Here is a 139,415-nt window from a genome sequence, read left to right as displayed (position 1 = left end):
ATGACCTGGAGGTGGGAGTTTTCGCATAGTGAGTGAAGGCCAACAATTGGGCCTGCCTTTTGTCTCTCTTTTCTTCCTTTTGATCTCTATGTGCCTTTTCCACTCTCTCTTGGTAATTAAAGACACCAAAAGTTATGTTTAGCAGTTCATTTATTGGGACTTGGGGATTTATGACAAGTTTTGTGACTTTTTCCTGATACCTGGGACAGACTGACTCATGAAGTAAGTCTCTATGAGGATTTGGTTGTTTTTCTATGAGTTACCTGAGAGAGGGAGATACAGAGAGTGAGAGTAGGTTGCTTTTTGTTTTAGGGGGGCAAAAGGATACCCTGCTGAGTTGTTCCAGCAGGACTGGGCTCTTTAGGGAGTGTTTGTTGAACAAGCTGATATGGATGGGGTGCAGAAGACTGTGTGTCACGTGAGGAACGACTACTAGGAGTAAAAGCTTAAGAGGTTTGAAGAGTAACCCTGGACTAGATTGTAAGGGAGGAAAGTTGTTGGTAGGAGGTATTTTTCTTTTTTTTTTTCTTTTTTTTTCAGAGTCTCACTCATCACCCAGGCAGGAGTGCAGTGGTGTGATCTCAGCTCACTGCAACCTCCGCCTCCTGGACTCAAGCGATTCTCCTGCCCCAGCCTCCTAAGTAGCTGGGATTACAGGCCCATGCCACCACACCCAACTAATTTTTGTATTTTTAGTAGAGACAGGGTTTCACCATGTTGGCCGGGCTGGTCTCGAACTCCTGACCTCAAGTGATCCACCCACCTTGGCCTCCCAAAGGGACACTGCACCCAGCTGGTATATTTCTTATTATAGAGTCATTAATTATGTTAGATTTCCCCAAATTCTTTTTTTTTTTTTTTTTTTTGGAGACAAAGTCTCACTCTGTCACCCAGGCTGGAGTGCAGTGGTGCGATCTTGGCTCACTGCAACCTCCACCTCCTGGGTTCAAGCAGTTCTCTTGCCTCAGCCTCCTGAGTAGCCGGGATTACAGGTGCAAGCCACCATGCCCAGCCAATTTTTGTATTTTTAGTAGAGATGGGGATTCACCATGTTGGTCAGGCTGGTCTCAAACTGACTTTGTGATCCACCCGCCTCGGCCTCCCAAAGTGCTGGGATTACAGGCGTGAGCCACTGCGCCCGGCCTCCCGAATTCTTTTGAATAACATGAGCATAATATATTTGGTATCAGTCTTTAAGGGACTGGTCTTACTACAGAGCTGTCTGGTTAGTAGGGGGAATAACGTCAGGTTCCCCTGGGCCCTTGGGCAATCCCTGATTATCCTCCTTTGTTTTTTTTTTTTTTTTTTTTTTGAGATGGAGTCTCTCTCTGTCGCCCAGGCTAGAGTGCAGTGGTTTGATCTCATCTCACTGCAACCTCTGCCTCCCAGGTTCAAGTGATTCTCTTGCCTCAGCCTCCCAAGTAGCTGGGACTACAGGTGCATGCCACCATGGCCAGCTAATTTTTGTATTTTTAGTAGAGACGGGGTTTCACCATATTGGCCAGGCTGGTCTCAAACTCCTGACCTCATGATCCGCCCGCCTTGGCCTCCCAAAGTGCTGGAATTACAGGCATGAGCCACTGCGCCCGAACTTCCTTTTTATTTAGAAAAAAAAAAAAATTCTAATAGTAAAACAGTATTGTTTGGGACCACGCAGTGTTGAAAAGACCTAATCATGGAAATTTATTTATCTGTTTTTTCAGGTTAGTAACAGCCAACATTATATGTGCCCTTAATGTTTTAATTTTGGCCTTAAAATAACAGCTTAGGACATGTAAGTAGCTATGTTCATTAGGCTTTCTAGGTCTCATAAGGGGAATTTGGTAGAAAATATATTTCACCCAGCAATTAAAGTTTTCTTCCAGGGCCGGGCACGGTGGCTCACACCTGTAATCACAGCATTTTGGAAGGCTGAGGCGGGCAGACTGCCTGAGGTCAGGAGTTCCAGACCAGTCTGGCCAATATGGTGAAGCCCCATTTCTACTAAAAATACAAAAAAAATAGCCAGGCATGGTGGTGCACACCTGTAATCCCAGCTACTTGGGAGGCTGAGGCAGGGGAATTGCTTGAACCAGGGAGGTGGAGGTTGCAGTGAGCCGAGATCAGGCCACTGCACTCCAGCCTGGGTGACAGAGTGAGATTTCGTCTCAAAAAAAAAAAAAAAAAAAAGTTTTCTTCCGGCTAAAGGCAAAACTCTCTTTGCTCTCACCAAAGGCAGAGGAGCCCTGACACACACAGCAGAAAGAAAGAACCTTTAGGACAATTTTTATCAGTCTTACGGGTTAGAGATAAAAAGAAAGCAAATGAAAGTCTATGAATACAGATGGATCAAAAAGGACAATAAATTTTCATGGAAGGACAGAATTCAAAGGGGGTGAAATGCAAAGAAGTGCAAACATGACAAGATGATTGTTACTAGTAAGAAAAATGAAGATCTCCAGACATTGCAAATGAGGATTCCCAGACAGTGCACAGCCTGGACCGAAGCCCTGCCAACTTCACAAGCCTCCTGTCAGGGAGGGCCACAGTGAACTAGATCTACTTGGTGTGAACTTTGAAGTCCTCACCTCTGCTTGTCACCTATCAGGCTATCAGGATGGACTGATAAATCAGAAGGGATCAAAGTCACAGTGGGTAGGAATTGTTATGGAGATTTGTAAGTGGAAGAATGAGAGGAAAGGGAGACACTCAGTCATGGAAAAGAAAACCTTAAGACTTAAAGTGCTGAGGATTGTATCAATAGTTTTATTCTTTGGCCATTGTTTATTATCTTTTATTTATTAAAAAAAAATTTTTTTTGAGATAGAGTTTTGCTCTTGTTGCCCAGGCTGGAGTGCAATGGCATAATCTCGGCTTACTGCAACCTCCGCCTCCTGGTTCAAGCAATTCTCCTGCCTCAGCCTCCCAAGTAGCTGGGATTACAGGAATGTGCCGCCATGCCCGGCTAATTTTGTATTTTTAGTAGAGACGGGGTTTCTCCATGTTGGTCAGGCTGGTTTCAAAATCCCATCCTCAGGTGATCTGCCCACCTCAGCCTCCCAAAGTGCTGAGATTACAGGTGTAAGCCACCGTGCCCGCCTATTGTCTTCTAATTTATACAGTTTCAAAATATTCCAATGTTTAGTATATACCCTAGAGGTGTTTCAGTGAGAGTAGAGGAGGTGGCTCTCTAGCTAACAAGAGAATCCTGCAACCACAGAAACATGTACCAAAATCCAGGAGGTCATAGGCATCCCCGTGAGCTAAGCTGGACGATGGAGTCCAGGGTGTTCCCTTGAATCCCCATGAAACTGAGGCCCTAGGAGGTCATGGGCATTCGCCATGCAACATTCTAGGTCTCACTGGTGCTGGACATCTCCAAGCTGAACTGAAGTGATCCCTGCTGCCAGCCAGAGGGCCTGGATGTCTCGCCAACAAGCCCTTTTTTATTTCACTGATCTGCCATTTTTAATGTCCAGTCATCATGCTTGGAATGCCTGGTTATAGTCCCCATGACTACACATCCATGTGACCACACATCCTGCACTCAACATGGATGGCCTCTTGGAACGTCTCCCGTTCTCAGAGGAGACGTTCAGAACACACTCCTCTGAGACTCAGAGGAGTCTCAGAACACACAGAGCCTGGAGGGATGGGGACTGTTGGCAAAAGTAGATCTAATGTGTCCCTCAAGGTGAACAAAAATCTTTGAAGAGATTACTTGATTAACAAACAAGTGCTGGGCGCGGTGGCTTATGTCTGTAATCCCAGCACTTTGGGAGGCCAAGGTGGGCTGATCATGAGGTCAGGAGTTCGAGATCAGCCAAGCCAGTATGGTGAGACCCCGTCTCTATTAAAAATACAAAAATTAGCTGGGCGTGATGGTGCACGCCTGTAATCCCAGCTACTTGGGAGGCTGAGGCAGGAGAATCGCTTGAGCCCAGAAGGTAGAGGTTGCAGCGAGCCGAGATCAAGCCACTGCACTCCAGTCTGGGCGACAGAGTGAGACTCTTATCTCAAAAAAAAAAAAAAAAAAAAAAAAAGTTACAATAGCCAGTAAGTACAGATCAGGTGCAGTCCTGGGAGGGACAGCAAAACAAAAAGTGAAACAGAAGCAGCAAAAGTCCCAAGGCTGAATAATCAGGGCGTTCCATCCAAATAAGGTAATTGTAAACATTGTAAAAGCAGCAGCCAAATGGAAAGCAATCACAATTAATTGCTCAAAGAATGTGAGTGAGTTAAAAGGTCCTCCCCCAAAACCTTAATAGAATAGATCTGGGGAAAGCAGTGATAGTCAATCAGGGGTCTCGGGCTGCCATAGTACTCACCAGGAGTGAAGGGAAACTGAAACCAATGAAGCAGACAAACCTCTATCTGAGTCATGGCACCGGAAATGTTGACAGCTGTTGTAATACCTTGGTTCTTGACTTCTTCATTTAAAAGAATGTAAACAACAAACATGCAGCAAAGGAGATGAAGTACAAAGCAATTTATTACAAAGGAAAAATATTATTTTGAAAGTTAAGTGCAAAATAAACTGTACACCCTGAGAGAGGATTCAGGGTGGGCTGCTCCTAAGAATGAGACAGCATTGATTATTGCTGGAGAAACTCCCTTTATGGGAGTCTTACATGATTATTCACAGGAGGTGGGTGGGAAGAGGTGTTACTAGCAAGCATGTTCTGGGTGGTCTTCTGGGTGCACGTGTGCAGTAGCTGTACATGCTTGTTCATACATCTCATGACTCATTAGCATCTTAAATCTCCACCCAGGGCTGTATTTTTTTTCACTATTGTGATGAGCAAAGGGTCAGTCTGAGAACAGGTGGAAATGCACATGTTCTGTACAGGGTAAACTCCCTATTGGAGATAGCTTTGCTTGAATGAGCCAGACTACAATGTGAATGCTAGAATTTATTGTGTTGATTGGGTGGTCATCACCAGTCGCTATGTCCCGAGGACATGGTTACTTTTTTCATTACCTATACTTCCTCAATTCCAACACCTGCCTGAGCTTACAAAGGCAAATAAATGACTCATTTCAGCACCACCTTAGAGCTTATTCAGTGCAGCCTTTGACATCCCTCAGAGGAGAAGTAAGTTTTCCAAGCATGATTTTATTTTGTAAAGCCTCCGTTTGTTCAGCCTGCAGAGCTGAGACATTGATAATTTTATTCTCAAATATTTAGAGACTTTCTTATAATAAGATGTTCACATCTTGGTAACAAATTTCACTTACAAAATTTGCCAGAATAGGCAAAAGGAAAGAGACAGCAGGAGGGATCACTAAGATTTTTCTTTCCTGTGGAGTATTTCACTGTTCCTGCTTCTCTTTTCACTTTCCTGGGCTTGGGAGAAGGGCAGCTCCCTTGGACAATGAAAGAAAAATGGTAATACGGAAACATCTGTCTTTATCACCTCCCCCAACCTTTCCATTCTGCTCTGGCTGTGCCCATTCTCCTTCCCATGCCCTGGCCCATAAGCCTTTTCCTTCTCCCAAGCTCACCGAGAGCCCAGACTCTCACCTAGAGCTGCCTCCTCAGTGGGAAGTGAGTCATCACCTGCTAAAGGGTGGAAGAAGAGAGAGAGAGGCCAGAGCCTGGGGATGGGGCAGAAGGTGCAGCAGGAAGGAAGGTTAGAGTGAGAAAAATTTCCAAATAAGGGGTGATGTGTGAGTGCTCAGAGGGTGACTGAGGACATCCCCAGCATTTCCATTGAGGAGGGAGGAAGGAGGGGCCCTTGGGTTCGGGGCAGATGCCGGCAGGGTCTGGATGAGATGCCCCCAACCTCAACCCTGGTCCTCTGAAAACACTTCACCCAGTCACACTGAGGAGCCCCTCCAGGCCCAGGGGCCTCTCCAGGTAGGCGTATCTCAGCTTCTCTCTGGAAGGACCCCCACAGCTGCCCAGCCCTGGTATGTCTCATCTCCCTGGTTCTGGTCCCCTTGAGTCTTGAGTCCAGGGTTGGCTCCTTCCCCTCCTGCAGCCGGGTCAGAGTGAGGTTGGCAGATGAGAAGCCAGGTGCTCTGCATGGCAAGGTGTGGTTGCCCTCAGGGTCCTCCTTGTCAGGGACCACAAGCCCTGGGGAGGAGAGAGCAGAGAGGTGGAGTGAGGGTGGGACACACTTTGGCCTCCCCTCCTCTCCTAGTCTTCCTCCACATGCCAGTGCCTTTCCCTCCCCAACTCCAGCACTTCTAACAGCCACAGCAGGAAGGGTAGACCTGGGTCCCCAACATTCTTTGAAGAAGTCTTTCCATAAGTGTGTCCACCTCCATTCCCACTGCCGCTTTAGGGCCTGCCTCAGTGCAGACCCCTGGGTATGTACAGAGCATGGGTGTACATGAGGGTGATTCTTCCTTTGCACATACCTGCGTGTCTCAGTTTCTCTCCTCTTCAAGTCTGCTCAAATGGCACCTTCATGAGGCCCACCCTGACCACCCTACTTAAAATGCCACCTCTATTACTTTGCATTGATTGTCAACTTTGCATTATTTTTTCCTTTTCTTTTCTTTCTTTTTTTTTTTTTTGAGATGGAGTCTTGCTCTGTCACCAGGCTGGAGGGCAGTGGCGTGATCTCGGCTCACTGCAACCTTCACCTCCTGGGTTCAAGCGATTCTCCTGCCTCAGCCTCCAGGGTAGCTAGGACTACAGGTGCATACCACCAAGCCCAGCTAATTTTTGTATTTTTTAGTAGAGACAGAGTTTCACCATGTTGGCCAGGATGGTCTCGATCTCTTGACCTCGTGATCCACCCATCTCGGTCTCCCAAAGTGCTGGGGTTACAGGCGTGAGCCACCATACCTGGCCTATTTTTTCTTTTTATCACCTATCACTTTATAAATATAAAAGTCCTTTTCCAAAGATGGCCTCAACAATATCTCCCATCCCACATGCTCTTTAGCAATGTGACCCTGCCATTCCCTATCAAGAGCCGATGCTAATCCCCCTCTTTTTGGATCTGGAACTTGCTTTGGTGACTAGAACATGAGGAAAGTGATGCTGCCTGACTTCTGAGGTTCCAGCATAAGATGCCTTGTGGTTCTGACTTGGCCACTTGAAACACCCGGACCCCAGGTGCAGAGCCAGAAGCAGCCAGGGCACGTGGAGAAGCAGGTGGAGGAGAAACCAAGTCACCTGGTTCACAGCCTCAGTGAGTTCCCAGCCAACAAGCCAGCACCAACTGCAGCTCTGTGCAGGAGGCTCTTGAATGTGTTGGACCAGCTGGGCTCCAGATGATGGCGGCCCAGCCCATGCTGTATGGAGCGGAAGAGCTGCCCAGCTGAGCACAATCAGCCCACAGAATGAGAGATAATATAAAGGTTGTTTATAATATATCTATTATATAATATATCTAATAGATATATTATATATATATTTTATATATATATAATATATCTAATAGATATATTATATATATATTTTATATATATAATATATCTATTAGATATATTATATATATATTTTATATATATATAATATATCTATTAGATATATTATATATATATTTTATATATATATAATATATATATTTTTTTTGAGATGGAGTCTCACTCTGTCACCCAGGCTGGAGTGCAGTGGAGCGATCTTGGCTCACTGCAACCTCCACCTTCTGGTTTCAAGCAATTCTCCTGCCTCAGCCTCCTGAGCAGCTGGGATTACAGGCGTCTACCACCACGCCCAGCTAATTTTTGTATTTTTAGTAGAAACGGGGTTTCATCATGCTGGCCAGGCTGGTCTCGAACTCATGACCTTGTGATCTGCCCACCTCAGCCTCCCAAAGTGCTGGAATTACAGGCGTGAGCCACCATGCCTGGTGTTTGTATGCATTAAGATTATTTTTTGCCCAGCAATCAATTGCTGGAACACATCCATATAATTCACTACTGTTATTATATTTTTCTTTATTGTCTTTCAGATTGTAAGCATCAGGGAGCAGGTGTTAGTCTCTTTTGATTAAATGATCACCAGGCCTAGAAAAATGCCTGGCACAGAAGCACTTACTAAATATTTGTTAAATGGATGAATAAATGATGTGACCAGAATTCCTTCATACTGGGTCCGAGACTGGAAAGGGGGAGTTACTGGTTTGGTTTTGGCACTTGTTTAGTCAGCTTGTGCTGCCATAACAAAACACCACAGACGGATTGGTTAAACAACAGATATTTCTTTCTCACAATTCTGGACCCTGGAAGTCTGAGGTTAGGGAACCAGCAGATTCAGTTCCTGGTGAGGGCCCTCTTCCTGCCTGGCAGACAGCTGCCTTCTTGCCATATCCTCACGTGGTGAAGAGAGTGGGGAGCTCCAGTCTCTTCTTTTTCTTAAAAGGACACTAATCCCATCATGGGGGCCCCAACCTCTCAACCTCTTCTGAATCTAATCACCTCCCAAGATGCCACCAGTCTCAAGGAGTTTACTGTTACAGTGGCAGCAAAGATGCTTGCTACAGCAGGTTGTAAAATTAGGTGTCATCCCAGTCAGTGGGGAGAGGACAGGTAATTCAGGGAAGGGGACCTGGATAGAGCTCACCCATAGGATATGGCAGGTCCCAGAACTCTATTGAAATCAAGTCTGGACAAAAGTCAATAATATTCTTCTGACCGAATTCCTTTCAGTCTTCCTGAGGGATGGGCAGGCTCATTCCAGAATAAAGAAGATGCGTGGGGTGAAGAAGACTAGTCCCCAAGGGCACTGGCCCAGGACACCTAGGTTCTACTGGTCACCAACACCCACCCAGATCTCTCCTGGGTGGAGCCTTGTTCCAAGCCTCTCACAGCCCTTGCCTGCATTCCCGTGGTGCTCACCGTGGATAAGACGGCCACAGCCAGCCTCAGAGCCAGACTGTTAAGTGAAACCACTGATCCTTGCTGAATTACTTCCTTGAGGCTGAGATAAACTTCACATTTCAGCCTCATTAAAAAGATTAATTGTAAATCCAAATGGCCTGCAAATCTATAAACAGTCGCTCAGTTGATTAGCCAGAACATTGAGGACTGTTAATCATACAGGAAAAGGGGCATTTTGGAGGTGAGAAGCTGAGGAGCCTGAAACTGTTTCCATTGTTTGTGAAAGTAATCTGACAATATATGAATGAAAATACCCACCACCCCCTGACCCAGCAATCCAAGGTGGGAAATATCTCTTTCTTTTTTTTTGAGACGGAGTTTTGCTCTTGTACCCCAGGCTGGAGTGCAGTTGTGCAATCTTAGCTCACTGCAACCTCCACCTCCCAAGTTCAAGTGATTCTCCTGCCTCAGCCTCCCAAGTAACTGAGATTACAGGCACGTGTCACCATGCCAGGGTAATTTTTGTATTTTTAGTAGAAATGAGGTTTCACCATGTTGACCAGGCTGGTTTCGAACTCCTGACCTCAAGTGATCCGCCCACCTCAGCCTCCCAAAATACTGAGATTACAGGTGTGAGCCCAAACTCCTACTTTTAAATCACTGCATAATAGTCCATAGTCCATTGAATGGAGTATAGCAATAAACACTATTACATATTCTGAACCTCAACTCCCTCCCTCCCTCCCCCCCTTCCTTCCTTCCTTCCTCTCTCTCTCTCTTCTTTCTTTCTTTTTATTTTTTGACACAGGGCCTCACTCTGCCGCCCAGGCAGAGTGCAGTTGCGGGTCAATCATGGCTCACTGCAGCCGCGACCTCCCCAGACTCAGGTGATCCTCCCACCTCAGCTTCCGGAGTAGCTGGGACTACAGGCATGAGCCACTCGCCTGGCTAATTTTTTGTATTTCTGGTGGAGAAGGGGTTTCACCATTTTGCCCAGGCTGGTCTTGAACTCCTAGGCTCAAACCATCTGCCTGCCTCACCCTCCCAAAGTGCTAGGATTATAGGTGAGCCACCACACCCGGCCAACTGTCTTTATTTCTGTAAGAGATATTTCCCGGCCAGGCGCGATGGCTCACACCTGTAATCTCAGCACTTTGGGAGGCCGAGGTGGGTGGATCACCTGAGGTCAGGAGTTCGAGAGTAGCCTGGACAACATGGCAAAATCCCGTCTCTACCAAAAATACAAAAATTAGCCGGGCGTGGTGGCGGGCGCCTGTAATCGCAGCTACTTGGGAGGCTGAGGCAGGGAGAATTGCTTGAACCCGGGAGGCGGAGGTTGCAGTGAGCCCAAATGGCGCCACTGCACTCCAGTGCATCACCCAGATGCACTCCAGTCTGGGTGACAGAGCAAGACTCTGTCTCAAAAAAAATAAAATAAATACATAAATAAATAACAATAATAATATGTAAGGTTTGTTCCACGGCATTTTGAGGTGATGGCAGGCAGAAATAAAGCCAGTCCCACCCTTTCTGGGCTAGGGAAAGCCGAGATGGTCTTCGGCTCCGGGTGAGTCACTCACCAGGGTCCAGGCCTGGCTGCCCGGTCCCCTCCAAGCCTCCCAGGTCTTCTGTCCAAAGCCCTCCCCCTCCAACCCACCTACAGCCCCTTCTGCTCTGCCCCATCAACTACATTTTCTCCCTCAGCACTCGCCTTAGATTCCTGGACTCACAGCACAGAGGCGACTTCCTCCTTGCAGACTTCAGGCGCCACTGCGGGGTCCGGAAAAGAAAGAGAAACGGCCCAGCGCTGTCGCTTACATAACCCAGGGCGGGGCTGCGCTCGGCGCCCGCAAGCGTTTTGAATTCTGCGCCCCAGAGTTCACTGAGAGGACTGGGATCACCCGTCACCCCGCCCTGGTCTACGGAAAATGACAAGTGTTTACTGATATAGAAACGGAATATATAGAATATGGAAACGGAATATATAGAAACGGCGCTGTGGGCTAGGGTGGGCGGAGCTGCCTTCAGGCTTCTGGTCTCCAGCAGCGGGAAACTCACACCTGCCGCTGTGAAAATGCAGACCCGCGGGGCAGGAATTCCGAGTCCAGCCTGGGGCGCGATCTGTAATCTGACTCGCTTGAAACACCGCGGCGGATTCGGAGCCAGGTGACTAGGGAAATGAGCCTCAGCCCCTCCCACGGGCCGCCCACGGATTCCAGGATCCGAAAACTCTTCTTGCTGCTGCGTCACCCCAGGAAGGCAGCGCCCGCCTCTGGGCTGTTCTGATGGAAACTGGCTCCGCCGTCCAGAGGAAAACCCACAACTAAGGGGCCAAGAAAAAGCCTCCATGGTCGCGCCCTTTCAGTGAGGATCCTAATTTATACCCCGAGTGTAGCCCCCATCAAAGTCTGCAGTGACAGCCGAGCGCGGTGGCTCACGCTTGTAATCCCGGCACTTTGGGAGGCCATGGCGGGCGGATCACTTGAGGTCAGGAGTTCGAGACCAGTTTGGCCAACATGGTGAAGCCTCTTCTCTACTAAAAATACAAAAATTAGCCGGGTGTGGTGGTAGGCGCCTGTACTCCCAGCTATTCGGGAGGCTGAAGCAAGAGAATCGCTTGAACCCGGGAGGCGGAGGTTGCAGTGAGCTGAGATCGCGTCACTGCACTCCAGACTGGGCAATAGAGCGAGATTCCGTCTCAAAAAAAAAAAAAAGAAAAAGAAAGAAAAAGGCCAGGCGCGGTGGCTCACGCCTGTAATCCCAGCACTTTGAGAGGCCGAGGCGGGCGGATCACGAGATCAGGAGATCGAGACCATCCTGGCTAACACGGTGAAATCCCGTCTCTACCAAAAATACAAAAAATTAGCCGGGCGTAGTGGCACGTGCCTGTAGTCCCAGCTACTAGGGAGGCTGAGGCAGGAGAATGGCGTGAACCCAGGAGGCGGAGCTTGCAGTGAGCCGAGATCGCGCCACTGCACTCCAGCCTGAGCGACAGAGCGAGACTCCGTCTCACAAAAAAAAAAAAAAAAAGAAAAGAAAATCTAGAGTGACGTTCACTGAAATGATACTAGACCAGCCGGGACCCAGAGCGCTGCGGCTCACAGAATGCGGTGACAGCGCCGCCTCGCGTCCCTTTCTTCACCTGCCTCAGGCAGACGTGGTCACGTGTGTTGGCCTCCAGGCTGGAATACACTGGGGATTAAATGCAGAGAGGGCGGAGAAAGGAGGGAAGGATGGGAGGACGTGTTGAAGAAAGACAGGAAGAGCTGGCGCTATGGTTCATACCTGTAAAACTAGCGCTTTCGGAGGCGAGGCAGGAGGATGGTGTGAGACCAGGAGTTTGAGGTTGCAGTGAGCCATGATCGCACCACTGCACTCCAGCCTGGACGACAGAGTGAGACCCTGCTTTTATATACTTTTCATATTTTCTGTAATTAAGCAAGTTTTACTTTATTTTAGGATAAAATATCTATTGTGAATTTTAAAAACATGTAAAATAAAATTTTAATTAAAAAGCCCAAATGTTCTTTTCCAACTTATCCTGAAGGAAATGCCTGTTGATGGCGCATTTAGAAGGAGAAAAGGAACTCATTTATCCCTTGAAGACCTGAGCCCTGCACATATCAAAACTGTACATTCGTTGTGGAGCAGTCTTCTCTTTTGAAATGTAAACACTACTTCCCTAATCTTCAAACCAGCCATTGTCACTCCTAGTGACACTTCCATTGGATAAGCTCCTTACTCTCACTGAAATTGGTCTCAGAGTTGCAGCCGAGCATTGCGAGCCACGGCAGAAGTCATTGTGGGGTTTGCACTAAGCTGATGTGGAAGGTACTCCTGAAAGGTAGTGTGTGACCAGGTGGGCTCTGGAGGGCAGGGATGTGCCTGGTGAGAGGACAACAAGACAGATAGGAAGGTTCCAAAAGCAAACTTCAGGGGGCCCTGTGCCCAGCATCGGGATTTAGAAAATCTTCTCCCAGCCACTTTTGGCCTGCTTTCATTTCGCTTTCCTGTCCACCAGGCCATTGCAGGCAGTTCCTTCATTGAATAAATATTTATCAAATACCTACCACGTGCCAGGCATTGTGTTTAAGGAGCTGGGCTGAGGTAAGAGGAACCAAACCCCCCTTGCGCTCAAGGTTGTCCCAGTCTTGCTCAGGCCAGGATCAGTAAGGAAACCGTAACACTAATGGTTGGCAGGACATGTACACATGCTTTGCAAACTCACAAGTAGACCATCTTCTCTGACCTAGGAGAAGGTTCATAAAAGAGACAATGTTCAAGCTATGTTTTGAGGTATAAGTAGGAGCCCAACAGGCACCTGGGACAAGAGAGCATTGCTCAGAATCCAGAACATGAATTTCTTTCCCTGGGCCAGGCCAAGAATCAGACTAAGCTTATTGAGGAGCCAGGTGCTTCCTGGCAAGAAAGGGTGTACCACATCTGAGTATTCCAAAATCACAGCTACTCAATGTTGAGACTTAAGACAGACAGAAAAAGAGAAAGGCCTGATTCAAAAAGCAGAATTCTCCAGGGGTGGGGGGAGGTTAAACTGCAGTTTCTGATATAATATGTGTGGGCCAGGCCAGAGAATTGCATTTCCTTTTTTTTTTTTTTTTTTGAGATGAAGTCTTGCTATTGTCCCCCAGGCTGGAGTGCGATGGTGCAATCTTGGCTCACTGCAACCTCCGCCTCCCGGGTTCAAGCGATTCTCCTGCCTCAGCCTCCCAAGTAGCTGGAATTACAGACACCTGCCACCAAGCCCGGCTAACGTTTTGTATTTTTAGTAGAGACAGGGTTTCACCATGTTGGCCAGGCTGGTCTCGAACTCCGGACCTCAGGTGATCCGCCCGCCTCAGCCTCCCAAAGTGCTGGGATTAGAGGCGTGAGCCACTGCGCCCAGCTGAGAATTGCATTTCTAAAAAGTTTCCAGGTGATGCCAATGCTGTTTGTCCCAGGACTACACTTTGAGAACCACTGCCCTAAAGCAACCTGGTTTGATCTCTAATAACAGAAGAGAACCAGGAGAGCACTATGAGGCAGAGGTGCAGAATAAACAAGACCATACTCTGCCCATCCTGGAGAATTTGCAAGCCCAAGGCTGCAGCGTTTGAATCCCTTGGGAGTCCCGGGAATTGCAGACACCCAGGAAGAAACTGAATGTGGGTCGGAGGGTGATGCATGCCCTCTGCTTCACACAGCACCTGGGGTTCCTGCCACTAGACAGTCTGGCCCCCGCACCCTCAGTCCTTCCCACCCCTCCTCAAAGCGTTGACCTGCAGGCCTTACTCTACCGCCCTCAGCTGTTGGGCCTGGGATATGACCCTAGGCGCTCCTAGTGTACCTTCTGATCCAAATACAGGGTGACCTAGTATGACAACTACTAGCAGACTCATAGGGATAACAGAATGGGCTAAGAATGAGAATCTTTGGTTGCCCACGCCTGTAATCCCAGCCACTTGGGAGGCTGAGGTGGGAGGATCGCTTGAGCCCGGGAGGTGGAGGTTACAGTGAGCAGAGATCAGGCCACCAACATTCCAACCTGGGCAAAACAGTGAGACTCTGTTTCAAAAAAAATAAAATAAAAAGGCCGGGCATGGTGGCTCACACCTGTAATCCCAGCACTTTGGGAGACCAAGGCCGATGGATCACTTGAGGCCAGGAGTTCCAGACCACCTCGGCCAACATGGTGAAACCCCGTCTCTACAAAAAATACAAAAATTAGCCAGGCATGGTATGGTGGCATGCACCTGTAGTCCCAGCTACTCCAGAGGCTGAGGCAGAGAATCTCTTGAACCAGGGAGGCGGAGGTTGCAGTGAACCAAGAAGATCGCGCTACTGCACTCCAGATGGGGCAACAGAGCGAGACTCTGTCTCCAAAAAAAAAAAAAAAAACGAATGAGAATCTTGAAAAGTTGGCAAATGGCTTCAATTACATGTCCGCCAGAATTACAAGTGTTTTTTCTAAATATCACATCCTTGAGCCCACATGGACACCAGAGGGCACCCTGAGCTCACTGAAGCCACAATTGTCGCATTAGACCATTAGAATCCCTTGTAAAGGCCAGGCATGGTGGCTCACACCTGTAATCACAGCACTTTGGGAGGCCAAGGAGGGTGAATCATATGAGGTCAGGAGTTCAAGACCAGCCTGGCCAACATGGCGAAACTCCATCTCTACTAAAAATTAGCTGGGTGTGGTAGCATGCACCAGTAATCTCAGCTACTGGGGAGGCTGAGGCAGGAGAATCACTTGAACCTGGGAGGCAGAGGTTGCAGTGAGCCGAGATTGCATCCTTGTGCTCCAGCTTGGGCAACAAGAGCAAAACTCCATCAGAAAAAAAAAAAAAAAATCCCTTGTAAAGATTGTGGTTTGGCTGGGAGCAGTGGCTCATGCCCATAATGCCAGAAATTTGAAAGGCCGAGAGTGGGCCACGGTGGATCACTTGAGGTCAGGAGTTCAAGACCAGCCTGGTCAACATGGTGCAACCCCATCTCTACTAGAAATACAAAAATTAGCCTGGCATGGTGGCACGCAACTGTAGTCCCTGCTACTCAGGAGGCTGAGGCAAGAGAATTGCTTGAGCTCTTAAGGCAGAGGTTGCAGTGAGCGGAGATTGCATCACTGCACTCCAGCCTGGCCAACACAGCAAGACTCCATCTCAAAAAAAAAAAAAAAAAGGAGTGATATAATTTGTAGACAATTTTTTTTTTTTTGAGATGGAGTCTCACTCTGTCACCCAGGCTGGAGTGCAGTGGCATGATCTTGGCTCACTGCAAGTTCTGCCTCCCAGGTTCACGCCATTCTCCTGCCTCAGCCTCCTGAGTAGCTGAGACTATAGGCACCCGCCACCACACCCGGCTAATTTTTTGTATTTTTAGTAGAGATGGGGTTTCACCGTGTTAGCCAGGATGGTCTCGATCTCCTGACCTTGTGATCTGCCCGCCTCGGCCTCCCAAAGTGCTGGGATTACAGGCGTGAGCCACCGCGCCTGGCCCTGGCTACAATTTTTGTTTTCTCTTAATGAAGGTAAGAGAATTCTATCAGGGTGAGTTTTTTTCTTAAGTTTTCACTGTGAATTTTTTGTGTTTTTTTAGTCCTTGTAATTACCTTTTATGTTTTCACTTGGTTAAAAATTCAAAAGATTCAAAAGGTAAAAAGTCTCTGTCTTGGCTGGGTGCAGTGGCTCACGCCTGTAATCCCAGCACTTTGGGAGGCCGAAGCAGGTGGATTACAAGGTCAAGAGTTCGAGACCAGCCTGGCCAACATGATGAAACCCTGTCTGTACTAAAAATACAAAAATTAGTCGGGTGTGGTGGTGGGCATCTGTAATCCCAGCTACTTGGGGGGCTGAGGCAGGAGAATCACTTGAACCCGGGAGGCGGAGGTTGCAGTGAGCCAAGATCTTGCCATTGCACTCCAGCCTGGGAGATAAGAGCAAGACTCCGTCTCGAAAAATAAATAAATAAATAAAATAAATAAATAAATAAATAAAACAAACTTAGACATTTGTTTGGGCTTGGTGGCCCACGTCTGTAATTCCAGCACTTTGGGAGGCCGAGGAGGGCGGATCACCTGAGGTAAGGAGTTCGAGACTAGCCTGGACAACATGGCAAAACCCTGTCTCTACTAAAAATACAAAACATTAGCGGGCGTGGTGGCAGGAGGCTGTAATCCAGCTACTTGGGAGGCCGAGGCAGGAGAATCACTTGAACCTGGGAGGCGGAGGTTGCAGTGAGCTGAGATTGCACCTTTGCACTCCAGCCTGGGTGACAGAGTGAGACTCTGTCCCAAAAAAAGAAACAAACTTAGACGTTTTATGCATACGCAAGCAAATATAAGTGTGTGTGTATATACATATAATTTCCCTCTTTCCACATAAATTTTAGCAAACTACATATGCTTTCCTTCATCTTGTTTTCTTTTTTCTTTTTGAGACAAGGTTTCACTCTGTCACCCAGGCTGGTGTACACTACTAGTATGACCACCACTCACTGCAGGCTTGAACTCTTGGGTGCCCCACTAGCTGGGACCACAAGTGTGAGCCACAATACCTGGCTTTTTTTTTTTTTTTTTTTTTGAGACAGAGTTTCACTCTTGCCGCCCAGGCTAGAGTGCAATGGTGCGATCTCAGCTTACTGCAACCTCTGCCTTCTGGGTTCAAGTAATTCTCCTGCCCCAGCCTCTGGAGTAGCTGGGAAACCCCATCTCTACTAAAAATACAAAAATTAGCCAGGCGTGGTGGTGCACACACCTGTAGTCCCAGCTACTCAGGGGGCTGAGGCAGAAGAAATGCTTGTACCTGGGAGATGGAGGTTGCAGTGACCTGAGATCTCACCACTGCACTGCAGTCTAAGACAGTGAGACTGTCTCAAAATAAAATTAAAAAAAATTTTTAAATAAAGAACGAACTACTGATAGGTGCAACAACATGGATGGATTACATAGATATTATGCCAAATACAAAAAGCCAGACACAAAAGAGGCCATATCCTATGCATGCATTTATACGAAGTTTTAAAACAGGCAGCCCAGTGCAGTGGCTCACACCTGTAATCCCAGCACTTTGGGAGGCCGAGGCGGGTGGATCACCTGAGGTCAGGAGTTTGAGACCAGCCTGGCGAACATAGCAAAACCCTGTCTCTACTGAAAGTACAAAATTAGCCAGTCATGGTGGCCCACACCTGTACTCCCAGCAACTCAGGAGGCTGAGGCAGGAGAATCGCTTGAACCCAGGAGGCAGAGGTTGCAGTGAGCCGAGATCGCGCCATTGCACTCCAGCCTGGGTGGCAGAGTGAGACTCCATCTCAAAAAAAAAAAAAAATTAGGAAAAACTGCTTTATAGTGATAGTCATCAGATCCATGGCTACTCACAGGTAGGGCAGAATCAAAGAGGGCAAAGAGAACTTTCTATATCTTGACAGGGGTGTGGGTGACATGGCTGTATTTGTCAAAATTCATTGATGGATTTGCTAAAGATTTGATCATTTCACTTTTTGTAAATGGTGAAATTTTAAAATAAAATTTTAATAAATTTAATAAATTTTAATATAAAAATATTTTTGCTGGGCACGGTGTCTCATGCCTGTAATCCTAGAACTTTGGGAGGCCAAAGTGGGTGGATCACTTGAGGTCAGAAATTTGAGACCAGACTGGCGAAACCCTGTCTCTACAAGCAAATACAAAAATCATCCAGGTGTGGTGGTGTGTACCTGTAGTCCCAGATACTCAGGAGGCTGAGAGAGGAAAATCGCTTGACCCCGGGAGGTGGAAGTTGCAGTGAGCTGAGATGGCACCACTGCACTCCAGTCTGGGCAATAGAGGGAGACTCTGTCTCAAAAAAATAAAATAGGGTTGGGGACAAAGGGAGGGAGAGCATTAGGACAAATACCTAATGCATGCAGGGCTTAAAACCTAGATGACAGGTTGATAGGTGCAGAAATCACCATGGCACATGTATACTTACGTAACAAACCTGCACATTCTGCACATGTATCCTGGAACTTAAAGTAAAAAAAGTAATAATAATAATTTTAAAAATAAATTAATTAATTAAACAAAAATATTTTAATGTTAATAATAAAAAGTAGCTGGGCGTGGTGGCTCATGCCTGTAATCCCAGCACTTTGGGAGGCCGAGGTGGGCAGATCACCTGAGGTCAGGAGTTTGAGACTAGCCTGGCCCACATGGAGAAACCCTGTCTCTACTAAAAATACAAAATTAACCGAGGGTGATGGCAGGGGCTTGTAATCCCAGCTACTCAGGAGGCTGAGGCAGAAGAATCACTTGAACCCAGGAGGCAGAGGTTGCGGTGAGCTGAGATTGTGCCATTGCACTCCAGCCTGGGCAACAAGAGCAAAACTCCGTCTCAAAAATAATAATAATAATAATAATAAGTAAGATAATTGGGTCAGGCGTGGTGGCTCACACCTGTAATCTCAGCATTTTAGGAGGCCGAGGTGGAAGGATCACCTGAGGTCAGGAGTTCAAGACCAGCCTGGCCAACATGGTGCAACCTCATCTCTACTAAAAATACAAAAAATTGGCTGGGCGTGGTGACTCATGCTTGTAATCCCTGTACTTTGGGAGGCCAAGGCAGGCGGACCAGTGGACCACGAGGTCAGGAGATCGAGACTATCCTGGCTAACACGGTAAAACCCCATCTCTACTAAAAATACAAGAAATTAGCCGGGTGTAGTGGCACGTGCCTGTAGTCCCAGCTACTCGGGAGGCTGAGGCAGGAGAATCACTTGAACCCAAGAGGTGGAGATTGCAGTGAGCCAAATCGCACCATTGCATTCCAGCCTGGGCGACAGAGCGAGACTCCATCTCAAAAAAAAAAAAAAAAATACAAAAAATACAAAAAATTAGCAGGGCGCACCGGGCACGGTGGCTCAAGCCTGTAATCCCAGCACTTTGGCAGGCCGAGGCGGGCGGATCACGAGGTCAGGAGATCGAGACCATCCTGGCTAACATGGTGAAACCCCGTCTCTACTAAAAATACAAAAAAATTAGCCAGGCGTGGTGGCAGGCACCTGTAATCCCAGCTACTCGGGAGGCTGAGGCAGGAGACTGGTGTGAACCCGGGAAGCAGAGTTTGCAGTGAGCAGAGATCACACCACTGAACTCTAGCCTGGGCGACAGAGCAAGACTCCATCTCAAAAAAAAAAAAAAAAAAAAAGAGTACTGAAGTTCCAAACGAGAGGATAAGCAGGCTGCACAAACAACTTTCGCAGAGTAGATACATAATCAGTGACTTGAAACACCTGCTGGGCACTCAAACTAGGCCAAAGAAAGAGAAACAGAATGAGTATATGCTATAAGAACTGGAGATAAGTAAGATTCCTTACTCATATCCTTATCTCCCGTTCTTGGCCCATAATGGGCACTCAGTTTATTGTTAGGTGAATAGGCTGCTGTGGAGAAAGGTAAATAAATCATGGAAAAAATTACAAGGGGGATTAACTAATCTGTACACTAAACCCCCGTGACAGGGAATTTACCTCTATAACAAACCTGCTCATATACCCCCGAACTTAATATAAAAGTTTTTAGGCCAGGCGCGGGGCTCACGCCTGTAATCCCAGCACTCTCGGAGGCCGAGGTGGGCGGATCACCTGAGGTCAGAAGTTTGAGACCAGCCTGGCCAACATGGTGAAATCCCCATCTCTACTAAAAATACAAAAAATTAGCCAGGCATGGTGGTGCATGCCTGTAGTCCCAGGTACTCATGAGGCTGAGGCAGGAGAATCACTTGAACCCGGGAGGCGGAGGTTGCAGTGAGCCGAGATCGCACTCCAGCCTGGGTGACAGAGTGAGACTCCGTCTCAAAATAAATAAATAAAATCGGTGAGAAGCTCAGTTCCTAACCCACAAACTCTCCTCAAATAATCCGAATTGTCTACTCTCATCTACCCTGCACTCCATACTCTCCCTCTGTCCACAGTGGCCGAAAGAATGATGGGGAAGAGAGGAAGAAGAAATTGCCTTAGGCCTTCTCCCTCTTCTAGGGTCTCTGCCTTTCCACTATTTTCTTTTAAAAACTTTTTGCTTTTTTTGCTTTTTTTTTTTTTTTTGAGACACAGTCTCACTCTGTCACCCAGACTGGAGTGCAGTGGCATGATCTCGACTCACTGCAACCTCCCCCTCCCAGGTTCAAGGCATTCCCTTGCCTCAGCCTCCCGAGTAGCTGGGACTACAGGTGCATGCCACCATGCCCGGCTAATTTTCGTATTTTTAGTAGAGATGGAGTTTCACCATGTTGGCCAGGCTTGTCTCAAACTACTGACCTCAAGTGATCCACCCACCTCAGCCTCCCAAAGTGCTGGGATTACAGGCATGAGCCACCATGCCCGGCCAAAAAACTTTTACATGAGCAGTTTTGTTATAGAAGTAAATTGCCTGTCATGGGGATTTGGTGTCCAGATTAGTTAATCCCCCATGTAATTCTTTCCACCATTTATTTACCTTTCTCCACAGCAGCCTATTCCCTTTGAGGGAAGAGAGAGACCCTTTCATATTGTTTTATATTGTTTTATACTCAGTACCTGTTTTAAGAAAAAACAACAAGGAAGTAAAACCAAAGACAGGCAGCCTGGCGCCAGGCCCAAAACCAGGCCTGGGCCTGCCTGGCCTAAACCCAGTAGTTAAAAATCAACTCGTGACTTAGAACCCGATGTTATTCATAGATTCTAGACATTGTATAGAAGAACATTGTGAAACTCCCTGCCCTGTTCTGTTTCTCTCTGACCAACGGTGCATGCAGCCCCTGTCACGTACCGCCTGCTTGCTCAAATCAATCACGACCGTTTCATGTGAAATCTTTAGTGTTGTGAGCCCTTAAAAGGGACATAAATCGTGCATTCGGGGAGCTTGGATTTTAAGGCAGGAGCTTGCTGATGCTCCCAGCTGAATAAAGCCCTTCCTTCTACAACTCGGTGTCTGAGGTTTTGTCTGAGGCTCTTCCTGCTACATTTCTTGGTTCCCTGACCGGGAAAGGAGGTAACTGACGGAAGGCCAAGGTAGCCCCTTAGGAGGCTTAGGCCTGCCCTGTGGAGCATCCCTGTGGGGGACTCCAGCCAGTCTGAGTCACGCGATCCAAAGAGCGCTCCCGGGTAGGAAATTGCCCCGGTGGAACACCTCGCCAGAGCAGCGCGTAGCAGTCCCCTGCGGAGGATTAACACAGTGGCTGAACACCGAGAAGGAACTGGAACTTTGAGTCCGGACATCTGAAACTTGGTAAGACTAGTCTTTGGTACTTGCCCCACTCCATCTGAGTGGAAGTGTGGCCTGATCACCCATGGTGTGCCTGCATTGGCACTTTTGTTCTGGTTTTGACTTGACTTAGATTGCGTGATACTTTGGTTTTGGTCTTGACCTGGCTTGGATTTCTGGATACTCTGATTTTGGTTTTGATTTTGGTTTGGTGTAAATTGCAAAAGTGTGTGTGCCCTTTTTACCTGTTTTTTTGTTCTGTAGTGTGCGTGTGGTGTGAGCGTGGTTTTTTGTCTCGAAGAAGCATGGGTCAGGCACAAATAAGCCCACCCCATTAGGAACTATGTTAAAAAAAATTTTTTTTCAAGGAAGAATTTAAGGGAGATTACGATGTTACTGTGACACCAGGAAAACTTAAAACTTGTGAAATAGACTGGCCAGCATTAGAGGTGGGTTGGCCATCAGAAGGAAGCCTGGAGAGGTCCCTTGTTTCAAAGGTATGACACAAATTAACCTGTAAGCCAAGGCATCCAGACCAGTTTCTGTACACAGACAGTTACAGCTGGTTTTAGACCCCCTTCCCCCCGACAGTAGTTAAGAGAACAGCAGCATAAGCAGCTGGCAGAGGCAAGGAAAGACCAGCAGAGAGAAAAAAAGGCCATCTATACCAATTCTAAGTTAATTTAGACTAAACAAGGTCTTATTAATAGCAAAGGATAATTGAAATCCCAAACTTACAAGGTTTTCAACAAAAGTGAAGTTTGCTAAAAATTAACAGTATAACATGTATTATGGTAACTTCTAATCTTGTGGCCTTAGTCTAGTCCAAAGACATAAAAAAAGTTCACTTTAAAAAAAAAAGGGGGGGAGGCAGACTTTATGTAAAAAGAGTGTTATATGGTAAATTCTTGTCCTGAAATAAATTAACTGGTTGTTTAAAGAAAAAAAAATGTTTGTAATAAGTCAGAAAGTTGAGACATGTTGGAGAATTGTTGGCGAAAGTCGTGAAGGAAAAAATGTTATAAAAAAATTTATGCAAAAAATAATGTATAATTTAAAAGTAATGAGGCCTCCTGAGTACTATTTAAAAAAAAAAAAAAACAGTTTTATGTGCAAGGTGTATAAGAAAAGTAAAATATACCTGAGTACTATTTAAAAAAAAAAACAGTTTTATGTGCAAGGTGTATAAGAAAAGTAAAATATACCTTTGGTAAAAAGATTATAAGGAGGCATAAGAATGTGGATTTTTACCTATATTAAAAGATTACAAAAATTATTGTTTTGAAAGTTTAAGCAAGTTTTAAAACGTTAATTGTAAAGAAAATTGTGTGTGTAAACATATTAGCTAAAGTTAAAAAGGTATCATCCAGTTTTTCTGTGAACTGGACTTTAAAGTAAAAATGCAACAGGTTTTTCTTAAAGCATCTATCTGCTCTTTAACAAAAATTATAAAAGGTTAAAAAGAGTCTATAAAATCTTACCTTATGGTCAAACATGAAAAATTGGATAAATATGTCTACAAGATTTTATTAAAATTAAGCTTAACATTAATAACACACTAATATAAAGGTAAAATTTAGCTTATCTGGTATAAAAATCATACAAGAAGCATTATTAAATATAAAATGGTGTTTAGTTTTCTTTGGTCTAAAAACTAATAAAAATAGGTGCTAAAGGAAACATTCATTTTACTAGAGGATCATAGAAGTTAAAGACTTAAGACAAACTTTGGCAATTAAGACAGCATACCAAGATGCAAATGCCTGGTTGAAATGGATCAAATATTCCATCTGCACGTTAAACAAAAGCGATTGTTATGCTTGTGCACGTGGCAGGCCAGAGGCCCTGATTGTCCCCCTTCCACTAAGGTGGTCCTCCAGTCGACCAGGCGTGGGCTGCATGGTAGCTCTTTTCCAGGATTCTACAGCCTGGAGTAATAAGTCATGCCAAGCTCTCTCTGCTATATCCCAAAGTCCCTGCGGGTCAGCCCCCAAGGGCCATCCAGCTTCCGTCTCCCACCACTAAGTTCTCTTCTTGTCTCTCACAGCAGGGAGGAGACTTAGCATTCCTTGGAGACCTGAAGAGATGCAGTGAGCTTAAGAATTTTCAAGAGCTTATCAATCAGTCAGCCCTTGTTCATCCCTGAGCGGATGTGTGGTGGTATTGCGGTGGACCTTTACTGGGCACTCTGCCGAATAACTAGAGTGGCACTTGTGCTTTAGTCCATTTGGCTATCCCTTTCACCCTGGTATTTCATCAACCAGAGGAAAAAAAAAGTAAGACATCATAAAGCAAGAGAAGCCCCTTATAGGTCTTTCAACTCTCACATCTATTTAGATGCAATTGGAGCCCCGCAAGGAATACCAGATCAATTTAAAGCTTGAAATCAAATAGTTACAAGATTTAAGTCAACATTTTGGTAGATGACAGTCAATAAAAATGTAGATTAGAGGGCCCGGCGCGGTGGCTCACACCTGTAATCCCAGCACTTTGGGAGGCCGAGGCGGGTGGATCACGAGGTCAGGAGTTCAAGACCAGCCTGGCCAACATGGTGAAACCCCGTTTCTACTAAAAACACAAAAATTAGCTGGGCGTGGAGGCGCGCGCCTGTAATCCCAGATACTCAGGAGGCTGAGGCAGGAGAATCGCTTGAACCCAGGAGGTGGAGTTTGCAGTGAGCCGAGATCGCACCATTGCACTCCAGCCTGGGTGACAGGGCGAGACTGCGTCTCAAAAAAAAAAAAAAAAAAAAGTAGATTAGATAAACTACATCTATTACAACCAACAGCAAAGAGCTTTTCATGAGTTAAAAAGAAAAACTCATGTCGGCTCCAGCCCTGAGGCTACCTGACCTGACAAAACTCTTTACACTCTGTGTCAGAAAGAGAAAAAATGACAGTTGGAGTTTTAACCCAGACTGTAGGGCCCTGGCCGAAGCCAGTGGCCTACCTCTCAAAACAACTAGACAGGGTTTCCAAAGGCTGGCCCCCATGTCCAAGGGCCCTGGCAGCAAGGGCCCTGCTAGCACAAGAAGCAGATAAGCTAACTCTTAGGCAAAACCTAAACATAAAGTCCTCCCATGCTGTGGTGACTTTAATAAATACCAAAGGACATCATTAGCTAATAAATACTAGACTACCTAGATACCAAAGCTTGCTCTGTGAAAATCCCTGCATAACCATTGAAGTTTGCAACACCCTAACCCCACCACCTTACTCCTGGTATCAGACAGCCCAGTTAAACATAACTGTTTAGAGGTGCTGGACTCAGTTTATTCTAGTGGGCCCAACCTCCGAGACCACCCTTAAACATCAGGAGACTGGGAGCTGTACATCGATGGGAGCAGCTTTGCCAACCCCTGCAAAATAACTCTGAAGACGACAAGCCCTGCTCCAGTCACACCCGGAAGCTGACTGGTCCACGCACGGCCGAAGCATAAGGAAACTCATCGCGGGACTCATTTTCCTTAAAATTTGGACTTGTACAGTAAGGACTTCAACTGACCTTCCTCAGACTGAGAACTGTTTCCAGTATGTACATCAAGTCACTGAGGTAGGACAAAAGATTGCTACAGTCCTATTATTTTATGGTTATTATAAGTGTACCAGGACTCTAAAAGAAACTTGTTTGTATAATGCTATCCAAGGTATGTAGCCCAGGGAATAACCAACCTGATGCGTGTTATGACCCATTTTAAGCCTCCCGTGATCACAGTTTTTAAAATAAAATTAAGGACTGGTCCTTTTCTAGGTGACACTAGTAAGCTAATAGCTAGAGTGGAAAAAAGAGGGGTTCCCAAAAATGTAATCTTAAAATTTGATGCTTGTGCTGCTATTGATAGCAAGCAGCATGGAATAGGATGCGGTTATCTAAATTGGAAAAAAAAAGTTACACAGTAAAAAAAAATAAGTGTATCTGTCAAGAATCGTATTTATGTGATATGTGTCAATACTGGTCTTGTGTCATTTGGGTTACTTAAAAAGAAGATAAAAAAGATCCTGTTTGGCGGCTTAGTTGTCTTGGGCAAAAGCTGTATAACGGTACCACAAAAACAGTTACATGGTGGAGTTCCAATTACACAGAAAGAAATCCATTCAGTAAATTTCCAAAGTTGCAGACTGTTTGGGCCCACCCAGAATTTCACCGGGACTGGACAGCCCCCACTGGGTTATACACAGAGCTTATGCTAAGCTGCCTGATCAGTGGACAGGTAGCTGTGTAATTGGCACCATTAGGCCATCTTTCTTCTTACTGCCCATAAAAACAGGTAAACTTCTGGGCTTCCCAGTCTATGCTTCCTGCGAAAAACGAATCATAACCATAGATAATTGGAAAGATGATAAATGACCTCCTAAAAAAATTATATAATACTATAGGCCTGCCACTTAGACACAAGATGGCTCATGAGGATATCGAACCCCCATGTACATGCTCAACCGAATCATACGGTTGCAAGCTGTTCAGAAATTATTACTAATAAAACCGGTCAAACCTTGACTGTTCTTGCCTGGCAAGAGACTCTGATGAGAAACGCTATTTATCAACATAGACTAGCTCTTAACTACTTGCTAAATATGTATATATATACCCCATCTCTACTAAAAATACAAAAAATTAGCGGGGTGTGGTGGCAGGCACCTGTAATCCCAGCTACTAGGGAGGCTGAGTCAGGAAAATCGCTTGAACCTGGGAGGCAGAGATTGCAGTGAGCCGAGATCGAGCCATTGCACTCCAGCCTGTGCAACAAGACTGAAACTCCATATCAAAACATATTAATTAATTAATTAATTAAAATGGGCAGGAAGAGGTCTGAACATAGAAACACTGGACTCCACAGCGACCAAGGAGAGACAACTTAAACCTCAAATTCTCTCTCTTTTTTTTTTTTGAGACGGAGTCTCACTCTGTCCCCCAGGCTGGAGTGCAGTGGCGCTAGCTATATCGGCTCACTGCAACCTCTGCCTCCCGGGTTCAAGCGATTCTCCTGCCTCAGTCTCCCCAGTAGCTGGGTTTACAAGTGCGCGCCGGGGTTTCGCTATGTTGGCCAGGCTGGTCTCCAACTCCTGACCTCAGGTGATCCGCCCGCTTTGGCCCCCCACAAAGTGCTGGGATTATAGGCGTGAGCCACCGCGCCGGGTCTCAAACCCCAAATTCTTTTTTTGGGGGGTCGGAGTCTCGCTCTGTCGCCCAGGCTGGAGTGCAGCGGCGCGATCTCGGCTCACTGCAAGCTCTGCCTCCCGGGTTCACGCCATTCTCCTGCCTCAGCCTCCTGAGTAGCTGGGGACTACAGGCGCCCGCCACTACGCCCGGCTAATTTTTTTGTATGTTTTTAGTAGAGACGGGGTTTCACAGTGTTAGCCAGGATGGTCTCGATCTCCTGACCGCCTCGGCCTCCCAAAGTGCTGGGATTACAGGCGTGAGCCACCGCGCCCGGCCTCAAACCCCAAATTCTTAAGTATGGGTGAGCCAAATCACCCCTCCCGCTGCTGAGGAGAGACTCTTGTCTCGGACTGGACTTAACCCAATGGGGTTCAAGAAAAAGGGAAAGTCCCGCCTCCATAGCAGCTCCGGCCCAATGGGAGCCTCCCGGTACGCTCAGCAGGGAGCTGGGCGGGACTACGCTGGCTGGGAGCACGGCATGTGCTGTCCGCTGGCCTGGTGGTCGGGGACCTGGACCTGAGCGAGAAGCACTATCCCCGGCCGCCCCCGCTCTTGCATCCCCCTCGTCCTACTGCTGTGCTTGCTGGCGACGGTTCGTTCAGAAAGTCAGGCCAGTGACTGCGGAGCTCTTCTCCGCCCTCCATACCTTCTAAGTGCCCCTCTCCCCCACAACGCCTGACCCCCACAGCCTGGCGGCGAGAGTCCAGCCCTCTGGGGAGACTGAGGCCGGGTGCCACCACCACCACTGGAGGCCTGACGATGCCTCACGCGGGTGCTAAGTCGTAGTGGGGCTTAATTATGTAGCACCTCTCCCCTTCCCCTGAGCCATAACCTTCCCCAAACTGTGGCCTTTATGAGGCCTCTTGGGAGCGCTTTTTGGAGCCCAGGGAGGTCCGGGGCGATGGAGGTTGCAAGATAAGGTCAGATTTAGCGGGTAGGTAGGGCTTCCTCTGAAACTGGTTGTATCTGGTAAGTAATTGTCCCATGTCTCCCACTTGAAGCTTAAACTTGGCTGTAGGAGGTCCTTACGCCTGTAATCCCAGGACTTTGGGAGGCCGAGCTGGGCGGAGGATTGCTTGAGCGCAGGAGTTTGAGACCAGCCTGGGGAACATGAGGAAAACCTGTCAATACAGAAAATACAAAAACATTAGCCAGGTGTGGTGGTGCATGCCTGTAGTCCCAGTTACTTTGGAGGCTGAGGTGGGAGGATCGCTTGAGCCTGGGAGGCAGAGGTTGGAGTGGGCCTCATGATTGTGCCACTGCACTTCAACGTGGGTGACAGAGTGAGACCGTCTCCAAAAAAAAGAGAAAAGGAGCCAATGATAGCAGCTATGTTTGTTAAAAATATGTATATATACATATATATACATATATATGTATATGTGTGTGTGTATATATATATATATTTGTAGACGGAGACTCACTCTGTCGCCCAGGCTAGAGTGCAGTGGCGCAATCTCGGCTCACTACAACCTCCGCCTCCCGCGTTTTAGAGATTCTCCTGTCTCAGCCTCCAGAGTAGCTAGGATTACAGGCGTGCACCACGACGCCCAGCTAATTTTTGTATTTTTTTTAGTAGAGATGGGGTTTCACCTCATCGTGGTTTTTAACCCGGCCTTAAAAATATATTTTAACGTAATTACCAAGCGTGTTTTTTGGTATGACCTCTAATCCTCTGAGATTGGTGTAATTTTCTCATATATGAAGAATGTGGCTCAAAGAGTGAAAACCTTGTCCAAGGTAGTATGTCTCAAAAGAATCATCTGAGGTGCTTGTTAAAAGTAGATTCTTGGCAGGGTGCGGTCGCTCACGCTTGTAATCCCAACACTTTAGGAGGCCGAGGAGGGCGGATCACCTGAGGTCGGGAATTCGAGACCAGCCTGACCAACATGGAGAAACCCCGTCTCTACTAAAAATACAAAAAAAAAAAATTAGCTGGGCATAGTGGTGCATGCCTGTAATACCAGCTACTCGGGAGGCTGAGGCAGGAGAATCACTTGAACGCGGGAGGCAGAGGTTGCGGTGAGCCGAGATCGCGCCATTGCACTCCAGCCTGGGCGACAAGAGCGAAACTCCCTCTCGAAAAAAAAAAAAAAAAAAAACGAAAACACAGATTCTTGGCCGGGCGTGGTCGCTCACGCCTGTAATCCCAGCACTTTGGGAGGCTGAGGCAGGCGGATCACCTGAGGTCGGGAATTCCAGACCAGTCTGGCCAACATGGTGAAACCCCAACTCTACTAAAAATACAAAAATTAGGCCGGGCACGGTGGCTCACACCTGTAATCTTTGGGATTACACTTTGGGAGTACACTTTGGGAGGCTGAGGCGGGCGGATCACGAGGTCAGGAGATAGAGACCATCCTGGCTAACACGGTGAAACCCCGTCTCTACTAAAAATACAAAAAATTAGCCAGGCCTGGTGGCAGGCGCCTGTAGTCCCAGCCACTCAGGAGGCTGAGGCAGGAGAATGGCGTGAACCCGGGAGACAGAGCTTGCAGTGACCCGAGATCGCGCCACGGCACTCCAGCCTGGGCAACAGAGCGAGACATCGTCTCAAAAAAAAAAAAAAAAAAAAAAATTAGCCGGGCGTGGTGGTGCGCACCTGTAATCTCAGCACTTTGGGGGGCTGAGGCGGGCGGATCACCAGGTCAGGAGATCCAGACCATCCTGGCTAACACTGTGAAACCCCGTCTGTACTAAAAATATTAAAAAATTCGCCAGGCCGTAATGTCACGCGCCTCTAGTCCCAGCTACTCGGGAGGCTAAGGTAGGAGAATCGCTCGAACCCAGGAGGCAGAGGTTGCAGTGAGCCGAGATTGCGCCACCACACTCCAGCCTGGGCGACAGAGAGAGACTCCGTGTCAAAAAAAAAAAAAAAGAAAAAGAAAAAAGGCCAGGCGCGGTGGCTCTCGTCTGTAATCCCAGCACTTTGGGAGGCCGAGGGGGGTGGATCACGAGGTTAGGAGATCGGAGACCATCCTGGCTAACATGGTGAAACCTCATCTCTACTAAAAGTACAAAAAAAATTAGCCGGGCGTGGTGGCGGGCGCCTGTAGTCCCACCTACTCGGGAGACTGAGGCAGGAGAATGGTGTGAACCCAGGAGGCAGAGCTTGCAGTGAGCCGAGATCGCACCACTGCACTCCAGCCTGGGCAACAGAGCGAGACTCTATCTCAAAAAAAAAAGAAAAGAAAAAGAAAAAAATACAGATTCTTGACTGGACGAGGTAGCTCACGCCTGTAATCCTAGCACTTTGGGAGGCCGAGGCGGGCGGAACACTTGAGGTCAGGAGTTTGAAACCAGTGTGGCCAACATGGTGAAACCCCACCTCCCATCTCTACTAAAAATACAAAAAAATTAGCCGGGCGCGGTGGTGGGCGCCTATAATCCTAGGTACTTGGGAGGCTAAGGCATGAGAATTGCTTGAACCCAGGAGGTGGAAGTTGCAGTGAGCCGAGATGGCACCACCACTGCACTCCAGCCTGGGCAACAGAGCAAGATTCCTTCTCAAAATAAGAACAGCAACAAAAAGGCTGGCTCGGTGGCTCACGCCTCTAATCCCAGCACTTTGGGAGGCTGAGGCGGGTGGATCTTGAGCTCAAGAGATCAAAAGCATCCTGGCCAACATGGTGAAACCCTATCTCTACCAAAAAATACAAATATTAGCTGGGGGTGATGGCGCATGCCTGTAATCCTAGCTACTTGGGATGCTGAGGCAGGAGAATGGCTTGAACCCAGGAGGCAGATGTTGCAGTGAGCCGAGATCGTGCCACTGCACTCCAGCCTGGCAACAGAGCCAGACTCCATCTCAAAAAAACAAAACAAAACAAAACAAAAAAAACATATTCTTGAGCTGGATATGGTAGAACGTCCCTGTAGTTCCAGCTACTCAAGAGGCTGGGGTGGGAAGATCACTTGATCCCAGGAGTTCCAGGCTGCAGTGAGCTATGATTATGCCTCTGTATTCCAGCCTGGGCAACATAGCAAGCAAGACCCCATCTTTTGTTTTGTTTTTTTTTTTTTTTGAAACAGAGTTTCACTGTGTCTGCCAGGCTAGAGTCACTGCAACCTCTGCCTGCCAGGTTCAAGTCTCCTGCCTCAGCCTCCCGAGTAGCTGGGATTACAGGCACACACCACCATGCCCAGCTAATTTTTGTTTTTGTTTTTTTTTTTGAGATGGAGTTTTACTCTTGTCGGCCAGGTTGGAGTGCAGTGGTGCAATCTCAGCTCACTACAACCTCCACCTCCCGGTTCAAGTGATTCTCCTGCATCAGCCTCCCGAGCAGTTGGGATTTCAGGCACCCACCACCATGCGCAGCTAATTTTTGTGTGTTTTTTTTTTTTTCTGGAGACAGAGTCTCGCTCTGTTGCCCAGGCTGGAGTTCAATATGGCTATCTCTGCTCACTGCCACCTCCTCCTCCCAGGTTTAAGTGATTCTCCTGCATCAGCCTCTCGAGTAGCTGGGATTAGAGGCACTTGCCACCACGCCTGGCTAAATTTTGTATTCTTAGTAGAGACAGGATTTCACCATGTTGTCCAGGCTAGTCTGGAACTCTTGACCTCGTGATCCACCCGCCTTGGCCTCCCAAAGTGCTGAGATTACAGGCGTGAGCCACCGTGCCTGGTCAAGACCCCATTTTTGAAAAACAAAATATAGGGCTGGGCACGGTGGCTCACGCCTGTAATCCCAGCACTTTGGGAGGCCAAGGCAGGTGGATCAGCCAAGGTCAACAGTTCAAGACCAGCCTGGCCAACATGGCGAAACCCCATTTCTACTAAAAATACAACAATTAGCCGGGTGTGGTGGCATGTGCCTGTAATCCCAGCTACTCAGGAGGCTGAGGCAGGAGAATCACTTGAACCCGGGAGGTGGAGGTTGCAGTGAGCTGAGATCGCACCACTGCACTCCAGCCTGGTGACAGAACGAGACTCTGTCTCAAAAAAAAAAAAAAGGCTGGGTGCAGTGGCTTATACCTGTAATCCCAGAACTTTTGGGAGGCTGAAGTGGGCAGATTGCCCGAGCCCAGGAGTTTGAGACCAGCCTGGACAACATGGCAAAATCCCACTCTACAAAAAATATAAAAATTAATTGAGTGTTGTAGCACATGCCTACTGAGGTGGGCGGATCACCTGAGGTCAGGAGTTTGAGACCAGCCTGACCAACATGGAGAAACCCCCTCTCTACTAAAAATACAAAATTAGCTGGGTATGGTGGCGCATGCCTGTAATCCCAGCTACTTGGGAGGCTGAGGCAGGAGAATCGCTTGAACCGGGAGGCAGAGGTTGTGGTGAGCCGAGATTGCGCCATTGCACTCCAGCCTGGGCAACAAGAGCGAAACTCCGTCTCAATAAAAAAAATTAGGCAGACAGATCACCTGAGGTCAGGAGTCAGGAGTTCAAGACCAGCCTGGCCAACATGGTGAAACCCTCCCTCTACTAAAAATACAAAATTACTCCAGCCTGGGCAACAGACCAAGACTCCGTCTAAATACATACACACATATGTAAATAATTTTGGACCCAACCCTTCCGAGTCAGGCTGTTAAGGGAAAAGGCCTGGGAAACAGCCCAGGTGATTCTCAGGCTCCTGGGAGCTTGGAGAGCACTGTACTGTACCCTTTTACCTCTGTCAGGAGCTGGTTTTCAGGAGGACTTCCCTGCTGGATAGAGGGAATAACCAAGAGATCCAAGGGAGTTGGAGGAATCAGCTCTGAACAGGAAGAGAGATGGCCCCAAGAGGGATGCACAGCCATAGACAAGTGGTACGATGAGTGTCACCTCGGAGTGAAAGTCAGAGCCATCTCTGAAATAAAGGGGTACAGCAGCGTGGTAGATGGTTTGAGGCCAGGGTAAGGGTTTAATGAAAGGGTTTAAGTGGTGTTTGGAGAAGGGAAGGATGGGTCTTCCCTCCAGGGGACCATCTCAGGAAGGCACTGGCAGGTGGAACTGCAGGAGGAGTACAGAGGTGCTCCAACCTTCCTGTTCCAAGTGGGTCAGGTGAAGGCAGGTTGTGGTGGGAGATGAGGGTGGAGACAGCAGCCTTCAAGGGGCCTTGTTTAGCTTGCTAAGGAGCTTGGAAACCATCCTGAGGACAAAAGGGGAATACTTAGAGGAAGAGCAGAGAGGTATGCGGTCTGATATGTATTTCTGGATAGATCACTCTGATTATATCAAGGAGGACAGATTTTATATGCTTAAGACTGGAGGGAGAGAGACCAGTTAGAAAGACTCTGGCTATAATCCAAGCAAGCCATACTATGGGCTGATTTGGTGGAGGTAGATGAATGTCCAGATTTGAGAAACAGGAAGTTAAAAATGGGCAGGGCTTGCTGACTGTTTGAAACTAGGGGGTGTGAAGGGAGGCAGCACTCTAGGATAAACACCAGACTTGCCAATTGTTTGGGAATAGCCAATTCTGCTGTAGAAGACAGGAAAACAAACTCAAAAGAAGTGTTACACATAGATAACTAAATTAGTCATCTGTAGATAGTACAGATATTCTGTACACACGAATAGTAGATATTCGTGTGTACAGAGATCAAAAGGGACAGAAAGACCAAGGAGGCACTAAATATTCAGGGTACCCTAAATATGTGAGACATGAGGCACTCAGGATTCATGAGGTTTCAATTGGACAGGACAGATGCACACTGCATGACCCACAGTTCAGCTGGTGTGATCATTCCACCCAACTTGCACCCTCTCCCGTGTGTTGAACCACCCCAGCACCTGCCTCCTGCTTCTCAGAGTGTGTTTTACATTTATTTAATAAACCATGTTATTTGAGCATTTACATTTGGTCTGCGAGCCTTTTTGTTCCATGACCTCTCAGATCACTTCATGCTATTGTGCCAGGAGGCTACATGACATCAGGTAGTTGCCCACACCTCAACCCAGTTCTGGCTTGAGTAAGCAGGCAGGTGAGAGGATGATGCCACCCACCAGGAGTATAGGACGAGAGGCAGCTTGTTCCATGGCCAGGGCCAAGAGGAAATACTCAGTTTTGGATGTGTGAGATTTAAGGCCATATGGAACCTTAGGTCCAGATGACCAACAGGTAGTTAGTTGGATATACCGATGTGAAGAACAGGGATGTAGAGATTTGGGAGTCATTACTATTTAAAACAATGAGCCTAGATGAGGCCCTGCAGGGAAACAAGAGATTCCCTTCCCATTGTTCAGTCTGCATTCCCCTTACCCACTCCTTTGGTGTCCTCAAAAATAGTCACACAGCCTCACCACACAGGCACACCTTGTGCAGTGTCTCCTAGGTAAGACTCCTGTTGGAAAATAACCCTTTCCCAGCATTCTCTTTTCCTCAGCAACCCACTGTCTGTGCTATGACTTCATTACTCTTTCCCAGCCCAGCCCTGGGCAAGCCCCTTACGAAGTCTCAGGCTACCTGGATGACCATCCTTTCTTATGGTGCTGCAAGGAGGGCAGGTGGGCAGAGCCCTGCGCATCCTGGGCTCAGGCCAGGGACCCAAGAGCTTGGGAGAAGCTGGTTCTCAGACTGAAGGCCAGAGCCCAGCACCTTGTCACCATCCTGAGGAGCATCATGGCACACAACAACCAGAGCCAAGGTGATTGGACTTGGGGGCTCAGGAGGAGGCAGAAAAGAAAGAAGAGCTCAATATAGGCCTGAAGATGTGCAGCTGCATTTATTATTGTTCAGCTAAGATGCATTAAGCTCTGCGTGGGGCACTGTGCTAGGCACTCAGATACCACCCCGCTTCACTGAGATCCTGATGCTATCTCCTCCTGCCTGGGGGAATTCATCCCTGACTCAAACCTTGTTTTATGTACCCAGTGGTGCCAAAAGGACTGGGTCTTAGGTATTAGCAAGAGTAGGACAGAAGTATAAGACCCTCACCCTTTCCCTCAGTCAAGGACTAGGTCTCTAAGAAATAAGCCATTGTCCTTAAGCTCCCAAGCCTTCCCTTCAGGTGAAAAAAGTCTTTTTTTTTTTTTTTTCTCTTGTTGCCCAGGCTGGAGTGCAATGGCACAATCTCAGCCCACTGCAAACTCCGCCTCCCAGGTTCAAGCGATTCCCCTGCCTCAGCCTCCGGAGTAGCTGGGACTACAGGCGCCCGCCACCACGCCTGGCTAATTTTTGTATTTTTAGTAGAGATGGGGTTTCACCATGTTGGCCAGGCTGGTCTCAAACTCCTGACCTCGTGATCCACCTGCCTGGGCCTCCCAAAGTGCTAGGATTACAGGCGTGAGCTACCGCACCCGGCCAGGTGAAAAAAACTTATCCAACTTTCTCAAATCCAGGAAATGGGAAAAACTGGCCTTTTTCTGACATTCACCTCTCACCACCACCAGTAGTTAATAAGAACCCTGGTGACCTGAGCAAAATATATTTCTAACCAATATCATTTTTTTTCATCTAGCAAACATTTAAACCTAGTAAATGCTGTTCATTTTGCTGTTACCAATAATACACCTTACAATAGCAGCTACTAGTTCTTGAATTCTTATTGGTAGGTCCTACATTAACACTGGCAAGGATTATCTCATGTAACCTTTACTTGTGTGGTAGAGACTGTGATTATGTCCAGTTGCCGAGGAAAGCAAGGCTTGGAGAGGTTCCATTACATTTGCCGTGGGCACATAGCCAGTAGCTGACATGTAGACCAGGGATTTAAATACAATGCTGTCTGCCCTGGGCCTTCGGGAGGGTGGGTGGGTATATGTGGCTGAACAGGGCATGCTGGGTACGTGGGAGGGAGCTACTTGCTGCAGGGGAAGGAGGGCGGGTGCTGTGTGACTTTGGTGGGGATGTGGTTGACAGAGAAGATATGCCTTGGAGAATGAGTGAGGGTTTATCAGTCAGAGGAAGGGCATTTCAGGCATTTTGGGAGGAGGTAGGAGCGGAGGTGGAGAGAGCCACTGTTTGGCCCTCTTGTAACTTTGGAGTTCTGGGGTTTTGGCTTTTCAGAGTCACACACCCTCCAGACCACGGTGGTCTGTGAGTTGTTGGGGAACCGGAGCAGCTGGGGACACTGGCACTACGACTGTGATGGCCAGGACTTCCTTCTTAGCACACTTGAGTCTTTCAACTCCAGCAAAAGCCAGCCAGAACCAAGCAGAGCTGCAGAAGGGGAGAAGGGAAGGAAACAATCCTTCCTGACCTAGAGCTGCATCTGCCCTCTCCGGAAATACCTGAAAGCTGGGGTGGGACCATGGCCCACCGTAGGTGTGATAGGTGCGGACTGGTCCGTGTGGGGAAGGTAGAGGAGCTAAGGGCACTGTGGGAGGGATGGAGAGCAGGCCCCTCAGCCAGCCTTCAAAACTCCATTTCAGTACCCGTGTCCTAAATGAACACAGCTCTGTTGCTGACCGTCCTAGCCACTCTGCTTTCCTTCCCTCTCCCATGCTTGGTCAGCCCTTTTCCCACTTGGTGTTCAAGTTCTGACCCAGGGCTGAGCATCCAAGGGCTCTCAAGTTGGGGCATCACCTACAGTCACCATGGAACACAGTGGAATGGTGCCTAAAGCCCTGGTGTGGAGGATGTACGGCAGCTTGATAGGACCAGAGGCAGCCAGTTTGTCTAGGAGGTCTTTGCCACCACTTTTCCCTGTCCCACTAGCCCCCTTGGTGCATGGGACTCTCTGCAAAGTCCCTGGAGAGGAGCCATCCCAACATGCTAGGCCCTTGACTTCTATCCTCCAGTGTCCAGCTAACTTAGCTGAGGGATGGGCTGCCCCAGCCCCCGAGTCCCTGGAACCCTAAGCCACTTGCCCCCTCGCATGGCGCTGCTCAGATGCTCAGAGCCAGCAGTCTGCTGTGATCCCTTTGACGTGAGCATAGGCTCTCTTGTCTGGTGATGCACCAGGCTGATGCTGAGTCTCTGTGCAACCTCAGATGTGCAGCTGGGGTTTGGAGGCATGTAGCAAAGGTAGGGAGCCCAGCTGGTCTCACAGAGACCCACATACCCTCTTGCCTTTGAGAGCCTCCCCACGCGAAGCACTCCCAAGTTTGGATCTTCTGTGGGCTCCTGGCTTCTGCAGTGGTCGTTGTGGGAGCTGCAGGTGCCTTCCTCTGGAAGAAGTGGAGAAAGGGCAGGACAGCAGGTATGCTCAGAATATTAGAGCTGGAAGCAACCTTAAGCATCACTGGACATCACTCTCTCTCTGGGAGGCTGGGGCTTGAGAAAAGAAATTTCAAGAAGAGCAGTCTAGGGAATATGAAAAGAGAGAGGCCTGGGTAAAGGGTCCTGTTTCCTCTCTAGCTGACTTGGGTTGCCTTCTCCTAATATACATACATATTATCTCCATCTCTCTGTCTTTGTCTCTCTCTCTCTCTCTCCTCCCCCATCTTACCCATGAGAAGTTTTATCTCCTGAAGTATGTTTCTTTTTTTTTTTTTTTTTTTGAGATGGAGTTTCGTTTCACTCTTGTTGCCCAGGCTGGAGTGCAGTGGTGTGATCTCGGCTCACTGCAACCTCCGCCTCCCGATTCAAGCAATTCTCCTGCCTCAACCTCCCAAGTAGCTGGGATTACGGGCACCCACCACCACACCCGGCTAATTTTTGTATTTTTAGTAGAGACGGGGTTTCACCATGTTGGCCAGCCTGGTCTCAAACTCCTGACCTTCTGATCTGCCCGTCTCAGCCTCCCAAAGTGCTGGGATTACAGGCGTGAGCCACTGTGCCCGGGTATGTTTCTTATAAACACCTAAGCAATGAAAACCAAATCAAAACTGGGCTCCCAAACTCCTCCTATCTCTCTCTCTTTTTTACTTTTCTTTTTTCTTTTTTTTTTTTTTTGAGATGCAGTCTCATTCTGTTGACCAGGCAATGCAGTTGCCGAGTGCAGTGGCTCGATCTCAGCTCACTGCAACCTCTGCTGCCTGGGTTCAAGCAATTTTCGTGTCTCAGCCACCTGAGTAGCTGGGATTACAGGCATGCACCACCACGTGCAAAAAAAAAAAAAAACACCTTTTGGTATTTTTAGTAGAGACAGGGTTTCACCATGTTGGCCAGGCTGGTTTCAAACTGCTGATCTGAAGTGGTCCGCCCACCTCAGCCTCCTAAAGTGCTGGGGTTATAGGCATGAGCCACCGCTCCCAGCCTCCTCCTATATCTCTTGATCAAACTTCAGGGGAAAACCTGCCAGATTCCCCAGGAAGGATGCTTGGAGGTAGGTGGCGGCCCACGAAGGATGCTTGGAGGTAGGTGGCGGGGTACAGTGAGGCCTATGCCAACTTCTCATTGAACACCACTCCCAGCTTTCCTACCCCCATTTCTCTTCACAGGTGTGCAGAGAAGTCTACATTCCCATGTCAAGTAAGTGGGGTGGGTAGATGGGAGGGCATATGAGAGTGGGGCAGCAATTTTATGTTTGAGTTGGAAGGAAGTTTAGAGTTCATTTAGTCCAAATCCTCTTTACTAGGTGAGGAAACTGAGGCACAGGAGGGGGAGGTACCATTAGCCAGGGAGTCAGAGCCAGGACTTAGAACCTGGTCCACGCCTCCTAGTTTGTTCCTGACCAATCCTCCCAGCTCACCCACTCCTCTTGCTCTCACCTCTGACTCCCTACAGGCGACAGCTAGAGAGTTGACTCCTCTATTTGAGGTAAGAGTGTCTGGATTTGGGATAAGGTGACCTCAGTTTGCAGGTCTCATGGGGGAGATCAGAGGGTCCTTTGTTGAGAAGAGGGGACTTGGTCCACAGTGAGCAAAGGAATTTGTCTAAATTGCTATTAAGGGAGATCATCTTCCAAGGTGGGCCAAGCCTGAACCCTCAGCTCTCCATTTCTTCCCTTTCTTTTGCCTTCAGATTGACAGGCCTCGGAAGTCAAAATAAGTGGTTTCCTAGACCTGGTCGAGAGCAAGTCTCTATTGGTCCCAACTGAGTTTTTTCAGCTGGTTTTTCAGCCAAACAGCACCTCATCTCCCAGTGAAGGGAAGGGAAGGCTGGGCTGACAGCAGCAAGGCTGCTCATCTCACCTCTCCCCACCCAGCCATGCCAGCCGCCACACCTGGTGGGGAGAGGTGGGCCTCACCTGGGTCCCCTGGCAGTGGTCTGTGAAGGGTCTTGACATTGCACTGTAATAATAAAGGTGTGTGTGAAGTATCTTTTTATGGTGACTTTCTAAGACCCAGGGAATCATGGGACCAGTTCTGATGACCCAGCCTGGCTTCCAGTCTCTTCCAGGCCCAACGGTGGCCCCCAGCACTGGTCGGGGCCTGGGAGAGCTGGCCTTGGCTGAAGTGAAGCCACCTACCCTTCAGGCATAACAGGACAGTGAGAAGGAAGGAAAGCACGCCTCAACCTCCCATCAGCCCTGAGCGCCCCAGGAGGGGCCGGCTAGGAGTCTAGGCATGCAGGAGGCTGACCCCTGACCTGGCTCTCTATCCAGCCACAAGGCAGCCAGGGACACAGGCACCCACCCCTTGTCTGCGTCCCTCTCGGGAATGGGCCTCTTGCCCAGGCCAGAAATACACCACCTACGGTACAAATTATAATCTAAAAACAAGAGGGTGGTGTTGAGTGGGGAAATTGGGGAAGGTGTTTTAGGAGCCACTAGGAAAATGGGCAGCAGGGACTCTCTGGACTGGCTTGGGGAGAGCGCTTTTGGGGAACCTGGAGGATGGCAAGCTGAGAAACACTGGTGTGGAGATTCCAGCCAAATCCCAGGCCTGCCCCTCCCCCTCCTCTCAGAGGCCGTCTTCTTGGCAGACAGCAGAGAGATGCATGACAAAGGTGCCGTGATGGTTCTGTCCTGGGGATTGAGATGGCTGGGGAGGGGCCTCCTCCTGTTCCGAAGCATGCTCCTCCCACCCCCACCAGGCCCCATAATCTACCTGCCTTTTGGGCAGTTAAAGGCTGAGAAGTGAACACAGCTCCAACCCCACTGCCTTGTATACCTTCAGGCAGACCTGCGGCAGGTATTGAAATGCACGCATACAATTAGGCTCAAAAAGTCTACACAGATAGGAGATGGGCACATGAACAGAGGCAACATGAGAGTGGGGGAAAAGGCTCAAAAGACTCACGGATGCCACCAAGATGAAGAGAGCTGGCCACGGGACGCCCATCCCCTCAGAAGGCAGACAGAGCCACTGACCCCAGCAGACAAGCCCAGGCAGGGCTGAGCCTGGAGCCTGCAATGAGAAGCCTTACTTAAATCGACAGAGGTCAGTGTGCCCAGTCCAGACCTGGCCTTCTGGCCTTCCAAGCTGCGGGGAGCCCTGGCCCAGAGCCCCCTCTGGAGCCCCCAGACTTACCCCAGGCCCTCCAGTGAGATCAAGTTTTGGGAGCAGACAGACAAACATCATCCCTCACAGACAGGCATTCCGTTGGCTATTCTCTTGCAAACAGAATCAAGCACTAGACCAGCAGCATGAGCCTCAGGATACTCAGGCCAGGCCCAGAAAAACAGACCCTGAGGGGGAGCTTAGGGCAGCCTTCCTGCACCCCTCCACAAATCACTCTCCACCTCCTCTGCATCTTTCTGCCAGCCAGCCCCACTAAACAAAGCACATCCCTCAACCTGGGGGGCTGGGGGAGGGATGCACGATGAAGCTGGACACCTGAGTCCCCCAGAGGAAGGAGGAACTAGATACCTAGGTCCCTGTGGGGGGCCCTTGGTGCCCGTCTGAGGCTCAGTCTTTGAGGGGATTGCAGAGGGGGGTTGCTGGAGCTCCTTTTAGCGTCTCTGAAGGGGATTCTGTGTGAGGGGATTGGGACTGGGGGGTTGGGGAGCAGGAAGCAGTCCCCAGGGGAGCCATCCAGGCCCATTCAAGGGTTGAGCACTTGTTTAGGGTTAGAGCTGCCCCCTCTGGGGACCGGGATTGTCCAGCCAAGGCCATTGTCCTGCCCCCTTCCCCCAGTCCCTCCCAGGCTTCTTTGAACCTGAAGTCAGATATTTTTTTCTCCACACCCCCCACCTCTTGGTTTTCCCCACCCAGGGCCTAGGGCTGGAGGCCTGGCCCAGGGAGGCGGGGGTGGGAGAACGGGGCCTACTGTGGTATTAGATGTCTGCGTTTTGGTTGAGAGGGGAGCAAGGAACCTGATGTGCAGGTTCTATAGTGGAGGGGGCCCAAAGCGGGTGTCTGATCCCTCTGTTTGGACAAAGGTTGGGAAACTGAGGCCCAGTCAGTCCAAAGCCTGGTCCCTTGAAGGGGAAGTAGGGGCCAACCCCTCAGTCTGTTAGATGAGGAGAGTCCGGAGTCTGATTCTGGAAGACGGAGGGGTAGGGGGGTTGGGGGGGGTGGGGAGGATATAGCACGGAGGCTTTGTCTGGCAGTCTACTCTTGAAGATGGGGTGAAATTTGGCAGGCTGGGCAGATGGTGCCAGGCACGCAGGCTGCAGGGTGGCTGGATTTGGCCAGTATCGGGATGGGAATGCCTAGGATTCTGGATGGGTCAGGGGGAGGGCATAAGGGAGCAGCTGGCCAGTGTGCTTATGGCTGTTGATGCATTGAGGGACAGCTCCACACACACATTCAATAAATTTGAGGAGCTGAGAGGGTAACTGGCCCCTGGTGAAGGCACAGTGCCAGAGGTCTGTGAGAGGGGGTCAAGCACCTGGGTTCCTGAAGAACATGGAGGTGTGGGAGTGATTCCAGACAGCTGGGATGTGCAGATCCTGAGAGAGTGCCAGGGAGCGGGTTGGGAGTTGAAAGTTGGGTGTGGTGGCTCACGCCTTTAATCATGACACTGGGAGGCAGAGGTGGGAGGACTGCTTGAGGACAGGAATTCAAGACCAGCCTGGGTAACATAGCAAGACTCCATCTCTACTAAAAATAAAAAAATTAACAGGGCACGGTGTGGTCCAAGCCTGTAGTCCCAGCCACTCAGGAGGCTGGGGCAGAAGGACTGGTTCGGCCCAGTAGATCGAGGCTGCAATGAGCCATCATTGTACCCCACTGCACTCCAGTCTGGGCAACAAAGTGAGACCCTGTCTTAAAAAAAAAAAAGTTTTGGTAGGGGACCTGCACCGAGGTCCTGGAGGGGCGCCCAGTTGTGTCTCCCGGTTTTCCCCTTCCACAGACACCATTGCCACCACCATTAGGCAAACAACCTTCGCCTCAGTTTCTCCCCCCACCTCCCTCTCCTCCACCCATCCAGGGGGCGGGGCCAGAGGTCAAGGCTAGTGGGTGGGACTGGGGAGGGAGAGAGGGGTTGAGTAGTCCCTTAGCAAGCCCTCATTTCACCAGGCCCCCGGCTTGGGGCGCCTTCCTTCCCCATGGCGGGACACCTGGCTTCGGATTTCGCCTTCTCGCCCCCTCCAGGTGGTGGAGGTGATGGGCCAGGGGGGCCGGAGCCGGGCTGGGTTGATCCTCGGACCTGGCTAAGCTTCCAAGGCCCTCCTGGAGGGCCAGGAATCGGGCCGGGAGTTGGGCCAGGCTCTGAGGTGTGGGGGATTCCCCCATGCCCCCCGCCGTATGAGTTCTGTGGGGGGATGGCATACTGTGGGCCTCAGGTTGGAGTGGGGCTAGTGCCCCAAGGCGGCTTGGAGACCTCTCAGCCTGAGGGCGAAGCAGGAGTCGGGGTGGAGAGCAACTCCGATGGGGCCTCCCCGGAGCCCTGCACCGTCCCCCCTGGTGCCGTGAAGCTGGAGAAGGAGAAGCTGGAGCAAAACCCGGAGGAGGCAAGTGAGCTTTGACGGGGTTAGGGTGTGGGGAGGTGGTCATGACAGGGCAGCCTGATGGGGAAGTGGTCACCTGCAGCTGCCCAGACCTGGCACCCAGGAGAGGAGCAGGCAGGGTCAGCTGCCCTGGCCAGGCAGGGGTGTGTATCGACTGCAGGCAGCCCTGGCAGGCAGGGGCCAGGTGGGAACTGGAAGCTGGATTTCGAAGAGACAACTGCAGGTGAGGGCAGAGCGGCCTGGGAGAGTCGGAAGCTGGCCCAGGCTGGCCTTTGCTCTGGCCCAGCCCTTGTCAGGGTCTCTCACATTTCCTAGGCCTACCCAGAGTCTGGTCACTCATTACTGGCCCAGCACCAGACCCAGCTTGGGGTTGGTTTGAGCCCCTTTTCCCACCCTTAGTCCTGCTTGAAAATTTGACCCTTATCAGACCCAAGATCTTTGCCTTAGGGTTAAGCATAGCCTGAGGGTAAAAACAGTGCTCATCCCAGGATTGTTGTTCCTGAAAGTCTAGGGTGTGACTCGTTTCTGATAGGATCTCCTGTTTGGGCTGTGTGTGTGAGCGTTGTGAGCTGGGTTTACCTCCAGTCAAGTATAGGGCTTGTCTTCCCTGGATCTCTGCCTCAGGCCAGTGACTGGCCACTGTGTTAAGGTGCACACCCTGGCACCCCTTGTAGAAAGCTGGATTTTGATTGACTTCATCCTCGGTTCCAAAATTGTAAACAAGAAAAATGGTGAGAGATTTCTCCAGGCCATTCCCCAAATGTAGAGCTGCTGAGGGATTGAAGGCATCCAGCCCTGCTGAGGACTATTAAAGATGTATCTTCCAGTCCTCCAAGGCGACAAGTGTAAGCAATTAGAGATTAAGTACTAAGCCTTGAGACCTCACAAAAAGGTGTGACTGGTTTCTGGAGTGACTGAGAAGCCCCAGCCTCTTCGCAGGAGGTCACTGCTGAGCCTTGAATGATAATGGCTGGCAATTGTGGTCCACTTCCTAAGTGCCTGGCTGTATGCTCCGTTTATACATCATTATCTCATTAACCAGCACAAAATCTCCTAGGGGGAGGTATTATTATCCTATTTAACGAGTTTTAACTGCTAAATGATGAAGCAAGGATTTGGACCAGTGTTTATTCCAAAACCCCAAAATAGAATTTGGAAAATCCAAGATAGCAGAGGGCATTTATCAGTTTGAGTTATTGGCTGAGCAGAAGTTGGGAATGAAAACAGCCTATTTGAAATTGATATGATCAAGCACCATTGAAACACTTCCTTGAGGCTTCAAGACTACAAAAAGGCCTTGTTTTTTTCTCACTAGCTGTGCTCCTCTGTCCCCTGGCAGCCTCACATGGTGTGCCCCAGGGCTCAGTCCTTCAACCTCTACTCTGTCTACCCTTCCTTCCTCTCACCCACTCTCAAGGCTTGAATGCCATTTAGACACCAGATGACTACTGCGTTTTCTGTCTCTTGTGATGGCTCCCTGAACTCCTCCACCCTCATCACCCAGTTGCTCAAGGCCAAGCCCAGTCAGTCATCCTCAGTTTCTTTCACGTCCTACATCCTATCCTTAAGAAACATCCTGAATCAATCACAACCTAACCCCCTGGCCTCAGCCACCATCATCTCTGCTGGGACGCAGTAGCTTCTCAAATTATACTGCTTCCTCCCTACTGTCTGTGGCCAACACGTCAACTAGAGTCAGTGTTTTAAAAGGTATGGCCAGGCGCGGTGGCTCACGCCTGTAATCCCAGCACTTTGGGAGGCCGAGGCAGGCGAATCACCTGAGATCGGGAGTTCGAGTCCAGCCTGACCAACATGGAGAAACCCCATCTCTACTAAAAATACAAAATTAGCTGGGCGTGGTGGTGCATGCCTGTAATCTCAGCTACTCAGGAAGCTGAGGCAGGAGAATCGCTTGAACCTGGGAGGTGGAGGTTGCGGTGAGCCGAGATCGCGCTGTTGCATTCCAGCCTGGGCAACAAAAGTGAAACTCAAAAAAAAAAAAAAAAAAAAAAGGTGAGGCCGGGTGCAGTGGTTCACACTTGTAATCCCAGCACTTTGGGAGGCCAAGGAGGACAGATCACTTGAGGTCTCCTGACCAGTCTGGCCAACATGTGAAACCCCATATCTACTAAAAATACAAAAATTAGCTGGGCATGGTGGTGGGTGCCTGTAGTCCCAGCTTCTCAGGCGGCTGAGGCAGAATAGCTTGAACCCAGAAGGCGGAGATTGCAGTGAGCCGAGATCACACCACCGTACTCCAGCCTGGGCGACAGAATGAGATTCTGTCTTGGGGGGAGAAAAAGGGTGAGAGATCATTTCACTCGGACTAAAACAAAGTCATTATGTCTGCAACAGGATCTACCTAGCCACCAGACCAGCTTTGGGCTCTGGCAGGCCCACTTCAGGGCCTTGCCATTAGACTCTTGTCCTTTGCTCAAATAATCACCTTGTCTGTCTTTAAAATTGTCACCCTCCTCCATAATCTCCTTCCCTCCTTTACCCTACTCCTGTAGACTGCTTTATTTTTTTTATTTTTGAGACGGAGTCTCACTCTGTCCCTCAGGCTGGAGTGTAGTGGTGCGATCTCTGCTCACTGCAACCTCCACCTCCTGGGTTCAAGCAATTCTCCTGCCTCAGCCTCCTGAGGAGCTGGGATTATAGGGGAGCACCAGATGCCCACCTAATTTTTGTATTTTTAGTAGAGACAGAGTCTCACCATGTTGGCCAGGCTAGTCTTGAACTCCCGACCTCAAGTGATCTACCCACCTCGGCCTCCCAAAGTGAAGGGATTACAGGCATGAGCCACCACGCCCGGACTGCTTTACTTTTCTCCATAACATTTTTTTTTTTAAATACAGGCAGCGGGGGTGGGAGAAGGGGCGGCACGGGTCTCACTATGTTACCTGGGCTGCTTTCCAACTCCTGGGCTCAAGCAATCTGCCCACCTCGGCCTCCCAAAGTGCTGGGATTACAGACATGAGCCACTGTGCCTGGCCACTTTTTATTTTATTTACTTTTTTATTTTTCAGAGCAGGAGTGGAAGTTTATTATTAAAAAGTTACAGAGCAGGAAAAAAAGGAAAGTGCACTTGGAAGAGATCCAAGTTGGCAACTTGAAGAACAAGTGCCAAGTAGCACTTCTGTCATGCTGGATGTCAGGGCTCTTTGTCCACTTTGTATGGCCACTGGCTTATAGAAGGTGCTCGATAAATCTCTTGAATTTAAAAATCAATTAGGACGCCTCTATAGTGAAAAAGATAACAGTAAAGATGAGGGATAATCAATTTAAAAAATGAGGAGTAAGTACACACAAAGCACTTTATTCATTCTTGTGACACCTGTTACTTTTTTGCTGTGTTTGTGTATAGGCATGCCATGTTATAGTTTGTGGGACCCTCAAAGCAAGCTGGGGGAGAGTATATACTGAATTTTGCTTCTGAGACATGATGCTCTTCCTTTTTAATTAACCCAGAACTTAGCAGCTTATCTATTTCTCTAATCTCAAACGTCCTTAAACTGGGGGTGATACTTGAGTGAGAGAATTTTGCAGGTATTAAATGAGCTAGCTTCTTTTTTTTTTCCTTTGAGACGGAGTCTTGCTCTGTCACCCAGGCTGGAGTGCAGTGGCGCGATCTCAGCTCACTGCAACCTCCACCTCCCGGGTTCCAGTGATTCTCCTGCCTCAGCCTCCTGAGTAGCTGGGATTTCAGGTGCGTGCCACCATGCCCGGCTAATTTTTATGTTTTTAGTAGAGACGGGGTTTCACCATGTTGGCCATGCTGGTCTTGAACTCCTGACCTCGTGATCTGCCCGCCTCGGCCTCCCAAAGTGCTGGAATTATAGGCGTGAGCCACCGCGCCCAGCAAAGAGCTTCTAACCTTCATAACCTGGCAGGTGTTCTCCTAGAGGCTAGGATCTCTCTTTCTGTCCTTTCACAGTGCTTTGCATCCCCTGGATGTGCCAGTTTCTGGGGGAAGAGCAGTCCTTTGTTACATGCATGAGTCAGTGAACAGGGAATGGGTGAATGACATTTGTGGGTAGGTTATTTCTAGAAGTTAGATGGGCAGCTTGGAAGGCAGAGGCACTTGTACAGACTATTCCTTGGGGCCACATGTAGGTTCTTGAATCCCGAATGGAAAGGGGAGATTGATAACTGGTATGTTTATGTTCTTACAAGTCTTCTGCCTTTTAAAATCCAGTCCCAGGACATCAAAGCTCTGCAGAAAGAACTCGAGCAATTTGCCAAGCTCCTGAAGCAGAAGAGGATCACCCTGGGATATACACAGGCCGATGTGGGGCTCACCCTGGGGGTTCTATTTGGTGGGTTCCCCTCAGCATGTTCTGACCACATCTCCCCTCTTGTCCCTGAACCTAGTGGGGGAGGGGCAGGGGCAGACTCTACCCTCACCCATGAAGAGGAGTGGGGAGAGGGAGAAGATGCTTGGGCTTTGAGCTCCCTCTGGGAAGAGGTAGGAAGCTTGGATCTTGGGGTCACAAGGGCCCTGTATGTTCCCTCATTTTGCTTCTCTTTTGACTGGCCTCCCCCAGGGAAGGTGTTCAGCCAAACGACCATCTGCCGCTTTGAGGCTCTGCAGCTTAGCTTCAAGAACATGTGTAAGCTGCGGCCCTTGCTGCAGAAGTGGGTGGAGGAAGCTGACAACAATGAAAATCTTCAGGAGGTGAGGGTGGGAGGGGGATACCCGGGGCCCTTCCCTTTCTTGGCCTAATTTCCATTGCTTCCATCCCTGGCTCGTAGCACTCCGTCTTTGGTGCAGTGGTTCTCAGTGGGATGGAGTAAAATTCCTCAATTCTGCTGGGATAAGGTCCAGAGCCAACCCTTCCAGGATCCTGCCTTTTCACACCACCACCTGGCTCTGCTGACACATCTAGTCACAGACCCCCGTGATGCTGTTACTCAGCAAGTCCAAAGCTTGCCCTTGTCACCCCCTTCCCACCTGCACAGATATGCAAAGCAGAAACCCTCGTGCAGGCCCGAAAGAGAAAGCGAACCAGTATCGAGAACCGAGTGAGAGGCAACCTGGAGAATTTGTTCCTGCAGTGCCCGAAACCCACACTGCAGCAGATCAGCCACATTGCCCAGCAGCTTGGGCTCGAGAAGGATGTGAGTGCCACGTCTTTGCCGGCTCCATCTCTTTCCCCTGTCACCACCTCGCTTTCCCTAGCTCTGGCTCCTCCTTCAACTGCTCTAGAGCTGTTGGCTTTGGACAGAATGTCCAAGCAGAGTCAGGCCCGTCTCTCAGCTCATTGTCTAATGTCATTCTCCTTTCTGTCATCCACTTACAGGTGGTCCGAGTGTGGTTCTGTAACCGGCGCCAGAAGGGCAAGCGATCAAGCAGTGACTATGCACAACGAGAGGATTTTGAGGCTGCTGGGTCTCCTTTCTCAGGGGGACCAGTGTCCTTTCCTCTGGCCCCAGGGCCCCATTTTGGTACCCCAGGCTATGGGAGCCCTCACTTCACTGCACTGTACTCCTCGGTCCCTTTCCCTGAGGGGGAAGCCTTTCCCCCTGTCTCTGTCACCACTCTGGGCTCTCCCATGCATTCAAACTGAGGTGCCTGCCCTTCTAGGAATGGGGGACAGGGGGAGGGGAGGAGCTAGGGAAAGAGAACCTGGAGTTTGTGCCAGGCTTTTGGGATTAAGTTCTTCATTCACTAAGGAAGGAATTGGGAACACAAAGGGTGGGGGCAAGGGAGTTTGGGGCAACTGGTTGGAGGGAAGGTGAAATTCAATGACGCTCTTGATTTTAATCCCACATCATGTATCACTTTTTTCTTAAATAAAGAAGCCTGGGACACAGTAGATAGACACACTTATCTTGGTTTGTCCTCCTTCAGTTACTGAGGTGGGGATTGGAATATCCAATGCTCATACCCAAGTGACCCCGAAACCAAGGTGCCATTTAAACTCCTTAAGGTCACACAACGTCAGAGGGAGAGCTGGGATTGCAGCCAAGTTTATTTGTACAGGGCCCTGTGATAGGCTAGTTCCCAAAAGCCTGTGATGCAAGAACTTTTGTCCATAGACTCAGTCACCATGTAGCTGTTACCTGTTCAGAGCTGGCTTTTTGCTTTCCTACCCTACTCTGGAATTCTTAAATGGCTTTATACTTAGAAATCATCTTATTTCTGTTGAACCTAGATCACCCCAACCAGAAACTTCTATTAATACTTTATGCTTTCTTGATACCAGGGTCTATTTGGTTTCCACTTAAGGTTTTTGCATACTCTGCCCATAAGTGACTCATGAGTTACTCAAGTTTTATTCCTGGCTCTGCCACTAGTTCATTAGTGGTCTTTGCCCCAGGGTCATTTCTTCCATGTAAAAAAAACTTGGGCTTATTAAATATAGGTAGGAAAGGGTGGATGTGACAGGTTGTAATAGAACAGGTCAAGATAAGCTTTTATTTCTATAGAAATGATGCTTTGACAATAGTTTGGCTTGGTGTAAGGCTCACAAAAGAAAATCACATGTACCATGTGTGGGTTAAGCGGTTTGATTCACACTGGACCAGGCCAGCCCAGTTGCCCTCTGCTGTGTCCACCCGTGGAGTGGAGCTGTGTCACAGCCATCACACTGGTAAACTGCTATAGCTGGTTTACCAGGCTTTCTCTTGCCCTGATGGTACGGATGAAGCCTGTAAATAAATCTTCTGCTATCTTTGTGAACTTAACCAAATCCGTTACCTTATTTAAATGGCAGTAGATCTGTTTTCCCTTAAACTAGAAACCTTAATTATCTGTATTCCTACCTCCAGCTCAACCCATATATTTGCACCTTTCCAGTAAGCAGGTTTGTATTTCCATCTCTCCCCTTCCCCTAAGATTCTGAATTAGTTCTCCAGACCTTGCCAAGCACATTCTCCCTGGAAAGCAAGGAATATCACAGACCCACAAGAAAAGTAAATGCCCAGGAGTGAATGAAGCTGCTTGTCCTTGACTTGGAAATAAAAGCAAAGCTGTGAAAAGCCAGGTCACTATGATTTTGTTGGCAGCAGGACTAGCCACAGAGTAGGGAAGTTTTGGGGCCAGGCCCTAGGTTTTCCCAGAATGCTTTGGGTGATGCCACCAAGAACCTTAAGAACTCCCTCTTATATTTTCCATCGGTTGCAGGCATGGCTTTTGCAACTGATAGGTGCTCTGACTACAGACATTCTGGTGTCCATGGCAACATGGCCTTATAGCTTGTAACAGTGGGAACTTCCAGCTCACTGGCAATTTCCTGGAGGTGGCAATATCTTTGGCAGGAAACCATCTCGTCTGTCACCCGGCCACCAGGGTCTGCTCCAGGCCCTGAATGAGTCCACATCAATCCACCCTTCTTCCCTGTAGTCATTCCCTCCTGGGGAGGGAAGGGAAGGGGGGTATTTATCAGACCCATTTGCTCGCTGCTGTGTCTACTCATGGGCAGGTGTGTCCGATGGTGCCTTGGTGGTGGACCTTAGCTCTGGATGCCAGCCCGGCACCCTGGGCATCGGAAGTCGGCCTCCCTGGCAGCCTGGATGCTGCAGCCAACACAGGCCACATGGAACCAGACGTCACAGCCATCACACTGAACCCAGGCCACTGTCTCTTCCTGGGGCAGGCAGCAACAAGGAGCTGCACAGGGCTCCCCGCCCCCAACTGCAGGGGGAGCCATGGGAGCGCTCACTGGGTACTTCCGAGGACGGCCACGTCGATTTCTGAAGGAAGTGACAGACACAAGGGTCACTGGAAACCTGTAGGAGAAGGCCTAGACCTTGCCACCCTATGGCTGGTCATAGGGTGAGGCCACAGAGGCACAGTGGTCTGAGAACTAAGGTGAGCCTGGACTCTGTCCTTAAAAACACACAGGGTGGGCCTAAAAACCTCTAGTGTGAGCCTGGAAGTTCCCCATCCTTAGGCACTAGAAGAATGGGGTTAAAGTCATATGAATGTAAAAAGCAGGACATGCTCACTCCGGTTGTTTTATAAGCACTGCCCCACCCCACCTCTTATGTTCTCCTGCACATATTTTTCTTTTCCTATTAGAGCTAACCCAGGTCTTGCCATTCCATCTATTCCACCTCCCGTGCCCATCCCCCAGGCAGGGGACCTCCTCACAGCCTAGGGATACAAGGAATCGAAAAGCAGTAATACACTGAGAGGGCCAAGTGAGGACTCCACTTACCCAGTGGGAGTCAGTGGGACTTTGTCTACACGGAGTTTCTTCCTGGGCTCCATAAGGAGCGGTGGTGGGTTCTCAGGAGGCTCACTCTCATCATCCAGTTCTGCCAACACTCGGTGAACAGATTTCCTCCGATTGCGTTGGGGTGGAGCAGAAGGCGTGGTCCCCACTTCCCCAGGTGGGGTGGGAACAGGCAGGCTCTTTGGTCCACCCCAACTAGGGGAGAAGGTGAGGGGCTGGGGCCGGAGCTTGCTGAGGCTGCCTATGGAGTTCAGGATCAGTGTGGCCTTGGGGGCAGGGGAGAGGGTGCTGAGAGGCCGCTGTGGAGCCCCCTGGGAGGGCAGCACAGGCCGGAAACCAGCCCCAACCCGGGCTTCTCCCCTAGACCGTGGGATGGTAATGGCAGCAAAGTCCTGAGGCTTGACTCGTACTTGTTGGAACATGAAGTAGAACTCTGAGGGACTGGTTCCTGGGGGCCCTTCAGGGCCAAAGGTCAGGAGGTCTCCATCACTCAATTCCAGCCTGTGACCTCTTGGGAGTCGGACATTATTGACCAAAGTACCTGTTGATGGTGGGGCACCAGGCAAATACGGAGGACAAAAACAGAAATGACCAGAGTCAGGAGTGGAGAAATCTATAATTTCTGGGGAAGAACATGAAACTGTTATCAGATTCTCCCTCACATCCTAAGCCCCTCAGCAGGTGACAGGTACCAGGCAGTATGCTCCTTGTCAGCTAGGAACAAGTCTGTGTTTCTTGTGCCTTCCTACAAAGGATCCCTGCCCTCACTCTCCTAAGGTCCAATTTTCTGTCTTTCTTCTTTTTTTCTTTTCTTTCTTTTTTTTTTTTTTTTGAGATGGAGTTTTGCTCTATTGCCCAGGCTGGAGTGCAGTAGTGCAATCTCAGCTCACTGCACTCCGCCTCCCAGGTTCAAGCAATTCTCCTGCTTCAGCCTCCTGAGTAGCTGGGATTACAGGCACATGCCACCACATCCGGCTAATTTTTTTATTTTTAGCAGAGACAGGGTTTTACCTGTCTCATACTCCTGGTCTCATACTCCTGGCCTCCTGATCTGCCCGCCTCAGCCTCCCAAAGTGCTGGGATTACAGGCATGAGCCACTGTGCCCCGCCCTAAGGTCCAATTTTCTTTTTATTTTATTTTATTTTTTTAAGGTCCAATTTTCAAACATGCTCACTCTCCCCCAGTTCCAGCTTATTCAGATCCTAGCTCTACCACTTACCAGCTATGTGACCCTGGGCAAGCTTTTTGTTTGTTTGTTTGAGATGGAGTCTCACTTTGTCGCCCAAGCTGGAGTGCGGTGGTGCGATCTCAGCTCACTGCAACCTCCGCCTCCCGGGTTCAAGTGATTCTCCTGCTTCAGCCTCCTGAGTAGCTGGGGTTACAGGTGCACGCCACCACACCTGGCTAATTTTTGTATTTTTTTTTTTTCAGTAGAGATGGAGTTTCAACATGTTGGTCAGGCTGGTCTCGAACTCCCGACCTCGTGATCTGCCCATCTCGGCCTCCCAAAGTGCTGGGATTACAGGCATGAGCCATCGCGCCCAGCCTTTTTTAAAAAAATTAATTAATTTTTTGGTAGAGACAGGTTTTCACCATGTTGCCCAGGCTGGTCTCGAACTCCTGAGCTCAAGTGATCCACCCTGCCTTAGCCTCCCAAAGTGCTGGATTACAGGTGTAAGCCACCATGCCAAGCCCTGGACAAGTTCCTTAACCTCTTTGTGCCTCATTTTCCTTTACTGTAAGTGAGGATAATATTAGTACCACTTACATTCAATACACTTAAAATAGTGCCTGGCTCATAACAATAAGCACTAGATGAATGTTGGCTACTATAGTCTAATAACCACAAGACTCCTACAGTTGATTTTACCAAGAAGCAGTGGCAGAACTCAAATGTGAATCTAGGCTTTCTGAGGCTAACTGCCTCAAGTCAGGGAGAAAGACACATGCCCAGATTATTAAAAACATTATTCAACATAAAACTGCCCTAACCCAGGAACAGAGTGCCTCAGCAAAGCTGGAAACTGAATCAAGTCTAAACTTGGCCTCTAGTGGCCTCAGAACATCCCCACTGTGACATCTTTCTGATGATACCCCAGGTCCTGTATGAGCTAAACGGGACCAAAAAGGGTCAGTCTGGCAGAGAGCTTCTGACTGTGCACACTTCTGGTGGGAAGATGAAGGTCTGGACCACGACCATCCATCCAATCTGATGGGAGTATGGGAGGCAGGCAGCAGGGTCTTGTGGAGACCTTACTCATTCCAGCCTGGAGCTTCAACCACCCAGGGGCAAAGCTGCCCTGCTTAATGCTCACCTTGGCTGCTGTGGTCTTCCAGGCTGACCCTCCAATCATCACCCCGGGGCTCGGCATGCAGTTCGGCGTGGATCCCAGAGATGAGGCCAGGCTCCTGCTGGGGCCGCAGAGCCACATCACACAGGTCGGCCCTGTGGCCCAAGCGATAGGTGCAGCCAGCCCCGGCCGGGGGGTGGAAGGTGTAGAGATCACCGCCCCTGCCGCCCCCTATGCGCAGCAGTTGGAAGCAGGGCAGCATGGGCGGTGCCCCCTTTGCACCACCTCTTCCACTTCAGGCATCCATTTCCTTTCCCACTCCTGGGCCACGCACAGCTGGCTTAAGTTCGCTTCCCAGTCTGATGCCAACTTGAGTTGTGCTGTATGCGGTTTCAACTTTGAACACACTACCTGAATAGCCCAAATTCAGAGTGCAAGCAGCCTAGGACTCAATGCAAAATTGGTTGTTAAGCCGACTTGCAAATGAAAAATTCCAGGAAGGTCTCCGTGCAATGCAAACTCAGGAACACGTCCTATGGCACCTCACTTGAGCTGGATCCTCAGATCGCAAAATATTTGGGGAGCCTCCAACCTGCAAGGCAAGGATACTTTAGGCAGCTCCTGTGTGTGTCGGGGTGGCGGGGCGCGGGGAAGGAGGTCCTGTTATACACACGTCTACGTGCAATACGAACACATCACCTCTGTGTAATTCGGAGAAGAGCAGCTTCTTCCTGTCAAACTTGCTTATCCTAATAGAGCACTCCTGCTTGCCTGCGCGCCGATCTTCTGGCCAATCCCTCACTCATAACTAGTTTGAACCTCCGAGGGCAATGAATCCACTGTCATCCCCCAAAAGGAAGTGCAAACGAGTCCTTAAGTACTCCAACAAATTGGACCTAAACCCCTACTTCCCGGCTTCTCTAGGTGGGATAAAAACAGGAAGGAGCTCCCCGCGATCATGCAAGGCATACCCGGCCTTTTCCCTCTCCGCCCCAGCCCCGTTTCGGATCTACCCGCGCGGCGCAGTCTCCAAGTAGCCTCCTCTTCAAGCAGTGCCAGCCTGTGCGGCGGGTCCCGGGACCCCTTGGGCTCCTCGGCCGGAGCCGACGCTGCTGCAGCTGTTTGACAGCCAAGAGCCGGGGCCAGGAGGGGCGCGGCCTCGGCGCGCGGGCAGCGCCTACCCCCTCCTTCGGAATTCCCGGGCCCGAACTTCGCGCCGAGCGAGCCCGCCCCCCGTGCCGTTCCCGATTGGCCAGCTCATTTGTTCTCTTCCGCGCCATTGGACAGCGCCCCAAGATCTCCCGCCTTCCACTTTTTCTGATTAGTTCACAAGTTTTCCCGGGTTCCCGCAGTGAGGAGGCTCCGCCTGGGCGCGGAGATGCTCTGACGCATTTAGTGGGCCCAGATTTAGACGCCACTGCGCCTGCGTACACCTTTCCCCCTCCTCCCAACAGAGTGAAATAGGACTTTGGGGCGTCCGCCTTGCGCAGGCGCGGTCAGGGGCAGAGGCGGGGCCGGAAGCCAGGCGTAGGGGGTGTGGCCAAAGCGCAGTAGGGTGCGCTCGCGGTTGGTAAGGGACGTTCGGCAAGAGTTGGGAGTCGGTTGGGGGCGGGAAGGGGCTGAGCGGGGGTGCTGGGAGGGTTCAAGGGGTCCAAAGGGGAAGGGGGTACAGGGGCCAGGTGAAGGGACAGATGAGGAGATCAGAACAGCCTTAGAGCTCAGGGGCTAACTGGGTGAAGCCTCGGGTATCTAGGGGAGCCGTCGGGGGAGAGTAGAGCCGGCTAGCGTACAGGGGGCGAGGGCAGGCTATTGAGAGATGGGGGTGAGGGTCAGGACCAGAATAATTCCTTCAGAAAAAAGTAGATTAGGTTGTAAAAAGGGACGGGAGTAGGGATCCCAGATTCGGGTAAAAAATAGATTAATGAGGGTGGGAGGGTGGGAGGAAGATCTGAAAGTGCCCACTATGTGTTAGGACTCGAGAAAGAGGAGGCGGGCGGCAGGCATGGAAGCTGAGGGGATAGTAGAGAGAAACTGAGAGAACAGCCTCAGGAAAGATTTGAATGAGATGTCAGGACGCTGGCTTTTCTGCCTGGGGATCTAGGCTGCCTGGATTCCCAAGGTCTTGGGGAGGGTCTAGCCCTGCATGTGGCCACATTCAGCTGGGGCCAGGCCTTGGGCCAGCACTTTAACAGGGAAGGACCCAAGAGTCATGGCCTGGTGGTGTCTGGATGGGCTTCCCTCAGGCCTTGCTGAGCCATGGAGAGAACTCTGGAGATGGCGTTCAAGACCCCTGCACTGTGTACCTCCTTTCTCACCTCTGGCCAGGAGCAGCAGGGACCATAGAAACTTAAGGAGGAGGGTAAAGGCACTGCCTAGAATCCTGAAAGCATGAGTAAAGCCGTAGAGCCCCTCTCAGTCTGTCTCTTTCAGTAAATTCTCTCCACTTGATAGTTAGTTGCTTGGGTTCCATGAGGAACCAGGTTGAGACAAGCAAGTGAATTTGGGGTATCTCCTACTTCTTTGGGGAAGTAGGAAAAGAGCTGAGCATTGGGTGGACCTGGCTGTAATTCAAGGATTATGACTTTGTTATTGTAGGGGCTTTTTCTTTGGAAGGTGGCCTGAAAATTGAATTGAAGTGTCTTTGTTTCTCCTGTTGTCCAGGGGAACATAGATGGCTGGAGACAGAATCTAGAGCCTTCAAATAATGTGGAGATGTTTCCACCTTCAGGTCAGTGGGACCAGACAAGGGGAGTGGTGGTTGTCTCTGCCTGGGAAACTGACCATCTTTGTTTTTGTAATTCTTCAGGTTCCACTGGGCTGATTCCCCCCTCCCACTTTCAAGCTCGGCCCCTTTTAACTCTGCCAAGAATGGCTCCCACCTGGCTCTCAGACATTCCCCTGGTCCAACCCCCAGGCCATCAAGATGTCTCAGAGAGGCGGCTAGACACCCAGAGACCTCAAGTGACCATGTGGGAACGGGATGTTTCCAGTAACAGGCAGGAGCCAGGGTGGAGAGGCAGGTAGGGATCCATCCACGCTGTTTTCTCAGGCTTGCTTGCTAGTGACCCTTCCTCACTGGAATAAACTCCTTACCCTATTTCGGCCCTAGTTTCCAGAACGTACTCATTTTTATGTAAGCAATTATTAGTTCCTACAGTGCATAAATAATAAAGCAGCGTGCTAAGTGCTAGGGATGAGGATAACAATAGTGAATAAGACAAATTCTGACTTAAATTTGTAATTAATAAGGAATCTAAAATCCTAAGAGGGGAGATAGATTAACCACCAGCTGATGGTAAAGCATAGTATGAGGCAAGATGAAGAAGTGCAAACTAGAAGTAGAGACCCAGCACTGTGGCGGTGTGGGTTCATTCTGATGGAAGAAAGCCTTTACAGAGGATGTGCTGTGGGAGCTGGCCATGCTGTCGTATTGTCTGTAAACATTCTTACTCTTGTTGTTTCATGTGTCTTTTCCCAGATGTACTGGGATATCATTCTGCCATTTTGCTCCAGAGTAGGATTACATTAGAAGAAGCAGCATGATGAAGAAGGAATACTAGACTGGGTGTCAGGAGACAGAGACTCTATTTCTAGTTTGACTACCAGCTAGAGGACATTTGGCAAGTTACTTAATTTCCCTAGCCTACAGATCCCCTGCTACTAGAAAAAAGAAAGAAAGAAAGAAAGAGCCAGATATGGTGGCTCACACCTATAATCCTAGCACTTTGGGAGCTGAGACAGGAGGATCACTTGAGCCCAGGAGTTCAAGACCAGCCTGGGCAACAAAGCGAGACTCCGTCTCCACAGAAAATAATTAGCTGGCTGTGGTGGCATGCATTTGTAGTCCCAGCTACTCAGGAGGCTAAGGTGGTAGGACTGCTTGAGCTCAGGAGTTGAAGGCTGCAGTGACCTATGATCTAGCCACTGCATTGAGGCCTGGGTGACACAATGATACCCTGTCTCTAAAAACAACAACAACAACAACAACAACAATCTCTTGTAGTCCTGGGTCTCAGAGAGCTGCCTCAGGAGCCATGTTCCAAGCTGGATTAAACTTCACGTGACATTGGTAGACGATTTCTCCAAAGGCTGACACTATGTTATTTATGTACTGTTCTCTCAAACTCTTCATAAAGTATACCTAACACTCAATAAATGCCTTTTTTTTTGAGACGGAGTCTCATTCTGTTGCCCAGGCTGGAGTGCAGTGGCGAGATCTTGGCTCACTGCAAGCTCCGCCTCCCGGGTTGATGCCATTCTCCTGCCTCAGCCTCCCAAGTAGCTGGGACTACAGGCACCTGCCACCACACCCGGCTAATTTTTTATATTTTTAGTAGAGACGGGGTTTCACCGTGTTAACCAGGATGGTCTCGATCTCCTGACCTCGTGATCCGCCCACCTCGGCCTCCCAAAATGCTGGGATTACAGGCGTGAGCCACCGTGCCCGGCCAATAAATGCCTTTTAATTAGCACCTGCCCTCACCATATATTGATACTGGAAGCTCATGACCTCTCTATGCCCATTCCTCCCTCAAACTTCTTGCCCTTAAATCAGAATTGAGAAGTCCCTGTGTGTTCTTCCAACCTTTCAACTTAAAATGTGTGGCCTAAAAATAAAAAAATAAATAAGACAAAAAAAACACCAAAAAACAAAAAAGAATGTGTGGTCTAATGATACACACATTTGATGTTGAATCTGCCTGTATGTAGCTCTCTCTAGGGAGATCATGTTCCATGATCTCAGCCAGACTTTAGGTCCTGTGAGTCCAGGCACTGGACTCAACATGCTCAATAGGGCTTTGATGAATGATGATGATGTCAATGCAGACATCCCCATACCCCAGCTTCAGCACCCCCTTCACCTCCCCACACGGGAGCAGAGCAGTCCTCTTTTCTTTCTCCTGCTATGTTTATGCCCTCAACTATCCTTCCAGCACTGGAGACAGGTCTCACCTGCACTAACCTGTCTTTGAAGGTCCTGGGAGCTGGAGGGGTCACAGGCCCTGAGCCAGCAGGCTGAAGTGATCGCTCGGCAGCTGCAAGAGCTGCGGCGGCTGGAGGAGGAGGTCCGGCTCCTGCGGGAGACCTCGCTGCAGCAGAAGATGAGGCTAGAGGCCCAGGCCATGGAGCTAGAGGCTCTGGCACGGGCGGAGAAGGCCGGTCGAACTGAGGCTGAGGGCCTGCGTGCTGCTTTGGCTGGGGCTGAGGTTATCCGGAAAAACTTGGAAGAGGGGAGCCAGCGGGAGCTGGAAGAGGTTCAGAGGCTGCACCAAGAGCAGGTGAATGCAGGGGTGGAAAGGATTCAAATTCATAACGGAGAGCTGGACATTAGCTTCCAAGCAAAGAACAGGTATTGCAGAAAAGACCCTCCATGAGTAGTGAGTAGTAGAGTGATGAGACCTTTGGTGAAAAGAAACACACATGGCCTAGAGAGATGGAGAATTTGTGTACTTTGATCTTAATTCAGGTTGCACTTTTCCCCCAAGACTCAGGTGGCCTCCCACCACTTGAAGCCCTGCTTCCCTTTCTCGTAGGAAGTAGTTTGCCTCTCTACTTTACTCCGGGTACCAATTCATCAGGGGTATTGTGGAGGGCAGTGAGGAAGGTGGGTATAAGGGGGCTATGGTGGACTGGGAGAGAGAGATTATTCAGTCCGCAAACCAGTGCTTACTCTTTGCCATCTCTGAGACTCAGTGACCAAATTAGCCTGAGTCCTGCCTTCGTGGATGGAACTGACAGCCTCGTGGGGGATATACACATCCACATTTAGTTTAATCATAATTAATTGCAATCAGGAGGAATGCCTTGAAGGAGAAGGACTAGAGAGCACTAACTTAGTCTGGGGTTCAGGGAAGGCCACTGTAACCAATTGACATGTCAAGGAAAGAAACCATAGGGCCAGGCGCAGTGGCTCACGCCTGTAATCCCAGCATTTTGGGAGTCCGAAGCAGGCAGATCACAAGGTCAGGAGTTCAAGACCAGCCTGGCCAACATGGCGAAACCCTGTCTCTACTAAAAATACAAAAATTCACCCGGTGTGGTGGTGTGCACCTGTAATCCCAGCTACTTGGGAGGCCAAGGCAGGAGAATCACTTGAACCTGGGAGGTGGAGGTTGTAGTGAGCCGAGATCGTGCCATTGCACTCCAGCCTGGGCGACAGAGGAAGACTCCGTCTCAAAAAATAAAAAAGGAACTGGGAGAAAACAAGGGAGAATTCCTTTATAACCTTGTAGTGGGCAAGGCCTTTCTACCTGTGAGTCAAAATCCAAAATCTAGAAGCTGTAAAGGAAAAGATTGATCCCATTGACTTTATAACATGAACATTACGAATGGCAAAAAAAAAAAAAAAAAAAAAAAAGCTATATTTATAGCTCAGATCACAAGAAAAGGGTAATATCCCTAATACAAAATGTGTACCTAGAAATTGGTAAGGGAAAGACCAGCAGTCCAATCAGAAAACAGACAAAGGAGATTCATGAAAGAAACTTAGAAACAAGAAGCTAGGCCGGGCGCAGTGGCTCATGCCTGTAATCCCAGCACTTTGGGAGGCCGAGGTGGGTGGATCACTTGAGGCCAGGAGTTCAAGACCAGCCTGGCCAACATGAAGAAAACCAGTCTCTACAAAAGATACAAAAATTAGCCGGGTATGGTGGTGGGCGCCTGTAATCCCCCAGCTTCTTGGGAGGCTGAGGCAGGAGAATTGCTTGAACCTGGGAGACAGGTTGCAGCGAGCTGAGATCACACTCCAGCCTGGGCAGCAGAGCGAGACTGAAAAAACAGCAAGCTACCATTTGTGCTGAATAGGAGTTGGCCAGTGAAGAGGCGTGTGAGGTCCAATGGTAGCTGGAAGACACTCGGTGGGACAACAGGTGAAGGCGGGGACAGGAGGAGGCCAGAAGGCTGGAGCAGAGATGAGGGGCGCTGAGTGTGCTGCAGAGTACAAGACCCAGGGCACAAGGCCTTGGCCACTTCAGAACTTGCTACTTTCCATTAAGAGCAATGAGCAGGCTGGGCGCGGTGGCTCATACCTGTAATCCTAGCACTTTGTGTTTTTTTTTTTTTTTTTTTGAGACGGAGTCTCTCTCTATCGCCCAGGCTGGAGTGCAGTGGCGCGATCTCAGCTCACTGCAAGCTCCGCCTCCTGGGTTCACGCCATTCTGCCTCAGCCTCCCGAGTAGCTGGGACTGCAGGCGCCCACCACCCTGCCTGGCTAATTTTTTGTATTTTTAGTATAGATGGGGTTTCACCATGTTAGCCAGGATGGTCTCGATCCCCTGACCTCATGATCCACCCACCTCGGCCTCCCAAAGTGCTGGGATTACAGGTGTGAGCCACCGCGCCCGGCCAGTCCTAGCACTTTGGGAGGCCAAAGCGGAAGGATCACTTGAGCCCAGGAGTTTGAGACCAGCCTGGGCAACAAAGCGAGACCCCCATCTCTATTTTGTTAAAGAAATTAGGGCTGGGCATGGTTGCTCACATGTGTAATCCCAGCACTTTGGGAAGCTGAGGCGGGTGGATCACTTGAGGTCAGGAGTTCGAGACCAGCCTGGCCAACATGGTAAAACCTCATCTCTACTAAAAATACAAAAATTAGCTGGGCGTGGTGGCTCATGCCTGTAATCTCAGCTACTCGGGAGGGTGAGGCAGGAGGATCGCTTGAACCTGGGAGGCAGCGTTTGCAGTGAGCTGAGATCATGCCATTGCACTCCAGTCTGGGCAACAAAGTGAAACTCCATCTCCAAAAAAAGAGAAAAAAAAATTGTTTTTTCAAGTAATAAGCAACTGTTGAAAGGTTTTAAGCAGAGAAATGATTAGATTTGTATTTTATGTCTAAAAAGTTTTGTCATTTATGTCCCCCAAATTAACTTTATTGTTGTATGGAGACAGGGCTAGAGGAGGCAGACCAGGAAGCAGGGTGGCCACTTTGCCCTCCTTTCCAGTCCATCCCATGACTCTTGGTGGCTCTGACACCCCTGCAACCCTTTGAGGTGCCATGAGCAAAAGACACAAAATTCCTCCTTTCCTGGAGCTTTCCTTCCAGTGTTATCCAACAGATAGTAACACATACACATAAGCAAGATATGGTCAGTGCTAAGTGCTCGGGAGGACGTGAACAGCTGATGGGGCAGTGTAGGGTCGGGGGGGTATTAGAGAGCCCAGCGAAGCCGCCCTGAGGAGGGGCTATCGCCTGGGGTCTGTGGAGCAAGGAGGGGCCACTGTCTGGTTCTCAGCAGACTTCCTGTGGCTGGAGCTCAGGAGGTAGGCAGAGGCCGGGTCCCCTGGCCTGCAGGTGTGGAGAGACACCTGGGTTTTGTTATGAATGCTGTGAGAAGCCACCGAGGGCTTATAAAGACTAGTTAGGAGATGGTCACTGTTGCCCAGGCAAAAGATGAGGGTAGCTTACAGGCAAAAGATGAGGGTTGGTGGCAGTGGAGACAGAGACAGAGAGAGGTGAAGATATGTTTTCGGGGAGAACGGACAAGAACTCCTGATGGGTTGTGGGGCAGCTGCGGAAAGTGAGTTGCCAGCTTTCCATTTGCTGTGCGCAATTGGGTGATTGGTTGGGTCATTCTCTAAGGTCACAGAAAGTGGGAGTGAAGGGAACAAGGAAGGCCTCCATGTGGGGTCAAGCCTCTGCTGAGCCCCCTCTTCTTTCCGCAGCTGTCCTCTTTGACACAGGCTCACGAGGAGGCTCTTTCCAGTTTGACCAGCAAGGCCGAGGGCTTGGAGAAGTCTCTGAGTAGTCTGCAAACCAGGAGAGCAGGGGAAGCCAAGGAGCTGGCCGAGGCTCAGAGGGAGGCCGAGCTGCTTCGGAAGCAGCTGAGGTAGGTGCGCGGATGCCGACGGGGGTCCAGCAGTTGGTGGTGTGGTGGGTCTGCAGGGCGCCCCACTGATGGCTGTCCCATTCCCACCCCAACCCTAGCAAGACCCAGGAAGACTTGGAGGCTCAGGTGACCCTGGTTGAGAATCTAAGAAAATACATCGGGGAACAAGTCCCTTCTGAGGTCCACAGCCAGACATGGGAACTGGAGCAACAGAAGCTTTTGGAAACCATGCAGGTGAGGGTGCAGCAATGTATCTGTGTGGGGACTTGGGGATCAGGTTGGGAGGCAAGCACGGCCCTTGGAGGAGCGTGTAGAGCACAGCCTCCGGGAGAGAAGGTGGTACCCAAAGCGGTATGGAGGCCCTACAGAGGGGCTGATTCCCTCCGCCTGCAGCACTTGCAGGAGGACCGGGACAGCCTGCATGCCACCGCGGAGCTGCTGCAGGTGCGGGTGCAGAGCCTCACACACATCCTCACCCTGCAGGAGGAGGAGCTGGCCAGGAAGGTATAGCCCAACCCCCAGACCCCTCACCCTCAGCCGCATCCTGCATCTACTGTCCCCTGCCTCTCTCCCTGTGGGCAGGAGGGGTCGATGTGCCCCAGAACCTGCTTAGATCTCCTTCTTCCTGTGAACTCCTCTTGCTGTAGCTCATGTTGCCCAGGCAGGACAGAGGAGAAACAAAGATGCCACCTCCTTCCTCTCCTCCCCTAGGAGCCCACACTTTTCTCTCACTCCTTCTCCCTCAGGTTCAACCTTCAGATTCCCTGGAGCCTGAGTTTACCAGGAAGTGCCAGTTCCTGCTGAACCGCTGGCGGGAGAAGGTGTTTGCCCTCATGGTGCAGCTAAAGGCCCAGGAGCTGGAACACAGTGACTCTGTTAAGCAGCTGAAGGGACAGGTCACTGCACTCTCTTTTCTCCCGGTATTCCCTCCCAGCACCTTGCTCCTTCCATAAAGGTGGCATCCATTCAACCAATGTTTATTGAGTGGTTGCCACATGCTGGGCACACAGCCCTGAACAAAACTGAAATGTGGAGCTTGCATTCTAGAGCAGAGACACAGAACACACAAGTAAACAGATAATGTTGACTAATTATATGTGCTATATATAAAGACTGAAACCGGGTGCAGTGGCTCACACCTATAATGCGATCACTTTGGTCTCGAACTCCTGACCTCAGATGATTCGCCTGCCTCAGCCTCCCAAAGATGGGATTACAGGTGTGAGCCACCGCGCCCAGCCAAGTAATGCCAACAGTTTGGGAGACCGAGGCAGGTGGATCACTGGAGGTCAGGAGTTTGAGACCAGCCTGGGCAACATGTGAAATCCTGTCTCTACTAAAAATACAAAAAATTAGCCGGGCATGGTGGCTCATTCCTGTAGTCCCAGCTACTCTGGAGGATGAGGTGTGAGGATCACCTGAGGCTGGGAGGTCAAGGCCACAGTGAGCTGTGATCCCATCACTGCACTCTAGCCTGAGTGACAAAGCGAGATCCTTTCTCAAAAAAAAAGAAAGTAGTAAGAAAAATTCAAAAGATAAGGTGACGGAGAGACTGTGGGGTGAGTCAGCCTCAGGTAGGATGGTCAGAGACAGCCTCTCTGAGGAGGTGACAGCATCTGAGGAGAGTGGCATGGTCAGTTGGTGGGTCTTGTGGGGTGGGTCAAGGGCTATTCCCATCTTCGAATGGGCACATGCAACGTGGAACATGGAACACTGGCCTCAGATTCCATTCTGAGAACCTAAGCTTCTGTCACCCTGCATGGCATTCGTTCTTTTTCTTTTCTTTTTTTTTTTTTTTTTTTTTTTGAGAAGGAGTCTTGTTCTTGTCACCCAGACTGGAGTGCAGTGGCCTGATCTCAGCTTATTGCAACCTCCGCCTCCCAGGTTCAAGTGATTCTTCTACCTCAGCCTCCCGAGTAGCTGAGATTACAGGCACATGCCACCATGCTCAGCTGATTTTTGTGTTTTTAGTAGAGATAGGGTTTCATCATGTTGGCCAGGCTAATCTTGAACCCCTGACCTCAAGTGATCCATCTGCCTCAGCCACCCAAAGTGCTGGGATTATAGGCGTGAGCCACCGCCCCACGCCCCGCCCCCACACCCCCGCCCCCAGCCCCTGCATGGCATTCTTGCCGAGATCTCTGCACCTGCCACTTTGCTTCCAGTGCCCCCCTCAGCTTTTAGCTCTAGAGGGCCCTGCCCAGCTCCCTCTCTTCCCTCAGGTGGCCTCACTCCAGGAACAAGTGACATCCCAGAGCCAGGAGCAGGCCATCCTGCAGCGATCCCTGCAGGACAAAGCCGCAGAGGTGGAGGTGGAGCGGATAGGTGCCAAGGTTGGTGTCAGCCTACTAGAGACTCGAGGAGGGCAAGGGAGCCCCTGTTCCGGGGCTGCAGCCAGGACTTAGGGAGCGACCCTGTCCTTTGCTGCATCCTCCCCAGGGCCTGCAGTTGGAGCTGAGCCGTGCTCAGGAGGCCAGGCATCGGTGGCAGCAGCAGACAGCCTCAGCTGAGGAGCAGTTGAGGCTTGTGGTCAATGCTGTCAGCAGGTATCAGGGATGGAGGGGTGGGTGGAGTAGTGTTTCTGCCACCTCAAGTTCCTGGGCACCTTGTTGCTGAGGAGCCTCAGGCAAGAGGGGCTGGAAAGCTGGCCACTGGAGGCTACAGGGCTGGGCAGATTTAGCTCTATCAATGTTCCTGCATTCGTTTCTTTTCCTGGGGAAGCCCCATCTGCATTCACACCTGGTTGCTTGTTATGAATTTCCCGTGCATGTTTGGCTGGAGGTGAGGCCTTGCTTCCTCCTGCAGTTCAGTCTAGTAATGGCTTGAGCTAAATAGAGCACCGGGAGGATCTTTACTTGCAGTATTGTTCAAGGATGGAGAGTGTAGACACTTCATCTTCCTTTTTTTCTCTAAAATTTTACGGGCATTCCCTGTTTCACTGGAGAAAAATTTAGTCTATTTATTTATTTATTTTGAGACAGAGTCTTGCTCTGTCACCCAGGCTGGAGTGCAATGGCACAATCTTGGCTCACTGCAACCTCGCCTCCCTGGTTCAAGTGATTCTCCTGCCTCAGCCTCCCGAGTAGCTGGATTACAGCCATCCTCCACCAGTGTCCTCCACCACGCCCGGCTAATTTTTGCATTTTTAGTAGAGACGGGGTTTCACCATGTTGGCCAGGCTGGTCTTGAACTCCTGACCTCAGGTGATCCACCCACCTCAGCCTCCCAAAGTGCTGGAATTACAGGTGTGAGCCACTGCACCTGGCCTAGTCTATTTATTTAAAGCTATATACTTACTTGCTTACTATATACTTAACTTGCTTACTATTCCATCTAAAATGTAAGCCAGTTAGTTTCCTTCTAAATCAATTGCCAGCCTTTGTCTCTCATGCCAACTTCCTAGTTGTTTCATTACCCACAATTGTTGTATGACCTTCGGAAAAACCTCTAAGAAAACAGCAAAGCTTCTTTGTGCTGGTGATGACTTCCCCTCAGCCTTGGACACTGAGGTACCCCAAGGCAGGTAGTTCTTTTTTTTTTTTTTTTTGAGGCGGAGTCTTGCACTGTCGCCCAGGCTGGAGTGCAGTGGCATGATCTCAGCTAACTGCAACCTCTGCCTCCCGGGTTTACACGATTCTCCTGCCTCAGCCTCCTGAGTAGCTGGTATTACAGGCGCACACCACCACACCCAGCTAATTTTTTGTATTTTTAGTAGAGATGGGGTTTCACTATGTTGGCCAGGTGGGTCTCGAACTTCTGACCTCGCGATCCGCCCGCCTCAGCCTCCCAAAGTGCTGGGACTACAGGCTTGAGCCACTGTGCCTGGCCGGCAGGTAGTTCTTAGCACAGTGCCTGGCTTGTAAATGTTTATTGTTATCGTGAGGCTCTTCTCGATGGGTTAATTTAGATAATTTTTGGTTTAGCGAAATTAAGATGCAGGATGAATCCTTGCCCACCACTTCCTTCTCTTGGATTTGTACCTTAGGGACTAATTCAACTTTAAAAATTATGAAAAATTTCAAACTTGCATGGAATTAAACTAGTTATAATGACCTACCACCCAGGTTCAATCCATTGCGTGTGACCCCTACCTGCAGGAGAACAGGAAGATGTGCTGGGGACCTGGTTTGACTTTGGTACCAGGCGATCACAGAAATGGTCTGTGTAATGAGGCATTTGCTGAAAGTTCTCCAGGCTTAAAGCAGTCCAAACTCGGATTGTTGCTGGGTTTATTAGATTGTCTCTAGGTAATTGGAGACTTAATAAGAGCTGCGGTAGGTGTTGGAAGCATCTACTGGAACAATTTCCAGATCAAAGTGAACTTTGCTGTGCTGCTGGGGATGCAGCTGCCAGCCTTCATCATCATGTGTTTTTCTGTGGGTGCAGACCTGGACTCTCCTGAGGAAACCCCAGCCTGGCCCTAGACACTCCGTGGCCTCCTCCTGGGGCCTGTTTCAGCTGCTCTGTTTTCATGAGCCAGGTTGGTCATACTTTTGGCACAGACAGCTCGTAAAGCACATGGACCTGCCCTTCATTGTTGCCAGATCAACACTCTTGGGCTTGGAAAGGATAACTTTGTTTTGTTTTGATTTTTTGAGATGGAGTCTCGGCTCTGTCGCCCAGGCTTGAGGGCAAGGGTGTGATCTTGGCTCACTGCAACCTCCACCTCCTAGGTTCAAGTGATTCTCGTGCCTCAGCCTCTGGAGTAGCTGGGATTACAGGCATGAGCCACCATGCCTGGCTAATTTTTGTGTTCTTAGTAGAGACAGTTTCACCACATTGGCTAGGCTAGTCTCCAATTCCTGATTTCAGGTGATCCGCCCGCCTCGGCCTCCCAGAGTGCTGAGATTACAGGCAGGAGCCACTGCCCCTGGCCAGAGAGGATAACTTTACTCTTTGATACACGATAGTGAGCGAAACACAGGTTGTGAGAAATAAGCTTAACAGGTTGCTTAAAAAGATAGTCATTTAATGCATTCTTGGGGCAAAGGTCCTTTAGATAATTGATGGAAGCTGTGCATTCTGTACTTGTATAACAGGACAGGATTAGAGGGAGTTGTCTATACAAGACACAGCAAGTCCTTTGGGAATGAGGGGAGGCATGGAGGATCAGTGACCTGTGCCCTCTTCAGCTCTCAGATCTGGCTCGAGAGCACCATGGCTAAGGTGGAAGAGGCTGCCGCCCGGCTTCCCAGCCTCAGCAACCGACTCAGCTATGCTGTTTGCAAGGTCCACACCATTCGGGGTGCGTAGGACAACTGTGAGCCACATCCTGCCCCTGCCCCACCAGCTCGGACTTTCTTCTTCCTGACCCAGCTCTCTCTGATCCCACATCCATTCACCTTCTTTCACCAGTCCTTGCATCTCTTTTTCCCTTACTCCCTGTCCCCACTTTCTCCCATGCAAACTTCATCTCTTTTTCTCCCTGCCTTTTCCTTCCCAGGCCTGATTGCTCGAAAGCTTGCCCTTGCTCAGCTGCGCCAGGAGAGGTGAAGTTTGGGCACTTTGAAGTGGATGGGGCTTTAGGGCATTGGCTGCTGGGACCCCCAAAACCATGAGGACTGAGGCGGGATGGGGGCTTTGGGGTCAGGCAGCTGGGTGATTTCTCCTGACTCTGTTTCTCTTCCCCGTCCCAGCTGTCCCCTACCGCCACCGGTCACAGACGTGAGCCTTGAGTTGCAGCAGCTGCGGGAAGAACGGAACCGCCTGGATGCAGAACTGCAGCTGAGTGCCCGCCTCATCCAGCAGGAGGTGGGCCGGGCTCGGGAGCAAGGTACACCTGGTTGCCCGGGGTTGGAGAGGATGAGGAAGAACCCAGTCAGTGTCTAGGGTGTTGGGAGAGGCCTGACCCAGCACCCCCTCCTTTCAGGGGAGGCAGAGCGGCAGCAGCTGAGCAAGGTGGCCCAGCAGCTGGAGCAGGAGCTGCAGCAGACCCAGGAGTCCCTGGCTAGCTTGGGGCTGCAGCTGGAGGTGGCACGCCAGGGCCAGCAGGAGAGCACAGAGGAGGCTGCCAGTCTGCGGCAGGAGCTGACCCAGCAGCAGGAACTCTATGGGCAAGGTGTCAAGAGGGAAAGGGGTGCTTCCCTTGGAGGGTGGAGTGGGAACTGCGAATCAAAGCTCCTGCTGATATGCCCCGTCTGCACTTTCACCCCAGCCCTGCAAGAGAAGGTGGCTGAAGTGGAAACTCGGCTGCGGGAGCAACTCTCAGACACAGAGAGGAGGCTGAACGAGGCTCGGAGGGAGCATGCCAAGGCCGGTGAGCCTTGCCAGGGTGGATAGGGCCTTCCAGGAAGAAGGAAGTGTTAAGACATAAGGTTATTATTTTCCCCTCAAAGTTTTTTCAAAGCTTCATTACAGGAAGTAATGAAGGTATCCAGGAATAGCACAGATGAATTATCACATCGTGAACACACCCATGTAGCCAGCACCAGATTAAGAAACAGCATATGGCCGGTCGCGGTGGCTCATGCCTGTAATCCCAGCACTTTGGGAGGCCAAGGGGGGTGTATCACCTGAGGTCAGGAGTTTGAGACCAGCCTAGACAACATGGTAAAACCCTGTCTCTACTAAAAATACAAAAATTAGCCGGGTGTGGTGGTGGGCACCTGTAATCCCAGCTACTTGGGAGACTGAGGCAGGAGAATGGCTTGAACCTGGGTGGCGGAGGTTGCAGTGAGCTGAGATCGCACCACTGCACTCCAGCCTGGAGAGCAAAACTCAGTCTCAAAAAAAAAAGAAACAGCATATAACGAGCTCAGGACCCTCCCGTACCCCTTCCAGTCATACCCCTTCACAGAGGCCACCACCTTCCAGATGTCTAACACCAGCAATTACCCCCTAGCAAAAAATTCACACACCTGAACAAGTTAAAAGAATTGTGGCCAGCGCGGTGGCTCGCACATGTAATCCTAGCACTTTGGGAGACCAAGGCAGGAGGATTGCTTGAGCCCAGGAGTTCAAGATCAGCCTGGGCAACATAGACTCCCATCTCTTAAAAAAAAAAATACAAAAATTAGCTAGGCCTGGTGGTGGGCACCTGTAGCCCAGGCTTACTTGTGAGGCTGATGTGGGAAGATCACATGAACCCGGGAGGTCGAGGCTGCAGTGAGCCGAGATTGTGCCACTGCACTCCAGCCTGGGCAATAGAGAAAGACCGTGTGTCAAAAAAAGAATTGTGTAATGACTATATCTTCTCTAACTAAATATAGCAGTTAACATTTGCCACATTTGGTCTCTTGTCTATATACACGCATATTTGTACATCTTTTGAATCACTTTAAGTTGTAATCATTTAATGTTTTGTTTTTTGTTTTTTTTTTTGAGACAGAGTCTTCCTCTGTCACCAGCTGGAGTGCAGTGGCATGATCTTGGCTCACTGTGACCTCTGCCTCCCGGGTTCAAGCCATTCTGGCTCAGCCTCCCAAGTAGCTGGGATTACAGGCGCCCACCACCATGCCCAGCTAATTTTTCTATTTTTAGTAGAGATGGGATTTCACCATGTTGGCCAAGATGGTCTTGAGCTCCTGACCTCGTGATCCGCCCGCCTTGGCCTCCCAAAGTGCTGGGATTATAGGCGTGAGCCACCGTGCCTAAGTAAGTTGTAAACATAAGTTGTTCAGCTGCATCTCCCAAAGCCAGTAAATTCCCCTATATAGCTGCAATCATCACACTTTAAGACAATGAACACTAATTGCACAAAATCTAACCCAGTTCATATTCAGATTTCCCCTGAGGAACTCCAGGATGGTTCGGGGATGAGGAAGATACTTAGGTTCAGATTCCCAGGCTCCTAGAGCATCAGCCCACCCCTCCAACTGTCCAGAAAAGACAGATCCACAGAGCAGAACGGCCTCCCCAAGTCACAGAGTTGGTGACGCAGCGTTTGTTCCTGTCTTCGTGGTGCCTGGCTGCCTCTGGCCTGACTCACACCTGCCTCCTCTGTGCCTTGGCCTCTCTCTAGTGGTCTCCTTGCGCCAGATCCAGCGCAGAGCCGCCCAGGAAAAGGAGCGGAGCCGGGAACTCAGGCATCTGCAGGAGGAGGCCCGGAAGGAGGAGGGGCAGCGACTGGCCCGGCGCTTGCAGGAGCTAGAGAGGGATAAGAACCTCATGCTGGTAGGAGACAGGAGGGCAGACAGGGAGACACTAGGGCCCATCCTGGGCTGGTTCCTGGGCTAGAGGTGTGGAAAGAGGATGGTGAGGGAGGCTCTACCCGGGCTAGGTTTAACCGTCTCCTTCCCAGGCCACCTTGCAGCAGGAGGGTCTCCTCTCCCGTTACAAGCAGCAGCGACTGTTGACAGTTCTTCCTTCCCTACTGGATAAGAAGAAATCTGTGGTGTCTAGCCCCAGGCCTCCAGAGTGTTCAGCATCCGCACCTGTAGCCCCAGCAGTGCCCACCAGGGAGTCCATAAAAGGTCTTGGGCCAAGCACAGAGGAACAAGGGACAAATGCGTGCACTTCAGGAATCTCCTCTTCAGACTCTTGCATGATGAGTGTTGTTCTCTGCGGTCCTTCGAGGCCCTTAGCCTCTTTTAGCGATGCCCAGCTTGGACCAAAGAGCCTCCTCTCTCCCATTCTTAATTTCCTATGCCAGCCCTGTTTTCTCTGTAACCACGAGCACCTTCCCTTGTCTGGTGCTCATCTCCTGCTATCTTCCTTCCTAGGGTCCCTCTCTGTCCTGCTCGATGACCTGCAGGGCCTGAGTGAAGCCATTTCCAAAGAGGAAGCTGTTTGTCAAGGAGACAACCTTGACAGATGCTCCAGCTCCAATCCCCAGATGAGCAGCTAAGCAGCTGACAGCTGGAGGGAAAGCCAGCCTGGGGGCTGGGAGGATCCTGGAGAAGTGGGTGGGGACAGACCAGCCCTTCCCCATCCTGGGGTTGCCCTGGGGGATACCAGCTGAGTCTGAATTCTGCTCTAAATAAAGACAACTACAGTAGGAGCCATTGTTTGGAAATGTTATTTCTGGGAATCTGTGGGAAGGAGATGTGAGAAGTGTTCCCACCCATAGCTCTCTCTGTGGGTGGCACCTTTTCAAATCCTTTTTCTAGGCAGCTTTGGAAATGTTTGGGAAGCTCCTGCATTTCTTTATTCTCAACTTTGGTTTTAAAACTCTTTTCTTCTGGAAGATGATAAATGCCAGGAGTGGGGAAGATGAAACATTCACTCATTCAACAGGAATGTCAGAGCCAGGCACTGTATTAGCCTGGGGGCCACCTGGGCCCTGAGAGCCTACATCCTAGTGGGAGAGAGAGAGCAGACAGGACCTAAGCAGATGAACAAGATCATTTCAAATAAGTGCTTGAAGAGAAAGTACAGTACAATGATGTGATAGAAACTGACTCTGGGGAGAGTCCTCTGAGCAGGGGACCTTGTGCTGAGGCCTGCCTGAAGTGGGCTCCTGTGGAGGCCAGGAGGGCTCTGTAGAGAATGGTCAAGGATGCTGCTGTGAGGCCAAGATGTGGCCGAGTTTGGATTTTACTGTAAGTCAATAGAAAGCCATTGGAGTACTTCTTTAAAAACAGGGAAGAAAGCCGGGTGTGGTGGCTCACGCCTGTAATCCTGACACTTTGGGAGGCTGAGGCAGGTGGATCACCTGAGCTCAGGAGTTTGAGACCAGCCTGGGCAACATGGTGAAACTTCGTCTCTACTAAAATACAAAAAATTAGCCGGGTATGGTGGTGTGAGCCTGTAGTCCCAGCTACTCAGGAGGCTGACACAGGAGAATTGCTTGGACACGGGAGGCGGAGGTTTCAGTGAGCCGGGATCATGCCACTGCACTCCAGCCTGGGTGACAGAGCGAGACTCAGCCTCAAAACAAGAAAAAAAAAAAAAAAACCAGGGAAGGGGGCCCGGTGCTGTGGCTCCCGCGTGTAATCCCAGCACTTTTTTTTTTGAGACAATTTTGCTCTTGTTGCCAGGCTGGAGTGCAGTGGCACAATCTCAGCTCACTGCAACCTCCACCTCCCAGGTTCAAGCAATTCTGCCTCAGCCTCTGGAGTAGCTGAATCCCAGCACTTTTTTGGGAGGCTGAGGTGAGCGGATCGCCTGAGCCCAGGAGTTCGAGACCAGTCAACATAGGGAGACTCCATGTATATAAAAAGTAAAAATAAAAAACATTGGAGGGCATGGTGGCATGCACCCATGGTCCTAGTTACTCCAGAGGCTGAGTTGGGAGGATTGTTTGAGCCCAAGAGGTTGAGGCTGCAGTGAGCTGTGATCGCACCACTGCACCCCAGCCTAAGAGAGTGAGAACCTGTCCTTGCTCCCCAAACAAAGGGAAGATGCAACATGATTTGGTGTACATTTTTCTTCCTGAGGGACTTACTGGATGGTCCCTTCCAGAGTGAGGTACACACATCCACGCACTGTGGTCAGCGATTGCTCCTGGCACCCAGCGCGGCAGATGGGTGGGTCTAGCGAGGTCACTTCCCCAGGAGGGCATAATTGAGCAGTTTCCGCATCAGGTCTACGTGGGCCAGCAGCATGTGGCAGGCAGCGGCTGTGGCGCTTCAGGCCCAGGGTGTCCCCATCAGTGTACTTGGCCTGCAGCAGCCCCAGGTAGGCCTCCCACGTGTTGCCCACAGTCTTGCTGCAGGTGAAGCAGCTCACACAACTCCTGAGCTCAAGTGGTCCTCCTGTGTCAGCCTCCCAAAGTGCTGGCATGAGCCACTACTCCTGGCCTGATATATATATATAATATATATATATAAAAAATATATATATAATATATATATAAAAAATATATATAAAATATATATATTATATATATAAAATATATATATTATATATATATAATATATATATAAAATATATATAATATATATAAAATATATATATAATATATATATTATATATAATATATATAAAATATATATATTATATATATAAAATATATATATAATATATATTATATATAATATATATATAATATATGTATTATATATATAATATATATAATATATATATTATATATATAATATATATATAATATATATATTATATATATAAAATATATATAATATATATAAAATATATATATTATATATATAAAATATATATATTATATATATATAAAATATATATAATATATATAATATATATAAAATATATATAATATATATATAAAATATATATAAAATATATAATATATATATAAAATATATATAATATATATAAAATATATATATAATATATATTATATATATAAAATATATATATTATATATTATATATATAAAATATATATATTATATATAATATATATAATATATATAATATATATTATATATATAAAATATAGATAATATATATTAAATATATATTATATATATTAAATATATATAATATATATTATATTATATATATATAAAATATATATTATATTATATATATATAAAATATATATAATATATACATGATATATATAAAATATATATATTATATATAAAATATATATATATTATATATATAATATATATATAAAATATATATATAATATATATAAAAAATATATATAATATATATAAAATATATATATAATATATATATAAAATATATATATAATATATATATATGTTTTTCTTTTTTGAGACGGAACTTCGCTCTTGTTGCCCAGGCTAGAGTGCAATGGTGTGATCTCAGCTCACCGCAACCTCTGCCTCCTGGGTTCAAGCGATTCTCCTGCCTCAGCCTCTTGAGTAGCTGGGATTACAGGCATGTGCCACCATGTCCGGCTAATATTTTTGTATTTTTAGTAGAGACGGGGCTTCTCCATGTTGGTCAGGCTGCTCTTGACCTCCCGACCTCAGGTGATCCGCCCGCCTCGGCCTCCCAAAGTGCTGGGATTACAGGTGCAAGCCACCACGCCAGGCCCACCTGATGTATATTTTAAGACCTCTTTTGCTGATGGAGGACAGGCTTTGTGTGAGGGGGAGGGATAAAGAGTGGGAGCAAGGGGGCCAATTAGAAGGGTGTTGGGGAGGCTCGGGGGAGATGGTGGTGGCTCAGGATGATGGGCTGGGTTTGGACAGGGTGTGGAGGGGCTTGCAGGTGGATGGACTGTGGATGGTGGAGGAGTGTAACGAAGGTTTCTGCATGAGCCCTGGAGGGAACAGACAAGATCACGCCATTGCATAGTAAGGTGTCCCTTACTGTGGGGCAGCAGACCAGGCAGGGAACAACCTGGGAGGAATCAAATTTAATTTTGGACATGTTACTTCTGAAAGGCTAACAGACTTCCAGGCAGAAAGGTCCTTGAGGGAAACGTTCTAGGGGTCTCTCTGGGAGGCTTAGATCAAGGAGCTGAGACCAAAAGGAGAATGGGAGGGAGGAGGCAAGTACAATAGAGTTGGAGCCAAGGTCCTAGAGGCGGATAGGTGGATTCCTGAGGGAGGAGGAAGGGGCTGGGGTTGCTGGAGCCTGGCAGCTTCTTCCAGAGCCATTGGCAGGACTGATGCAAACAGCTCTGGGTGGGAAGAGGGAACCAGGATATCCTCCTGTATCCTTCTTCTTCTGCAGTCATCCTGGGTGGCTGCCAGATGGAATTCCTTGGATGTCATTGCTTGGAGGTCCCCTGCATGCCTGAAGAAGGACATGCTGAGAACAGGATGCCTGGATCCCATGGGGGAAGGGAAGTGCCCAGGAAAGCACGAAGCCCCAGGAGGAGCTTTCAGTGCAGGGGTGAGTGGGGAGGCTGGGATAGTAGCTGACACTGTCCCACCTGCATCCCAGGTTTGAAAGGCACCTCCTACCCCAGCGCAGGCATCCTGCCTCCCAACCCTGTAATTACGGTGCTTCCCAACGCCCAGCGCGTGGTTTGCTCCCGTTCTTTGGCTTCCAATGGTTGCAAGGGATGAAGGTGGACATCTCTGTGATTATGGAGATGCCAAGTGGGCATTGACTGCTCCAGGGTGTGGATGGAGGGTGTGCAAACCAGGGTGGGGTGACGCAGGCTCTGGGTCATGATAGAGCAGGCAGCTGGGTCCTGGGCTGGAGGACTAAAATAAGGGACGCCACCTTCAGGGGTGACACATTAGCCCAGGCCTTCCCAACGGGTTTGACCAGTTCCTTTCTGATGGTATTCCTGTGCCACTGGGCTGGCCCCTCCTCCCCTCCTCCCCTATAAAGCCTCTTGGGGTTTCCAGGCACCCAGAGTCAGCCCACCCCAGCTTTGGGGGCCAGTACATAGCCATGATCCTCAACTGGAAGCTCCTGGGGATCCTGGTCCTTTGCCTGCACACCAGAGGTGAGGTGGGAACAGAGGCAGGGACTGCAGTTTGGGGTGATGAGGGATACTCAAGATGGGGGAGGTGAACTGGACGCATGGGGTTGGGGACAGGAATTCAGGGGATGCAGAAGGTGCATCTGGCTCACCAGAAATGGCTTTCTGGACACATTGGGTGGGGGACAGGAGTTCAGGGGTGCAGAAGGTGCATCTGGCTCTCACCAGAAATGGTTTGCTGGCTCCATATGGCAAAGTCGGTCAGGATTAATGGGGGGGGGACGAGTTTCCTCGGAGCTGGGATCTGTGTTAAGGAGCTGGGGTCCTTGTAAAGCTGGGGTCTGTGTGCCTGGGGGCCAAGGTGTAACCCACTTTGGGTTGCAGGTTGGCCTGAGGACAAAGCCAGTGGGGTACCCCAACCAGGGGTGGATGGAGCTTATTTGGAGAAGTCTGGTCAGTTTAAAGTGGGTCAAGTGAACGGTTCAGATCCATCAGAGGTAGGGGTTCATGCCATTTTACCATCAGTTAAGTATTTACAAACGTACAGAGAGCTCTTTGAGAGTGACTTTTTTGGTCTGTTTGTGGGTCAGTTCAGGCTGCATTCATCCAGACAGGCTCCTCCTCCTGGGGCTGGGGCTGGGGTGGGGTTGGGGAGAGAAGCCCTCACCACCTCTTACCTTTCTCCTTCCTCTTTACAGGCATCTCAGGCAGCGAGGACCACCCCTCTCACCCACCCGCAGAGGACCGAGAGGAGGCAGGCTCCCCAACATTGCCTCAGGGCCCCCCAGTCCCCGGTGACCCTTGGCCAGGGGCACCCCCTCTCTTTGAAGATCCTCCGCCTCCCCGCCCCAGTCGTCCCTGGAGAGACCTGCCTGAAACTGGAGTCTGGCCCCCTGAACCGCCTAGAACGGATCCTCCTCAACCTCCCCGGCCTGATGACCCTTGGCCGGCAGGACCCCAGCCCCCAGAAAACCCCTGGCCTCCTGCCCCTGAGGTGGACCACCGACCTCAGGAGGAGCCAGACCTGGACCCACCACGGGAAGAGTACAGATAATGGAGTCCCCCAAGCCGTTCTGCTGCCAGGCATCTCCAGGCACCCACGCCCTCTCCACCCTCTGATTCCCCGTGAATTCTTCCCAATTTAGCCTGGCTCCTTAAACCTCTTCCTCATTCCCTCGGCTTTATTCTGAACCCGTAAGGTGGTGTTCTCAATATTTCCTGTCCGCTCCTGAGATCCGTACTTAGTCCTCACATCGCCCGTTTTTTCCTCTGACAGCCTAAGCCCACTCTCCTACCTCACCTCCAGGCCTCGGCCCCACCTACCTCCCACCCGGTCTTCCTGCCCGCGCGATCGCTGGGGCAGGGCTGCGGTACTGTGTTCCCTTCTGCCACCTGGTGGCCAGCGGCAGGAACTATCAGTAGACAGCTGTTGCTTCCATGAAACGGAAAAATAAAAATCATGTTTTCTTAATTTTGAATCTAGGCTGCTGCTTTAACTAACACTTAGGGTCTTTTTTATTTATTTTTATTTATTTGTTTTTTCTTTTTTGAGACGAAGTCTCGCTCTGTCGCCCAGGCTGGAGTACAGTGGCTCCATCTGGGCTCACTGCAAGCTCCGCCTCCCGGGTTCACGCCATTGTGCCTCAGCCTCCTGAGTAGCTGGGACTATAGGGGCCCGCCACCACGCCCGGCTAATTTTTTGTATTTTTTAGTAGAAGCGGGGTTTCACCGTGTTAGCCAGGGTGGTCTCTATCTCCTGACCTCGTGATCTGCCCACCTGGGCCTCCCAAAGTGCTGGGATTACAGGCGTGAGCCACAGCGCCCGGCCTTTTTTTTTTTAGACGGAGTCTCACTCTATGCCCAGGCTGGAGTGCAATGGCACGATCTCGGCTCACTGCAACCTCCGCCTCCCGGGTTCAAGCCATTCTCCTGCCTCAGCCTTCTGAGTAGCTGAGATTACAGGTGCGCACCACCACGCCCGGCTAATTTTTGTGTTTTAGTAGAGATGGGGTTTCACCACGTGGGCCAGGCTGGTCTCGAAGTCCCGAAGTCCTGACATCGTGATCCGGTCGCCTCGGCCTCCCAAAGTGCTGGGATTACAGGTGTGAGCCACAGCGCCCCGCCTTTTTTTTTTTTTTTTTTTTTTTTTTGATGGAGTCTCACTCTATTGCCCAGGCTGGAGTGCAATGGCACGATCTCGGCTCACTGCAACCTCCGCCTCCCGGGTTCAAGCCATTCTCCTGCCTCAGCCTTCTGAGTAGCTGGGATTACAGGTGCGCACCACTACACCCGGCTAATTTTTGTATTTTAGTAGAGATGGGGTTTCACCATGTTGGCCAGGCTGGTCTCGAACACCTGACATCGTGATCTGCCCGCCTCGGCCTCCCAAAGTCCTGGGATTACAGGTGTGAGCCACTGCGCCCAGCCAACACTTACGTTTTTGACTATTCGGATGCCTTCTTCACAGTCCTAAACTTACGGAGACCTGGAAGTAACTCGAGTTCCTATCTTGCCCATATCCAGCACGTAAGGCTATGGGGCTCAGCAGGAGGAGGGTTGGAAATGTCACTATGCAAGTCACAATAACATTCAGGCCCACATTTCTCCCTTTCTGGGAACACTATATTGAAGAATGGGAAGGTAAGTTTCATCTCTGTTTAATGGCCTATGGCTTGGATACCCCTGGTGGTATATGCAAACCTTCCCAGGGGTGTGTCGGCAGGACCAGTTTTAAGGGAATCCGTTTCCAAATTAATATGTGCCCCCGCTAGAATGAATCTCCTGCCTGTCCTGGGCCTGATCAGAGTGCCTTTCCCAGAGCTGCCAAAGGTCAATAGGAAACAAATCAACCTTTCCCATCTCATTAAGAGATTCATTTTCTTTCTTTCTTTCTTTTTTTTTTTTTTTTTGAGACGTATTATCTCTGTTGCCCAGGCTGGAGTGCAGTGGCACGATAGCTATCAGCTCACTGCAACCTCTGCCTCCTGGATTCAAGTGATTCTCCTGCCTCAACCTCCCGAGTAGCTGGGATTACAGGTGTGTGCCACCACGCCCAGATAATTTTTCTATTTTTAGTAGAGACGGGATTTTGCCATGTTGGCCAGGCTGGTCTCGAATTCCTGATCTCTTGTGATCTGCTTGCCCTGGCCTCCCAAAGTGCTAGGATTACAGGTGTAAACCACCGCGCCTGGCCAAGAGATGCATTTTCAATAAGTTACTTTTCATGTCTTTTTGTGTGTTTGTTTGAGACAGGATCTCTACTCCATTTGTCATCCAGGCTGGAGTGCAGTGGCACGATCATGGCTCACTATAGCTTCAACCTCCTGGGCTCAAGCAATCCTCCTACCTCAGCCTCTGGAGTAGCTGAGACTACAGGTGCACCACCCCTGACTAATTTTTTGTATTTGTTTAGTTTTGTTTTGTTTTGTTTTTAGAGATGGGGTTTCACCATGTTGCCCAGGCTTGTCTTGAACTCCTGAGCTCAAGTGATCGGCCCATCTTGGCCTCCCAAAGTGCTGAGATTACAGGCATGAGCCACCGCGCCTGGCCAACTTTTTATATTTAATCCTTGTGAATATTCCTAGTTTTGATTAATTGCAATAATTGCAATACAAATAGAATAACTGTTTCTAACACTTGTTCAAGGGCTTGTTCACGTGTTTTTTAAAAGGATGCTAACAGATATGAAAGTTCTATGGCATTATATTCAATTTGCTACACTTAGAGTGATGTGCAGTCTCTGACAGACTCAACACAACAAATTGTTTTTAATTTTAAAAACTGATATGGCCAGGCATGGTGGCTCACGCCCGTAATTCCAGCATTTGGGAGGCTGAGGTAGGCAGATCACTTGAGGTCAGCAGTTCAAGACCAGCCTGGCCAACATGGTGAAACTCCGTCTCTACTAAAAATACAAAAAACTTAGCTAGGCATCCCAGCTACTCAGGAAGCTAGGGCATGAGAATTGCTTGAACCTGGGAGGCAGAGGTTGCAGTGAGCCAAGATCGCACCACTGCACTGCTGCCTGGGCGACAGAGCGAGACTCCATCTCAGAAAACAAAAAACAAAAAAAAACTACACGTGGCCCGAATGAAACAAAACTAAGCTTAGGGTTTAGGAATAATCTGAGAACACATAAGAATTGTAGGGTGAGCCTAGTAGAATTAAATAGGCCCCAAGCTGGACTGGATTCACCCATTCATTCATTCATTATCTTACTTCCTCAATGTGTCCACGAATGCCGGGTGCCATGGGAGAATATAAGATTATAAATAATAAAAATATGTAGTTTCTACTCGGAAACTTAAAATTGAGAGAGGCAGAATTTACAGGCAAGTTTAAATAACATCAAAGACAGTAAAAATGCATATGTCCTAATAATGACATGAGCGAGCGCCAACGTAATAGCCTTGGCAGTAAACACCGTGAGTTCAGAAGAGTCACGGTGAGCTGGACTAGTCGGGGGAGGCTTCCGGGAGGAGGGCCTGGAGTGGGACCTGAGAGAAGAACAGGCAGCGTGTCTGGAGGATGGTCCAGGAAGGGCAGACCTGGAGCCTCATGCAGGGCGCAGGTGCAGAAGCTGCCCCCTGGTGATGTGCTCTGGTGGCCAGACCCACCAGCTCTGGGGACCAGCCCTTGCGCCTATGTGCATCAGCCTTTGTGTGTGCTGTTCCCTATGTCTGGAATGGCCTTCCTCTCCCAAACCAGCTGTACTTCTCCTCAGGGATGGCTCTGCCTACACCACTCCCTCCTGCACCCCACCTGACCCCCGACACCCTTCACCCCAGTCACCCTATGGCAATGATTTATTCATGTCTGTCTTCCCTTCCCAGGCCATGAACCTTGTGGGGCAGGGACTGTGTTCTATGCATTTCTTCTTGAACCCCTTTACCATTTTTGTGCCTACGGACTCCCAGAGTGCTGAATCACCCCCAACAGCCCCGCCTATGCCTCCGCTGGGACCTTTTCCAGGGGAAGAGAGCTGGAAGCACTTGGAAATTTTTCTCTCCCACATCCTCACATGCCACCACCCTCCCACTCCCCCAGCCCACCCCCAGGCCTTAACCAATAGTGGACAAATATGAAGGTGTCAGTACCCCAGCCCTCCATGAGACTTGGCTTGGTTCCACTCATGTGCTTGGGTCCCATTTTCCCACTCCCTTTCCACTCCTCCCTACCCTCATTACTTTTTTTTTTTTTTTTTTTAAAGACAGGGTCTCACTCTGTCACCCAGGCTAAAATGCAGTGGCACAATCATAACTCATTGCAGTCTCGACCTCCTGGGCTCAAGTGGTCCTCCTGCCTCAGCCTTCTGAGTAGCTGGTACTACCGATGCACTCCACTCACTGGGCTAACTTTTTAATTTCTTGCAGAAATGATGTCTTGCTATGTTGCCCAGGCTGGTCTGGAACTCCTGAACTCAAGCAATCCTCCTGCCTTGGCCTCCCAAAGCACTGGGATTACAGGTGTGAGCCATCATGCCCGGCCCCCTCATTACTTCTATTTATGTATTTATGGATTTATTTATTTATTTATTCAATTTTTGAGATGGAGTCTCCCTCTCGTTGCCCAGACTGGAACGCAGTGGTGTGATCTCTGCTCACTGCAATCTCCACCTTCTGGGTTCAAGCGATTCTCCTGCTTCTGCTTCCTGAGTAGCTAGGATTACAGGCATGCGCCACTATGCCCAGCTAATTTTTGTATTTTTAGTAGAAACGGTGTTTCACCATGTTGGCCAGGCTGGTCTCGAACTCCTGACCTCAGGTGATCTGCCCGCCTTGGCCTCCCAAAGTGCTGGGATTACAGGCGTGAGCCACTGTGCCCGGCCTATTTATTTTTGAGACAGGTCTCACTCTGTTGCCCAGGCTGGAGTACAGTGGCACGATCACAGCTCACTGAAGCCTGGACCCAAGCGATCCTCCCACCTAAGCCTCCCAAGTAGCTGGATCACAGGCGCACGCCACCATGTCTGGCTAATTTTTTTTGTAGAGATTGGGTCTTACTATATTGCCCAATCTGGTCTCAAACTCCTGAGCTCAAGAAACCCTCCTGCCTCCGCCTCTCAAAGTGTTGGGATTATAGGCGTGAGCCACCATGTCCAACTTCTCATTAGTTTTAAATAAATCTCTCTTACTTGAATCTTTGTCTCAGGGCCTGCTTCTGGGGAATCCAACCCAGGATGCAAAGTATTTGCTACACACTATTGCAACTACTTTCTACTGCGCATGTGCCATAGGGCACTGTTGGTAAACGCTCCACAGCTTAAGCTCTCATTTAATTTGCATAACAGTGCTATCATGATCACTTCACAGAAGACAGCAATAGGCCTAGAGAGGTACAGTGACCCATGCAAGGTCACACAGGGGACAAATGGCAGAACTGGGATTTGAATTTAGGTCTGTGCTATGCTAACAACACTGATTTTAACCACTACATCATCCCAGCTCTTTTTTTTTTTTGAGACGGAGTCTTGCTCTTGTCACCCAGGCTAGACTGCAATGGCATGATTTTGGCTCACTGCAACCTCTGCCTCCTGGGTTAAAGCAATTCTCCTGCCTCAGCCTCCCATATGACTGGGATTACAGGCACCCGCCACCGTGCCCGGCTAATTTTTGTAGTTTTTTTTTTAGTAGAGACGGGGTTTCACCATGTTGGCCAGGCTGGTCTTGAACTCCTGACCTCATGATCCGCCAGTCTTGGCTTCCCAAAGTGCTGGGATTACAGGCATGAGCCACCGCGCCTGGCCCATCCCAGCTCTTTATTCATCTGTGTAACCCTGACACAGAATATAGTGCCTGGGCCGTCATGCACACTTCATGTGTGTTTTGTGAAAGGCTAAATTATTTAATGAACGGCCCAATTAACAAAGAGTAGGTCGGAATGATTGGAGTAAAATAACCCAAAGAAGAGAGAGACATGTTGGAGAGACAGGTCGGGGGAAAATTAGATATGCAGGAGGTCATATCTGAAAGTCTCTCTCCTCTATTAGAACTGTGCCTGGGCCCGGACAACATAACAAGACCCTGTCTCTGAACAAACAAAATAAGTTAGCTGAACATGGTAGGGTGCACCTGTAATCCCAGCTATTCCAGAGGCTGAGGTGGAAGATTGCTTGAGCTCAGGAGGTCAAAGCCAGCCTGGGCAACACAGCAAGACCCCATCTCTAAAAAAAAAAATTAAAATTAAAAAAGGGCCAGGCACAGTAGCTCGCACCTGTAATCCTAGCACTTTGGGAGGCCAAGGCAGGAGGATCGCTTGAGCTCAGGAGTTCGATACCAGTGTGGGCAACATAGTGTGACCTCACCTCTACAAAAAAAATGTTTAACAATTAGCCAGGTTGCCAGGTGCAGTGGCTCACGCTTGTAATCCCAGCACTTTGGGAGGCCGAGGCGGGCGGATCACGAGGTCAGGAGATCGAGACCACGGTGAAACCCCGTCTCTACTAAAAATACAAAAAAAATTAGCTGGGCGTGGTGGCGGGTGCCTGCAGTCCCAGCTACTCGGGAGGCTGAGGCAGGAGAATGGCGTGAACCTGGGAGGCGGAGCTTGCAGTGAGCCGAGATCACACCACTGCACTCCAGCCTGGGCGACAGAGACAGACTCCATCTCAAAAAAAAAAAAAAAAAAAACAATTAGCCAGGTCATGGTAGTGCATGCCTATAGTCCCAGCTACTCCGCAGGAAGATCACCTGAGCATGAGAGGTTGAAGCTGGAGTGAGATATGATTGCACCACTGCACTCCAGCTTGGATGACAGAGCTGTCTCAGAAAAAAAAAAAAAAAAAATTGTGCCTAGGGTGGAGAGAAACACATACATCTCTGGGTATACTGTGTCAGGAAGCTATGGATAGAAAGGAAGAAGGAGGTCTGGACCCCTCAAACTGACCCTAAGCCAATAAGGTGGAGTTAGTTAGGAGGAAAAAAAATTAATTAATTAATTTTTTAATTTTTTGAGACAAGGTCTTTCTCTGTTGCCCAGGCTGGAGGGCAGTGGTGCAATTACAGCTTACTGCAGCCTTGACCTCTTGGGCTCAAGGGATCCTCCTACCACAGTGTCCTGAGTAGCTGGGACCACAGGCATGTGCCACCACGTCCAGCTAAGAGAAATTCTTAAAGAAGAGAGAAAGGAGGGAAAGGAACTGAGCCCCTGATGTTGCCTAGGGAAAAAGCTGGGGCTCTTTACAGCACACTGCCTTCTTTAATTCCACAGCACTGTGTGGGTTTCCATGCCTTTATTTCCTTGGAAAGTATGAGCTTCTTGAAGACAGCGACTGTGCCTTGTCTTTCTTTGTATCCCTTACTTCTCTCCTAGTACCTGGCCTAGAAGGCACTCAATAAAGTAAATGATTAGCCCCATTTCACAGACGAGGAACCAACACTGAGAGAGGTAACTCACCTGGGCAAGTCATATCACAAGTGCCAAAGTCAAGACTGGATGCAGGACTGCCTAGCTGCAAACCAATTCTTCCCAGGCTGACACGGCAGGTAGGTGAGTGGGAAAGAGAAGGGGGAGGCATGAGGCAATTGGAGATTTTAGTACCTATTAATAGGCAGTGGATCTTGGCCCTCAAACAGGCTGTCTTCATTAGCTAGGGAGGAGACTGAGTGGGCCTGGATGGTATGGAGGTATTTGCACAGGGAAACCCATTGTGCTGGCTTATCCATTCAGATTAGACAATGCTGGTTCTCTCTACCTGCCTTGGCTAAGCTCACCTAGGAGTAAATGCCGCAGGGACACTGTCACGTCTATGTCAACACAGAGTCATGGAATTAAATAACAGAATAGGATCGCAGATTTACAGAACAATAGCCCAGAACCTTGGACATGACAGATAGTTATTAAATGCTTGGCCAATGAAAAAAAAAAAGAACCTAGAACTAGTATCACGGTAAAATCTAATTAAACAAGCTAAGTTACCTTGAGAAAGCACCAGGCACAGCCCTCAGCCTTTGGGCAGTGAATGATGTCTTTGGACTAGACAGAAGAGATGGTTGTCTGCCCTGCTTTGAAGCTCTCTGGCCAGGGAAACTCCAAACCATTCATTTGTTCATCCATTTGCCCACACAATCAACATTCATTGAGCATCTGCTCTGTGGGGTGCTACGTGATGGTGACAGTCCCAGGAAGCAGTTTCAGTCCTCCCTGCCCTCAAGGGGCTCTGTGTTTAGGGAGGACAAACATATACATCATGGCAATAAAATTTGACAAAAAGTTAAATTAGAGAGGGGGTACACCCTGACATAGGAGCCCAGGAGGGACTCCTAACTTCTCTGCCAATTTCATGTTTCAAAATCATTAGACCCAAGACTCGCTTTGGTATAAACTTAAGCTCTCTTACTGTACATTTTCCTTCTCCTGCTAGTCTTTAATTAACTGCCCACCAGGTGCCTGGCACTAACTCAAAAAACTTGCTGAATTAAACTAAATGCACCTCCTGTGGGTTTTTCCTCCTAATATCCTCAGAGGCAGTAATCAATTCCCTCCCCAAAATCCCAAGTCCCCACCCCATCCCCAACTTTCCTTTTTTTTTTTTTTTTTTTGAGACGGAGTCTTACCCTGTCGCCAGGCTGGAGTGTAGTGGCACGATCTTGGCTCACTGCAACCTCCGCCTCCCGGGTTCAAGCAATTCTCCTGCCTCAGCCTCCCGAGTAGCTGGGACTACAGGTGAGCACCACCACACCCAGCTAATTTTTGTATTTTTAGTAGAGATGGGGTTTCACCATGTTAGCCAGAATGGTCTTGATCTCTTGACCTCGTGATCCGCCCGCCTCGGCCTCCCAAAGTGCTGGGATTACAGGCGTGAGCCACCACGCCTGGCCTACCCACCTTTCCTTTTGCAGCATAATCTCAACTCCTGTGATGGGGGCAGGCAGGATAGCATGGTAGTGAGATCAACAGACTGTGACTTGGGTTCTTGTCCCTACTTAGCCATTCGTTCTCTGTATGACCTTGGGATGGGACTTTAGGGGCATTTCTTTAATAACCTCTAAACTCCCATGCAATGCTGAGAGCCAAGGTAGCGGCTCTCAGGTCTTGTTCCAAGAACTTCCACCAGAAGGCAGCCTAGAGACTCCTCTCAGGTGTTTTCCTCCAGAGCCTTTGCTCTTTCCCTCACTAATGTCATCCACTCCCTGGGTCCACCATCAAGGCACACAGGTGTCCCCTTAGCTGTCAAGGTGACCATTCTAAGGTGAGCCAGGCATGTGAGGTGAGGCGAGACAGGCTCTGAAGCCCTCAGGAAAATTCAGGCACAGGCTGCTTGTCCAGGTGGACCTCATGATCATCATTTACACATTCTCTCCCTGATTATTTCATGAGCTGGTGGTCTACAGGAGAGGATACCACAGCCAGGCAAAGGGATCAGGGCACTGCCTTCCAGTGGGGGAGGAGAGAGATACACAGATGCTTACAAGGTATCTGTAGTAGGATGTCACCTAGTGATGAATGGTATGACGCAGCTTACTTAGGCAGAGTGAGGAAATAGGGATGGTCCAAACGCGTGTGTGTGTGTGTGTGTGTGTGTGTTTTGAGATGGAGTTTCACTCTTGTCGCCCAGGCTGGAGTGCAGTGGTGCGATCTCAGCTCACTGCAACCTCTACTTCCCGGGTTCAAGTGATTCTCCTGCCTCAGCCTCCCGGATAGCTGGGATTACAGGTGTTCACCACCAAACCTGGCTAATTTTTGTATTTTTAGTAGAGACGGGGTTTCATCATGTTGGCCAGGCTGGGCTACGAGCGAAACTCCATCTCAAAATAATAATAATAATAATAATAATAATAATAATTCCTGTCTCCTAGGGTCATTGAGAGAATGGAGATCAGTCCTGCATGGGCAGACGTCGGCACCGAGCTGAATGTTATACACTGCCAAGGAGTCGGCACCGGTCTCTGGTGAAGATGTTCTAGTCCCAGGGCCCAAAAGAACAGAGCAGGACATGAGATGCCTCTCTAACAGGAGTCTGTGTTTCCTGGTCACCTCTGTGTGCTGGGTGATGCTTCAGGTGCCAGGGAGACACTGGGCAGTAGGAGAAGCTCCCTCCTGTGAGGAGCTCTCACCCAGAGGCACTCAGACAGCCCAGAACACAGGAGGGAAGATGGGCCACCCGTTCCCAGGCACTCCAAGGGCCAGCCCAGCTTAGAAGTCCCTCCTGGTACAAGTCTTTCCGGCCTCTCCTCTCCCGAGAGCATGTTCAGACTGCACCCTGGCCTCTTTCACCCTGTCGAGGAAGCTGTGACTCTAATTCTGGGTGACCAGTAACAATAAAAACCACTAATAGCCCTAGTGGAAAGAATGACTATTCAATAGGTGCACATAATGAGTAGACAAGGAACGCTCTTTTCCCTCACACTCCGCAGAACAGAGAGGGGAACAGTCTTGTTACTGTGAGAGCTAATCACAGCCTCTGTGCGCCTCCCTCCTCACAAGATAAGAGGGGTGGCCTCAGGGTGTGACTGAAACAGCCACAAAGGCTTCGGCCTGGGGAGCGACTGCCCTGCAGCTGACTCCCTGCTGCTTTTGGGAAGTGGAGGTGAAGGGAAAAGACTCGGGGGAGCAGGGGGAAGAAAGCTTGGTGGACAGAACTCCACTTGCCGAATTCTTCCTCTTTCAGGATTCAGTGCCCAAAGGTGCGCCTGGCTGTGGCCCCAGTCCTCACTCCCATGTGCCAGCTGCAGTGCCCTGGGCCCCTCGGAGGCTGGCAGGGCTGCTGGGAGGGTGAGGACAGGCATGGAAGGAGTGGAAAGTGGGGGCTGACCCAGCCAAGCTCCAGGAGGCCATTCCATAGAGGAGCGAGCCATGGACCAGGAGCCAAGCAGGGAAGAAGGAAGGAAGGGTAGAGCCGAGCACCACCCACACCAGGAATAATCTCAGAGAGAGGATGGTGTGGACAGGCTCCAGGAAAGGGCTTCTCAGCTAGGGGCAACTCATTATGCTGCAGTGGGGGTACCTAACAGAACCCCCTAGGGTTTTTTTAAAGTATACAGCACTGTCCTGCCCACCCATGGCATCAGATGAATGCCATGTCCAGGGGAAACCCCAGTACGTCCTCATCACAGCCATGTGAACTCTGCTGTTTGTTCATAAAAATGTGTTGCATCCCTAGGGGGAAAAAAAGAGCTAATCCAATAGAGAGAAGAGTGGCTCAGGGGAGACAGTCACCCATGAGGAATGAGGGCAGGACACACAGGCCCAGGCTGAGATTGCACAGGGTGTCGCACTAGTGGCTGTGTCAGAGCCAAGTGCATGTGCCCACTGCCACCTCTGCCAAAGCCATCAGTGAATCCCTCCAGCACCTACAGGGGCTTTGCACATAGGAGCTGTGCTTGTGGGCGGGGGCACAGGGCAGGAAGCCAGAGAGGAGGGCACCATGTCCCTGAGTAAGGTAGAAAGGGGAAGCACAGCCTGGACACATTCATCCATTCCTTTATTTCAAAATATCACCAAGTACCTGCCACAGCTATGTGCTGGGAACTCAGTGAACACGCCTGTGCTTTGCCCACTGGCATGGAGCCCACGGTCCGGGGGTGATGGTTTCTGTTGCATTTCAAAGCCATTGGGGTGCTGCATAGATGGCTGGCTGCAGAGTCTATTTGAGAGGAAGGCAAGAAGTCAGGGCCCATGGACTGTAGATTCCACCCTTGATCGTCTACTACACGAAAACAGCCACAGAAGTGAGGGGGCATTCCCAAGAGGAAGGCAGAGGAGGAGAGATTAAAACTGAGTCACGAAGTGTAGCCAGTCCCATGGAAGCACCTGGGCTAAGGAGGGTCTGTCCCCGCAGAGATGTTCGGAACGCCCGACTGGGGATGTGCCCCTCTCCTATGTTCTTGGTCACCAGAGGAACCAGGTGAAGAGTGTGGATGACTCAGTCCACCCCTCCCCGCACAGGAAAAACAACTCAGAGGACATCCCCTACTGGGAGTGGGCCAGGAGCTCCGGCTTCCACGCCAGGGAGAGGAGGGTGTTGTGGCTGCAGAGGTGAGTCCACAGGGAAGCGTGGGTGTCATGGAGAAAGACAGGAGGAGAGGAAACGGCCTCTTGCTGGAGCCAAGCAGAGAGGAGCAAAGGAGGGGAGGAGCCTGCAGGCCCTGGAGCCCCAGAGCGGCTCTGGGTGGCCCCTTTCCTTCTCTCCACAGCACAAAATAAGCTGCTTTTCCAGGCTTTTTCTCTTCCTTGTGCTCACTCCATTTTCCTTCTTCCAAGCCTGAGCCCTGGTCTACCAAGGACCCCTATGTGAAACACTTGTTATAGAACTTTTGTCCTGACTCTCAGGCCCCCAGAGGAGCAAAGCTGTGGAGGAGGGACCTCATGAGCCAGCAACCTTCACTTAGGAATTCTTAACTTTTTTTTTTTTTGAGATGGAGTCTCACTCTGTCACCCAGGCTGGAGTGCAGTGGCACGAAATCGGCTCACTGCAGCCTCTGCCTCCCCGGTTCAAACGATTCTCGTGCCTCAGCCTCCTGAGTAGCTGGGATTACAGGTGCCTGCCACCACACCTGGCTAATTTTTGTATTTTTAGTAGAGATAGTTTTGCCATGTTGGCCAGGCTGGTCTCAAACTCCTGAGCTCAAGTGATCCACCTGCCTCGGCCTCCCAGAGTGCTGGGATTACAGGCGTGAGCCACCATACCTGGCCAGCTTTGACAGCAGAAATCTTCTCTCTAGAAATATTCATATACATAAGGAATTTTGCACACATCCTTACAGGGTTTAGGGAGCCTCTGAAGCCTGTCCATGAACCTCTGCCATTCGTTTATAGCATGGTGTCAGCTGCAGAGTAATAGGATCTATGTGGGCCTGGAAGTCCAACAGGCCTGGGTTTGAAGCTTTTTCCAACATTTTTGCTTGTTAGCAGCTGGTTTGGACAAATAATTTCAACTTAGTTTTCTCATCTGTGAAACGGGGAAAAAGCACTTACCCTGTAGGGCTGTTGCGAAGATTGAACAAGACAACTCATGTTAAATACCCAGGCACCGTGTCCGCCTGCAGCAAGCAGTCAGTACATGGGGGATCTCGTGCCCCAAGCCTCCTCTTTATGGAGTCCCTCATGTTGCCCCAGCTGGCCTCGGATTCCTCCCACCTCCACCTCCTGGGTAGCTGGGACTACACCACGCCATGCTTCAACCCCCTTTGTGATCATTCAAAACCATTTGGTTCCCTGCACCCTCTCACATTTACCGCAATTCCTATAGAATCCAAATTCTTTTAACCTGGTGTTGTAGGTCATCTATAATCCTGATCCAAGCAGCCTGTCCCTTCTCCCACACCACTGTTCCTCCACATGCATGTCCCACACCAACCCATGCCATCCGCTGGTTCTAAATACACCTGAAGCACTGCAAGGCCCCACATCTGGCTGCCTGCTCTGTGCTTCTCTCATCATTCCTCAAGGCCCAGGGAAAGTCCTGCTACCTCCCTGAAGCCAAGTGCCTACCCGCTTCTCCACTCTAGGCTGTTCTCTGTGCTGTGTGTCCCCAGCTGGATGGCAGCTCCTCAGGGCAAGGAACAATTTCTCTTCCTTCTCAGTGCAACCTCCAAAACACAGCAGAGGAGCGTGCACTGGGGGCTAAGGCTGGCACAGAAAACACAGCAGCACAGGGCTGCTGGAGGGGTGGAGGAGACTGGAGGGGACAGTGACCTGCCTGCTTCATAATACATGGCTGGGAGCCCCACCTTTTGCCTATGGAAGGCATGTGCTTTGAGGTTGATTTTCTCGGGTGCGGAGTGTCTACGCCACCCACACTTTCTCACCTGGTCCAATGCACGGGCACAGGCAGGGGCAGGGGCAGAATCTGTTGCTGTAGAACGCAGCACAGCTGCCTGCGCTACTGTGGACATCATTAAACTGGTAGCTTCACTGAAGGTGACTCTGGCCTGTGTGGGCACTCAGTTGATGCCCTTCTCTTCCCTCCTAAGCCCCATTAGCTTTAGGTCTTCACCACCTGCACTGAGAGAAAGATTAATGCTGAGCACCAGAGTAAAATCTAGCACAGAAGGCAGGGTTTCAGTAAAAAACCAAAAGCACGGCAGATTAGAGCTCGAGGGCCCACAGGTGGGAGGACAGTAGAGGAACTGGGCAGCCCAGGGTGTCAGGATGGGGTGGACAGGAGTGGACAGGAGAGAGTAGCCAGGAGGAGGGATGTGGCTGCACCACCAGTCCACGTGGGCGGCTGGAGACCTGGCAGGAGGCCAGGAGAGACTGTGCCTCCTCCAGCCTGGCTGTCTTGGCCAAGTTCTGACAGCAGCCAGGAGGAATGTGAGAAAGAAAACAAGACAAACTTTGCTACCTCTGGCTGGTCAGGGGAAGTTTGTGTTGGAAAAGAAGAAGCCACAGATTCTGCTGTTCCACTGCCTTCCCCCCTCCCACCCTGGGGGACAGCCCAGCACCTTCTAGTCCACTCCTCCCTGCCCTCTGCCACTCCCCTCGCTGCCCCAGAGCCCCCTCCCTCCTTGCCCAGGTTCTCCAGGGAGCCAAGCCTGAGAGTCTAGGGAGGCCCGCAGGAGGAAATGATGTTCGGAAAGAGCAGCATCACTTTATTTATTTATTTTTTATTTTTTGAGACGGAGTTTCCGTTTTGTCACCCAGGCTGGAGTGCAATGGTGCGATCTTGGCTCACTGCAACCTCTGCCTCCGGGGTTCAAGTGATTCTCCTGCCTCAGCCTCCCAAGTAGCGGGGATTACAGGTGCCCACCACCATGCCTGGCTAATTTTTTTTGTATTTTTGGTAGAGACGGGGTTTCGCCATGTTGGCCAGGCTGATCTCGAACTTCTGGCCTCAAGTGATCCGCCCCCCTCGGCCTCCCATAGTGCTGGGATTACAAGCGTGAGCCGCCGTGCCCAGCTCAGCAGCATCACTTTAAATGGTATCTCTGTCTCACATTTGTGCCTGCAGCTCTATCCAAGGCAGGAAAGGAGCAGAAGAGACTCTGCTAGCGTTGGCTGGGCTGGAGACTCAGGAAAGGGAGCCTGGGGCTGTGGGGGTGAAGCTGGCCTATTTGTCTCCCCCAGTGGAAGGATGAAGACAGGAGCACCTGCAGGGCTCTATTTGCTGGGCTTCCTACTGGGGGACTGCACCCCCTGTCCCATTTAACCTTTTTGATAATTTCCCATTTGATGTTCACAAAAACCTTGTGAAATAAGTGTTATTTAAAATACCCCCGTTTTACAGATGAGAAGATGGAAGTTCAGAAAAGTTTGAAGAGCCGCCCAAAGCCAAGAGGTTAGCTGGGACTTGAACCCACGTCATCTTCATTCTGAAGCCAGTGTTTTTTGTTTGGTTGTTTGTTTTTCCCAAGGCATTAGTCCCCTTCAGGGGATCCTGTCCTATCCCTTCCTCTCTCCACGGCTCCCTCAGCCCCTCTTTCCTCCCACTCCCATTCTGAGTGTCACCAGCAAGTCAAGAGCAAGACTAGATGGTAGCCACTAGCTGCACGTGGCCAACCACATCATTACAATTAATTAAAATTCAAGCTCCAAATTTTTGGTGGTTGTACTTGCCCCACGTGGCCGGTGGCTACCGTATCGGACGGCACAGACAGGAAACATTTCCATCCTCCTGCTGGTCTGAACTTAAAGGGCGGTCAGGAGGTAGAGGGAACGTGGGAGACCAGCCCAAGGGGCCCAGGGACAGAGCTGCCTTTGTGAGGAGACGAGGAGGTTTCAGAAGTGAGTTTGGGTGAGGGGAGCAGGGGTGTCTGAGGCCTGGGAGAGGAGAGGGCAGCTTGCTGGACTCCCAGGCACCTCCCTCCGATACTGATACTCCGGCAATACTAGTGAGCAATTAATTGGCTGGGGCGGGGCAGGGGCCGGAGCAGGAGGGAGGCCAACGCAATGGAGGAGAAGCCTCCACCCTCTCAGCAGATGGCAGGGCTCCGGTTCTCCTGGCCTCCTTTCATCCTTTGAGGACCCGGGAGCCTGCCTGGCCCTCCTCAACCTGCCCAGAGCTGGCTGCTGTTTCCTGCTCGCTCATCCAGCCCAGGGCCAGCAGATGGGCTATGGGGCCACCACCTTCCCAATTAGCCTTCTTAGCCTCTTGCTCACTCTTGAGGTCTGGGTTACCAGCCATGGGGAGGGGCTGTGAGTGGCCTGTGAGTAACCAAGGCCCAGCTATGACAGAGGTCATCAGCCCAGGCCCCTCCCCTGGCTGAGCCCTGGCTCCCAGCACCCCCCCACCCCCGCCACCATGCCATCCCCAGAGGCCCCCAGAAGTGACAGGTCAGGGAGTTGGTTTTGGGAATGTGGTGCCCCATTTCTGAGAAGGAGAAGGTTCCCCAGGTGACGGAACACGTAATAGGTATGTGGCTGGCCTGGTACTTGGGGAGTGGTGGGAGGGGGAGCCTGGGGGATGGGGGCAGAATTCATATTTGAAGGAGGAAAGTGGAGGTGGAGTGATGGGGTCCTAAGGAAGGAGCAGATCGGGGGCTGTGAATGGGACCTCATTGGGGTTGGGCAGGTGGGGCTGGAGCAGGCACCCAAGAGCGGAAGAAAAAGCTGAAACGCCTACGTCTGCGAGTGGAGGGCAGATGGGGAGACAGGCCAAGCCAGGGTAGGCAGGAGAGTTAACAGCCAGGCGGCTGGGTCCTGTGGCAAGAGTGGCCGCCCCAGAGTGGGTGGCCGTGGGGCAGAGCGCCTGGTTCCGGGTTAAGCAATGAGGAGCCGGGGCCAGGCCTGTCAGGTGGCAGGATCGTTAGGGGCCCGTGGCCGTGGGTGCCCCACACTGCAGCCACTGCTGCTGCTGAGTAGGCAGATGCACCGGGCTGATTACTACGCTCCTCCCGGCCACGCCAACTTCCCCCGGGGCACCCACCCCCTCCACCTCTCCTGCCCTCCCCACAGTGACTCCTGCCCAGGGAATGTCCAGCTCTGGCATAAAGGACCCAGGTGTCCTCGAGCTGCCGTCAGTCAGGAGGCCGTGCAGTCCGAGATGGGCTCGTCTTGGGCACCCTGGATGGGGCGTGTGGGCGGGCACAGGATGATGGCACTGCTGCTGGCTGGTCTCCTCCTGCCAGGTAGGAGGCTGGGGGCCCTGGGAACAGGAGGGAGGCAGAAGGGAGAGTCCGGGAGAGGACCCAGCGAAGGGGATGGGCAGGGGCTCTGGAATCTGCCTTTAGAGTCTGGGGGTTGCTCCTCACTGCATGGTCGCCTCAGGTAAGTTTCTTAAACTTCCTGAGCCCCAGTTTCTGAAACTCTGAAGTGGGGTTAATGACACCTACCTCTAGTCTGTGCGTCTCAAATTAAATAATGTATGTGACACGTGCTTTGGAAATTCTAGAGGTTTATATAAATGGTGGTGGTGGTGATTTTTATTATGGGAGCACTACAAGATAATGATTGGACATTTAATAGTAATAATATCATTTTTAGAGCCTTTTTATATGCTAGACTCTGTTTTAATCACATTTGGATTATATATTAGAACTTTTTTTTTTTTTTTTTTTGTGAGACGGAGTCCCACTCTGTCTCCCAGGCTGGAGTGCAGTGGCGTAATCTCGGCTCACTGAAACTTCCACCTCTCAGGTTCAAGCGACTCTCATGCCTCAGCCTCTAGAGTAGCTAGGACTACAGGTGCCCATCACCACACCTGGCTAATTTTTTTTTGTATTTTTAGTAGAAACAGGGTTTTACCATGTTGGTCAAGCTGGTCTCGAACTCCTGACTCAAGTGATCCGCTCGCCTCGGCCTCCCAAGGTGCTGGGATTACAGGCATGGGCCATCACACCCAACCTATATTAGCACTTTTGATCATTACAAGAATGGTATGAAAGGAGATTTGTTATTTCCACTCTACAGATGAGGACACTGAGGCTTGGAGAGTTTAGGAAACTAGCTCAAGATCATGCATTAGAAGGCAGCAAAGCCAAGATTTCAACCCCAGGCCAGGCGACCCCTGGACCTGTGTTGTTAACCACCAGGTACTTATAGCCCTTGAGGAATTTCTGCAACCTTCCCATGGTCTAGTAGGTGGTTGGTGTCTGAGGGAATAGAGAAAGAGAGAGGCGATGCGTGGTGGATTCATGCAGAGGACTGAAGGGAATTGGCACAGCTGGGGTTTGGCATGGAGGTGCATGCAGATAATTTCTTTCTGAGGAGAGAACAGGGACATCACAGAGGATGGTAGTCTGGTTGTTGGTGGAGGGATCAGGATGAGTGGCAGTAATAAATCATAATATATAATGCTTTACACTTTCTAAAACATCTTCTGGCCGGACATGATGGCTTGCGTCTGTAATCCCAACACTTCAGGAGGCCAAGGCAGGCGAATCACCTGAGGTCAGGAGTTCAAGACCAGCCTGGCCAAGATGGTGAAACCCCTCTCTACTAAAAATACAAAAAATTAGCTGGGTGTGGTGGCGGGCACCTGTGGTCCCAGCTACTTGGGAGGCTGAGGCAGGAGAATCTCTTGCACCGAGGAGGCAGAGGTTACAGTGAGCTGAGACAGTGTTATCGCACTCTAGCCTGGGCAACAAGAGAGAAACTCCATCTTACAAAAGAAAAAAAAAAAAGAAGAAAAAACTTCCAGGTGGATGATCTCATTTAGTTTTCTTCATAGTAATGCTGTGGGAAGGCAGGGCAAATTTGGCCCCTCTGAATGTATAAACTAAAGCTCAGTGAGGTTCAGTAACTTGCTACTATGTGGCTCCGTTTGTGAGACATGGGACCTGGAGGGGCTAGGGAAGGCAGAAGGAATGCAGGTGAAAGAGTCATGGAAGAACCATGGGGTAAGTTGGGCCTGGGGTTTTGAGCAAAGGAAAGGAAAGATAAGGAAAGATGTGGCTCCACATCCCTGAGGGAACTCAAGGCAGCAGAAGTCAGATGAGGGGCTGGATGGAGGCAGGTGTGCTCAGAGAGGGAAGTTGATTGTGGCCAGGAGCCTCGGAGGCTCGTGGGGTTTCATCCTGGTTCCCTGGGCTGGGCCAGCGAGAGCAGGACTGGCTCAGGGTGCGGTGTCCTGACACACTGGTACCAGCAGTTTCTGAAGCAACAGGTAGTGACCCCACATCCTGGCCCCCACCCAGCTTTACTGGCATGGCCAGTGCTGAGATGGGAAATAGGGTTTCCATTCCTGACCCCAGCCTGGGCTCTCACGAAGAAGCTGGTGACCAAATCTTAGTCCTCGAGTGCCCTTTCCTTTATTTCAGGCCCTCTGCCCCCAGCTTTATCTTTTTCCAGTGTCTCCTTCTATATTTTTCTCTGCTTCTCAGCCCTCCATTGTTTTGCCTTTTGTCTTCTCCTTCCCTTTGGTCCTACTGTCTGGCCCAGGATTTTTCCCCTAAGAATTTATGCCTGGACTTCTCAGAGCCTCAGTTTCCCCAATTCTCTGTCTCTTCAGGGTCCTTTCTTTTAGACCTACTTGTTCCTGCCACTTCTCCATTCCCTCTTCTTTTTTAAAATTTTTTTAATTAAAAAACAAAATACAGACGGGGTCTATGTTGCCCAGGCTGGTCTTGAACTCTGGGGCTCATGCAATCCTCCCACCTCGGCCTCCCAAAGTGCTGGGATTACCGGCGTGAGCCACTGTGTCCAGCCCCTTCTCATATTCAATGTATTCCTTTGAGGCCCCTCACTTTGGCACCTAATTTTCTATTTTTCTGGTTGGTGTTTGCCCACCCTTCCCAAACAATGAAACTGCCTTTATTCGGCCACCTCAATATCCTTTAGAGACAATAGCCAGTTCTTCCTCCTTTCTTCATCCCTAAACTCTCCCTAAACCCGAGAGGCCAATGACTGAGATAAGGCAGAAAGGTGAGGGAGGAAGCCAAGCCTCCTTGGCCCTTACTAACCACTGCTTTCCTCCACAGGGACCTTGGCTAAGAGCATTGGCACCTTCTCAGACCCCTGTAAGGACCCCACACGTATCACCTCCCCTAACGACCCCTGCCTCACTGGGAAGGGTGACTCCAGCGGCTTCAGTAGCTACAGTGGCTCCAGCAGTTCTGGCAGCTCCATTTCCAGTGCCAGAAGCTCTGGTGGTGGCTCCAGTGGCAGCTCCAGTGGATCCAGCATTGCCCAGGGTGGTTCTGCAGGATCTTTTAAACCAGGAACGGGGTATTCCCAGGTCAGCTACTCCTCAGGATCTGGCTCTAGTCTACAAGGTGCATCCGGTTCCTCCCAGGTGGGCAGCAGCGTCTCTCACTCGGGAAGCAGCGGCTCTCATTCGAGCAGCAGCAGCAGCTTTCAGTTCAGCAGCAGCAGCTTCAAAGTAGGGAATGGCTCTGCTCTGCCAACCAATGACAACTCTTACCGTGGAATACTAAACCCTCCCCAGCCTGGACAAACCTCTTCCTCTTCCCAGACCTTTGGGGTGTCCAGCAGTGGCCAAAGCGTCAGCTCCAACCAGCGTCCCTGTAGTTCGGACATCCCCGACTCTCCCTGCAGTGGAGGGCCCATCGTCTCGCACTCCGGCCCCTACATCCCCAGCTCCCACTCTGTGTCAGGGGGTCAGAGGCCTGTGGTGGTGGTGGTGGAGCAGCACGGTTCTGGTGCCCCTGGAGTGGTTCAAGGTCCCCCCTGTAGCAATGGTGGCCTTCCAGGCAAGCCCTGTCCCCCAATCACCTCTGTAGACAAATCCTATGGTGGCTACGAGGTGGTGGGTGGCTCCTCTGACAGTTATCTGGTTCCAGGCATGACCTACAGTAAGGGTAAAATCTACCCTGTGGGCTACTTCACCAAAGAGAACCCTGTGAAAGGCTCTCCAGGGGTCCCTTCCTTTGCAGCTGGGCCCCCCATCTCTGAGGGCAAATACTTCTCCAGCAACCCCATCATCCCCAGCCAGTCGGGAGCTTCCTCGGCCATTGCGTTCCAGCCAGTGGGGACTGGTGGGGTCCGGCTCTGTGGAGGCGGCTCCACAGGCTCCAAGGGACCCTGCTCTCCCTCCAGTTCTCGAGTCCCCAGCAGTTCTAGCATTTCCAGCAGCTCCGGTTCACCCTACCATCCCTGCGGCAGTTCTTCCCAGAGCCCCTGCTCCCCACCAGGCACCGGCTCCTTCAGCAGCAGCTCCAGTTCCCAATCCAGTGGCAAAATCATCCTTCAGCCTTGTGGCAGCAAGTCCAGCTCTTCTGGTCACCCTTGCATGTCTGTCTCCTCCTTGACACTGACTGGGGGCCCTGATGGCTCTCCCCATCCTGATCCCGCCGCTGGTGCCAAGCCCTGTGGCTCCAGCAGTGCTGGAAAGATCCCCTGCCGCTCTATCCGGGATATCCTAGCCCAAGTGAAGCCTCTGGGGCCCCAGCTAGCTGACCCTGAAGTTTTCCTACCCCAAGGAGAGTTACTCGACAGTCCATAAGTCAACTTTTGTGTGTGTGCATGCCTTGGGCACAAACAAGCACATATACTACATCCCATATGGGAGAAGTCCAGTGCCCAGGCATAGGGTTAGCTCAGTTTCCCTCCTTCCCAAAAGAGTGGTTCTGCTTTCTGCACTACCCCAAGGTTGCAGACTCTCTTTTATCACCCTTTCCTCCTTCCTCTTCCCAAAATGGTAGATTCAAAGCTCCTCTCTTGATTCTCTCTTACTGTTTAAATTCCCATTCCACTGCAGTGCCCCTCAGCCAGATCACTACCCCTTACAATTCCCTCCACTGTGTCTTTGAAATGGCCCATTCAGTAACACCCCCATCAGCTTCTCAACTGGGAAACCCCTGAAATGCTCTCAGAGCACCTCTGACGCCTGGAGAAGTTATACCTTCCTCTTCCACTTTACCAAATAAAGCAAAGTCAAACCATCATCTGGAAACAGTGGCCACTTTTCACTGACCTCTCTTCGACATCCAGTCAACCCACCCAGTATGCCACTGGGCTCTCGCTCCCAATTCCACCCCACCCTCCGTTACAGAGCTCACCACGCCCTCCTAGATCACCGTCCCCAACACTCCCACTGCCTCTCAAGGCCCTTATCTCAGCCCCTTCCTGCGGCCACTTCCCTCAGTGCTCAGATGATTCCCTGGGTGAGGGAGACACTGGGGCACCCTCAGAGGTTGGAGCAGGCTCCCTGCTGTCTCTGGATCCTGGACAGATGGCTCAGTAAACTGTGGGGACTAGGTGCAGACTTTTTGCCTTCTTGGAGTCCTGGGTCTCCTCTGAGAGTCTGGGTGGTGTTCCTCCTATGCCTCTAGAGGTCTCTGTGTCCCTCATTTTCCTTCAAAAACAGGCCGTATTTCTCTTCTACCTTCCAGCTCCTCCCACAGAGGAGGAAGACAATAAATATTAGTTGAACTGAAAGCAGAGATTGCCTGGCCTCCCAGATCCTTCCTCCATTTCCCTCCTCTCTCATTGCTCCAGGAAATCCATTCTCTTCCCATTCCTCATTCACCATGGGGTCCCCCTTCCCCTTATTTAGGGCCCTCAGTGTTTCCTCTCCCTCCCCTCCCCACCCCACCCAAACTCCTTTTCTTCCACCATTAGCATGCCTCACCTTCTAGACGCCATCCTCTCTGGGAGTCATGAGTCTCGATTTCCTGGGTTTCTGGGACACCTGGAAGCTTGGGAAGGCTGGGACACAACAACTCCAACCAGATTCCTGTCAGCTGAGTAGGAGGCCAGGTGGGAGTTGTTCCTGGAGCTGGGGGTGGAGAGAGTAAAGGACTGAGAGGATGGGAGCGGGGCAGGGAGTGCAGCCAAGCAGGGTGACTCACTGGCCTAGATCAAGAGGCCCGGCCCGGCCCGTGGCAGAACAGAGCTGCCAGTGGTCTCTCCATCTTCACACTCCCTGCTCTGCTGGGCTCCAGAGTGAGAGTGTGAGCAACATGGCTCTCAGGTGAGGGCTGAGAGGGCAGAGCGCCCCAGTGGGAAAGAGGAGTTGCCTCCATTGGAGAAGAAAGATAAAGTGGAGTGTGTGGTGGGGTCCATGTGACTTAAGTCCTGAGACAGGCAGGGAGAGGCTGAGGCGGACAAAGTTCCTGCATCCCAAGGAGGGCAGAGTGGATTGTGCTTGTCCCTGTAGGAGCCCCACCCCCCACCCCAGGCCACCTCTCAGAGCCTCTGCTTGGCTGCAAAGGAATTCACCCCTACCGTAGCACTTAACCCATTCGCTCCTGTCAGGTTGGTGCTGTCTAGTCCTGAATTTAGAACTGTTGAAACTCCAGGTCTAGAATCAGCAGAAATGTTTTACATTGACCAGAAAGGGATTGAATCACCCTTGGTCCAGCATCTGGCCCCTGATCTGCAGCCAATGGCAGGAATCCAGGTCCTCAGATGCTTCATGGATGGGAATTGAAGGGAGGGAAGGCCCTCTGATGTGGTGATTCCTCGAGTCTCCTGCTGTGCTCCAAATTAAAAGCTTGTGTAAAACTCATGCCTGTCATCCAAAAAGGCCTCTGGGCTCCATCCACTGCCAGTTCTGGAGAGGAGCTCTTCACTCCTCCAGTGGGTAAGCCAGCAGGGCTGGGGAGGAGGACACAGCAGTAGAATCAGCCAACAGCTCGTGTTTAGACCTCGGGCAGCCAGGGAAGCCTACTCCTGGGGCCTCCGGGAAGCCATGGAGAGAACAAAGGCATTGCATTTTTATAATAAAAATTGCAAACTTATTTAAAAGCCAACAAACAGTTAATGAATCTCTACATTCTCATCGCCTGGCTTCAACAAGGATCAAGTCCTGGCCACTTGACAGCAGCATTTAAAGGCCCTCCTCTACTGTTACTTGGAAATAGCCACTTTCTCCCAGTGTTTCTTATACTCTATGGCACATCTGACCACCAGTAGCAGGCAGAATGATGTCTTCAACCCCAACACCATCAAAGATGTCCACATCCTAATCCCTGGAACGTGGGAATTAGGTTACATGGCAAAGGGAAATTAAGGTTCCAGATGGGATTAAGGTTGCTATTCAGCTGACTTTACAGAGATTATCATGGATTATCCAGGTGGGTCCAGTGTAGTTACCAGGTCCCTTAATGTGGACATGGGAGGCAGAAGAGGAAGTCTGAGTGATACAGTGTAAGAACTGGCTGATTTTGGCTTTGGAGATGGAGGAAGGGGACCATCATGTGTTCATGAGCCAAAGAACACAGGTTGCCTCTAGAAGGTGAAAAAGTGGGGAAAGGGATTCTCCCCTGAGGCCCCCAGAAAGAATCACAGCCCTGCTGACACCTTGATTTTAATCCACTGAGACCTGTTTTGGACTTCTGATCTCCAAAACTGTAAAGTAATAAATCCATGTTGTTGTAAGCCATTCGGTTCATGGTAATTTGTCACTGCAGCAGCAGGAATTAGTCAGTATCTCATAAGGATGGCATCTAGGCCCATTTCCCTAGCTAGATCCAGGGTCTCATCTAGGAGCAGCTCCTCAGGTGGGGCCACTTCTGCACCCCAGAACCTCCTGCAGGTTGGGGCCAAGGTGAAGGAGATATGAGGATGCACAAGAAAGGGGTGCTGGGAGGAAACAATCCAGATCCCAAAAAGAAACAAGTGTTTCTGTTGCTGAGAGAGGCAATTAAGAGAGTGGGACCCCAGGGTGGAGGTCCTTGTGTATAGAGAAGCAGGGCTGGGGAGGCTGGCAACCAGGGATGAGCTGTGAGCCAGGACACCTGGGCCAAGACGGGGCAGGGAGGTCAAGGAAAGGAGCCAGGGCGGGAGACACCCAGCTTCCTCTGGGACATTCATTCAAGTGGCACCTGTTGCCACAGACCGCATTAGGAATGAGGGTGCAATGTGGAGGTTTATTGTCTCCACAACCACTAGCCCAGCCTGTTTCTGCTGTCCCCCGCCCCACTACCAGGATAAAGGGCTGGCTGTCTTGGGGCTGAGGGAGATCGGGTGCTGAGCAGGATGCAGGGCCGCGTGGCAGGGAGCTGCGCTCCTCTGGGCCTGCTCCTGGTCTGTCTTCATCTCCCAGGTATGGAGGCCATGATGCCCTTGGGCAGGAGGGACTGGAGGTCCCCCAGGAAACAGGAATTAAGGAAAGGGGTAAAGGCAGGAGGGTACACACTTAGGTCCCTGAGGGAAAAGGAAGAATAGGCATAGGGGAAGCAAAGGGAAATGGGGAATCGGGGAAGGGAGACCATTGGTTGCTTTATCTTCCCTTTCCCTCAGGCCTCTTTGCCCGGAGCATCGGTGTTGTGGAGGGGAAAGTTTCCCAAAATTTGGGGACCAACTTGCCTCAGCTCGGACAACCTTCCTCGACTGGCCCCTCTAACTCTGAACATCCTCAGCCCGCTCTGGACCCTAGGTCTAATGATTTGGCAAGGGTTCCTCTGAAGCTCAGCGTGCCTCCATCAGATGGCTTCCCACCTGCAGGAGGTTCTGCAGTGCAGAGGTGGCCTCCATCCAGGGGGCTGCCTGCCGTGGATTCCTGGCCCCCTGAGGATCCTTGGCAGATGATGGCTGCTGCGGCTGAGGACCGCCTGGGGGAGGCGCTGCCTGAAGAACTCTCTTACCTCTCCAGTGCTGCGGCCCTCGCTCTGGGCAGTAGCCCTTTGCCTGGGGAGTCTTCTCCCGATGCCACAGGCCTCTCACTCAAGGCTTCACTCCTCCACCAGGACTCGGAGTCCAGACGACTGCCCCATTCTAATCCACTGGGAGCCAGGGGAAAAATCCTTTCCCAACGCCCTCCCTGGTCTCTCATCCACAGGGTTCTGCCTGATCACCCCTGGGGGACCCTGAATCCCAGTGTGTCCTGGGGAGGTGGAGGCCCTGGGACTGGTTGGGGAACGAGGCCCATGCCACGCCCTGAGGGAATCTGGGGTATCAATAATCAACCCCCAGGTACCAGCTGGGGAAATATTAATCGATATCCAGGAGGCAGCTGGGGGAATATTAATCGGTATCCAGGAGGCAGCTGGGGGAATATTCATCTATACCCAGGTATCAATAACCCATTTCCTCCTGGAGTTCTCCGCCCTCCTGGCTCTTCTTGGAACATCCCAGCTGGCTTCCCTAATCCTCCAAGCCCTGGGTTGCAGTGGGGCTAGAGCACGATAGAGGGAAACCCAACATTGGGAGTTAGAGTCCTGCTCCCACCCCTTGCTGTGTGGGCTCAATCCAGGCCCTGTCAGCATGTTTCCAGCACTATCCCCACTTTTCAGTGCCTCCCCTGCTCATCTCCAATAAAATAAAAGCACTTATGGAATTTGCTTCTCCTTGGTGTCTTTGTTTCTGGGCATAAGCTGAAGTGAGTCTGTTCATTCCTGTTTTCTAGCCATCCCCACGGCCCTCTAGGGTCCCCTGCAGACGCTCTCTTGCTATCCCCATCCTTCATAAAGGATCAATGCCCAAGTGCTTGAGGGTGGAGCCTCAGTCTCACCCTGGCCAGGTGGGAGAGCTGTTCCAGAATTGTGCTGGAATCTGAAAGGGGGAGGAGGGACAGGAGGACTAATTGAGATGGCACCTGCAGCAGGGGGTAAGGATGAGGTCCCAGAAGGCGGCTCCAGGGCCAGGTGGACAGGATTCCTTGCAATTCACAGAAACAGGAAGCCAAAAGTCACAATGTCTATGCTTCACTTGTCTTTTCTTCCCCGGAAAGTCAAGCTTCTTGGAAGTGGAGGATACATTGATCTCCTCCCTTACATGCATCATTTAGCACATTGTGTCCCAGAAAACCACAGACTTTGAACATTTGCTGAGTAAATAGCAGACCTCGATAAAGGAAAAGAGAAAAGGGAGAAAGGAAAGGGAGAAAAAAACCTTGAAGCCAACAGTCCCACCTGGGGTGGCATTTGATGCTTTCATTCCCAAGCGATGACACAGTCTCAGCCTTTGGTCACAGTATTGTCTCTCCTGCTCTCCCTTTGGTTTTCCCAGGAGCTCAGCATCCTCACACAAGAGTTGGAGTGAGGGCTGCGAAGGGTCAGGCTACAAAAGCACAGAAGAATCAGCAGGTGTGGGTTGGAGGTGATTTGGTTCTGGATTCTCTCTTCCCTGTGCCGTGCCTGCAATGGTCCAGGTGTATGTACTCTCCATCCAGCCAGGTCCCTGGGAGCTGGGGAGCTTGTGGGAGGGGAGAAAGGAGTAGGAAAAACACCAGAACTCAAGGGATAGGGAGCTGCCTGCCTGCCTGCCTGCCTGAGTAGGAGAGGGGTATTTCTGGAGAAGATGCCCGGTCCCAGCGTCTGCCATAAGGCTCCATCCTACACTGAGAAGTCCTTCCTGGAACACTTTCCTCAGAGCCCACCCTCCCCATCACCAAGCACACTCCCTTCTTCATCACCTCAACCTCTTCACCTGATTCTTCTCCCAGCTTGGACTCTCTTGGTTTCTCCCTGCCCTAGGACAAGGGGTTCCATGCTTGTTTTCAGCACCTGCCTCTTCCACCAGCCCAGGTCATTCTCTCAAGCCTGGAGTCTCACTTCTCTCTGTCCCTCCTCCTGTTGGCCTCTTCTCCATAGTCATTCCTATTCGCACGTTTAAATTTGGTATCAACAGTCCCCTGCTCTGTTCCCCAGACTCGCTAGAGCATAAGCACCATGAGGACAGGGGTTTTGTCTCTTTAGTTCACTGCTGCATCCCCAGCACCAAGAACAGGGTCTGGACCAGGGCAGGCACTCAGCAGGCACTGAAGGAATGGCTGATCCTCTCTCTTTGTCCCTTCCCCTCTCTTATCATCTCTCTTCTTCCACTCAATTCCTGAGCCATGCGGCTACACCCAGAGTCTAATCTACACTCCTGCTGTGGCCCTCTTAGAGCCTCACTGACATTTTTCAACAACCTCATGAAGCCCTTCTCAGCATTAAAATGCTCAGTGTGTTTCATCGTTTAACCTTCATTATTCTCTGTGAGGAAGGTATTATAAGATTTTTGTGGCCAGGCACGGTGGCTCACACCTGTAATCCCAGCACTTTGGGAGGACGAGGCAGGTGCATCACCTGAGGAGTTCGAGACTAGCCTAGTCCAACATGGGGAACATGGTGAAACTTTATCTCTACTAAAAATACAAAAATTAGCCAGGCATGGTGCCTGTAATGCCAGCTACTTGGGAGGCTGAGGCCGGAGAATCGCTTGAACCCGGGAGTTGGAGGTTGTAGTTAGCCGAGATCGCGCCACTGCACTCCAGCCTGGGTGACAGAGCGAGACTCCGTCTCAAAAAAAAAAAAAAAAAAGATTTTTACAGATGGAGGAACTGAGATTTAGAGGGATTAAGCAACTCACACAGCGTTACAAGAGACAGAGGAGGTGACTCAAACCTCATTTTTTCATTATCTGTCCAGGGAGTGTTCAAGTACAATATGCAATTAACAGAAATAACAACAAACTTCTATTATATTTACATATAGGCCATGTCCTGGACAAGGCACTTCCACACACACCCTTCCAGCAAATCCTCACAACAACTCCATTGGGTGGGCACTGCTGGGCCCACTGCACAGGTAAGACACTGAGGCCCAGAGAGGATGGGGAGCTGAGGCTCACACATGGGCAACACTGAGCCAGGGGAGTGCAGTTCATCTGACGCTTGGTGTTGATGGCTCAGGGAAGATGGGCTGCAACAGTGGAGGGTCCTGGGGGGATGTGGCCAGTCCCCTCAGGGGGGTCTTTGTCTTAAGGTTAGTTGTTGCTTTAAGAAGTGGTGGAACTGGGCATAGTGGCTCACGTTTGTAATTTCAGCACTTTGAGAGGCAGAGGCAGGAGGATTACTTGAGCCCAGGAGTTCTAGACCATCCTGGGCAACACAGGGAGACCACATCTCTACAAATAGTAATTTAAAAATTAGCTTGTGCACTTAAAAAAAAAATTAAGAGTAGGCCGGGCATGGTGGCTCACACCTGTAATCCCAGCACTTTAGGAGGCCAAGGCAGGCCTCCCAAAGTTGAGAACAGGCTGGCCAATGTGGTGAAACCCCATCTCTACTAAAAATACAAAAATTAGCCAGGCGTGGTGTTGCATGCCTGTAGTCCCAGCTAGAGGGGAGGCTGAGGCATGAGAATCGCTTGAACCTGGGAGATGGAGGCTGCAGTGAGCCGAGACTGTGCCACTGCACTCCAGCCTGGGCAACAGAGTGAGACTCTGTCTCAAAAAAAAAAAAAAAAAATCATAAGAGCAAAAATAAATTTAAAAAAATATTAGCTTGGCATGGTGTTGTGTCTGTGGTCCCAGCTACTTGGGAGGCTGAGGTGGGAGGATCACCTGAGCCTGGGGGGTCAAAACTGCAGTGAGCCATGATCATTCCACCGCACTCTAGCCTGGGTGACAGGGCAAGACTCTAAAAAAAAAAAAAAGAAAGAAAGAAAGGCGGCTCACACCTGTAATCCCAGCACTTTGGGAGGCTGAGGAGGGTGGATCACCTGAGGTTAGGAGTTCAAGACCAGCCTGGTCAACATGGTGCAACCCCGTCTCTACTAAAAATAAAACATTAGCCAGGTATGGTGGTGGGCGCCTATAATCCCAGCTAGTCAGGAAGCTGAGGCAGGAGAATTGCTTGAACCCGGGAGGCAGAGGTTGCAGTGAGCCGAGATCACTCCATTGCACTCCAGCCTGGGTGACAAGAGGGAAACTCCATCTCACACACACACAAAAAAAACAAAAAAACCCAAAAACCAAACAACAACAACTACAACAAAAAGAGAGGGAATGTTTTCAGTAATTTGCGATATAAGAAAGGTCTTAATGTTTGCAACAGGGACTACTGCTGGCATACTGATTTTCACATTTTTATTAGTGCTTAACTGGTGGAAGTGGTGGTTGGAGTAGCAAGAGTCATTCATTTCTCCTATCCTAGGTGGGCGCTTATCCAGAAGTTAGGAAACCGATGTTCCCTTTCTGCCACACAACTTTCTGTGCCAGGTCACCTTAGGCAAGTCATTGACCTCTGTGGACCTTCGTTTTCTCATCTGTAACATGGGATGAAAGCAGATGTCCAGCCTCCCTCACGGGGTTATTAGGAAGTTTAGGTAAGATAATGATAAGGTGCCTTAGAGACTGGAAAACCCTGAGCCATCCTAAAGGATAGATCCTAATGCAGTGCATTATCCCAGTGAGGCAGTCCTGGCAGGACCACAGGATAGTCCTTAGTCCCACAGAGGAGGGCTGGTCTGGTGCAGTGGCTGTAATTGACATCACAGTCGATCGATAAGGTTGATGTGATGCTTTTCACTGGGAGTTACACTGCAGAGAATGACTCCAAGATCAAGAGGAAGAGTTGAGTTGGCTTCTCATTTAAATATTTCATCCCGCAAACAAACCACATGCACTCAGCCATTTGTCAGTAAAAAAGACATTTTTCATTTACACACACACTGTTGGGTGATAATAATAATAGCTTCCTTTATGTATTTACCACGAACTAAATGTTACAGTATTACTTCAATTCTTACAATTATATGATGTGCCTACTCTTTTTTTTTTTTTTTTTTTTTTTTTTTGTAGAGATGGAGGTCTCGCTTGTTGCCCAGATTAGTCTTGAACTCCTGGCCTCAAGTGATCCTCCTGCCTCGGCCTTCCAAATTGCTGGGATTACAGGCGTGAGCCACCATGACCAGCCTAAAGTGAATTAATATTTGATTCTAGATAATCTCCAGCTAGACAAGCCCCACTGTGGAAAGGTGGTAGCAACAAGCTGTGAAATAATTTTGAGACCATTTAGTTCTTCTTGGCCTCAGGATGGCAGTTGTGACTGATGGAACAGGCGTTTTGTTTGTTTGTTTGTTTGTTTTTTTGAGACGGAGTCTCGCTCTGTTGCCAGGCTAGAGTGCAGTGGCACGATCTTGGCTCACCGCAACCTCCGACTCCCTGATTCAAGCAATTCCCCTGTCTCAGCCTCCCGAGTAGCTGGGATTACAGGCATGCGCCACCATGCCCAGCTACTTTTTGTATTTTTTAGTAGAGACATGGTTTCACCATGTTGGCCAGGATGGTCTGATCTCCTGACCTTGTGATCCGCCCGCCTCAGCCTCCCAAAGTGCTGGGATTACAGGCGTGAGCCACCGCACCCAGCCGGAGGGTGGTTTCTTTAGCACCTCTTCCTCTGTCCCTCCTTTCTCTGAATCCTGTGCTTAAATCACTCCCTGGCAATTCAGGACCATAATCCCTCCTGCCTCACCTAGTCAAAACCCAATTCTCCTGAGTCTCTCTGTCCACTGTGACATTGTCATATGATGAATTCAGGAGAACTAACTCTGTTCATGATTAATAGGTGCAAAGATGATGAGTCTAGGAAGATAAAATCTATCTAGTATGTTAGCGGCCCCTTAAACATCTGTCACCAGCCTTCAAGCTCAGGTGCCCCTCTCTTTTCCTGGGACACCCTCTCAGTGTCTAAAGGATGTTAAGGCATTTCTACTTAATGTAATTTTGTTTCTCTTATGAATTTATTAAACAAATAGCATTTAAGCATTAAATAATATTCTTCTATTTATATACTATGTACACAACTAATACATATACATTTATGAATTTAATAATCCAAACTGATTCAAACATTAAATATTGATTTTAGACTTAAACTCATTTAAGCATTTAATTAAAATCTTGCATTTAGCTGGGCACAGTGGCTCATACCTATAATCCCAGCACTTTAGGAGGCCGAGGGGGGTGGATCACCTGAGGTCAGGAGTTCGAGACCAGCCTGACCAACATGGTGAAACCCTGTCTCTATAAAAATACAAAAATTAGCTGGGCATGGTGGCAAGTGCCTATAATCCCAGCTACTCAGGAGGCTGAGGCAGGAGAATTGCTTGAACCCAGGAGGTGGAGGTTGCAGTGAGCTGAAGCGCCATTGCACTCCTGCCTGGGCGACAAGAGCAAGACTCCATCTTAAAAAGAAAAAAAATCTTGCATTTAATATATAGGATTCTCTTAAATGTCTGAAACCCCCTAAGAAGCAAACAAATGATTTTTTTTTCTTTTTTTTTTTGAGATGGAGTTTTGCTCTTGTTGCCCAGGCTGGAGTGCAATGGCACTATCTCAGCTTGCTGCAACCTCTGCCTCCCAGGTTCAAGCGATTCTCCTGCCTCAGCCTCCCAAGTAGCTGAGATTACAGACGTGCACTACCATGCCCGGCTAATTTTTTATTTTTAGTAGAGATGGGGTTTCACCATGTTGGTTAGGCTGGTTTCGAACTCCTGACCTCAGGTGATCCACCCACCTTGGCCTCCCAAACTGCTGGGATTACAGGTGTGAGCCACTGCACCCAGCCTATGAATGCAATTATTATTATTATTTTATTTTTATTTTTTGGAGGCAGAGTCTTCCTCTATCACCCAGGCTGAAGTGGAGTGGCACCATCAGGGCTCACTGCAGCCTCAACCTCCTGAGCTCAAGGAGTCCTCCCACCTCAGCCTTCTAAGTAGCTGGGACAACAGGCCTGCACCACTGCACCTGGGTAATTTTTAAATTTTTATAGAGATGGGGTCTCACTATGTTGCTCAGACTGATCTTGAACTCCTGGCCTCAAATGATCCTCCCACCTCAGCCTCCCAAAGTCCTCGGATTACAGGCATGAGCCACTGTGCCCAGCCTGGAACATTAGCTTTTAGCAACTATCTGCACACAGAAAAGCATCATCACAAGAACCAAAAATCAGGTGAGCAATCACAGTAACTGGATTTAACTTCATATCACTAAAAGAGACATTGAGGAGGGCAGGAGAGACAGTCTTGAATTGTGACGCCCCTTCCGTCCTCCCTGGCAGTGTCCCTGCAGCATGGAAAGTCTTTGCATTTTGGGGAGGGAGGGCATGGGGTGGGGGGCTTTATATTGAACTCACTGCTGCACTGTCATAGCGGAGAGCAAAGTCATGCTGGGCTCAGCTGACGCCTGCACATGGAGGGGGCATCTGGACCAGCCCTAGCCAGAGGGAAATCACCTATCCCAGTGGTTGGAACTTGAGTTTCTTGGCAAGCCTCACCACCACGGGCCAAAGTGCTCTGGTGTCCTAGATAAACTTGAAAGGCAGTTTAGGCTGGATGCGGTGGCTCACACCTATAATCCCAGCACTTGGGGAAGCTGAGGCAGGAGGGACACTTGAGGCCAGGAGTCTGAGACCAGCCTAGGCAACATAAGGAGGCCATATTTCTACAAAAGAAAAAAAAAGGAAAGGCAGTCTAGGACACAAGGCCTGGAATTCCTAGACAACTCCTAGTGCTGGGCTGGACTTACAGCCAACGGACTAGGGTCGCACTTGACCTACGGAGACACCAGCCGGTATGGCTAAGGGAGGGCTTGTGCCACCCCTTCTCCAACCCCAGGCAATGCAGCTCCCAGCAACGAAAGTGACTCCTTCCCTCTGCTTAAGGAGAGACGAGCAATGGGTAAAGAGGACTTGGTCTTGCATCTTGGATACCAGCTCAGCCACAGTAGGATAGGGCACTGGGCTGAGTCATGAGGCCCCCATTCCAGGCCCTAGCTCCCAGATGTCATTTTTAGATATACCTGGGCCAAAAGGGAAGCTGCTGCCTTGAAGAGAAGGGCCCAGTACTTGCAGGATTCATCACCTGCTGACTAAAGAGCCCTTGGGCCCTGAATAACTAGCAGCAATAACCAGGTAGTACACTGTGGGCCTTGGGTGAGACTCTGAGACGTGCTGTCTTCAGCAGTGACCCAGCACATTCCCAGCTATGGTGGCTATGGTGAAAGACTCCTGCAGTTTGAGAAAAGCAGAGGGAAAAGTAAAGGGGACTTTGGCTTGTACCTTAGGCACCAGCTCAGCCATGGTAGGGTAGAGCAACAAGCAGTCTCTTGGAGTCCCCAAGTCTAGGTGTAGATTCTATCCTGGACCTGCCCCTCTGGCTCAGGGCAGGTCCAGAGGGGAGCCTGCTGCCCTGAAAGGTAAGTCCCAGGCTTGGCGACATTCACCACAAGCTGATGGAAGAGTCCTTGGGCTTTAATTTTAATTTTTATTTTTTTGAGACGAAGTCTTGCTGTCACCCAGACTGGAGTGCGGTGGCACCATCTGGGCTCACTCTAACCTCTGTCTCCTGGGTTCAAGAGGTTCTCCTGCCTCAGCCTCCCAGGTAGCTGAGATTATAGGCACCCACTACCACACCTGGCTAATTTTTGTATTTTTAGTAGAGACAGGGTTTCACCATGTTGGTCAGGCTGGTCTTGACCTCCTGACCTCAAGTGATCCACCTGCCTCGGCCTCCCAAAGTGCTGGGATTACAGGCGTGAGCCACCACGGCCGGCCACCTTTGGGCTTTAAGTGAACATTGGTGGTGGCCTGGCAGAATTGCTGTGGATGGTGGTGGTGGTCGCCACAGGGAGAGGCTCCTCTGCCTGAGGAAAGGGGAGGGATGAGTGGGAGGGACTTTGTATTGTGGTGTGAGTACCCACTTAGCCACAGTAGAACCGAACATCAGGTAAATTACCAAAGTTTTTGACTCCAATCCCTGGCTTCCAGACAGCATCTCTGGACAAGCTCTTGGCCTAGAGGAACTTGTTGCCCTGAAGGAAAGGCCCTGGCAAAGACCCAGTGCTGTGCTGGCTTCAAATCTGACCCAGTGCAATCCCAGTGGTGGTGGCCACAGGGATGCTTGTGTCACCACACTGCCAGCTCCAGGTGGCTCAGCAAGAGAGAGAGAGAGACTGTGTGTTTGGGAGAAAGTAAGCAAAAAGAACAAGAGTCTATGCCTGATAATCCAGAAAATTCTTCCAGCTCTTATCCAAGACCACCAAGGCAGTACTTCTAAGAGTCTGCAAAACTACAGTGTTATTGGGTTTCCCAAGAAAGACAGGCACAAACAAGCCCAGGTCTGTGAAGACTACAATAAATACCTAACTCTTCAATGCCCAGATACCGACAGATGCCTGTAAGCATCAATACCATCATGACCTCATCAAATGAACTAGATAGGCTATCAGGGACCAATCCTGGAGAAAAAGAGATATATGATCTTTCAGGTAGATAATTCAAAATAGATGTTTCGAGGAAACTAAAAGAAATTCAAGGGCCGGGTATGGTGGCTCATGCCTGAAATCCCAGCACTTTGGAAGTCTGAGCAGGGCGGATCGTGAGATCAGGGGATCGAGACCATCCTGGCTAACATGGTAAAACCCCATTTCTACTAAAAATACAAAAAATTAGCCAGGCGTGGTGGCACGCACCTGTAGTCCCAGCTACTCAGGAGGCTGAGGCAGGAGAATCGCTTGAACCCAGGAGGCAGAGGTTGCAGGGAGCCAAGATCGCGCCACCACACTCCAGCCTGGGTGACAGAGTGAGACTGCATCTCAAAAAAATAAATAAATAAATAAATTCAAGATAGCACAGAGAAAGAATTCAGAATTCTATCAGATAAATTTAACAAGGAGATTGAAATAATTAAAAAGAATCAGGTAGAAATTCTATAGTTGAAAAATAGAATTGACATGCTGAAGAATGTATGACTCTTTTGAAATTTTTTTGAAAATTTTTTTTCTTTTTCCTTTTTCCTTTTCTTTCTTTCTTTTTTTTTTTTTTTTTTTTTTTTGTGGGGGGGACAGAGTCTTACTCTGTTACCCAGGCTGGAGTGCAGTGGCACAATTTCAGTTCACTGCAACTTCCATCTCCTGGATTCAAGAGGTTCTCCTGCCTCAGCCTCCCGAGTAGCTGGGATTACAGGTGCCCACCACCACACCTGGCTAATTTTTGTATTTTTAGTAGAGATGGAGTTTCGCCGTGTTGGCCAGGCTGGTTTCGAACTCCTGATCTCAGTTGATCCATCTGCCTTGGCCTTTCAAAGTGCTAGGATTTCAGGTGTGAGCCACTGTGCCTGGCCTTTTTAAAATTTTATTCATTTTAATCTTTCAGAAAAGACAGAATCTCTGAATAGTAGAATTAATCAAGCAGAAGAATTAGTGAGCCTGAAGACAGACTACTTGAAAATGCAGAGTCAGAGGAGACAAAAGAAAAAGTAATAAAAAACAATGAAGCATGCCTACAAGATCTAGAAAACAGCTTCAAAAGGGCAAATCTAAGAGTTATTGGCTTTAAAGAGGAGGTAGAGAAGAGATAGAGGTAGAAAGTTTATTCAAAGAAATAACAGAATTTCCCAAACCTATTGAAAGATATCAACATTCAAATACAAGAAGGTTATAGAATGCCAGGCAGATTAAACTCAAAGACTACCTCAAGGCATTTAATGATCAAACTCCCAAAGCGTCAATAAGTCTAGCAGCAGATTTTTCAGTGGAAGCCTTACAGACCAGGAGACAGTGGCATGACATATTTCAAGTGCTGAAGGAAAAAAACTTTTACTCTACAATAGTATATCCAGTGAAAATATCCTTCAGGCAGAAAGGAGAAATAAAGACTTTTCCAGACAAACAAAAGCTGAGGGATTTCATCAACACCAGACCTGTCTGACAAGAAATGCTAAAGGGAGCTTTTTAATTTGAAAGAAAAGGATGTTAATGAATGAGGATACATCTCATTACAAAACTCACTGGTAGTAGCAAGTATACAAAAAAACACAGAATAGTATAACACTGTAATGGTGGTATGTAAACTACTCTTGTCTTAAAGTAGAAAGACTGAATGACGAACCAATAGAAAATAATAACTATAGTTTATTGCAGCACTGTTCACAATAGCCAGAATTTGGAAGCAACTGAAGTGTCCATCAACAGATGAATGGACAAAGAAAACGTACATATACATAATGGAGTACTATTCAGCCATAAAAAGAATGGTATCTTGCTATTTGCAACAATATGGATGGAACTGGAGGTCATTATGTTGGATGAAATAAGCCAGGCATAGAAAGACAGACATCACATATTCTCACTTATTTGTGGGATCTGAAATCAAAACAATTGAACTCATGGACAGAGACGGTAGAAGGATGGTTACCAAAGGCTGGGAAGAGTAGAGGGGCTGTGGGGGACATGTGGAGATGGTTAATGGGACAAAAAAATAGTTAGAAAGCATGAATAAGACCTAGTATTTGATAGCACAACAGGAGGACTATAGTCAATAATAACTTTTTTTTTTCTTTTTTTCCGGATGGAATCTCCCTCTGTTGCCCAGGCTGGAGTATAGTAGCACCTTCTCAGCTCACTGCAGCCTCTAGCTCCTGGGCTCCAATGATTCTCCTGCCTCAGCCTCCTGGGTAGCTGGGATTACAGGCACGCACCAACACCCCTGGCTAATTTTTATATTTTTTGGAAAGATGGGATTCCACCATGTTGGCCAGTCTAGTCTCAAACTCCTGACCTTAGGTGATCCTCCCGCCTTGGCCTCTCAAAGTGTTAGGTGTATAGGCATGAGCCACTGCGCCCAGCTGATAATAACTTAATTGTACATTTAAAAATAACTACAAGAGTATAATTGCATTGTTTGTAACACAAAGGATAAATGCTTGAAAGGATGGATACTCAATTTTCCATGATGTGATTATGACATACTGCATGCCTGCACCAAAATATCTCATGTACCCCATAAACATATATACCTACAATGTACTCACAAAATTAAAAAATCATTAATAAAATAATAAAATGAGGCCAGGCGTGGTGGCTCACTCCTGTAATCCCAGCACTTTGGGAGGCCGAGGCAGGTGGATCACCTGAGGTTGGGAGTTCGAGACCAGTCTGACCAACATGCAGAAACCCCGTCTCTACTAAAAATACAAAATTAGCTGGGCGTGGTGGCACATGCCTATAGTCCCAGCTACTCGGGAGGCTGAGGCAGGAGAATCGCTTGAAGCCAGGAGGCGGAAGGTTGCAGTGAGCCAAGATTGCACCATTGCACTCCAGCCTGGGCGACAAGAGCGAAACTCTGTCTCAAAATAAATAAATAAATAAATAATAATAAAATGAAATAAAAATAAATAAATGTACAAAACCAGGGAGTAGTTTTTAGTATACTCATGGAGTTACAAAACCAACACCATAATCAATTTCAGAACATTTTCATCAACCCCAAAAGAAAGCCCAAACCCAGGAGCAGTCACTCCCAATCTCCTCGCAACCCTCCCCTACTCCACCCCAGCCCTAAGCAGCCACTCGTCTACTTTTTGTCTCTAAGGACTTATCTATTCTGTACATTTCATATAAATGGAATAATACAACATGGGGTCGTTTTGACTGGCTTCTTTCATTTAGCACAATGTGTTCAAGGTTCATCCATGTTGTAGCACATATCAGTACTTTATTTCTTTTTATTTTCAAATTCATTTTTATTCTAGTGTATGGCTGTATATATCACATTTTATTTTCCATTCATCAGCTGATGGACATTTAGGTCATTTCCATTTTTTATTGTTGTTGTTGTTGTCATTGTTGTTTGGCTATTATGAATAATGCTGCTATGAACATTTGTGAACAAGTTCTTGTGTAGACATAGATTTTCATTTTTCTGGGCTATAAACCTAGAAGTAGGATTGCTGAGTCATACAGTAACTCCATGTTCAACCTTTGGAGGAATGGTCAGACTATTTTCCAAAGTGCTGTACCATTTCACTGTCCAACAGCTGTGTATGAGAGTGCCAATTTTTCCGCACCCTTGCCAACACTTATTATCTCTCTTTTTACTATAGCCAGCCTAGTGGGTGTGAAATTATATCTTACTGAGAAATATCACTGTTTTTAGTTAGGTACACATCTTTTACATAAATTTTAGAATTTTGCGGGCCGGGCACGGTGGCTCACACCTGAATCCCAGCACTTTGGTAGGCCAAGGAGAATGGATCACCTGAGGTCAGGAGTTCAAGACCAGTCTGGCCAACATGGCAAAACCCTGTCTCTGCTAAAAAAACAAAAATTAGCCAGGCGTGGTGGCACATGCCTGTAATCCCAGCTAGTCAGAAGGTTGAGGCATGAGAATCACTTGAACCCAGGAGGCGGAGGTTGCAGTGAGCCGAGATCACGCCATTGCACTCCAACCTGGGCAACAGAGCAAGACTTCGTCTCAAAAAACAAAAACAAAAAAACAAGAATCTCATAACATATTTTCTCCCCCTAATGTAATACACTTCAATAATCTCTCTTGACCATTATTACATAATCAATTTTTCTCTCATTATGATATACTGACTTGATCTGTTAGCAGTATTAAATCTTATGCATATCTTATTTGTATTTTATTATAACTGGTAGGGAAATTTAAATATTCAATATTGTAGAAGATGAAGAATTGGGTTGACTTGGTTAGCTCTTCTTTTTAGTGATATTTTTGGTTAATTTATTGTCTTGGTACCTACTATTGAAACTCCCTTCTCTTTCATTATTGCCTCTGACATCATCTCATGTCAGACGTTCTTATTTCTGCTAACGTTCATACTTATAGCAGGGCTGCTACTGGCGGTGAATCCGCAGGGGTCTGCAGCAACCTCAATTCTTACCTCCTCAGAAGAAAGAATTTGACTGAGGGGCATAAGGCAGAAGGAGAGAACGAGGCAAGTTTTAGAGCAGGAGTGAAAGTTTATTAAAAGGCTTTAGAGCAGGAAGGAAAGTACATTCGGAAGAGGGCCAAGTGGACGACTTGAGAGATCAAGTGTGCGGTTTGATCTTTTGACTTGGGCCTTTTTTTGTTTGTTTTTTGTTTTTTTTTTGAGATGGAGTCTCTCCCTGTCACCCAGGCTGGAGAGCAGTGGTGCAATCTTGGCTCACTGCAACCTCTGCCTCCTGGGTTCAAGCTATTCTCCTGCCTCAGCCTCCCAAGTAGCTGGGACTACAGGTGTGCACCACCAAGCCTGGCTAATTTTTGTATTTTTAGTAGAGATGGGTTTTCACCATGTTGGCCAGGCTGATCTCAAACTCCTGACCTTAGGTGATCCGCCCACCTTGGCCTCCCAAAGTGCTGGGATTACAGGTGTGCCACTGCACCCGGCCTGACTTGAGGTTTTATACATTGCATGCTTCGGGGGTCTTGGTGTTCCTTCTCCCTTGATTCTTCCCTTGGGCTGGGCTGTCCACGTGTGCAGTGGTCTGCCAGCCCTTGGAAAGGGCTGCATGCCCAGTGTGTTTACCGGAGTTGTACGCATGCTCACTTGAGGCATTCTTCCCTTGCCAGTCTAGCATTCCTAGAGGAAGGACATATACCAGTTAAACTCCACCATTTTGCCTCTTATTGAGCATGCTTGAGTCCACTCGCCCAACTCCTGAGATCTTATCAGGAAGCTGCTGATCACCAGTTTCAGGTTTTTTTCTATCTATTGGGAGGCTGCCTGTTCCTGGCGCCAGCTGTTACCAGTTATTATTTTAGAGAAACAGTTAATAACCGCCTGGCCATCACCTGATGCTCACCTGACATTCCTGGTGGGTGTGTGCGGCAGGGAGCCCTCTCCTGCTCTGCTCGTGCCTGACTAGCTGCCTACTATAACAGGGCTACTTGGCTTTCTCAGCATTCTCTGTGGGTTTTCTGCTTACACAGACGAAAGCAAGCACCTATCTTTGCTTTATAAACAGACACATAATTAATAGAAGAGACAAAATGAATAGTTTCCTTTTTATTAAAATAAAATTTTAAAACTCGACTCTTTTCTGTTACAGTCATCTTTTGTGCCCTTTATGTGAATTTTTATCTGTTACTATCATGATTTCATGGCCTGCCAGATTCAGTTTACTTCAATTAACCATAATTATCATTCCTCCCCCCATCTTCTTTCTTTCGTGCCCAACTGTCAACTTGAACAATGGGAGCTCTTCTAAGTTGGCTCCTTTGTCTTTTTTAGCACTGTCATCCTTGACCCTTTTCTTTCTTTCTTTCTTTTTTTCTTTCTTTCTCTCTTTTCTTTCTTTCCTTTCCTTCCTTCCTTCCTTTCTCTCTTTCTTTCTTTCCTTTCTTTCTTTTCTTTTCTTTCTTTTTTGAGACAGGGTCTCACTGTTGCCCAGGTTGGAGTGGCACAATCACAGCTCACTGCAGTCTTTACCTTCTCAAGCTCAGATGATCCTCCCATCTCAGCCTCCCAAGTAGCTGGGACTACAGGCATGCATCACCATGCCCAGCCACTTTTTGTATTTTTTGTAGAGATGGGGTTTCGCCATGTTGCCCAGGCTGGTCTTGAACCCCTGTGCTCAAGTGATCCGTCCGTCTCAGCCTCCCAAAGTGCTGGGATTACAGGCATAAACCACTGTGCCCAGCTTGTCCTTCACATTCTTGAATTCATCCTTGCTCTCTGGCAACAACAGAACATTCAAGTCCTGTCCTGATTCTTTCCTTCTCTGAGATATGGAATCAGTTGTCAGCTAAACCTTGCATTCTAAGGGGTCCTAGTTTCTATAAATGAAGAACAGTATTTGAAACCAAAGGCTAGGTCCTGGGGGTCCACATGACAGCTAGTGAAAAAACTACTACCTCCTCTGTTGGCCACTTTTTTGTTTGTTTGTTTGAGACACAGTCTCGCTGTGTTGCCAGGCTGGAGTGCAGTGGTGCCATCTTGGCTTGCTGCAACCTCAAGCAATCCTGCAACCTCAGGCTCAAGCAACCCTCCCACCTCAGCCTCCCAAGTAGCTGGGACTACAAGTGCACCACCATGCCTGGCTAATTTTTGTATTTATTTATTTATTTATTTAATAGAGACAGGGTTTTGCCATGCTGCCCAGGATGGTCTTAAACTCCTGGGCTCAAGCCATCTGCCCATCTCAGCCTCCCAAAATACTGGGATTACAAGTGTTGATCCACTGTGCCTGGCCCATAGTTGGCCACTTTTAAGATAGACGTTAATGTCAAGTTTGCTAACTTAACATGCTGTTTGTTGTATCCTACTTGTATTAGAGAAAGCAGGGTAGACTCATCATGAAAACTTTCCACATCTCTGAGAGACAATGAGGGGACCATACCCAGGTTTATGCAGGAATGAAGTGAAGGAACATGTGGAAGTTAAAGTCAGTGTGGGGAAGGCTGGAGAGTGTGAACTGGGCCACACTCCACGTAAGGTGAGGTCAGCTGGGAAACCTATTCACTGTAGAGATTTTGAAGTCATAAGTTTGAGATAAGGTGAAGTGCTCAGTGATTTTTCCACCTGTTATTTTCACCTAACAAAGACCTGTTTGAGCTACAGTCACTCAGGATGTGACCATGTGTCCCCCACCCCCAAAAGATATGTTGAAATCTTAATCCCTGGTACCTCAGAATGTGATCTGATTAGGAAATAGGGTCTTTATAGAGGTAATCAAGTTGAAATGAGGTCATTAGAGTGAGTCTTAATCCAACAGAATTTGTGTCTTTATTTAAAAAGCAACTAGCTGGGCATGGTGGTGCATGCCTATAGTCCCAGCTACTCAAGAGGCTGAGATAGGAGAACTGCTTGAGCCCAGGAGTTTGAGGATGGAGTGAGCTATGATCATGCCACTGACTGCACTCCAGCCTAAGTAACAGAGCAAGGTCTCATCTCTTAAAAAAAAGGGCAGGAGTTGTGTGAAACCCTGAGGGTGGAGCCTGGAGCATCTGCAGGACCCAAGAAAGTGACCACAGAGAGGCGCCAAGGGGTGGGGGTGCTGGTGCTGACACTGCAGAGCCTTCTAGGCCTTCTTAGGGATTTGGCGTTTTATCTGTATCTGAAGAACCAGGGTTGCACTGATGGCAAGCCAAGATGCATCGTGTTTGCTAGGTGCTGCCAAGTCGCCAAGAGAGGAAATGACTCTGCAGATGGTTCTGCAGGGCCTGGCACAGGGCGAGTTTCCTGCATGAGGGAGGTGCTTTTATTTAATTGTTAAATTTGTTTCCTGTTTATGCCCTTCTTTCTCATATGGGGATGCTAATGGCCTTCTGCCTGGGTGGTGACAGATATCTCCTAATTGGCCTCATACCCACAGGCTCTGCCTCCTCCAGCCCATCCTATAAGTCAGCTCGTCAGACCTCTCCCCTGCTCAGGTACTGGCTGGGTGCAGAGCCTGCGGCTTGCACAGAAGGTCGTTCCTGTGCGGCTGACTGCCCCTCCAGGTTCTGTCTCTCTCTTGTGCTCACCCTCACCCCTGCTCCTGCTCTCTGCTGGGCAAACACTACTGGTGGAACTCACAAACATTTGCAGAACCAATGACTGAAGGCACCAGGACCTGGCAGCCACCCCACCCTGCGCGAGACTGGAGCTCTTCACCACTCCACTTTGGTTCTGATTCGCCCACCTCCTCTTTCTCTGCCTGTTAAACGGAACATTCATTTGCTAGATTCCAGTTCCAGAAGCTTTTAACAAAACCCAGAGAATCCTAGAAGGGTACAGTAACGGAATGGAAAGAGGAAAGAAGTTAAAATGTATTTGGTGGCCAGACGCAGTGGCTAATGCCTGTAATCCCAGTACTTTGGGAGGCTGAGGCAGGCGGATCACTTGAGGTCAGGAATTCAAGACCAGCCTGGTCAACATGGCAAAACCCCATCTCTACTAAAAATATAAAAATTAGTCAGGCATAGTGGCGGGCAACTGTAATCCCAGCTACTCGGAAAGCTGAGGCACGAGAATCGCTTAAACCCCAGAGGCGGAGGTTGCAGTGAGCTGAGATTGCACTACTGCACTCCAGCCTGGATGACAGAGTGAGACTCCATCTCCAAAAATAAATAAATAAATAAATAAATAAATAAATAAATAAATAAATAAGTGTGTTTGGTTCAGGGGAAAGACTAAAGCTACTGAATAACCTTTGATGTTAAATAAAATTATAACTTTAAATAGATGTAAGGGAAATCACGAATTAGACTAGAACTAAAGATTCATGTTTTAAACTACTGGAAGGGCTGAAACAACAACATAGAGAGCAACCCTTTCAGTGAAAATCAGGGGAAAAAATAATATTCAGAAGAAATAAAGTAATATAGACATAAAAGCTTATCTCTTTTTTAAATAGAGTATTCATGTTCCATGAAACTGCTGGTGATAATTTTTAAAAAGTGTATTCATGGAGAAAGGTCTGATGAGATGTTATTTCAGTGGTTATTCCTTGGTGGTAGAAGATTTTCAGAACTTTTCAACTTTTTACTTTGTACTTTTACAAAGACCTGTATAGTACTAGGTTTACAATAAAAACAAAACAAACAAACACAAAAGCCCATTCATCTGCAAACAACTCATTGTTCAAGTCTTTCCTGACCCTCCCACTGAACTCCCAGGCTGATGGTGACTTTCTCATGACATTGAATGACATTGAATAATTATAGTTATAACTACTGTAACTAATGGGCCCGACACTAAGCTCTCTAAGCCTCATCTTCCTTATCTGTAAAGTGGGGATAGTCAGAGTTCCCATGTGATAGGGTCGTTGAGATGACTCAACCAAATATTTGTATATGAAATTCTTAGCATCGTGTCTGGCACAATAAGAACTCAATAACAGTTTGCTGTTGTTACCATTATTATTATAATTTATTTTATTTTATTTTTTGAATGACAGAGTGTCACTCTGTCCCCCAGGCTGGAGTGCAGTGGCACGATCTTGGCTGACTGCAACCTCCACCTGCCGGGTTCAAAGGATTCTCCTGCCTTAGCCTCCTGAGTAGCTGGGACTACGCCCCTGGCTAATTTTTTTTTTTGAGACTCGCTCTGTCACCCAGTCTAGAGTGCAGTGGCGCTATCTCGGCTCACTGCAACGTACGCCTCCCAAGTTCAAGCGATTCTCCTGCCTCAGCCTCCCGAATAGCTGGGATTACAGGCGCCCGCCATCATGCCCAACCCATTTTTGTATTTTTAGTAGAGATGGGGTTTCACCATGCTGGCCAAGCTGGTCTTGAACGCCTGACCTCAGGTGATCCACCCACCTCAGCCTCCCAAAGTGTTGGGATTACAGGTGTGAGCCACCGTGCCCAGCCTAATTTTTGTATTTTTAGAAGAGACGGGGGTCTCACCATGTTGGCCAGTCTGGTCTAGAACTCCTGACCTCAGGTGATCCGCCCACCTTGGCCTCCAAAAGTGCTGGGATTACAGGTGTGAGCCACTGCACCCAGCCTCTAACTTACTTTAATTCCAAACATCCTTCCAAGGTAGGCATTATGAGCTTTATAAATGATGAAAATATGGCTCAGAGAGGTTAAGTAATTTGCCTAAAGTCACACAGCTAGTAAAGGTTTCCTAGGACATTATATGAAAGTTAATCACCTACGAATGAAAGTTGTGGGGAATCTGTGCACAGTGAATGAGAGGCACTATCTGGAAAAGACACTGTAGATGGTGCTAAGGAAATTGAGGAGTAAATAAATCCAATCAAAGGGAGCCCGGGGGAAGCGTGCATGGATAAAGACTAGACCTAAGGAAGCAAAAATCAAATCCGTGGTACTAGGCTCCAACTGAAGAAAGAATGTGGATGCAGAAGAGGGTGGCCTTTATGGAATCTAGGAAAGTGGGGCTCAAGGGACAAGAATCATGGGCTGTTTAGTCATTGTTCCCTGCAGGGGAACATGCAGACAGGTATGTTCTGGCCATGAGTATTCTGTTGTAACCTATTTTAATTTTATTTTCTTAATTTTCTTTAATAGAGACAGAGTCTGGTATGTTACCCAGGCTGATCTCCTGGGCTCAAGCGATTCTCCCACCTCAGCCTCCCTAAGAGATTGCAAGCATGAGCCACCACGCCCAGCCATAACCTACTTTTAATCAGCAGCTTCAAAATGGCTGTGACATCAAGTGTATAATAACGTTGAACTCACAGTCATGCTCTACATATCAAAAGATGGGTGGAGAGAGACTTCTTATGTCAGTTTGATGGAAGAATATGTGTGCCATTTATTTCATGTAGACTAGAATCCATCCCTGGATTAAGCCAGACCAGTGGAATGGACACACAAGCATGGGACTGCACTGATCTGACTGATTCTGCCGGAACATGGTGCCACCAGCTGTAACAGGAACACTGAAGAAATGAATAAATCCTATGAAAACTTGTATTTATAGTAGTGGTGTGGTTGAGATGTTGTTCACTTTATCACACCCCTTCTGGTCAAGGGAGACCAGAAGAAAACTGCTTCCTGGTCTCAGGGAAAGGAATAGTTGTGCTACTGTTGCGGGACTTTTCCTTAGTTCAGCTAAAGACGGAGTTCTTTGTCCCACGGCCACGAAAATTCAGGCTCGCAGACAATTTGAATGGTGAATGAGACGGGTTTTATCGGATGAAAAGGAAGAAAACAGAGAAACAGGGACTCTCGCTAGGCCAGAGTCCCTGCTAAAGCACTTCCCACCCACCATTCAAATCCCAGGATCCATACACTAAGAAGAGGGGCCAGGCTGCTCCCCGCTGCAAAGGGCGCAAACTTCCTGAGGCTCCACCTCAGTGGGCAGGCTGGTTGGCATTTCTCCAGGGAGCCCCTCCCACCTGGCTGTCTCACTACTTCTGAGACTGTGGTCTCTCCACCTTATGGACACTGGAAGCCATGTGATGATCGTGTTTCCCTCTTTGAATTGGCTTCTAGAGAGCTCAGTTCCAAACCTGTGACCCCCACCCCCAGCACAGCATGATGTTTATACTAATCTCACTGGTTTTATCTGATTTTTCCAACTCTTTACTTGCCTTCGTATTTTTTTTTCTTTTTTTTTAGAGATTTTGGGGTCTCACTCATAGCTCCCTGCAGCTTCAAACTCCTGGGCTCAAGTGATCCTCCAGCCTCAGCCTTCCAAGGAAGTAGCTGGGACTACAGGCATGTGCCCCAACAGCCTGGCTAATTCATTTTATTGCTTTTTTAGAGATGAGATCTGGCTATGTTCCCCAGGCTGGGCAGTCTCAAACTCCTGGCCTCAAGCAATCCTCCTGCCTCAGCCTCCAGAGTAGGTGGGGTTACAGGCAGGCACCACCAGGCTCAGCCTTAGTTGTAATTTTTAATTCTGTTGTATTATGTTTAAGCTATTTTAGATTTTGTTTAAAACAAGGCTGGTATAGATATATACAATGTTTTATTCCTGGACTGGGTTTTACTATGACCTGGATGAAATACTCCTAAAATATCTACCTCTCTTAATTTTGATTTCTTGGTCACCCAGCAACGTATTTTGATTGGCAGTCAACTTTTCCTTTCAGGTATTTTGCTACTAGTTTATTTAGTTATTTTGTCATTTCACTGTTTCCATTCACTAGTTTCCATATTTCATTGCGTCCTTTTTTGCTCTTGTGTGTTTTTTTATGTCATTCTTTTAAGTTTATATCATATTTGTGTAATGTGGTTTTTTTCTTAACTTTTAAATTATTTTGAAGTGAATTTCATTACAAATTTCTTTTTTTAGCCAGGCGTGGTGGCTCACACCTGTAATCCCAGCACTTTGGGAGGCCGAGGTGGGCAGATCACCAGAGGTCGGGAGTTCGAGACCAGCCTGACCAACCTGGAGAAACCCTGTCTCTACTAAAAATACAAAAATTAGCCGGGTGTGGTGACACATGCCTGTAATACCAGCTACTAGGGAGGCTGAGGCGGGACAATCGCTTGAACCTGGGAGGCGGAGGTTGCGGTGAGCCATAATCGCGCCATTGTACTCCAGCCTGGGCAAAAAGACTGAAACTGCGTCTCAAAAAATAAAAAATTTAAAAAAATAATTAATTAAATCAATTAATTTTTTTTTTTTTTTTTTGAGACAAACTCTGTCTCTATCACCCGGGCTGGAGTACAGTGGCACGATCACGGCTTACTGCAGCCTGGACGCCCTGGGCTCAAACAATCCTCCCACCTCAGCCTCCCAAGTAGCTGAACTAGATGCGTGCACCAACACGCCCGGCTAATTTTTGTATTTTTAGTACAGACAGGGTTTCGCCATGTTGCCCAGGTTGGTCTCAAACTCCTGAGCTCAAGTGATCCGCCTGCCTTGGCCTCCCAAAGTGCTGGGATTATAGGCATGAGCCACCATGCCTGGCCTAAAATTTCTTTTACTGTGGTAAAATAAACATATATATAATTCAGCTATAAACAATGAATTACATTCTGATACATGCTACAACATGGATGAATATTGAAAAAAATTATGCAAAAAGAAATGAGCCAGACACAAAAGGACAAATATTGCATGATTTCACTTACATCAGATATTTAAAATGGGGAAATCTGGTTTGTCAGCACAGCAGGGAAAAAAATAAATAAAATAGGAAAATCATAGAGGCGAAAAGTCAATTTAGCCAGGTGTGGTGGCTCATACTTGTATGTGTGTGTGGTGTGTGTGTGTATATATATATGTGTGTGTGTGTGTGTGTGTTATATATGAAAATGTATATAATGTAAGATTTGCCATTTAACCATTTTATTTTATTTTATTTTCTCAAGACGGAGTCTCGTTTTGTTGCCCACGCTGGAGTGCAGTGGTGCAGTCTCGGCTCACTGCAACCTCCGCCTCCTGGGTTCAAGCAATTCTCCTGCCTCAGACTCCTGAGTAGCTGGGATTACAGGTGCCTGCCACCATGCCTGGCTAATTTTTGTATTTTTAGTACAGATGGGGTTTCACCATGTTGGCCAGGCTGGTCTTGAACTCCTGACCTCAGGTGATCCTCCCACCTCGGCCTCCCAAAGTGCTGGGATTACAGGCCTGAGCCACTGCACCCAGCCTAACCATTTTAAATGTATAATTCATTGGCATTAATTACATTTGACATTGTTGTGCAGCTGTCAACCACTATCTGTTTCCAAATTTTTTTCATTACTCCAAACAGAAACTCGTTACCCATTAAGCAATAACTCCCCATTCTCCTTTCCCCCCAGCCCCTGGTAACCTCTAATCGACTTCTTCTCTTTTCCTTTTTTTTTTTTAGAGGTGGTGGGGGTGGGTGTCTCACCATGTTGCCCAGGTTGGTCTCAAACTCTTGGCTTCAAGCAGTTCTCCTGCCTCAGCCTCTCAGAGTGCTGGGATTACAGGCATGAGCCACGGCACCTGGCCAAATTGACTTTTCACCTCTATGATTTTCCTAGTTTACTTTTATTTATTTTTTTCCCTGCTGTGCTGGCAAACCAGATTTCCCCATTTTAAATATCTAATGTAAGTGAAATCATACAATACTTGTCCTTTTGTGTCTGGCTTATTTCATTTTACATAATTTTTTTCAATATTCACCCATGTTGTAGCATGTATCAGAATGTAATTTCTACTGGGCGCGGTGGCTCACGCCTGTAATCCCAGCACTTTGGGAGGCCGAGGCGGGCAGATCACCTGAGGTCAGGAGTTGGAGACCAGCCTGGCCAGCATGGTGAAACCCCGTCTCTACTAAAAAAATACAAAAATTAGCTGGGCGTGATGGCGCGTGCCTGTAATCCCAGCTACTCAGGAGGCTGAGACAGGAGAAACCCTTGAATCAGGGAGGCGGACGTTGCAGTGAGCCAAGATTGCGCCACTACACTCCAGCCTGGGTGACAGAGCAAGACTCTGTCTGCAAAATAAAATAAATAAATAAATAAATAAATAAATAAATGAATACAATGTAATTTCTTTTTTATGGCTGAATAATAGCGCTTTGTAATATTTTCATTATTGTGTATTTTTAAATTAATTTTAACTGCTTTCTTTTTTTTTCTTTTCTTTTTTATTTTTGGTAGCGATTTGGACCTCAGTATGTTGCCCAGGCTGGTCTCAAACTCCTGGGCTCAAGCGATCCTCCCCTCTGGGCCTCCCAAAATGCTGGGATTACAGGCGTGAGCCACCTCGTCCTGCCACCATTTTATTTTTTGAATGATTTCTTATTGTCTTAACTTCTTAGGTGACTGACAATGATGCTTGCTAGTATCATCCTAGCATGATAGCATCATCCTTAGCAAGGGAGTTGGGCGCTCTTACCGGTAGATGGCGCTGTCGATCTTTTAAAGAGCAAGCTCTCCTGCCCTCCCACTTTGAGCTCGCTGAGTCAAAACACAGCTTGAATAGTTTAGGAGCTCCAAAGCCCCGCACATCTCCACTTTCCAAATTCTCTCTCATTAACAGCAACCAAAATTTTACCTTTATTATTAGTTATGTGACCTGCTAAGACCATTTATAACACTTTTATTATGGAAATTTTCAAACTTACACAAAAATAAAGAAAATACCTCTATTTACCTACCATGGGACTTCAACAATTATTAGCATTTACAAATCTTGGAACAATGTTATTTTCTCACATTATGTTCTATCTCATCCCTCTTGAAGAGTTATGAGATGGGAAATCCATGGTCTAGGCTCAATAAAATCACTCTACATTAGGAAAGTCTTGGAAACAGATTGCATTTTAGAGGAAGAGGAGGGGGGTTGATGATTTCATTCAATAAAACAGCCTTAACTCACCGCCCTGACCAGTAACCGGGTAATGTCGAAGCTCCCGGTAAGATTCCTCGTGGAAGGCAAAAATAGAGCGCAACTGGGCTTTTGAATACCTCTTACATCTGCCTGCCTTTGTCTTGTCTATTCCCAACCTGATTTCACCTGCTCCCTATCAGGATCTTAGCCTCTCAGGGTGCAGCTGATCTCAGCTCCTTTCCTTATAGTGAGACCAAGGTAAGTTGACTGGGCCTGGAAATATTCTCAAGAGAGGTTTTAGAATGGAGTCTACTGCATTTCCACTGAGTCATGTCTGAAGATAAATCACAGGGCATCTATTCAGCAGTCCAGGCTGATGTCTATCTTACTTCCTGAATGTGGGTCTTGGGTATCCCTCAGAGCAGCTGTCTAATATCATGTGCTAGAGATGGTTTACTGTTATAAGTCAAACAAATAAATTATTGAATAAAACATGTTCCAGCTTTTGTCTTGATAAATATACCTTCATACTGATCTTGAAGGCTAGTGTAGCAGATACTGTTGTGTGCCACCCAAATCCTACCTTCAACATTGTCACTCATTCCCCAGCTGCCAGGGGTGTTGGTTGTGACAGCTCCATCTCTGGGAATTGCCGGTAGCTGAAAAGAGCTGCCTTGCCCAAGGTTACACCTCCCCTCCCTGGGGGCAGCCACATCCAATGACTGATAGATAAGAACATACAAAGCCCTGGTTATCTTGCCTCAAGTTTGGCCAACAGTTTGTTTTTTTTTTTGTTTTTTTTTTTTTTTTTTGAGACAGACTTTCGCTCTTGTTTCCCAAGCTGGAGTGCAATGGCACAATCTCTGCTCACTGCAACCTCCACCTCCTGGGTTCAAGTGATTCTCCAGCCTCAGCCTCCTGAGTAGCTGGGATTACAGGCGCATGCCACCATGTCCAGCTAGTTTTTTGTGTTTTTAGTACAAACGGGGTTTCACCATGTTAACCAGGCTGGCCTTGAACTGCTGACCTCAGGTGATCCACCCCCACTTGGCCTCCCAAAGTGCTGGGATTACAGGTGTGAGTCACTGCGCCTGGCCGAGTTTGGCCAGATTTAAAGGACTATCCCAATGCCAGAGGCCTCCACAACCCATGAGATCAGCTCAGTCCTCTTTACGGCTTCATTACAGTTCAACTGCTCTCTTTCCCTGTCCCATTTCTCTCAGCTTTTAAAGGTGTTTATCCCAAGATTGTTCCCCAATAAACCTTCTGCAGACAAATCTATCTTAGAATCTGTTTTCTGGGGAATCCAAGCTAAGACAGCCAGGCTGGAATTTAGAATGCTGAGATTCCCCTAGGTTCCATGGCAGAATATGGCTGAGTGAGGAAAACTAGCTCTGGGTCCTCTACCTGCATCTGCCCTACTTTCTTTTCCTGAAAATTCAAGTCCCTAAAAGCTCCAGACCCATATCCTTCTCTGAAAACAGCCACCCTTTGGGGTCTCAGAGCATGCACAACAGCAGCGAGGCATACCCCCAGGGAGGATGGCCCCAGGAGGAGGCCCATGAAACCTTGGAAGCAGGCTTGGGGGCCATTTGTGCCAGGAATTCAGGGGTTTCAAATACCTAAACTGTAGTACTTGTAGAAGAGATGCAAGCTCCATGGGTAGGTCTATCCCCTTGGCTTCTCAGACTTTTTGTCCTATAAGATGGGGGAAAGATAGAGCAGGTCCCTCTAGATCATGGAGCCCAGGCAGGGTCCTCATGTGCTTGGATCCAAGGGTGGGAAAACTTTTTCTACCTAATTTGAACCAGTGGCATTTGTGTCTCTGTTACAAGCAGCCAAAAATTTATATTTTAACACATCTAGTTGACTTCCTGCACTTCTATGGCCATCTTCCTAAAGGAGAATAGTGTATCTCTCTAAAAGGGACTTCATCCTTTACTCTCAGGTCCTAGAATATACTGATGTTTCCTACATTTTAATGATGTTTTCCACAATCATAATCTGATTTCATTAGGAAATCCATTCATGTAAGAGATATCTCTAATTAAAAACTAGCCAAATAACTTCTCCAATAACCAACCACGCTGGCCTTTTGGCTCTCCTCCCTGCTGAGGGCTTATGTCCCTGGATATCCTTTGACATCCATCAGCCCTGCTCTATATAGTGACAACCTGCAGGAACATTTCCATTTATTGCCTCTGCAGTGATTCTCAGCCCTTTGCCAACAAAATTCCATCCAGTTCCTTCAAAGGGCAGTCCTTTAAAAACCATGAGCCTATATTGTTAGTCATGATATGCGGAAAGAGATTGTTGAGGGTTTCAAGTACCAAATCCACTTACTGCAATGCATTGAGAAAATATGCATCAATTGCTTGTTCTGATAATGTACTATAGTATGTAAGAGCTTACCATTGGGGAAGCTGTGTGAAGAGTGCACAGGACATCTCTACTAATTTTGCAACTTTCTGTGCGTCTTTAATTATTTGAAAACAAAAAGAGAAGAAAAAAAAAAGAGGAGGAGGCAGGACATTAAAAAATATGTCCTTATGGATGGGCTTGGTGGCTCACGTCTGTAATCCCAGCATTTTGGGAGGCCAAGGCGGGCGGATCACCTGAGGGCAGGAGTTCGAGACCAGCCTGGACATCATGGCGAAACCCCATCTCTACTAAAAGTACAAAAATTAGCCAGGCGTGGTGGCAGGCACCTGTAATCCCAGCTACTCAGGAGGCTGAGGCAGGAGAATCGCTTGAATCTGGGAGGCGGAGGTTGCAGTGAGCCGAGATCTCGCCACTTCACTCCAGCCTGGGCAGAAGAGTGAAACTCTGTCTCAAAAACAAACAAACAAACAAAAACAAAACAACAACAACAACAAAAAACTCCTTATTAAAAAACTGAGGCCATTCTAGATATAGGAACTCTATTCCTACAGTTTTGGCTCCAAACTTTATTGTGGCTTCCTAGCTCAGTGAACTGGATTAGCAAGCATGTGTGATTGCAGTGACTCTGCCTAGACAAGAAGCAGGGCAGCCTGCCCTGTCCCATGAGTCCTTCCCCCTTGGGCTTCCATAAAAGGGGTGAAGTGTCCTTCCCCAGCAGGAGGAGGCGTTGAGTAATTCTCATGACACCAGCCTTAAAGAAGGACTTGGCCTGCAGTCTGCCACACACATCTCCCTCAGGGCCCCAGCAGGGCCACTGCAGCTGGTAGGTGCTTAATGGAGGATTTTAGGATTTTGCATCTTGGTTATCTCATCTTTGAGGACTTGACCTACATCTGGCATAGTCTAGGAGATGAAATTGAGGAGGGTATATGCACGGAGTACTGGGAATTAGAGAGCTGAGTCACTGGAGAGTCTCGAACCTCAGAGCAGCTGCCTTTCTCCTGGACTCAGGCCAAGATTGAGGAAGACTGATGACATATTGCATCTCACAGCTTCCCAGGGGCACAAGGTTATTTGCGACCACAGCAGCTCGGTTTGGCTAAGGAGGCCTTGGGTTTCTGAGGGATAGGAAGAATCAGAGCAGAGAAGAGCAGATGGAATGGTGACCGACGTAGGGCCCTGAAGTTTACTTGGGGTTGTCTTCTAGAAATGTGAGGTGCTACGTTTACAAAAAAAGCATAGCTTGCACTGCGCTCAGTCTCAGGATCCCAGGGGAAAGGGCTAAATAAAGACAATCTGCAATGCATTGGAAAGAAAAACTGAAAGGCTTATACATTTATGAGAGGTATCCCCACTACATATTTGTAAATTTTCCAGAATGTAGGAAAGTCCAGATGCCATTTTAAAAAAGGACTAACTGTATTTATCCATTTATCTATTTTTATTGACATTGTAATTGTATATATTCAGATGCCCTTTTTTTTTTTTTTTTGAGACGGAATTTTGCTCCTCTTGCCCAGGCTGGAGTGCAATGGCATGATCTCAGCTCACTGCAACCTCCGGCTCCTGAGTTCAAGCAATTCTGCTGCCTCAGCCTCTGGAGTAGCTGGGGCTGGGACTACAGGCACGCACCACCATGCCCAGCTAATTGTTCTGTACTTTAGTACAGACGGAGTTTCGCCATGTTGGCCAGGCTGGACTTGAACCCCTGACCTCAAGTGATCCTCCTGCCTTGGCCTCCCAAAGTGCTGGGATTACAGGACTGAGCCACCTCGCCCAGACTTTTTTTTTTTTTTAATGGAACCCTTCACAAATTTGTGTGTCATCCTTGAGCAGGGCCCATGCTAATCTTCTCTGTATCAGATGCCACTTTTATTTTTAGATGGAGTCTCACTCTGTTGCCCAGGCACCTGCCACCATCCTCAGCTAATTTTTTTGTATTTTTAGTAGAGACAGGGTTTCACCATGTTGGTCAGGCTGGTCTCAAACTCCTGACCTCAGGTGATCCACCCGCCTTGGCCTCCCAAAATGCTGGGATTACAGGCATGAGCCACCGCTCCTGGCCTCTTTGTTTTTTAAACTCAGTACACATCTTAGTATTCTAATATATTATCTCCTAAATGAGTTTTTATTTAACTGTTTAAAATTTTTATCAGATTTATACAGATATGTAATTTAAAAAGCAAATATATATATATATATACATAAAAATTACAGATATGTAATTAAAAAAGCCAAAGACATAACAAAAGCTATAGTCCGGTACCAACCCCTAATTCTCTCTTCCTAGAAGTAAAAGCATTTCGGTGCTCAATTAGTTTTTATTTTCCTGTTTCTTAATAACAAATTATATCAGTCAGGGTTCAGTGCAGGAACTAGAGATTACGCTAGGTAAATTAACAGGAAGATATTTTACAAAGGGTATTAAGAGCTTTTGAAATCTTTAGAAGGGCTGAGGGCACAGGTTCTAAGCTGGGCTTTATGGAATGATATCCAGAACTATACAGATCTACTAGATTTTCTTTTGATCATTTGCCTATGAATTTATCACAAATTTGTCAGCAGATTCTATAGAAGTCTATTTTTTCTCTACAGTCTAATGTATTACAATTAATCAACTCCCTCTTTTTCTCGGTAATATCTTTCTGTAACCAGGTAAAGGAATTTTCTTAATCCCTGAGGTTTTGGCCTCAAGCCTTTTTTTTTTTTTTTTCTGTTTTCTTTTTGAGATCCACTCTGTCACCCAGGCAGAAGGGCAGTGGTGAAATCTTGGCTCACTGCAACCCCTGCCTTCTGGGTTCAAGAAATTCTCTGCCTCAGCCTCGAGTAGTTGGAATTACAGGCATGTGCCACCATGCCCAGCTAATTCTTTTGTGTGTTTTTGGTAGAGACAGGGTTTCACTACGTTGGCCAGGCTGGTCTCAAACTCCTAGCCTCAGGTGATCCACCCGCCTTGGCTTCGCAAAGTGCTGGGATTACAAGCATGAGCCACCATGCCCGGCCTCCAAACCATTTTGATCTGGACCTGCAGATCCCTAGTTCTACACAGCAACCTCCTGGGATTTTCATTCTCACTCTTTGGAGGATCCCGCATCTTTATCTCTCTTGATCTAATCCCTTACTTTGATGGAACTTCCTAAGGAAAGGGGCAAGGGAGGGCAATTTTTGAAATTTTGTCTGAAAATTTCTTTTATATTATTATTACATCTAATTAATAGTTTTACTGAAAATAAAATTCCAAGTTGTAAAATTTACACCTAAATTAGGAAAGCACCGCTCCACTATCTTCCAGCTTCCAGTGCTACTGCTGAAAAGCCCTCAGCTGGGTGTTATGGTGCACACCTGTAATACCAGCACTTTGGGAAGCCAAAGTGGGAGGATTGCTTGAGCCCGGGAGTTCAAGACCAGCCTGGGCAATGTAGTAAGAGTTCGTCTCTACAAAAAATAAAATTAAATTTAAAAATTAGCTGGGCATGGTGGTACGTGTCTGTAGTTTTCAGGAGGCTGAGAGGGGACAATCCCTTGAGCCCAGGAGTTCAAGGCTGCAGTGAGCCATGATTGTATCACTACACTCCAGCCTGGGTGACAGAGTGAGATCCTGTCTCAAAAAAAAAAAAAAAGGGAAAAGAAAAAGAAAAAAAGATAAAGCCCTATACCATTTGAGTTTTGATCTTTTTTATGTGACCTGTTTTTTTCTTTTTGTCCAATTTTGGGATTTTTCTTTTTGTCCTCAGTATTTTTAAAATTATGGTACTATGCCTTGGATTTCATTCCTTTTGTTAGACACTTCTGTTAGACACTTGAGGTCTATCTCACTTTGGAACCATATCCCTCAGTTCTGAGAAAAGTTCTTGAATTATTTCTTTGATAATTTCATCCCTTCTGTTCCCTCTGTCTATTCTTTCTAGAAATCCTCCTATTCATCCAGATGATCTAATTTTCATATATTTTCTATACCATCTACATTTCTTTTCCTTTTTTTTTTCTTTTGAGATGGAGTCACCCAGGTTGGAGTGTAGTGGCGCTATCTCGGCTCACTCCAACCTCCACCTCTCTCGGGTTCAAGCAATTCTGCCTTAGCCTCCCAAGTAGCTGGGATTACAGGCGCATGCCACCACACCTGGCTAATTTTTGTATTTTTAGTAGAGATGGCGTTTCACTATGTTGGCAAAGCTGGTCTCGAACTCCTAATCTCAAGTGATCCACCCACTTTGGCAGCTCAAAGTGCTGGGATTACAGGCCTGAACTACTGTGCCCGGTCCCATCTACATTTCTTTATCCTTTGCTTCTTTTTAGAAGATTTCTTCAACTTTAAATTTTTTATTTAATAATGTGTTCTTTTACCATGGAGAAAATATCGTCTCTTATGTTTATGAAAATATTAATTGCAGTGGATTTTATTATTTGGCTCTTTGTGTTTTCTAAATTTCCTTATCTTTTTTTTGATAGGGTCTCTCTGTCGTGGTCCAGGGCAGTGGCTTAATCACAGCTCAATGAAGCCTCGACCTCCCGGACTCAAGTGATCCCCCCATCTCAGCCTCCTGAGCAGCTGAGACTACAGGTGCACGCCACCGCGCCCGGCTAATTTTTGTACTTTTTGTAGACACAGAATCTCGCCATGTTGCTCAGGCTGTTCTTGAACTCTTGGGCTCAAGCGATCCGCCCAGCTTGGCTTGCGAAGGCACTGAGATTACAGGCGTGAGCCACTGCGCCTGGCTTTATATTCCTTAATTCTTGTGTTTTCAATACCTGTCTTTCATGTCAGTGGTTTTCATCCCATAATGACTAGTTTCTTATCAATGTATTGCCTCTCAACCGTAAATCCATCCTCTTAACTGCTCTGTATTGAATTAGGCGGTTCTCCTTCGCAGCCAGCACAATATTAAGCTTTCTCAGCAGAGGGCGCCGGAGGGACACTGCCAGAGGAAAGAATTTCTTTCTTTTTTTTTTTTTTTTTTTTTTTTTTTTGAGATGGAGTCTGGCTCTGTCGCCCAGGCTGGAGTACAGTGGCGCGATCTCGGCTCAATGCAAGCTCCGCCTCCCGGGTTCACGCCATTCTCCTGCCTCAGCCTCCCGAGTAGCTGGGACTACAGGCGACCGCCACCATGCCTGGCTAATTTTTTTTGTATTTTTAATAGAGACGGGGTTTCACCGTGTTAGCCAGGATGGTCTCCATATCCTGACCTCGTGATCCGCCCTCCTCGTCCCAAAGTGCTGGGATTACAGGCGTGAGCCACCGCGCCCGGCCTAAGAATTTCTTTTATCTCTGGTTCCGGGAGCTACGGTTTGTGATTCTTGTTGCTCCTGCGGCAGGGCCCATCAGTGGCCAGGTGGGAACATCCGGTGGCCTCTGTCCCAGCTGCGTGCTGACAGCATGCGTTCCCCCAGCGAGCTGGCCCTGACGTGGATGCTGCATGCCCCAGGCCTTGCATGCAGTGAGTGAGCTCCCGATGCCGCAACTCCCCAGTTTCCTGCTTGCTCACGACTGTGCACAGGCTTTGGCCTGGGCATCCCAGGGAAATAATCTGGCACCCGGTGGGCACATGCACGCTTTCTGCCGCGAGTTCTGAATTCAGCTTTGGGGTGGGGATGCTTCCACGTGTGTCCTTCTTTGGGTACTCTCCCTCAGCCCTACAGCATTCTTTGGAGTTCTCTTCACGTCTTTTTAGCTACTCCCTGTTACAGCCAATAATTCTTTCTAATAATAAACTTTCTCTGCTCAAATTGGGGCTTGGGCTTTGTGAATGATACAGTAATCCTTGGCTTAGTTAGATCTTAAGCTGTTTGGAAACTCCAGGTGTGTGTGGTGGGGGTGGGGGGAGGTTTCAGTGGGCTTCACCATAGTGTAAATGGGCTGAACTGTTTCTCCAGAAGACCCTTGTATTAGGGTCTAGTCAGGTGAAAGAAAAAAATCCACATATTTAAACGGAGGTAATTTTGTTTTATTTTATTTTATTTGAAAAGCAGTTTCACTCTGTTGCCCAGGCTGGAGTGCAGTGGTACGATCTCGGCTCACTGCAACCTCGGTCTCCCGGGTTCAAATGATTCTCCTGCCTCAGCCTCCCAAGTAGTGAGACTACAGGCACCTGCCACCACACCCAGCTAAGTTTTGTATTTTTAGTAGAGACAGGTTTTCACCATATTGGCCAGGCTGGTCTCAAACTCCTGACCTCAGGTGATCCACCTGCCTCGGCCTCCCAAAGTGCTGGGATTGCAGGCGTCAGCCTCCGCGCCCAGACAGAGGTAATTTTATATAAAGGATTGTTAACCACACATTGAGATCTAAAAAGACAAAAAGGGCACTGAGATACCGCAGAGGTAGAACGCGTGGGAATCAGGAATGGGACAACTGCCTCTCCCTCAGGCTTGGGGAACTGAGGGAAGAGGTCAGGATTATTCAATGGGAGAATCTGGGAGGACGGCCCCACGGAGCTAGAACTCAGTTCCCTAAGGAGGAGCCTGGCCAGTGAGCCGGTATCACTGAGGCCATGGGAAGAGGCCCTTGCTGGGAGTGGGGAAGAACCACAGTTTGGGACCTGCTACTGCTGCTGGACCAGCTGTTGCTGCAGGGCTGAAGATCATTGGCTGTGGTGATGCCCGCAGGATTGGGAGGCCAACAAGGGAAGGGGTCCCTTCTTCCTCCAGTGCTGACACCTCCCTCTACACCTAAGAGGGAGCCAGCTGGGAAGGAGAGAGTGGAAAAGGGTTTTGAAGTCAAGTGACAGTAGCTTAATATCTGTCAGAACCCCCTTACTCCTGTGGTCCTAGGTGTTTTTCCTTGTCTGGTCAGTTTCTCCAGAGAAGGTTTCTCTATTAATCAGCCTGGGGCAAGTCTGGCTGCTGGAGTTCTCAGAACCAACTTCATGGAGGGGACCAGGAAGCCTTACTGTTTGATATGCAGGCTTTTACACAATCCTAAATGACTTTTTCTTTTCTTTTATTGCTTCTTTTATTTTGTTATTTCTTTTACTATTACTTATTTTCTATTTTTTTAAATTATTTTATTTTGTTTTCTTTTCTTCTAGCCACATAAAGCCAGAAGGCCATAGGCCATAGGCCATATATATATGTAATTTTTTTTTTTTTTTTTTTTTTTTTTTTTTTTTTTTTTGGTAGAGCTGGGGATGTTGCTATGTTGCCTAGGCTGGTCTTGAATTCCTGGACTCAAGTGATCCTCCTGCTTTGGCCTCCCAAAGTGCTAGGATTATAAGCATGAGCTATCATGCACAGCCTTAAATGATTTTCATTGTGGTTCCCAGGATGTGGCATGGTTCAAGGCCTCCAGCAAGCAAACCACTCATTAGGGTGGAATATAGAGGGTCACTCTGCTATGTGCGTTGAATTAGGAGATCTAGGGTTCTAGTGGCTTCTTACACAGACCATCAGCCTCTGGTTCCAGGCCTCTTGCACACTTGGGATACTTGGTTTCTCCATTCCTTACTGGGGTTCTGCTATGTGAAATCAGCCTGATTCTGGGATTCTGCCACTGACATTTTACCTTTAAATTTCTCTTATCTGCTAAGACATTTGTCTATTTGTTATCCAGATCTTTATTCTCTATTTATTTAGATTGTGTAGTCAGTCTCTCTCTCTCTCTCTCTCTCTCCCCCCCCCCCCTTTTGTTCTTGTCAGTTCTTGCCTTTTAAAACCCCTTTATCACATTTTGGTGGGATTTCTGCTGGGAGCAGAGATGGTTGTGTTCAATCAGCCACATAAAGCCTGAAGGCCCGGCCAGGCATGGTGGCTCACGCCTGTAATCCCAGCACTTTGGGAGGCCAAGGTGGACGGATCATCTGAGGTCGGGAGTTCAAGACCAGCCTAACCAACATGGAGAAACCCCGTCTCTACTGAAAAAAAAAAAAAAAAAATTAGCCGGCCGTGGTGGTGCATGCCTGTAATCCCAGCTAATCAGGAAGGCTGAGGCAGGAGAATCACTTGAACCCGGGAGGCAGAGGTTGTGGTGAGCCAAGGTCATGCCACTGCACTCCAGCCTGGGCACCAAGAGCAAAACTCAGACTCAAAAAAAAAAAAAAAAAGCCTGAAGTCCCAGTTGAATTTGTGGTGTAGATGTGGTGGGCTCTGGGTACCCAGTGCAGCTTAGCTGGCAGTATGCAGGAGCGAATACCAGGAAGTCTTTCTTTTCATTTCCCTCTGTTTTCTCTGGCTTGCCTCTGCCCAGGTGGCACTGGGGCCTCTGCTTCAGCGTATGCTTCAATGTATTTCCAACAAGATCCTTTCTTACAGAGATGAAGATGAAACAGCCCAGAAATCTGACTGATATGCCATGCTATGGAGAGATCTTCCGGGAACAACAAGAGGGAGTTTGCAGTTCTCATTCTATTTTTGCTGGCCTCTAATGATCAGAAGCAAAGCAGAGCCAAAACAAATAGGCTAATTTACATTCCCTGCTATTGATGCTCATAAAATTGCTGCATTTTTATATTGCTACTCAAAGCACAGACTGCAGAAAGAGTATTGAGGTGGTTCTGACAGCAATCTTCAGACTGCAGACAGACTCTCTTGCTCAATAATTTTCTCTTTCTGTTAAAAATAAGGCTGGACATGGCAGCTCACATCTGTAATACTGGCACTTTGGGACACCAAGGTGGGAGGACAACTTGAGTCCAGGAGTTCAAGACGAGCCTGAGCAACAGGGTAAGACCCCCATCTCTACAAAAAATACAAAAATTAGCCAGGTGTGGTGGCTCACACCTGTAGTCCCAGCTGCTTGGGAGGCTAAGGTAGGAGGATCACCTCAGCCCAGGGAAGTTGAGGCTGCGATGAGCCATGATTGCACCACTGTACTCTAGTCTGGACAACAGAATGAGACCCTGTCTCAAAAAAATAATAATAATAAATTAATTAATTAATTAAATAACATTGGCTGGACATGGTGGCTCACGCCTGTAATCCCAGCACTTTGGGAGGCTGAGGCAGGAGGGCTTGAGTCCAGGAGTTTGAAACCAGCCTGGACAACGTAGTGAGATCCCCATCTCTACAAAAAGTGAACAAAATTAGCCAGGCGTGGTGGTGTGTTCTTGTAGCCCCAGCTACTCAGGGAGCTGGGGTGGGAGGATTGCCTGAGCCTGGGAGGCTGAGGCTGCAATGAGCCAAGATCGCACTACTGCTTTCCAGCCTGGGCAACAGAGTGAGATCCTGTCTCAAAAAGGAAAAAAAAATTAACGGGTTTGAAATAAAATATACATAAGAAAACAAAAGTAATTTCTAACCCCAATAAATAAAGATAGAAGACATTGTTAACATTTTGGTATATTTTCTCATTCTTTTTTTTTGTGTGTGTGTGTTGTTGTTGTTTTTGTCTTATTTTATTTAGAGATGGTCTCCCTCTGTTGCCCAGGCTGGGGTGCAGTGGTGCAATCAGCTGACTGTGACCTTGAACTCCTGGCTCCAGAGATCCTCTGACTCAGCCCCCCAAGTAGCCGGGACTACAGGCATGCGCCATCACATCTAGCTTTTTTTTTTTTCCTGAAATAAGAATGGGTTATATTTTGCTGTAACAACATGGGGTTAGGGACCAGGCCTGCGTAGTTGTGGTCATGCTTTATGATATGGCTGGTGACTCAGTTAACTGCTGGTTCATGGGCTGGAGCAATCCCAAAATAGTTTTCTAAAGGATGCCTGGCCCTGGTGTTTCCACATTGGCTCCTGTGGAGCATCTCTAAGCAGAGGCTGCGTAGTGTTCTGTCCAGGTGGGAGCACAGGCTGAGTGACTCAGTTTTCATGAGGCGATGTATACCTGTTGCCTGCCCAAATGAGTTCTTAACAAATGGTAATGAGACTGGCCACGGTGGCTCACGTCTGTAATCCCAGCACTTTGGGAGGCTGAGGCTGGCGGATCACTTGAGGTCAGGAGTCCGAGATCAACCTGGCCGGCATGGTGAATGCCTGTCTCTACTAAAAATACAAAAAATTAGCTGGGCGTGTTGGGTGACTGTAGTCCCAGATACTTGAGAGTCTGAGGCAGGAGACTCACTTGAACCCAGGAGCCGGAGTTTGCAGTGAGCCGAGATCGTGCCACTGCACTCCAGCCTGGGCAACAGAGTGACACTGCATCTCAAAAAAAAAAGAAAAAAGAAATAAACAAAGCAGATATACAGTAGTCCCTTGGTATACGAGGGGGATTGGTTCCAAGACTCCTGTGCATACCAAAACCCACACATATTCAAGTCCCACGGTCAGCCCTTTGGATCCCAAATATATGTAAAGTTGGCCCTTTGTATACATGGGTTTCACATGTCACCATTGCTGTGTTTGTGATCTGCATTTGATTGAAAATAACCCATGCATAAGTGGACCTAAATGGACCTACACAGTTCAAATCCATGTTGCTCAAGGGTCAACTATATGGACAGTAAATTAAGCAAGACATCAACTGGGATGTGCAGTAAATTAAAACCCAAAGAAATGTCAGAAACCATTAGAGAAAATCAAATGGAGTATTGCTAAAAATTTTTAGGCAATTTTAACAAAACAGGAAAACTTTATCAAGTTGATTTTTGCAAAGGAACTAGAACATGAGCTCCCTCCACTCACGTGTCTGTGCCCCTCAGGAGGGTGGTCCTGAGGAGCCAGCACATAGCCCAGGGCTGACGTTAATGCCCTCAGGCAGGCTCCCACTGCCTCCGCGCCTTCCTTCTCTCACTTTCTAGAATCCCAATCCTAAAACTCTGTTTGATGTTTAGCAGAGGAAGACACATTCAGACATGCATAATAATGGTAGAAGACAGAGGTGAGGAGAGCTGTGAAAGGTGTCGAAGGGGCCATGGAGAGCCCTGGGACTCTGGGGCTACCCCAAGGAGGCTGTGTTTTAAAATGCGTTTACACAGGCCTTTTCCATCATAAGTACATCTTTATTATTATATGTATTTTGGAAAACACAGAAAAGTATTTCAAAAGCAAATCCTAAAGTAGTAAGTCTTAGATCATTGTGAAAGTTAATTTTTAAAAATATTTATTAAATTTAATTAATTAATTAAATTTTTTAGTCATGGTCTTGCTCTGTCACTCGGGCTGGAGTGCAGTGGCACAATCACGGCTCACTGCAGCCTCAACTTCTCAGGCTCAAGAGATCCTCCCACCTCAGCCCCCCCGAGTAGCTGGGACCACAGGCACTCGCCGCTGTGCCTGGCTAATTTTTTCTTGTTTTTTGTAGGGACAGAGTCTCACTATGCTCCCCAGGCTGGTCTTGAACTCCTGGTCTCAAGCAATCCACCCATCTAAACCTCCCAAAGTGCTGATATTACAAGGATGAGCTACTGTGCCCAGCCAAAGGTTAATTTCATGTGTCAGTATGCTTAAGCCATGGTACCCAAATATTTGGTCAAACATT

The 139,415-nt window shown here is 48.7% G+C and overlaps 8 protein-coding genes and 1 non-coding gene across 49 annotated transcripts; 5 read left to right on the top strand and 4 right to left on the bottom strand.

The window, feature by feature from the left end:
- Positions 1–4,453: 4,453 nt before the first annotated feature.
- LOC134761658 (uncharacterized) lies at positions 4,454–11,429 on the bottom strand. The gene is made up of 2 exons (XM_063725436.1): positions 10,491–11,429; positions 4,454–6,058 (listed from the first exon to the last, which is right to left on the bottom strand). Exons 1-2 carry the CDS (start codon positions 11,107–11,109, stop codon positions 5,658–5,660), a joined length of 1,020 nt encoding a protein of 339 aa, XP_063581506.1. The 5' UTR covers positions 11,110–11,429; the 3' UTR covers positions 4,454–5,657.
- Positions 11,430–41,773: 30,344 nt separating this feature from the next.
- On the top strand, positions 41,774–48,071 carry POU5F1 (POU class 5 homeobox 1). The gene is made up of 5 exons (XM_002809098.5): positions 41,774–42,241; positions 46,437–46,557; positions 46,786–46,916; positions 47,201–47,359; positions 47,542–48,071. Exons 1-5 carry the CDS (start codon positions 41,837–41,839, stop codon positions 47,806–47,808), a joined length of 1,083 nt encoding a protein of 360 aa, XP_002809144.3. The 5' UTR covers positions 41,774–41,836; the 3' UTR covers positions 47,809–48,071.
- On the bottom strand, positions 45,537–53,945 carry TCF19 (transcription factor 19). Of its 3 annotated transcripts, none has more exons than XM_054558658.2 (4): positions 53,727–53,945; positions 52,738–53,305; positions 50,404–50,962; positions 45,537–46,204 (listed from the first exon to the last, which is right to left on the bottom strand). In XM_054558658.2, exons 2-4 carry the CDS (start codon positions 52,973–52,975, stop codon positions 46,147–46,149), a joined length of 855 nt encoding a protein of 284 aa, XP_054414633.2. In that variant the 5' UTR covers positions 52,976–53,305; positions 53,727–53,945; the 3' UTR covers positions 45,537–46,146. The 3 variants fall into 3 exon arrangements, with proteins under 3 accessions (XP_054414633.2, XP_009249610.4, XP_063581246.1); XM_009251335.4 differs by lacking the exon at positions 45,537–46,204 and adding an exon at positions 48,196–49,936 and having other exon boundaries at positions 53,727–53,943; XM_063725176.1 differs by lacking the exon at positions 45,537–46,204 and adding an exon at positions 48,196–49,936 and having other exon boundaries at positions 53,685–53,919.
- Positions 53,946–54,184: 239 nt separating this feature from the next.
- Positions 54,185–70,476, top strand: CCHCR1 (coiled-coil alpha-helical rod protein 1). 38 transcript variants are annotated; one of them, XM_054556784.2, is made up of 18 exons: positions 54,187–54,283; positions 55,375–55,441; positions 55,520–55,733; positions 57,689–57,992; positions 61,375–61,538; positions 61,637–61,772; positions 61,932–62,042; positions 62,285–62,434; positions 63,761–63,871; positions 63,978–64,084; positions 66,578–66,783; positions 66,982–67,027; positions 67,175–67,311; positions 67,408–67,596; positions 67,693–67,794; positions 69,499–69,650; positions 69,778–69,949; positions 70,199–70,476. In XM_054556784.2, exons 2-18 carry the CDS (start codon positions 55,426–55,428, stop codon positions 70,321–70,323), a joined length of 2,442 nt encoding a protein of 813 aa, XP_054412759.2. In that variant the 5' UTR covers positions 54,187–54,283; positions 55,375–55,425; the 3' UTR covers positions 70,324–70,476.
- Positions 70,477–73,718: 3,242 nt separating this feature from the next.
- PSORS1C1 (psoriasis susceptibility 1 candidate 1) lies at positions 73,719–75,590 on the bottom strand. 2 transcript variants are annotated; one of them, XM_063725434.1, is made up of 4 exons: positions 75,434–75,590; positions 74,982–75,105; positions 74,325–74,532; positions 73,719–74,116 (listed from the first exon to the last, which is right to left on the bottom strand). In XM_063725434.1, exons 1-4 carry the CDS (start codon positions 75,456–75,458, stop codon positions 74,054–74,056), a joined length of 420 nt encoding a protein of 139 aa, XP_063581504.1. In that variant the 5' UTR covers positions 75,459–75,590; the 3' UTR covers positions 73,719–74,053. The 2 variants fall into 2 exon arrangements, with proteins under 2 accessions (XP_063581504.1, XP_054414631.2); XM_054558656.2 differs by lacking the exon at positions 74,325–74,532.
- On the top strand, positions 74,686–75,810 carry PSORS1C2 (psoriasis susceptibility 1 candidate 2). Its single transcript, XM_002809109.4, has 2 exons — positions 74,686–74,780; positions 75,455–75,810. Exons 1-2 carry the CDS (start codon positions 74,726–74,728, stop codon positions 75,808–75,810), a joined length of 411 nt encoding a protein of 136 aa, XP_002809155.1. The 5' UTR covers positions 74,686–74,725.
- Positions 75,811–92,650: 16,840 nt separating this feature from the next.
- CDSN (corneodesmosin) lies at positions 92,651–97,035 on the top strand. The gene is made up of 2 exons (XM_002809097.5): positions 92,651–92,761; positions 95,552–97,035. Exons 1-2 carry the CDS (start codon positions 92,677–92,679, stop codon positions 97,033–97,035), a joined length of 1,569 nt encoding a protein of 522 aa, XP_002809143.4. The 5' UTR covers positions 92,651–92,676.
- Positions 97,036–100,514: 3,479 nt separating this feature from the next.
- C5H6orf15 (chromosome 5 C6orf15 homolog) lies at positions 100,515–101,656 on the top strand. The gene is made up of 2 exons (XM_002809104.6): positions 100,515–100,581; positions 100,779–101,656. Exons 1-2 carry the CDS (start codon positions 100,515–100,517, stop codon positions 101,654–101,656), a joined length of 945 nt encoding a protein of 314 aa, XP_002809150.4.
- A 28,200-nt stretch (positions 101,657–129,856) lies between these two features.
- Positions 129,857–129,958, bottom strand: LOC112134009 (U6 spliceosomal RNA). Its single transcript, XR_002915601.1, has one exon. It is a non-coding gene; the product is annotated as a U6 spliceosomal RNA (small nuclear RNA).
- Positions 129,959–139,415: the final 9,457 nt, after the last annotated feature.

This window comes from Pongo abelii, chromosome 5, assembly GCF_028885655.2.
Source record: "Pongo abelii isolate AG06213 chromosome 5, NHGRI_mPonAbe1-v2.0_pri, whole genome shotgun sequence".
Classification (NCBI taxonomy): domain Eukaryota; kingdom Metazoa; phylum Chordata; class Mammalia; order Primates; family Hominidae; genus Pongo; species Pongo abelii.
Note: the sequence above shows the minus strand (reverse complement) of the source record. Positions and strands in the feature narration are given on the sequence as shown.

Bases quoted from the DNA above. Each gene is read 5' to 3' on its own strand.
- LOC134761658 (XM_063725436.1), bottom strand. From the start codon at position 11,109: ATGGAGGCTTTTTCTTGGCCCCTTAGTTGTGGGTTTTCCTCTGGACGG. The intron at 6,059-10,490 runs GTGAGTCCAGGA...TCTCCTCCCCAG, and splicing joins GAGGAAGTCGCCTCTGTGCT to GGCTTGTGGTCCCTGACAAG.
- POU5F1 (XM_002809098.5), top strand. From the start codon at position 41,837: ATGGCGGGACACCTGGCTTCGGATTTCGCCTTCTCGCCCCCTCCAGGT. The intron at 42,242-46,436 runs GCAAGTGAGCTT...TTTAAAATCCAG, and splicing joins TGGAGCAAAACCCGGAGGAG to TCCCAGGACATCAAAGCTCT. The intron at 47,360-47,541 runs GTGAGTGCCACG...ATCCACTTACAG, and splicing joins AGCTTGGGCTCGAGAAGGAT to GTGGTCCGAGTGTGGTTCTG.
- TCF19 (XM_009251335.4), bottom strand. From the start codon at position 52,975: ATGCTGCCCTGCTTCCAACTGCTGCGCATAGGGGGCGGCAGGGGCGGT. The intron at 50,963-52,737 runs GTGAGCATTAAG...CACCATCAACAG, and splicing joins GGAAGACCACAGCAGCCAAG to GTACTTTGGTCAATAATGTC. The intron at 49,937-50,403 runs GTAAGTGGAGTC...CACTTCCTTCAG, and splicing joins GTCCCACTGACTCCCACTGG to AAATCGACGTGGCCGTCCTC.
- CCHCR1 (XM_024247841.3), top strand. From the start codon at position 54,857: ATGTGGCCACATTCAGCTGGGGCCAGGCCTTGGGCCAGCACTTTAACA. The intron at 66,784-66,981 runs GTGCGTAGGACA...TTTCCTTCCCAG, and splicing joins CAAGGTCCACACCATTCGGG to GCCTGATTGCTCGAAAGCTT. The intron at 67,597-67,692 runs GTGTCAAGAGGG...CTTTCACCCCAG, and splicing joins GCAGGAACTCTATGGGCAAG to CCCTGCAAGAGAAGGTGGCT.
- PSORS1C2 (XM_002809109.4), top strand. From the start codon at position 74,726: ATGATCCTCAACTGGAAGCTCCTGGGGATCCTGGTCCTTTGCCTGCAC. The intron at 74,781-75,454 runs GTGAGGTGGGAA...TCCTCTTTACAG, and splicing joins CCTTTGCCTGCACACCAGAG to GCATCTCAGGCAGCGAGGAC.
- PSORS1C1 (XM_054558656.2), bottom strand. From the start codon at position 75,458: ATGCCTGTAAAGAGGAAGGAGAAAG. The intron at 75,106-75,433 runs GTAAGAGGTGGT...CTTGGCCCCCAG, and splicing joins TGTAAAGAGGAAGGAGAAAG to GCACACAGACCCCAGCTTTA. The intron at 74,117-74,981 runs GTGAGAGCCAGA...GTCCTTCTTCAG, and splicing joins GAGCCAGCAAACCATTTCTG to GCATGCAGGGGACCTCCAAG.
- CDSN (XM_002809097.5), top strand. From the start codon at position 92,677: ATGGGCTCGTCTTGGGCACCCTGGATGGGGCGTGTGGGCGGGCACAGG. The intron at 92,762-95,551 runs GTAGGAGGCTGG...TTTCCTCCACAG, and splicing joins GGCTGGTCTCCTCCTGCCAG to GGACCTTGGCTAAGAGCATT.
- C5H6orf15 (XM_002809104.6), top strand. From the start codon at position 100,515: ATGCAGGGCCGCGTGGCAGGGAGCTGCGCTCCTCTGGGCCTGCTCCTG. The intron at 100,582-100,778 runs GTATGGAGGCCA...CCTTTCCCTCAG, and splicing joins GGTCTGTCTTCATCTCCCAG to GCCTCTTTGCCCGGAGCATC.